The following is a 133,291-nucleotide window of genomic DNA, read 5'->3' on the forward strand; positions in this document are numbered from 1 at the left end:
CAACACGGACACACGCCACAGATGCACACATGCCATACGGACACACACGGGATGCACACACAACACGACAAACTTTGAAGCGGTGGACAGTAAGAAGCTGCAGGGCCTATGCCAGCTGCTCCTGCTTGGGCGATTCTGCTGGCGGACGAGGTGGGGGCCAGGTTGTGTTCCCCTGTGCTCACAGATGGATGCGGGATCCCCCCATTTCAGCCCCCGCCCCAGAGGTGGCCTCGTCTCAGGCTGGGTGGGACCCTATGCGTTACACACAATTCCCCTTGGGCCCTGCCTGGCCTGGCCTGCCCTGGGAGGGGGATGCTACTGTTTCCTACCCAGCTGCAGGTTTGGGAAAGTCACTGGGGCCTGAGTCTGTTCCCAGCCAATGCAGCTGCTCAGGGCCGCAGAGAGCCAGCCCCAGGCCTTCCGGCTGCCATGGCCATGCCCTCCCCTGCCCCGTCCGAGCTTCCCCTGCCTCTGCCCGGATTCCTGGACAAATGGGGCTGAGGGAACCTGGCCCTGCACTCACAGATCTTATTTCCCAGAAGGGATCCCTCACCCTGTGCTGAGATGTGGCCCCACTGGAGTGGGGCGTGTGCGCCGGTTATTGGGGACCGCTCGCACTGAGATGCGGCCCCTCTGGTGTGAGGGCTGGTTATTGGGGACCCCTCGCCCAGTGCTGGGACACAGCCCCTCTGGGGTGGGGTGTAGGAGCCAGTTATACGGGAACCCCTCGCCCGGTGCTAGATCATGCCCTCCAGTCAATTCTGCCCCTTAGCTGAGCCCCGCTTTCAGCCCCCCTGCCCGGAGAGCCAGACCTGGTTCTCCCAGCAGCCAACACATGCACAAGGCTCCTTTGTTCTTTGTCCTGTGGCAGGGATTCAGTGACACCAGACTCCAGCGAGGGGGGGTCTCTGGCATCTCACTGTGGGGTGACCTTTAATCCCCACTATTGGGGGTCACAGAAGGGGGCTTCGCTGGGCCCGGTACCAGCCCTGTGTGGGGCTCCCCATGTGGGGCTCTGATTCCCCAGGTGCCCTGGTGCAAGGCAGGTGTGGACAGGACACAGGAATGGGAGTGCCCCACAGTACCAGGGACAGTATGGGCAGTGGTGGGGCAGCACCGAGCAGGGAGTCCTCTCTGCAGACCCCCACAGCCTGCCCACTGGGGGGGCCTCTAATGTGCCACCAAGGGCCTGGTCTGGCAGTGAGAGTGGGGAGAGGGACAGCAGGGGGAGACTGGAGGGGGAAACCCCACCCTAGTATGGGGGGGGTTGATTATCATCTATCCCCATACACCCTTCCACCTATCCGTCTGTTTACAAACACCCCCTTCTCTGTCCATGGATCTGTCCCCACACCCCTGTCTGTCTCCCTCTCTGGGAGCAGATGGATGGATGGATGGACAGGGTGTCTGCCTGGGAACGTCACACTGTCCCAGGGCAGCAGCGGGCAGGGAGGCAGCAGGACATAGGACAGGGATGGCGCTCAGCACAGGCAGACTTTAGGGCCCCCTGATTTATCAGCCTCCCCCCCCCCCCCCCCCCAAGTCCCTGTCAGCAGACTGAACGTGGCCTCTTCAACCAGTGAGTCAGGCTGGGCCGGGTGGGGATGCATCTGGATTTGGGGAAATGAGGCAATTCGTATTTTTAGGAGGTGAGTGGGGGTAAGGGAGGTCCCCAAATTATTCCTTCTTAAGGCCTCTACTGGCCTCTGGCTTGGGGTGTATGGAGAGATGGGGGGAAAGCGGTGGCTGGTTGTGGGTGTATGGGAATAGATGGGGGATGGGAACAAGACACGCCCTGGGCTCCCTGTCCCCCACTGAGATAGACCCTGCTGCCCCCCGCCCCCTGCTCACCAGATGCACGAACAGCTTCTAGCTGTACCACCCCCGGGGGGGCATGGGCAGTTCCTGGGTCCTAATGCCTGAATATGAAGCCTGGGCTGTCAGGGGGCTGCGGGTCGGGAGTGAGGGGCACAGGCAGGGCTGGGGGGGGGGGGGGGACCAGGGCCGGGCTAGCAGGGGGCTGTGGGTCGGGAGTGCGGGGCACCGGCAGAGCTGGGGGGCCGGGCTGGCAGGGGGCTGCGTGTCGGGCGTGAGGGGCACCTCACTCGCAGCTGGGGGTCAGATCTGGGCGGGCAGGGGGTCGGGAGTGAAGGGCACCGGCCCCCATCCCCACGCAATAGGGGGGCGCTAGGACCCTGCCGCCCGGCCCCATTGTCTCCCGTCGGGGCGGACAGGCGGCGCTAGGGCCCCGCGGACGCCGCCGGCGCCGGCTCGCGGTCCCATTGTCTCGGCTGCTGTGCCGAGTCTGGGCTCCGCGGTTTCGCGGCGTCTCCGTCTTTCTCCGGCCCGCGCCGCCTCGCCGCCGCCGCGCGCCGCCCGCTCCGGGTCGGGCCGCTCTTCCCCCGCTCGCGGGGCCCTTCACCTCGCGCCATGGGGCCGCTGCTGCTGGGCCTGGCCGCGCTGCTGCTGCGGGCGCCCGGGCTTTGTGCGGCCGCGGGGGCGCGGGGCTGCGCGGAGGCGCGGCGGGCGCTGGGGGCCCGGGGGCTCGGGCTGGGCGCGGTGCCGCCCGCGCTCATCTCGGGTAAGCGTGGCCCGCGCCCGCCCCTGGCCGTCCCTCTGCAGCCCGTGCACCCCCTGCACACTCCCGGGACCGTCCTGCAGCCCCCCCGCATCCCCAGCCAGTGCCCCGGGCCCTCCTGCTCCCTCCCCACCCTGCACCCTTGGGGGACCCCTGGCGGCCCCCCAGATATCCTCCGCCGTCCCCATGGCACCCTGCACCCTCACAGCCAATGCACCCCCTTGGGGTCCCCTGCACCTTCCCCATGGCACCTCCTGCAGCTAATGCTCCCCTCGGGTACCCTCCCCTGCACCCCGCGGGTCACCCCCTTCAGCCCCAACCTGCAGCCGGTGCATCCCCCTGGAATCCCCTGCGCCTCCCCATTGCACCCCCCGCCCTGCGGCCACTTCACTATGTGCCCCCCCCCTCCCCGGTCCCCTGCCCACTGGCCTGCAGCCGGGGGTCCCGCTCCTCACCACACCCCCTTCCTACCGCACCCTCATGCTGACATGTGGGCTCATCTCCGGTAAGTGGGGTCACCCTGCATCCTCTTCCCCTTGGGGCTTGAGCCCTTGCCCCTTTACCCCCGTCCAGGCCCCTCAAAGCTCCTTCTGCCCCCTACATCCAGCCAGGGAGTGAATGCCCCCTGCTTGTCAGTGGGGTGAGGAGCCTGCAGCTCCCCACATGAGCTAACTCCTCCCCCCATACTTGCCCCCATCGCCCCCCAGCATCTGAGATTGGTTCCCTCCCCTGATGTCAGCCACCCCCAACACCCGTTCCCTGGTTAGTGTGGGGTAGCTGTAGCTGTCTGGGGGCTAAAGGGTATACAGCCTCTTCCTCCGGTCTGGGGGTGGGGAGAGCTGAGGGCCTGGCCAGGCACTGACTGGGTGGGGTTGTTCTTTGCCCTCCCAGGTGAGCACCTGCGCATCTGCCCCCAGGACTACACCTGCTGTTCCAGTGAGACGGAGGAGCAGCTCCGCCTGCAGAGCGACAGCGACTTCCGCGCACTGCTCGAGGATGGGGCCAGCTTCCTGTCCAGCACCCTGGCCTCACGCCACCGGCGTTTCGAGGGTGAGGAGTCCTGGCTCCCTGCCCCCCAGCTCTGACCCACCCGACCCCACTCCCCTCTCAGAGCCAGGGAGAGAACCCAGGAGTCCTGGCTCGCAGCCCCTGCTGCTCTGACCCACCCGACCCCACTCCCCTCTCAAAGTGGGGAGAGAACCCAGGAGTCCTGGCTCCCAATACCCCCTGCTCCAACCCAGCAGACCTTGCTCCCTTCCCAGAGCTGGGAGAGAACCCAGGCGTCCTGACTCTCAGCTCCCCTGGCTCTAACCCGTCTAACCTCAGTACATCCTTGGAGCAGGGGAGAGAACCCAGGCGTCCTGGCTTCCAGCCCACCGGCTCTAGAGCCCGTGCAGCCCCTGGCGTTGGGGTGCTGAGCAGTCCCTGCCTGTCAGCTTGTGTGTGGGGCCTGGCTGGGCACCCTGGCCTGGAGCTGGCGGCTGAACCATTTCACCCAGGACTGAGGGGCCTGCGCTGTTGTCTCCAGATACCTAACTGCGCTGGTAGTGCCAGCAGGGCTGGTGGGGAGCAGGAGGTGCGTGGGGTGGGGCAGGGGCTAAGAGCCCCTCAGTCCACCTTGACAGCTCATGAAGGTTTTCCCGTCCTCCTCCTGTGTCTTTGTGCCCCCCCGTGTGCCCTCCCCCTGCCCCGGTGCAGAGTTTTTCCGGGAGCTGCTGGTGGCGGCCGAGCAGGGGCTGCAGGCCATGTTCACGCAGACCTATGGGCGCCTCTACGCCCAGAACTCCCGGCTCTTCCAGGGGCTCTTCGCCGATCTGCGGCGCCACCAGCAGGGCGCCCGGCTCAGCCTGGACGAGGCGCTGGGTGACTTCTGGGCCCGGCTGCTGGACCGGATGCTGCCGCTCCTCAACCCGCAGTACCAGTTCCCCCCCGAGTACCTGGAGTGCGTGGGGCGCCAGGGGGAGGCACTGCGGCCCTTCGGGGACGTGCCCCGCAAGCTGCGCCTGCAGGTGAGACCCCTGGAGACTCCGTCCCGCCCCTGGGGTCCCAGCCCCCAGTTCTGGCCCGGTCTGTGGGGTGTGAGGCTGAGTCCATGGGAAGGCTGAGCCGGGTGAGACCCTGGCCTGCTCTGTCGCAGCCCCCTTTGTTCTCTGCTTGGGCTGGGGTCATCGGGGGCTGGGTCCTTGGGGTGCTGTCAGGGTTGGTGGGCTCTGGGCAGCTGGGCTCAGCTCCCATCACCCCTCCTGTTCCCTCCCAGGTGACGCGGGCGTTCGTGGCGGCTCGTGCCTTTGTGCAGGGACTGGCCACGGGGCGTGACGTGGTCGCCAAGGCCTCCAAGGTGAGTGGGGGGGGTAGGGGGGTTGGGGAGGGTAGGGGTGCAGGGGGGACATGGTGGGAGGCATCTGTCCCTCTGTCGCTCCGGTTGCCCTTTGTGGGCGACCCAAAACCTGGGGTCCCCCCTCGATTTTTCTCTCCCACCTCACTTGGGGCCCCCTCATTGACACCACTGGGGTGCCCCCAGCAGGGAGGGCTAGCCGGAGGCAGACATGTCCCCTCTCTGACCCTGGTGTCCCCCCAGTGCCCTCCCATTGGAGTGTATGTGGGGGGTGGGTCCACTTTGTGGCCCCCCCGATACTCCCAGTGGAGAGTATGGGGAGGGGGCAGGTCCTTCTCTGCCCCCTGATTCCCCCAGTGGAGTGTGAAGGTCCCCCTCTGACCCCGTGTCCCCCCAGATGCCCCCCAGCAGCGAGTGTCTGCGGGCCGCTATGCGCATGTCCCACTGCCCCCTGTGCCGCGGGACCCCCGCACTCAAGCCCTGCAACGGTTTCTGCCTGAACGTCATGAAGGGCTGCCTGGCCCACCCAGCTGATCTGGACGCCGAGTGGAACCGCTTCATTGGTGAGACTGGCCGGGCCGTGGGCAGGGCAGTGTGTGTGTGGGGGGGGGGGGGGACCTGGGCTTTGCTCCCCACTGGCTAGTGTGGGCTCCACACGGGGCTGGCACTGGCGGGGCTATGAGTCCCCCTTTCCCGAAGTGTAATTCAGGGACCCCCCCCCACAGATGCTCTGATCCAGGTGGCCGAGCGGCTGGAGGGGCCCTTCAATGTGGAGCTGGCGGCTGACTCCATCGGGGTGAAGATCTCTGAAGGGATCATGCACATGCAGGAGAACGGGGTGCAGACCTCTGCCAAGGTCAGGGGCTCGTGACGGGCGCGCTGCACTGCAGGGTGGGTGCTGGGTCTGGCTGGCTCTGAGCTGGTGCTGCTCATCCCCGTCTCTCTCCCCCACCCAGGTGTTCCAGGGCTGTGGGACCCCTCGCCCGGCGCCCGCCCGATCCCACCGTGCCGCCCGCGATGAGACCAAGCGCCGCTTTCGCACCTACCCCCGTGAGGAGAGACCCACCACGGCTGCGGGGACCAACCTGGACAGGCTGGTACGGACTCCCCGCCCGGATCTCTGGGCTCTGGCTGTGCTGGACCCCCTGGGGCCCTGTTCTGCCTTCAGGAGTGGCCTCCACAATGGAGCCTCTGGGGTCCAGCCCTCCTGCTGCACCCCTGAGCCCTGCCCCACTGAGCCGGAGCCCCAGGCGAGCCTGTCCCCTCTGCAGGGATCTGGGCACCCAGCGCAACGGGGTCTGTCGGTCACCTGGGCCCATGTGGGCAGCCCTGAGCAGGGTGCAAAAACCAGGGGGTGAGGGCACCATCTGCGTGGCCAGGCCAGGGCAATGCGGGCCGTGCCCCTTGGAGGGCAGCTCTTTACCTGACGCCCTTCCCCTGGCTCTGGTGCTGGGGCCGTGGCCAAGCCTCCCTGCACGGAGGCGAGGACGATCTTCCTCAGGGATGCTGGCCACTGGGGCTTCCTGTTGTTTTTTGGGGTTCTCTGTCGAGATGGGGTCATCTCCAGCCCGGTCCCTCCTGGCCTACCACAGCAACCACACCCGCCCCCTCCCTGCCTGACCCCAGGAGCAGACTTAACCCTTTCACACCCCCTGTAGAGCAGTGCAAAGCACAGAGGGAAACCGAGGCATGCGCAGGCCTCGTAGGAATATTACTGAAAACTCCCCGTCACACCCAAACCGTCCCCCCAACCCCTACCACCAACCTGGACAGACTGGTGCCGACCCCCTGCCCCACTGGGCCCTGGGGGATGGGGTGTATGGGCTCACTTCCCACACCTCACGGACACCCTCAGCCCCACCCAGGGGAGCTGGTCCATGGGCACTGATGCCTCCGCTGACCCCCCTGCTCCCCTCAGGTGACAGACGTGAAGGAGAAGCTGCAGCTGATGCGCGGGTTCTGGGCCACGCTGCCCCACACGCTCTGTAGCGACGAGAAAGTGGCGGCCGACGTCACCAACGAGGACAAGTGCTGGAACGGGCAGGCCCGGGGCAGGTGAGGGGGGTCTGAGGCAGGTGAGGGCAGGCTCGACTGGGCAAAATGGAGGCAGGGGAGGACTGGGGGAGTGCCCTTGCCCCCTATCCCTACAGCACTCCCCACTGGGAGAGGCTGGGGCTTGGGTAGCCAGGAGCTGCCCCTGATGCCAGCCAGCCTGGCAGGTGAGGCGCTGTCTCTGACTCCCTCTCCCCAGGTACCTGCCGGACGTGAGGGGCGACGGGCTGCTGAACCAGATCAATAACCCTGAGGTGGAGGTGGACATCACGCGCCCCAACCTGCTCACCCGCCAGCAGATCATGCAGCTGCGAGTGGCTACCAGCCGCCTGCAGGGGGCCTACGGGGGCCAGGACCTCGACTTCCAGGACGCCTGTGAGTGTGGGGGCCCCATGTCCTGGGGGGAGCGCTCCCTGCTATCGGGGAGCTCCCTGGCTGACATGACGAGGGGGGAGGGACCTGGGCTGTAAGTGCCCCTGGGGTACAAGGCTGGGGAGGGGTGATCCCATGTGTCCCCAAGCCCCTAACTCTTCCAGCACCCTATCCCCTGGGACATGTGGGAATGGGTTCTCTGGGCTGTGGGTGTGATGCTGGGGGAAGGTGTGAAGGGTTCTCTGTGTCTCTAACCCCTTCCCTTTGCTCTGGTTGCAGATGAGGACGGCAGTGGCTCTGGTGGGGGGGAGCGGTACAGCGAGGACTGGCCGGCTGGAGGGGCTGGTGGCCGCAGCAGTTCAGGATCCCGCCCCCCCGACTCCCGTTCCCCCCGCAAGGAACGCCCCAGCAAGGGCTCCCGGCAGAATCACCGCGTGGGCGGCAGCAGCGGCAGTGCTACCTCTGGGGGGGCCCCTCTTCTCCCCCTCTTGCTGCTGCCTGCCCTGGTGCTGCCCCTGCTGGGGCAGTAACTCCCAGGGTGCCTTGAGTGTGTGGGGGACCTCTTATTTGGGGTGCAGCTGAGGCGGGACTTGCATCTTGGTTCTTTCTCTTGTAGGGGCTCCCCTCACTCTTGCCCTGCCAGCCTGGGGCACCTGGGGGGGGCGTTTTTTGTGGGGTGGAGAATGAGACAGAAAGTAGCATTCAGGGGAGGAGGGGTGTTTGGGGGGTCTAGGAGGTGAGATTTATCCTCCCCTGCCCCCGGGGGATTTGCCAAGGGATGGGTGAGGGGGGCTAGGCTGAACACAGACGAATGTACCTGGGGGGCAGGCCGCTGGCCCCACACAGAGCTTTTATTTTTTTACGTTGGTTTTTTTTTACAGGGTGTATTTATTTGGGGGGTTGTTTTTTAATGAGGCAATGGCCAGGTTAATTTTGATACAGTGGGGGGGGGAGGGGGGGATCAGGATTGATTTTTTTTTCTAGTCTCTTTCCAAAACAGAAATCTCCCCTGCCCTCCCCCGCCCCAGGGTCCCAGCTTTGAGCAGCGCCCAGGGGTCTCTGTCTGACGTGCACCGCCCAGGACCCACCTTCTGGCACTGCACAGTGCGGCGAGGGAGCCTCCCTCCAGCGAGGAGAGGCCCCTGCTGGGAGAGGCCAGGCACTCCCCGCTGCCAGGGCTGCATGTCCCGGGCCCGGCCCGTGGGCTTTGGGAGCACAATGTACAATAGACGCTGATCCGGCCCTGGACGGGCTGGACTCTTTTCTAAGCGGGGGGGGGGGGGGTGTTTCTCTGCTCCGGGGCTTTTGTCTCTTTTTATTACACAATAAAACATTTAATTTATTGACTCGGATTCCTGGAGCACCTTACGTGGGGGTGGGGCAGGGACGTCGGGGGGCGCCTGCCTGGGGTTGCCCTCCAGCCCCCTGTGGCTCAGGGTGGGGAGACGCCCCAATGAGGGGTGGGGCTGCAGTCGAGGGAGGGGAGGGGCTTGTATGAGGGGCGGGGTTTAGGCTGACAAATGAGGGCGTGGCTTGTGAGGGGTGGGGTCACGGAAGGGGCGTGGCTGCGTGAGCAGGGGCGGGGTGGGTTCTACCTACTGGGCGGGGCTTTCGTCGCAGGCTGGAGGGGGCGTGGTCTTCCTGAGGGGGAGACGGGGACATTATGGGGAGGGACAGTTTCGGGGAGCGGGAGTGGCCGGGGAGGAGGTGGAGCTAGGCCAGTTGGCGCCGGGCAAGCGTCCCGCGCCTGCGCAGTTGGCGCGGGCTCCTCGTGGTGGGCGTGGCCGGTGAGCGTGTGGTAATTTCCCGCGCTTGGTTGCGGTCGGGGAGACTCGATCGTTAGCGGTTCGCGCGCGGGTAGCTGCCAACGGCAAGCAAGCGGAGAGCGCGAGACACCCCTCCCTTACCCCAAGTGAACGAAAGAGGGGCTCGAGACCCCGCCCCACGTGACCCCCCCTCAACCGCCGTTGGGGTCTCGAGACTCCTCGCCTCACGTGACAACCCCCCAGCGGGGGGGGGCGACTCCCCTGAGTGTGTCCCCGTGGGCCTGGCGGGGGGCTCAGGCCCAATCTCCATGGCGGGTGACTCCCTGGGTGTGTCCTGGGGGGTGACTCCCTGGGTGTGTCCCCGTAGGGCTGGCTGCAGGGCTCAGGCCCAGTCTCCATGGGGAGGGGGGGGGCGACTCTCTGGGTGTGTCCCCGTGGGGCTGGCTGGGGGGCTCAGGCCCAGTCTCCATGTGGGGTGACTCCCCAGGAGTGTCCCCATGGGGAGTGACTCCCTGTGTGTGTCCCTGTGGGGCAGGCTGCAGGGCTCAGGCCCAGTCTCCATGGGTGCATGTGGAGCAGGGGTAGGTGACTGCACATGGTTTCCTCCTTTGGCTCCCCCTTGTTGGCTTTTGGGGAGGCATGTTCTCCATCCCTCTTATCCCATCGCATATGCTGTGCTCTTTCCCCAGGCTGTTCCTGGATCCAGACCCTGCTCCTGCCATGTCACTGCGGAAATTCTCCCATGTTCATGACTCCTCGTCTAGCTCCAGTTCCTCCCTGGTGCAGCCACAGGGCATGGGAACCAGCTCCAGCTCCTCTGTGGCACAGGGGGATGCAGAGTTGGACTCCCTGCCAGCCGCCGGGGCTCCAGATGTCCCGTGAGTGGGGCTCAGAACACTGTACAGGCTGTCTGGGCGGAGGCAGGGGGTCAGCATTGGAGGAACCTTAGTGTGGGGACAGTGTTGGGGAAAGTTGGAGGGGCAATGGGTCCCTAGGACATAGCACTGGGTAATGGCATAGACAGCACACTTACAAAGTTTATGGATGGTACCCAAAGGGGAGGGTTACAAGCGCTATAGAGGACAAGATTAGAATTGACAACCAGGAGAAATGGCCTGAAACAATAGGATGAAATTCAATAAGGGCAGATGCAAATTTCTACATTTAGAGAGGAATAAACTGCCCGAATACAAAATGAAATTGACTGTCTAGGAAGGAGTACTTAAGGAAAAGATCTGGGGGTTGTAGCAGATCATAAAATAAATGAGCAAAAATGTAATATTGTTGCCAAAAAAAAAAAAAAAGAACATAATTCTGGGATGTATTAGCAAGAGTGATATAAGCAAGACACACTCTACTCAACACTGATAAGGCCTAAACTGGAGTACTGTCTCCAGTTCTGGCTGCCACACTTCAGAAAAGATGTGGACAAATTAGAGAATGTCCAGAGGAGAGCAACAAAAAAGATGAAAGGTCGAGAAAACACAAACTGTGAGGAAAGATTGAAAAAATTTGTTTAGTCTGAAGAAGAAGAAAAGATTGAAGGGGGCTGTGTTAAGTCTTGAAATACATAAAAAGTTGTTATAAAGAGGAGGGTGGTGAATTGTTTTCCTTCGGTAATGAACTTACATTGCACAAGGAAGATTTAGGTAAAACGTTAAGAAACCCATCCTAACTGTAAGGGTAGTTAAGCACTGGAACAAATCACCTCAAGAAGCTGTGGGATCTCCGTCACTGGAGGCTTTTAAGGTCAGGTTAGACACACCCTTGTCAGGGATGATTTAGATGAGTAGTTTTCAAACTTTTTAGGCTACATACCTGTACACCCATCTGTGATAGGGTCATGATATACCTATGAAAACAGAAGAAAGGTCCATAAGGGATGAGGGTGCGTTGTCTGCCATTACAGCATTTTTCTTGCCTACCCCACGTTGGAAACCACTGGTTTAGATAATATTTAGTTCTGTCTCAGTGCAGGGGACTGGGCTAGTTTAACATACAGAGCTCCCTTCCTGTCCTGCCTTTCTTTGACTGGGGAGTCCTGAGGCCACCGAGGTTGCTGGAGTGGTGTGGGCGTGCCCAGTGGCAATATGGGAGCTCTGGGGCTGTGAGGAGGGCAATGTTGGGGAGCCCCAACGTGAAGGCTGTGTGCACCCTGTGCAAGCAGCCAGCTGGGTTCTGAAGTTCCAAGCCCTGACCCCAGCCAGGGGAGCATGATGGGGCCATGAGGGTGTCTGTTCAGGACCGTGTGCTCTGCCCACAGGGACCTGGGCAGCAGTGAGGATGGAGCTGGCTCTGACTCAGGCAGTGACTTTGAGGACACACTCTGGAAGGGCAGCAAGCGGGGCGCTAGGACCCCCCTTAGCCGCAGCCTGGTATGCATGACCCTTGCCTGCCTTCTCTCCAGTCTCCCATCCCCCTGAGTTGCAGCCTGGTACCTTTCCTCTGTGCCACCCTAGCCTCTCCCTGCCCCCACTCAGTCTGACCCCAGCTCGTCTGCTTCAGCCATCTTTGTGCCATGGAGATGATGTGATGCAGGTGCAGCAGGGCCAAGGAGCCTCTGGCCCTGGTACCCAGCATCCTGTCCCAGCCTTCCCCTGTTGTTGCCAGGGCAGGAAACCCAGCCTCACCTGTCTTTGGGGTCCCTGCAGAAGGGCAGATCTCATGAAGCTGTGATCTCCTCAAAGCCAGGGCTCAGCACTACAGCCTATGTCTTTTCTTCTCACTCCCCTCCCCCAGACAGCCAAGCGACCCCGGAAAGACACCAGCAGAGATGAGGAAAGCCTGGCTGAAAAAAACCCGGAGCCCAGCAACCTCTTTGAGGTAGTGAGGTTGGCTAAAAGCGCCATGGAGGTAACCATGCCCTCTTCACTCTCCTGGTTCCACCCTCCCTGCTGGCACTGCGCTGAAGTATCACTGGGACTCCTGGGTTCTGTCCCTGGCTCGATGTGGGGGAGGAGTGGGATCAGGTGGTTAAAGTAAGGGTAGTGGTTAGAGTGCATGGCTGGGAGCCAGGACTCCTGGGTTCTGTCCCCAGCTCTGCTAACTCACTGTTTGACTTCTGGTGCCAGGCCCTTATCTCTGTGTCCCACATCTTGTGTAACTCCCTACCTCTCCTGTCTCTTTTTCTGCATCTTCTGCCCCCTCAGTCTGTGGTGGACGACTGGCTGGAGAGCTACAAGCAGAACAGGGAAGCTGGGTTCCTGGAACTTGTCAACTTCTTCATTCGCTCCTGTGGCTGCAAAGGTGAGAGTCCCTGCATCTTGAGATCCCTGGCCCATCCCTGTACCCATCTGTGTTTGGGTGGCACAGCCCAGCTCCATGCGCCAGTCTCCATCTCTGGATTTGCCTCCAACGCCTCTTTTTGGGGTGGGCTTTGAACCCCTTGCCCTGCCTTTGCAGGGGAGGAACCGCTGAGAGATCGCTGGGTAATCTTTATCTCACGGGCTCCCTCATTGCCGCTGTGGGTTCATGCAGCTTTGTGGGGAGCCTAGGGCAGGAGCCTGGGCTGATTGTTCCCATGCCAACCTGCTTTCACCTCTCTCCCATTGGCAGGTGTGGTGACCCTGGAGATGCTCAGGAAGCAGCAAAACTCAGTGATCATTCAGCAGCTGACGGAGCAGTTCGATGAGGTGCCTGCCCAGTGTATGGGGCAGGGGAGAGGACGGGAGGGCTCCCAGGAGGGTGGGGGTAGAGTTTCCAACGGCATGGACTGGGATCATGCTGCAGGAACTCAGTGGGATGCTGCTTCCTGGATATAGGCCCAGCTCATCCCCTATGAGGGGGACAGAGTGGCCAGGAGACCGAGTGGGGGGGCTAGTGTAGGAGGCAGTGGGCAGTGCCCCCCATGCCAGTTGATGTCTGGGGTGAATCATTTCCAGCTGCTTATGGCGTAAGAGAGCCTTTTCTATGTCCACTGGGGTACACTCTTCCAAAACTGCTGGCAGCACAGGTGTTCCACTCTGGGCCATCACAAGCCCCCCTCTTTCCCAGTGCGGGCTAGCAATTCACACGTCCCACTTTGTTACACTCGCTTGCCCAGCCCCTTGTCTTCCAGACACCTGCAGTGCACACCAGCCTGCTGCCTCCTGCACACCCCGCTCTTCCAGCCTCGCCTGAGTTCAACACTCTCCAGCACGAGGCTCCATGATGATCCGCTGGTTCTCAGCTGTACAACCTCTCTGCCTTCTGTGGAGAATTGAGAAAATGGTCAGACACAGGTGTACTGTACCTGCCTGGGCAAGTCTGTGTCACGCCAGTCTCACCCTTCATGCCTTTCCTCTCCTCCCCACTGCAGGACTCTGCCGAGTATCCTCTGGTCCTGACTACCCAGCCCTGGCGCAAGTTCCGGGTGGGTTTCTGTGAGCTGGTGGCAGTGTTGGTGCGACGCTGCCAGTACAGCATCATCTATGACGAGTACCTGATGGAGACCCTCATCTCCCTGCTCACTGGCCTTTCCGACTCCCAGGTGCGCGCCTTCCGTCACACCAGCACCCTCGCAGGTGAGCCCCGCCCCAGGGACAGGGACAGCACCTGCCCCGGTAGCAGTTGGAGCAGGATGCCTGACTTCTGTTCCCACTGCAGGGAAAGGAGTGAGGTCTGGGGTTTAGAGTGGAGACGGCTTGAGTCTGGGGAATCAAAGGTGCTGTCCTGGGCTGTGCCATCTTTCTCTTGTGCTGCAGTGCGTTCCTGTAAAGGGCTCAGAGAGCTGGGAGCCCCTGGAAGGCCTCTGCAGAGGAGAGTGGGAGGGTGTTTTGTAATATTTTATGAGTCCTGTTTGTTCCTCAGTTTCCCCTATATGTTATCTAGTGTAGGGGGAATGACTGTTTGCTCTTGGGGCAGGCTAGGAGACAGTAGGGTAGGTGTCACCTAGCTGTTTGGGCCGTAGGTCCATATCCGTGGAGCTATTGAGACTATAATGGCAGATCCAATAGCAAGGAAGGACCCAGAGGGAGATGGACTTCCTCACCCCTCCGCAGGGAGGTTGAACAGTGTTTCCCCAGCCCGGGAACAAAGGACTGGCAGGCGTATGAGGTGGGAGATGAGTTGGCTGCTGGAAGCGGTCAAGGCTCTCACCTGGAGTCTGACCAAGGAGGTTGGATGGATGGATGGACGGACAGACAGACAGACAGACAGCTTGAACCAAGGGGTTCTCTACAGCTGGGCTGGGCTCTGGGCTCCCCAGAATGGGCAATGCTTTAACCTTTACTTCTCTAGACTCCCCTAAGGACTTCCTGTGCTGTGTCCAGTGACTGAATAAATTCAGCTGCTCCAACGGCGCTGTGTGAGCGACGCTGCACGTGCTGGGCAATGCATGAATCCCTGTGGAGTGGACAAGTCTCCCCCAGGGTCTGTCTCGTTGGGACTTGCTGAACAGGGAGGCTGCAGACCCTGAGGTCCAGTCTAAGGAGGCGATGAAGCCCCGTCGCTCACCCCGGAGGAAGAGGGAGACCCCCTTGGGGGCATGGCCCACTGAAGGGCTCCTTCTAACAACTGCTCCGAAGCTGGGGCCATAGGACTGATCCTGTGGGTCCGTGATAGGGATACATGCTGAGCGTCCCCTCTTTGTTCACTCTTTGCCAGCCATGAAGCTGATGACGGCACTGGTGCGGGTGGCACTGGGTGTGAGCCTGCACAAAGACAACAACCAGCGGCAGTACGAAGCCGAGAGGAGCAAGGGTCCAAGCCGCAGGGCCACGGACAAGCTAGAGGCACTGCTGGAGAAACGCAGGGAGGTGAGTGAGGGCAAGGCCCTGGGCTGGTGGGAGTAGTGCTAGGGGCACTGGGATGGTGCTGGGGAGTGCTGAGTTGGTGGGGGTGTGAAGGGGTGTTGGCAGGGTTAGGGATGGTGGCACCAGGGAGGGAGGGGTGCTAGGCTGGCAGAAGTAGGGACCTCGGGTGTGGTATGGGTGACTCCTGTGTCTGTCTCAGCTCCAGGAGCAGCAGGAGGAGATTGAGAACATGATGAATGCCATCTTCAAGGGGGTCTTTGTGCATCGCTACAGGTGAGTGCGGGGAGGGGACGTCAGGCTGTGGGGAGCACACCGTGCCAGGAGGGAACCCACCAGTGTCTTTCCCTGGGCAGTGGCAGTGTGTGCGCACGAGGGGCATGGCAGGCCGGGGGTGGGATGGGGTTCTCACAGGCTAGGAGGATGAAGGGTGGGTGCCGAACGGGCTGCGGGTTGCTCAGAGCCCATGCTGCATGTCCTGTCTGGCAGGGACCTGGTGCCTGAGATCCGGGCCATCTGCATAGAGGAGATGGGGAACTGGATGCGGAACTACAGCGCCTCCTTCCTGACAGACGGCTACCTCAAATACATTGGCTGGACCCTGCATGACAAGGTGGGGAGCTGGGGCCTGGCTGGGCACTGGACGACTCTCAGTGGAGTGATGGAGGGGAGCACAGAGATCCAGAGGGGCAGGGCAGAGCATGGAAGGGCTGGGGCTGGGGCTGACTCTCAGCCTTTCCATCTCCACAGCAGCGGGAGGTGCGGCTCAGGTGCCTGAAGGCCTTGCAGGGACTGTACTGCAGCCGGGAGATGGCTGCTCGCATGGAGCTCTTCACCAGTCGCTTCAAGGTGCGTGTGCTGCCCTGCCTCGCCACCCGTCTGTCCCCCTGTGGCCCTGACACCCTTCTCCTGGGGAACCCTGCCGCCTGTCCGGTCTGGGACACACCCCTGTCCTGTGGAGCCCTGCATTGCTGCTTGGGAACTCTGCCCTCCCGCCCTGGGATGCCCTGCCCCACTGCCCGTCCAGCCTGGGATACACCCCCCTCCTGGGGAACCCTGCCCACATGCCCTGGGATGCCTCCCCCCCCGGGGCAGCCCTGGCCACCCTGGGACACCCCCTTGGGGGGAGCCCTGCCCTGCCACCCACGCCTCCGCCCTGGGACACCCCCCTATCATGAACGACTCTGTTCTGTGGCTCTCAGGATCGCATGGTGTCCATGGTCCTGGACAAAGAGCCCGATGTGGGCGTGGAGGCCGTCAAGCTCCTGACCCTCATCCTGCGGTAAGTGAAGCGGGGACACGGAGGGGAAGCCAGGCACGTAGAGGGTACTTAAGGGAGGTGTGTGTTGTGGGTGGAGAATGGGATGTAGTGAGCTGAACCCCATGGTGTGGAGGAGCTGGAGATCCCTGCCCCGGCTCAGTCTGAGCCCCTTGTCATCTGTGGGCAGGAACATGGAAGAGATGCTGACGGAGGAGGACTGCGCGGCCATTTACCCCGTGGTGTACGCTTCCAACCGGGCGCTGGCTGCTGCGGCCGGGGAGTTTCTTTACAGGAAGTGAGTGAGCATGGTGCACAGCACCACCAGCAGGGGCTGTGGCGTGGGGCTCCCAACACCCTTCAAGGGGCTGTACTCCCTCCCCTGGGCTATGGAGCTCCCCCCACAGCCACCCCACTCAGAGGGGTTTCTCCTCCCTTCAGACCTTAACCTGCAATCTCAGCCTGTGCTTTTCACAGCCTGTTGAGATGCAATATTCCCTATCCCCTGCTCTACCCAACAGCCCCCAGTCTGCTTCCAGAGCCGGGAGAGAACCCAGGCATCCTGGCTCTCCTCTCTGATGTGTGTGTGCTTCACAGGCAGTTTGACCTGGAGTGGGAAGCTGGGAAGGAGAAGGGGTGCCGTGAGGGGAGCAGACACTTCTGCAGGGTGCTACTGACTTTCTTCATTGAGAGCGAGGTGAGAGGCGCAGTGGGGCTGGGGGGAGCGTGGGGGTCTGTGTGGGGGCCGGTGTCACCATGTCTCTCCTCTGCTCCAGCTCCACGAGCATGCGGCGTACCTGGTGGACAGCTTGTGGGACTGTGCGGCAGCCCTGCTGAAGGACTGGGAGGGGCTGGCCCACCTGCTGCTGGAGGAGTCCCCTGAAGAGGGTGAGTGAGCGTGGGGAGGCTGTGACACACTGGGTGACGGGAGTCGCAGCTGTCTGGCAACCTTCGGGGCTGGGCCAGGTGCTCTCCCCAGTGGCTGATCCCTCTCCTCTCCGCCCCCCCCCCCCCCCGCCCCTTCCCCCCGGCAGGCTGGGGCGACCAGCAGGAAAATGCCCTGATTGAGATCCTGGTGTCCAGCATGCGCCAGGCCACGGAGGGGAAGCCGCCCGTCGGCAGGGGCCCTGGCAAGAAGGTAAATGTCCATCAGCTCTCCCGTGAGAGGGCATCTCTGAGTGACGTCTCCCCATTGCCCTGGGGACGTCAGCAGTCCCCTCTGTGCTCCCCCGATGGGGTGGCCCAAGCTGGCTTCCTGTGCCAATGGCCGGACATATGCACGCTGCACCGTCTGCAGCCTCCTCAGCCCAGCTGGGAAGCCCCCGGGCAGGGCAGGGCAGCCATCTCTCACAGTGCCACCCCCTGCGCCAGGTGTTCTCAGCGCGGGAGCGGAAGGCCCAGCAGGATGACAGGGAGAAACTCACTCACTACCTCATCCCGCTGCTGCCTCAGCTGCTGGCCAAGGTAAGTGGAGGGGAAGCGCAGGGAAGGGAGCCTCATGGACGTGCACCCTGGGCCCCAGGAGGGAGCGAAATGCCCCTTCCTGCCTCTGCTGTTCACCTGCAGCTGGGCAGGGAGGGGCCATGTTCCAGCAGGGACCCTGGGGTCTGGCCTTCACTCTTCCCCGGGTGCCCCAAGGCCTCACGTACCATAATTCGGGTGATGCTGCTGTGAGGCCATTCCCAGCTAGGTCACGCAGTGGGGGCACAAGGGCTGCAGCCATTCAGCTGCCTACGTGGTTGAGTGACACCTGTTCTGCTCCCGCAGTTCTCAGCTGATGCAGAGAAGGTGGCGCTCCTGCTGCAGGCTCCACGCTACTTCAACCTCAGCCTCTACAGCAGTGGGCGGCTGGAGAAGGTACTGGGGAGCTGGGGCTTAGGAGTCCCGGCTTCCACTTGGCTCCCAGAGCCAGGAATAGAACCCAGGAGTCCTGGCTCCCAGGGCTGCCTCTCCCAACCAGTGTAACCCGCTAGACCCCATTCCCCTACCGGAGCCAGGGATAAAACCCAGGAGTCCAGGCTCCAGAGCTGCCAGTCCAGGAGCAGGGGAGACCCAGGTGCTGTGGGGCCCACAGTGCCTTGGGAACACGACTGTGTGGGGGGGGACCCCATTAGCAGATTCCTTTGAGGTCCTGGCTGGGTTGCCCTGTGGTGTCTGGGGACCACTTTCCAAGTGGTGCAGCTAGTGTTGGGATCTCCTGGACAGAAAGACAACGAGGTGCAGCCTGCTAGCCCTTCTCCCTCTGCAGTGGCTGGGGATCCCCATCTTCCTCCTTCAGTCCGCCTCTTCTCCGCCACCCGCACCACATCTGCTCCAACCCCACCGTACCTGGGGATCTCCCAACCTCCTGTCCCCCCAGTACCTGGAGCAGCTGCTGGCCCAGCTGCGGGAGGTGGTGGAGAAGCACACAGGCCAGGAGGTGCTGGAGGCTGCTGCCCGGACGCTTTACGTGCTCTGCAACCCAGAGTTCACCTTCTACAGCCGCGCAGACGTGGCCCGGAGCCGTCTTGTGGACATGCTGGCTGACAAGTTCCAGCAGGAGGTGGCCGAGCTCCTCCAGGTACTGCCGGGGGGCGGTGGGTGTTGGGGCTGGGGACGCCAGGCGCTTAGGGAGTGGGGTGTGTGGGAAGGTGTTACTAGTGGGGGGCCAGGCGCTCAGGGCTGGTGTGGGGGTGCTGTGCTGGCTCCAGGGGGTGCTATGGGGTTGAACCCTGGGGGCCCCCCACTGAGATGTCTTGGCCCGCCCCCAGGCTTCGTACCTGGACGAAGACGAGGTTTACAGCATGGCTGCCACGCTGAAGCGCATTTCCATCTTCCACAAGTGAGTGCCAGACTGTGCCCCCACCCAGCACTGCCCCCCATCTCCTGGGGGGCCCTGCACCCCCCCCGTCTTCTGCTGAGGGAGCACAGAGTGGGATGGGGAGCCCGGGCCTGGAGTCTCCTGCTGCCGGTGCTGGCAGTCCGGACCAGTCCCTTTCTAACTCTGCGGTGGGAGGGGTGGGGCTCCCCCCCACCAAACAAGCCCTCTCTCTCTCCGCAGCGCTCATGACCTGACCCCGTGGCAGCTCTGGGAGCCCTGCCATTCACTCCTCCAGCGAGCTGTGGACACAGGCGAGGTCCCTAAGCAGGTACTGGGCAGCAGGGAGTCTGGGGGGCTGTGCCCTGCCAGGCAGTGGGGGGCTGGGCTGTGGGCATAAGATGCCGTTGCCTGGCCCAGGGGAGGCAGAGGAAGCAGCGACGCAGTGGGGCAGCTGGGACTGGGCGGTCACGCTGCAGCCCCACCCTCTCACTCTGGGCTCCTGTTGCAGGTGGTCATCCCCACCATGACTTGTCTCCACTTCAGCATCCTCTGGGAGCTGGCTCGCATCTCTGGTGCCAGCCCTGCGCAGGTGAGGCAGGTAGGGGGATTAGAGAGCGATGGGCTGTGGGCTCCTGCCCCTGCCCCTCACAGCCTCCTCTGCTCCCCCCCAGAAGCAGCTGCTGGACCTGAAGCGCAAAGTCGCCTCCTTCTGCTCCCTCTGCCAGAGCTGCCTGTCTGATGTGGAGGCCGGTGTCCAAGAGCAGGTGAGAGGTGCGGGCAGCCATGTGGAAGGGGACGAGGCCTGGACAGGCCATGGGTCAGTGGTGCTGGGGAAGGGGGGCTCATTCTGCCTGTCTGTCTGTGCAGGCCTTTGTGCTGCTGAGTGACCTGCTGCTGGTGTTCAGCCCCCAGCTGGCTCGAGGCGGGCGGGAGGCGCTGCAGCTGCTGGTGTTCCAGCCTGAGGTCGCCCTGCAGTCCCAGCTGGCCGGGTTCCTCATGGACCATGTCTTCAACCATGCCGAGCTCATGGGCAGCGGTATGTACTGCCCCGGGGCGTTGGGTAGGAGGGCAGGCACAGGGAAATGGGGAGAATGTGAGCCTGGCTCCCCTTTGGGGAGGGGAATCTGTGGGGTAAAAGCCTCGCACACACCCGGTCCCTGCAGATGATGAGGACAGCGAGGGAAAGATCGAGAGGCTGCACCAACGGCGCAAGCTGCTGGCCGGGTTCTGCAAACTCATTATCTACAACGTGCTGGAGCTGAGTGCCGCCTCCGACGTCTTCAAGCACTACACCAAGGTGAGAGACCCCATAGCTCAGGATGGGGGGCAGGGATGCTCCTGCAGAGCCAGGGGGTGGGTGCCATCTCTGCTGTCTGAACACTACAGCAAGTCAAGGGGGGGGGTGTTCCTAGAGACGGGGGTGCTCTCTGGTCTCTGGGCTGTGTACCTTTGTCAGGGCATTCATTATGCAAAATCCCAGAGCAGTCAGGGTGCATCCAGGGAAAGGCTCAGGTCACCAGATGAACCACACCTGCTCTGTGACAAATGAAAAGCCGCTCTCCAGGCCAGCACCCTTCTCTGCCGCTGCCTCGCCCTGCCAAGGTGCACTGACCACCTGTAGCAGCATCCTCTGGCTGGCCCTGAGCCCTGATCCTGGCCTGGTGAGCCCACCAGCTGTGCTGCTGTTGCACGAAGCTGCGCCTGGCTCCTTGCTACAGGGGTTGTGACCCACCTGGCACATGGGGGTCACAGCGCTGCTCGGGTTTGGGCTGGGTGTCCGCAATCCCTTGTGCCAGGTTGCAACGCCTGGAGAGGAAGCTGGGCCCAACCCTGCGGCCAGGAGCCGCTGGTGCAGGGGAATTGGGATTAAAATCCTGCCCACAAAGGGAAGTCACAGTAGCCACACAAACCTGCAGCCCTGCTCACCACTGGGGGGCTGGGCTCCCCTACCCTGCTCTCTTCCAGTTCTACAAGGACTATGGGGACATCATCAAGGAGACGCTGAACCGAGCGCGGCAGATCGACCGGGACGAGTGGGCCCGCACTCTTCTCCTCAGCCTGCAACAGGTGCCGGGAGGGTCCCCAGTGGTGCACCCGGGGAGGGGACTCATGTCTGTTGGCCTGTCCCCGTGCGTCTGTGTAGGGAGGCAGCTGCCCCCTGTCTGACTCTCTACCCCTTGCAGCTGCTGACAGAGCTGCTAATGCAGCAGGGCCCAGGGGCAGGCTCCAGCAAGGCCTTCCTGGAGATCCGGGACCTGGCACGGCGCTTCTCCCTGCTCTTCAGCCTGCACCAGCTGCACAACCGCCAGGTGCTGCTCACCCTGCACAAGTGAGCTGGGGCTGGGGGTAGGCAGAGCTGGGAGTCCTGCAGTCTCTAGGAATTGGGGAACTGCTGCCCCCCCAGCTGGGGCCAGCAGCTGACCTGTGGGCGGGATGACTGCCACATGGACTTGCAGGTTTTGGTGCCCCCCACATCCTGCTCCCCATCTCTCTCACCCCCCTGCCTAGGGCTGGGATCAAGTTTGCCTTCCAGGAGCCGGCACCTGCTGGCTCGGAGCTGGGGCCCCTCAACCTGCCCTTCCTGGAGCTGCTGAGTGAATTCTCCCCTCGCCTGCTGCGCCAAGACAAGAAAGTGCTGTAAGTGTCCAGGGCAGTGGGCCCGTGGGGGGACAAAGGGGTGCTCAGGGCTGGGGGTGCTGTGACTGCAGTGGACCCTGTGCTGTAAGGGTTAACCTGCCCTCTCCCATAGCCTGTCCTACCTGGAGAAGACCTGCCAGGCCAGGCTGTCCCCCCAGCAGCAAGCAGAGCCCTGGAACCCACTCCTGACCTATCGCCGCTCCCTGAGCCCCCTAGATGACATGGGTTCCGACACCAGCCGGGATGCAGCCCCCTGGCCCCGGAGGAGGCCTGGCTCCGCAGCCAAGAGGAGGCGTCTGGATGGTGAGGGGCAAATGCCACACTCCCGCCCCTTCTAGAGAAGAACAGGTGTAACGCTGCCTGCAGTGACTCCGCAGTGCGTGCCAGTCTCGGGGCAGGCTGCTGGGAACCAGGCCACAAGCCAACTCCTCAGGCACTGCCACAGGTGCAGGGGGGCTTGCTGTGTGCTAGGGGGCCCTCAACCAGAATCACAGCAGTGGTCAGGTTACCGCCCATCCCCAGGATCAGTGCCTTGCCCTGGCTGAGCCCCGCCCTAGATGTCACACCCGTAGCAGGCTGTACGAAAGAGGTAAAGGAAACCAGAGGTGCTGAGGAGGTTAAAGCAAGTCACCAGAGACACAGTGGGCTGAGTTACAAGTGTACATTTCAAAAGGTGATGAAAGCTGCTCTCAATCCTTCGGGGCTAACCCAGGCTGAGCCCTTGGAGTCTGCCTCTCATGCCCAGAAACACTTCGCCCCAGAGTCCAACCAGTATAATCAGCTCCTTCTGGGGAGGGATTTTATTTCCTCTGGCCACATGTTCTGACTTGCGAGCTCCACTGCTCTTCTGCGTGGGGACAGGGCAGAACGATGGGAGTCTCATACCACAATCGTCCGTCTGGTGGGGAGGGACCTTCCCATTGGGCAGGACATCACACCGTCCACTGAGCTTAGCCCTAACACTAATGAATGGCTCTCTCCTCCCTGGTGATTTATGCAGCCATAGGCTCCCACTACAACCCCCCAAATGCCCCCTCACAACATGGGATACGGATGGTCTGGGTGAGATTAATGCAGGCAGCAACTCCCAGCTCTAACACACAGGTGAACCAGCCTGCTTCCAGCTACGGAGCAGTCATCCTTCAGCTGCGACATAGCAGGGGCTGTGGGGCAGGAGTGAGGGGCACTAGTGGGGGACGGGGGGAGCTTAGGGCTGGGTTGGCAGGGGCTGCAGGTCAGGAGAGGTACCAGCAGAGGAAGCCAGGGCGGGGGCAGGAGAGGGCAGGTGGGTGACTCCAGGACCTGGGGCTGGATCATGGGGGTCTCTCCTGGTGCAGAGTCATCTGAGCGAGGTGATTCCAGCCGCCTGCAGACCCCGCTGTTCACATCGACCGTGCTGAGAAGTGGGCGCCAGCTGGCCAGTCCGGCACAGCTGCAGGAGGGCTCTGAGTCAGACTTTATGCGGAGGTGAGAGCCACGGGACAGGGCAGGGCAGGGCCAGCGGTGATGGGGACAGTTTAACCTGCCCTGACCCTGCTGCCCTCCTGCCCCTTGCAGCCAGCCCTGGTTCAGCTCCCAGCATTCCCGAGAATCCCCTCACCGGCAGCGGCTCCTCGTCCCCAGGAGTGCTTCGCGGCCTGGGCTGGGCAGCAGGCTGGACCGGTGAGTAGTAGCCCCAGTCTGGGGGGGAGCCCCCCCTCCCTCTCGGGGCCAGAGTCCCCTTTACCCTGCCCTGTGCTTTGTCCCCTAGGCTCAGCCTGATGGAGGAGGAGATGGTGATTCCGGAGGAGAGCAGCACTGAGGAGGAGGAGGAGGATTCCCCGGGGCTGGACATGGTGAGGAGAGCCCCAGAGGGCCATCGGTGAAGTGTTGAGGGCCTGTGAGCTCCAGCCTGACATGGGGAGCAGGGACTGCTTCCAGCCCAGGGCCATGACCCCCGCAGCACCTCCCCCTCCAGGACTCTGGCTGGGCTCGCTGGGGGCAGGAGGGGGCTGGGGGCGGTGCACAGAGGGCACTAAGGCACTGTTTGGTTCTCCAGCCGCTGATCCGCCAGCACAGCCCCCAGGGTGAGCAGCTCCGGGACCTCTTCGATTCCACCATCCTTGGCATTGAGGTGAGAGCATGGGGGAGCCCCACACCGACTGCCATGGGGTGCTCGCGCTGGCAGTCGCTCTGGCCTCAACTGAGGGGAGTCTCACTGGGAATCTCTCCCCTGCAGGATCTCTGATGCCCCTGGCGCAGGCAGGCGATCACCCGTCTGGGAACAGCCCACGCCAGCTGTGGCGTTTCTCAGGGAATCACACACCAGCCTGTTCTTCTGTTGCACTTTTACTGTGTCCCACAGCAGGGCCAGGTTCCTGGTGGGTGTGAGCGTCCTGTTGGCCCCAGGCCAGGTTGTGGGAGTGTCCCGGCTCTGCCAGGGATGGTTATAGATGTTGGGGGGGGCGGGGGGGTTGGTTCTGCTTATAAATAAAGATGTTTATGGCCTGAGCCTTGTGTGCTGGGAGATGAATAGCCTGAGAGTGCATAGCTGTGAGGGGAAGCCCTGGAGTCACTGCGCAATGCGGTGGGCAGGGGATGCAGCGCAGGAGCTCAGAGGTGGATGACAGGCGTCGCTGTGGGTCACGTAGCACACCCAGTAGGGGGCGGGCTGGGCTCAGGGCTGGATGACATAGGCGTCGCTGTGGGTCATGGAGCTCACGCTGGCTTGAGGCAGATGATGCAGGAGTCATCCAAGGGTGGGCGGGCGGGCTGGGCTCAGAGGCGGATGACGTAGGAGTCGCTGTGGGTGACGTAGCGCACCCAGCGGTGGGGCAGCCCAGCCTGTGGGGTCGTGAAGCGCAGGAAGCGAATCTGGAGCCCAGAGCACGTGTGCATGGGCAGCTCGAAGGACATGTTCACGGGCCCCACCTCCAGCAGCGAGGAGCTGCTCAGCCCTGGGATCTCGAGCTGCAGGCACAGAGGGGAGGGGGTTACTGCCGCCACAGAGCCCAGCACAGACGGGAGAGCCCCAGCCAGCTCGCTGACAGCCCCTGCCCCAGGGGAGACCCAAGCTCAGCTCCAGAGGGCATGGGAGGGGCTGGAGCCATCCCAGCGCCCCCTCCCCCACCCCAGAACTGTGTCCCCCCCCATCCCAGACCAGGCTTCACCTTAAAGAGGGCGGAGAGTTGGGAGCCCCCCTGGAAGCGCGGGATCACCCACTGGATGGACTTGGTGCTGAGCTGCAGCTCTGCTGTCTGCTCGGGGCTGCTCAGCTCCTGGGACAGGCTGGGGGAGACGAGAGGTGAGAGCTCCCCACCCCGCGACAGCAACGGAGCCACCCCTGCTGCTGCAGCAATGCCAGTGCGAAGCGTCCCTGCCCCCGTAGGACAGGCTTACCCCCAGTGGAATGTAGCCCCCCATTCTAGAGGCGTTCCCAACCCCAGCACAGCCTGCGGCGGTAGGAGGGGCTATCCCGACAGCCCCCCCCCATAGAGAGAGGCATCCCTGAGGCTGGGACAGCCAGCAGCTGTAGGATGGGCTGCCCTGAAAGCTACCCCCCCTACCGGATGTAGCCCCCCTTCTAGAGGAGAGAAGCATCCCCAACCCCAGGCTAGCCAGCGGCTGCCAGGACAGGCTGCCCCCTTCCCCCCATTCTAGAGGAGAGGCGCACCCCTGACACCAGGCTAGCCAGCGGCAGTAGGACAGGCCTCCCCGAACGCCCCCCCCCCCCGGGATGTAGCCCCCCCGCCATGTTAGAGGAGCGATGCACCTGTCCAGCTGGCGCCTGCGTTACCCACCTCACAACCCCCTTAGGCACCGGCAGCTGCACTCGCACATTCAGGGCCTGGCTGGAGGGAAGAGAGACGGGTGAAGTGGGGCCTTGTACTGGTGGGGTCTCCCCAGGGCCTGCCCCCTGCCCAGGCTGCTGAGAACTGGGAGCAATGGCTGGCAGGGGGCCATCCCCACACCCCCAGATCGGGAGGGGGGGGGGGGGGGAAGGGGACTTCCCAGCTCCCTGGGCTCTTACCTTTTGGGAGACATGTCACAGCGGAGCTTGAGATAAACATGGAGCCTGCGGGGAGATGGGAACGGTGATGCCGGGAGCTGCCTCTGTCCCCAGGGCTGGGCCGAGGGGCTGTCAGCACCCCCTGCCCCCGGCCATCCTGCCCCGGCTGCAGCGCTCACCTGCCTGAGGGGTCCCGCTGCACGGTGGGGAAGAGGTGGAAGGGCAGGGCCGACGGGATGTCATCCGCTAGCTGGTACTGCATCACTGGGAGCTGGGGAGAGCAGAGACGGGGTTGGGTCAGTCGCCCCGTGCCCCAACCCGCCCCGGGGCCAGGCCGCGCTGCAGGGCTCACCTCCCCCTGGCTGGGGATCACCTTCAGGATGCGGCTGCTCTCAAACTCGTCCAGCTTCACGGAGCTGTGGAAGGCGCACTCGTCCACGCGGACGGCTGTACCGTAGCCTGCAGGAGGAGAGAGATTGGGGAGGGTGTCAGAGCAAGGGTGCCCCCACGAGGCTGGGCAGAGAACAGCAGCTGGCCCCTCACCTCGCAGCTCCGCCTTCCCCACACAGAATTCTTCAGTCAGCCCGATCCGCATCTCTGCAGGGAGAGGGAAGCGCGTCAGGGGAGCAGTGCCAGGGAACCGTGCCCCTGCTGAGCCCCTCATCCCACTCCCTCAGCACCCGTGGCGCTGGCCCTGTGACAAAGCAGGAATGTTCTTAGTTTTTTCTGAATACTGGGCACGCACCTCAGTTTTCCCTGTTACTCAAATAGTGAAGTGGTGGGACGAAGGTGTGTGATGGCTGCAGAGCCCCCTCGAGGGCAGGTGTGGCTGACTCTGGCTGCCTGTGCACAGATAACGACTGACGCTGTGTAACCTGGCAATTGCTGGCCGGGACCCCACCCCAGGAGCCAGCCCGAGACAGAAGTGGAGAGGCCAGGTCACCTTCTTGCCCGGGAACGAGACGATGAGCTGAGGGGCACCAGGGTGCGTGGGAGGCTGGGCAGCTGGTAGGAAGCCAGTTCCCTCTTTGGGGGTCTGGCTCCTCCAGGTGGACTTTGCTGTAACTTCCTCTGGCGGTGCTGACCAGTTCAGTTCCAGGCTGTGGTCCTAGCACCTAATCAACCCTTCTGTCTCCACGCTGGCTGAGACTCGCATCTGACGGCGAGGCGGGGTGCATGGCCCCTTGGGGGTCTGCCGTGTGAGCGTTCCCCAAGCCTCCCAGCCTGGTGGACTCGCGGCAGGGAGCTGAATGCTCTGAGGCGAGTGCAGCAGTGAGAGTGTGCCTGACTTCAAGCACCGAGCCTGTGACACCGGCGTGGCTGACTCGGTCTCCGGCTCCAGGACTATTTAACTGTGGGGTAGATGTTACTCACCGGAGCAGCTGGGGAAGTAGTTCTTGAGGCGGATTTCTCCCTGGATGTCAGCCTTCATGGGGGTGCCCTGGGTGGGAAGGAGGGGCCGGGGGGTGAGTCCCAGACAATGAACCAGCACGCAGCAGCTTCTGCTATGCTGCCTTCCTACCCTAACGGTGCCGAGGCGCCGGCTGAGGAGTGCAAGGAGGGCTGGAGCCCCGAGGCTCAGTCTCGCAGGGGTGAGGCCACGTAGCCGACCCCTGGGGCTTTGGCGCGCTGAAGGGCTCCCTCCAAGGGCCTGTTTAGAAGTTGGGGCATTGCACCAACCCCGTGGCTCTGGGATGGGGCTGCACACAGGGGCTGGTGCTCCCATGCCAGACCCCCCGCAACTCACGTTGGCAGCGATGACGACCGTCAGCCTCTCCACCACGTCCAGAAACACCTCGTTCCTCGTGCCCTGCGGGGAGACAGCCAGGAATCAACTGACTGGGGCGGGCAGGGGGGCCCAGCCCCCCTCTTAGTGAGGAAGATGGATCCATGGCGCCGCCCAGAGGAACAGGCCCGTCCCGTGTCAGAGGAAGGGGCAGTGGGGGAAATCTCACTGCTGTCTCACCTGTTCCCCACGGGGGGGCAGCACAGGGCGGCTGGCAGCCGAGCTCGGCGCCACTTTGCTTTGCTGCATCTCTGCTCCAAACTGAAACCAAAGGGGAGGGGGTCAGAGCAGGGCCCCAGGAGGGGCATTGGAGGGTGGGGGGGAACACAACCGTGCTCACCAGGCCCACACTGCCCAGGTCCAGGAGGCTGAAGGGCTTGCTGAGCACGGGCTCCGTCTGGATGAAGTTGCGCAGCACGTCTGGCGCCGTGGTCTGGACGTAGCCGTAGTCCTAGGGGGTGGGGGGTGAGCAAAGAGTTAGCGGGACAGGCCGGTCTCACTGCTCGCCCGGCAAGGGAGGCCAGCGCTGCCAGCGTCCCCACGGCAGTGCCCCAGCTGGGATGTCTGACCCAGTGAGCTGCCCCACGGCCGTGCCCCAGGCAGGTGTCCCTCCGCCCTGTCCTCCCTCCCCCACCAGACCCAGCCACCCCCCCCACCAGCATCTCGTCCAGCAGCTCATAGATGAGGGCGAAGTTGAGGCTGACGGTTTTCTCGCTGAGTGAGCCACAGTAATCGCGGATTAGCGTCACCAGCCTGTGGGAAGGATGGAAAGGGGGCTGAAGGCAGTGGCTGCCCCCAGGACCCGGTCCTGCCCCATGCATTATCCTCATCCCCTGTTCCAGGTCCCCCTGCCTGCACCCTCATTGTCCCTGCCCCTGGGGCTCCGGCTTATCCACCTTCTTCCCCCCATCTTGGGCTGTTCCCACCCCCAACACTGGTCCCCCCTCACCTGTTGAGGAACTCGATGATGGTGAAAGGGGAGACGTCGTGCCCAGTTGTGGCCACAAAGTAGAGGCCGGCGTGGCGCACGTGGACAAAGTGCAACCCCTCGTGTACCTGAATCGGGGCCAGGCAGTGGGTGGCGGAACATAAGCAGAGTTAGACAGACCCCCCCTGCCCCATTCCCATACAGCCGGCCCTTCCCTTATCAACCCTTCACCTGTTCCCATAGCAATACTTACCCCTCCCGTTCCCAGGAAGAGGCTACCCACTTCTGTTACCATGGAGATGCTTACTTCATCCCCAGAGACACCCCCCATCCCTCTCCCATTACCACAGAGATGCTGAAACCCCCCCCCCCCATTGTGGTGCCGTCCCCTCCCCTGGTACCATGAAGACAGGCGCCTGGTCCCTGGGCAGGGCTGTGATCTTCCTATAGAAAGTGTCCGCCAGATCAGTGCTGCCCTCCTTGGCCTCGCCCCGGACTGGGGGGGGGGGTTAAGGAGAAATCACCCCAATGGGGTGGCTGTGAACGTCTCCCCAGCAGTGCCCTCCCCAGCTGGCATTCCCGTGGGCAGGGCACCTGCTCATGGCCTGACGTCTCTGGGGGAGCAGCTTCCCGGTGGGGGAGGGGCAGTGTGTGGAAGAAGGGGACCGGGACCGTGGTGGTGGGGGAGGATATGACCCGTGGGGATGCACTGGGCCCCCTGGAGTGGGGGGCTAAGGGGATGTTTTACGTGGAACTGGGGGGGGCTTGGGGAGGAGCTGGACCCCAGGTGGTACTTTGGGGGGGCTACAGCAGGGCTCTCTGGGGGAGGGAAGCTGGTCCTTGGGGAGCAGCTGAGCTCAGGGGGCCAATGTTCGGTCTTTGGGGAGCCCAGGGTCCACGGGGGGTCTCGGGGGCTCTGGCGGGATATTTCGGGGGCACCATGTGGGGGCCCAAGGGGGCTGTGCCAGAGGCTGCTCGGGGAGGATACAATCCTTGTGGACCAGTCTGTCTCCCTTGCAGGAGAGGATGAAAACCTGGGACAGCATCGCCTGGGGGGAGAGAGCGAGTGAGCCGCGGGCCCCGCCCTGAAGCGAAGCAAGTGACCCCCCCCATTGGAGCTCCGGGGGGCCCTGCCAGCCCCTCCCCCAGCCTGAGGGGCGGGGCCCCAGAACCCGGCTCCATGCACGACAGGGACAAGGAATGAAACCACGGCTGCGCGCAGGGGCCAGCCCGGAGACGTGGTCGGACGGACGGACGGACGGAGTCCCGCCCCCCCCCGGCCAGCCGCCCCTCCCTGCGGCCCTAGACAGCGCCGGGTCGGGCTGGGTCGCGCGGGGGCGGGGCCCGATGAAGCGCTCCGGAGCCCCTCCCCCCTCAGGACCCGCTCGGGCTAGGCCCGGGGGGCGGGGCTGCCCTCACCTCCTGGAGCGCGCGCCGGGGGGAGAGCCCCACGCGCCGCCCCAGCCCCGCTCGCTCTTTCTTTCCACTCGAGCCTGGATCCCCGCCGGCTCCTTGTCACGTGACGGCAACATGTGGGCGGAGCCTCCGCGCGCCGCTCTCCGCCGTGACACCACGAACTGCGATTTGCGGGCTGGGAGGGGTCACGTGCCCCGAGGGCGGAGCTTGGTCCTGATTGGCTCGGGCCGGGCACGTGGCAAGACCTGGTGTCTCTTTTCGCGCCACTTTTGGTTGCGGCAGCAGCGAGAGTCGGTCGGGCTCGGGAGAGGCTCTGGGCGGCAACGGCGGGGACTGACCTCAACCGGGACCCGTAGTCAACGGGCCCACCCCCGACACCGGCTGCGCCCGAGCCCGGCGGGGATCTGTAGCTAACGGGCCGCGAACGGCCAGGACTGAGGGGACCCTTCCCCCCGTACCCCGCCCCCAGCACGCCATGGCGCCCAAAGACTACGCTGCGGAGAAAGGTGGGTGGTGCCCACGTGGCAGACCCGGGGTCCGGCGAGATCCAATTGGCTGTGGCCCGGGGAGGGGGCGGGACCCGCCTCCATTGGCTGCCGGGGCGGTGGGGGACAAGTTCCCGCGCGGCGTCGCTCCGGAAGTGATGTCACGTTACCACACCGCTGGCGCGAGGCACAGTGTCGGCGGTGTTCCTCCGCCGGGGGGGGGTTGGGACTTTTCCCGCCGGGCGGAGGGATCCGGGCGCGCCTTGGCTCCATGTGCGGCTTTGTTTACACAGTAAGGGGGGGGCAGGAAGCTGGAGTCATTGAAGGGGCTGGGTGGGGGCAGGGAAGAGTGGGCGCTGAGGAGAGGGGAGGAGGGGAAGGGGGCTGCAGGGGTGTGGGCAGGGAGGTTGGCGGCACTGAAAGGAGGTGGGTCATGGAGCGCAGGGGAGGGCGGTGGGGGACTGTGGGGGGGTGCAGAGGAGGGCGTTGCTGGGGCTGGTTGTGGAGGGTGGCATTGCTGGAGGGTTAGGGGTTGATGCCAGCGTGGGGCAGGGGTGCTGTAGGGTGTGATGGGGGCACCTAGGAAAAGGGGAGTTGCGGGGCTTGTGTGGGGCTCAGGCTTGTAGGGCTTGGTGCTGTAGGGCAGGGTGGGAAGTTGTGGGCACGTCTTGGATACGAGGCATGTTTGATACGGTGAGCCTTAGGGGAGCCTAGAGCCCTAGATGCAGAACCAGTATCCTCAGAAGCTGGATCCGCTGTGATACCCAGAGCGGGACACCGGGTCTTCAGTGCAGTCTAGTCTTGAGGAGACTGAAACTTTTTTGAAGTAGACCAAGAGAATAACTCCTCTTCTTATGGGATTTCCCTGTATCCTCTCGTGATCTCGCCACCAAAGGCCTGGGCAAACATATATTTGTAAATAATATTTCTAGTGATGCTCACCCTTAAGAGCTCTGTTAACAAAAAACAAAGAAACAAATGAATAAAGGTTTGGTGGTGGTGGTAGCACCATTCTTAAGCCTGCGTAAGGCATACTTCATTATGTGATAATGGGCGAGAAGGGAGAAAGCCAGCGTTATGTTTAATATATATATATGTTTAATTAAACATCCTTCACATCTATGACAAGTGCAACTGAGTGAGGTGTTGCTAGGCCTTTGCTAAAATATTAATTGAGGTCTTGTTCAAATTAATGGTAAGGCACTTATCAATTGTTTGGCTATCACGTGCTTTCCTCCTTAAATGAGGAGATTCGGGGGGGGGGGGGTGGTCTTTGGCCTGACGTTCGCTCTCTTTCTGCTCTCAGAGAAGGTGAAGCGATTCTTGCAGGAATTCTACCGGGATGGCGAGCTCGGCAAGAAAGAATTCCCATACCGGGACCAGCTGGTGAGCCCCCCCTCCCTACAACACCTAGTACACACCCTTGGCCGCCCCCCCCCCCCCCCCCCCCCCCCCCCATCCTGGACCAGCATGTGGGAGAGGCACAGCCTGAGCCAAGGCTCCTGGCTCCCCAGCCTCTCCCAGCAGGGGTTGCAGCAGGGAGCTGAGAGTCTCTTCCAGCATCCCCAGACCCTGCTGCTCAGTCCAGCACCCCCCGTACCTCCCAGGTGTCTCTGGCTCACCGGGAGCAGGTGGCTCTGTACATTGACCTGGATGAGTTGGCTGAGGAGGACTCCGAACTGGTGGATGCTGTGTGTGAGAACGCCAAGCGCTACAGCCGCCTCTTCGCCGATGCAGTTCACGAGCTGCTGCCCGAGTACAAGGAGCGTGAGGTGAGGGATGGTGGGGAGCTGGGGCTTGCTGAAGGGGGGGGAGAGTGGGAGGAAGGGAGGCTGGTGTCGTAGCCCCACTTGACGGAGTCCTTGTCTGCCTTTCAGGTAGTGCAGAAAGATGTCCTAGATGTATACATCGAGCATCGGCTCATGCTGGAGCAGCGTGGCCGGGACATAGGGGAGACCCGCAGCCCACAGAACCAGTACCCCCCGGAGCTGCTGCGTCGCTTGTGAGTGCCTGAGGCCTGGGGAGACTCTGACGGCCCTGGCTTTTCTAACCCTAACCCTCCCCCATCTCCTCAGCGTGCTCAGCTCTGGGTCCCTGGATCTCCCAGCCCTCCTCATGCAGGGAGCTGGACTCTGCGTCCCTTAAGCGCCTCCCTCCTCCCCTCCACTAACTCCCTTCCCCTCTCTTCTGTCTCCTTCCCCAGTGAGCTGTACTTCAAGGCCCCCTCAGGCTCCAAGGCCCATGTGATCCGGGATGTGAAGGCAGACTGCATTGGAAAACTGGTCACTGTCCGTGGTATCGTCACCCGTGTCTCTGAGGTCAAGCCCATGATGGTGGTGGCCACCTACAGCTGTGACCAGTGCGGAGCAGAGACCTACCAGCCGGTGAGTGTGTGACGTGGGGGGACAGGGCCTACTATCTGGAAAGTGTGACAACTCCCGCCCCCGCCCCCATACACACCCCCCCACATTGGGAAAAATGCTGTTCCTAGGAGACCATATGGGGGTTTTCCTTTGGGGGAGGAATGCTAAATGGTACCTTGGTTTCAGGGAAAGAGCATCTGGAGGTGGTCCCTTCCCTGGGGGCCGGGAGGGGGTGGGCTGTTTTGAAGTGTCTCCAAGTGCCTTGCACCCGCAACTGTGGAAGAGTCTCTTGGGGGAACCCCTTTGATGTGCCAGACCTCGTGAGTGCCATTCAGTGAGTAGGACTCGTACCGACTCCTGGTAGAGAAATGTCCGCTCTGCAGGGACCAGTGCAGATCAGCCAGCGTTGGCAGTGACGCTCAGGCAGCACTTTCCAGGCAGTCACGTTTATTAACCCCCTGGACGCAGCACGGGAAGTCTGTAGGTGAGCACAGAAAACTGAAGGGTAAAGCTGCATCCGTTCTGCGCAACTCTGGACAATTGAGCAAGCCAAGGTGCAGTGATCCCTGTTTTCATGGTCTCTCTGTCTCTCTCTGACTTTCTTTAGTCAGTTCCCAGATGAGAGGGCTTCTTTCAGAAGCCATCATCTATTTCTCACCTCACACCAGCCTTTGTTCTGGAGCTGGGGTCTCTGCTCAGCTTCCCTGCTGAGAGTGGGGAAATCCACGAGTTACTGGTGCTTGCCTTGTCTATCTGGTCCCATTCTTGATTTGAGTCTAGACCAGTGTTTCCCAACCCATGTGCCGCAGCACACTTGTGCTGTCAGGCCTGAGCAGCTGTGCCACAGAAGTTTTTTTAAAAACTACTTGAAGAGTTCTGAATTGGCGCATAAATATTTGAGTTCATTTGGAGACTATATGGTGGGGTGCCTCAAAAGAATTAGAGGTATAAAGGTGTGCCACGGCAGAGACAAGTTTGGGAACCACTGGTCTAGACGGAGGTGACACCCACCCGTGTCTTAGGGCTGGTCTACACTACAGAGTTTTATCCACAAAAGTCAGCTTTTGTTGACAAAACAATGGAGGTGTACACACTGAAATACTCCTACCAGCCATGTAACTCCCCTGCTATGCTGACATCACAAAACCACCTCAATGAGAAGTGTAGGGAGAATTGTAGGCCTTATGTCCTGTAGGTAGGAGGATGCCCTGTGCATTCCTTACATCAGCTGTTGGCTGTCATTCTTGTCAATTTCACAGCTCCAGGCACTTAGATCCCAGCTGCCCTCCGCTCCTCTGGAGAGCTGAGTGGCTGGACCCCACTTCCACTGGGCAGTGGGGCAGGGAGAAGCACTGGGCGGCTTCTCTGGCCACTCCCTGCTGGGAGCCAGGGAAGCCTTGTCAAGTGACAAGGCTGCCTGGGGGTGAGAAGCTGCGGCAGCTGGACCACGCTCCTTGGGGGTGAGAAGCCCCAAGTGGCTTCTCCTGGCGAGGAATGGGGGTGGGAGGGGGCCTGTTGGTAGCTGGAGAGCCTGTGGGGCAGCTGGGTTCCCAGCAGGGAGCTGCCAGCGGAGCTGAAAGACCAGACTCTCAGCTCCCCACACGGCCCCTTTTAGAATCCTGGAAGATGAGGGTGGGAAGGGACCTCAGAACGTGTCTAGTCCAATGCCCTGCTCAACACAGGAGCAGCCCCAATCAAATCATCCCAGCCAGGGCTGTAGGTTGGAGGGGGCTCTCCTGGTGAAGGCACGCACCACCGACCCAAGGAGAGGTGTGTGGACATCAGCTGCTGCAGGAATCAATGTGGAGGCTGTAAGTCGACTTAACATCGGTCGATTTATCTTCTATGATGTAGACGAGGCCTCAGTCGGCCCTGGGAGCAAATTTAATCCCTCTTTCCCTCAGTGGGTAGCCAGGTAATGGGAATAGGCCTCATAAAAAGAAGTTTAAAAAATTCCCACTTTGTCGCAACCCCCACCAGGGCATGGGGGAGCAGCTGAGTCCCCTGGTGGAGTATGTGGGGGATTGGGCAGCTGATCCATCCTGACCCACATCTATCCCCCCCCAGATCCAAGCCCTGACTTTCATGCCGCTGATCATGTGCCCGAGTCAGGAGTGCCAGACCAACCGATCCGGGGGGCGTCTTTACCTGCAGAGCCGCGGCTCCAAGTTCATCAAGTTCCAGGAGCTTAAGATGCAGGAGCATGTGAGTTGGGAGCGAAGGGGGTTTCCGGGCTGGGGGATGTGACCACCAAACAGCAGCCTAGCCCCAAAGACTGATGTGGGCTCCCCAGTGCTCTGATGGCACAGGCCCTCCTTGGTTATGGGAGTTTGTGCCGGTGTCTGGGGGCCGTTCTCCTCAGGGACTGTGCGGCTGCAGTGGGGCTGATTGTTCTCTCCTTTGTGCAGAGTGACCAGGTGCCCGTGGGGCATCTCCCACGCTCCATCAGCGTTTCTGTGCACGGCGAGAACACGCGGCTGGCCCAGCCTGGGGACCACGTCAGCATCACCGGCGTCTTCCTGCCCCTACTGAGAACGGGCTTCCGGCAGATAGCCCAGGTGAGAGCCTCCCCACGCTGGGGGGCAGGACTGGGCCCAGAGACTGGACTGTCCAGCTGGGGCAGGGCAGGGGGCTGGGTTGAGGTGGGAGGGGGTGGTGCTGGTTGCTAAGTTAGTTCTGGGGCAGTTGAGAGGACGGGAACCTTTCACCACATGGATGGGTGCAGCACAGGTCCCCTGGAGTCTGGCGTGACACCCCTGCTCTCCCCAGGGGCTGCTCTCCGAGACCTACCTGGAGGCACATCGCATCGTCAAGATGAACAAGAGCGAGGAGGACGAGCTGGGATCAGGGGAGCTGACGGAGGATGAGCTCCGCCAGATCACAGGTGACCCCTCCCCCCATAGCCCTGCTCCTCCTCCCACCCTACACCCCTAGCTGTGTTGGGGCCCTGCTGCACCTTCTGCCAGCCCCCTGGGTGTGCCGCGTGGGGCAGTTGTCCCAGGAGGAACAGCACCTGGTCATGAGATCTCTGCCCACGCAGCTGGGGGAGCTAGGCCAGGTGATGGATCCAGGGCTGCCCCCTGCGCTCTCCCTCCCCCCTCACCTTGCTGACTTCCTGCCCCTGCTATATTGCAGAGGAGGATTTCTATGACAAGCTGGCAGCCTCCATCGCCCCCGAGATCTATGGCCACGAGGATGTGAAAAAGGCCCTGCTGCTGCTGTTGGTGGGGGGTGTGGACCGCAACCCCCGGGGCATGAAGATTCGGGGTGAGTCTGAGGTGGAGGGGACGGAACCCCTGGGTCAAGGGAATTCAGGGCGGAGTCTGGGGCAGCCGGGGAGGAATGCCAGGTGTTGAGATCGGGGTGGGGGGCTCTGAGAATCAGTCTTGGGGGCACGCGCTTTCCGCCACCCGATCCCAGTGGGGGCTGCTCTGACACTGACCCAGCTTCTCCTTGTCTTCTCCAGGGAACATCAACATCTGCCTGATGGGTGACCCGGGGATGGCAAAGTCCCAGCTGCTCTCGTACATTGACCGTTTGGCCCCCCGCAGTGAGTAACATCCCCCGGGGGCTAGCTACAGAGGGGGATGGGGCATTCGTAAGACAAGGGCTCCTGCCTTTCTCCCATGGCTTCTCAGCAATGATGGAGAAGGGGCCTGGAGGTGAGAGTCGGAGGGTTGCAGGCCTGGGGTCCCCATCGGCCCAATGGGCTGGGGCGCCCTTCTGACTCTCCCTTTCCCCCAGGTCAGTACACCACGGGGCGTGGCTCCTCTGGCGTGGGGCTGACAGCCGCAGTGCTGCGGGACCCGGTGACAGGGGAGCTGGCGCTGGAGGGCGGGGCGCTGGTTCTGGCCGACCAGGGCGTGTGCTGCATTGATGAGTTCGACAAGATGCTGGAGAGCGACCGCACAGCCATCCACGAGGTGATGGAGCAGCAGACCATCTCCATCGCCAAGGCAGGCGTGCTGGCCACCCTCAATGCCCGCTGCGCCATCCTGGCCGCCGCCAACCCCGCCTACGGGCGCTACAACCCCAAGCGCAGCCTGGAGCAGAATGTGCAGCTGCCGGCCGCACTGCTCTCCCGCTTTGACCTGCTGTGGCTGATCCAGGACCGGCCTGACCGGGACAACGATCTGCGGTGAGAGCCCGGGGGGGCCTCTCTGCTCTGTTCTGATGTTGGCTGGGGAGTCCCTCCCAGGCTGGGCTGCGGGTATGGGGGTGCTGGGTGGCCCAGGGGTGTGGGGCATCCGGGCAGCAGTGGTAACGTGTTGCCCCCGCAGGTTGGCCCAGCACATCACCTATGTCCACCAGCACAGCCGCCAGCCACCCTGCGCCTTCCAGCAGCTCGATATGAAGCTCATGAGGTGAGAGTTTGTCCCAGCTCTGGGGGGGAGTGGGCTCTGGCGGGTTACAGTGGGGGTGGGGGAGAAGGCTGGGAGGCAGGACGCCTGCCTGGGCTCTCTCCCCAGGTCTGCCCTAAGCATCCCAGTGGGGGGGCAGATCCCCCCCTCCCTATATAACCAGTCTCCTATCCCCCCCAGACGCTACATCAGCATGTGTAAGCGAAAGCAGCCGGCTGTGCCGGAGGCGCTGACCGATTATATCACAGCTGCCTATGTGGAGATGCGTAAGGAGGCCTGGGCCAGCAAGGACACAACCTACACGTCAGCCCGCACCCTGCTGGGAATCCTGCGGCTGGCTGGCGCCTTGGTGAGTGGCTGGCCTGGCTGGGAGGGGTAGCTGGGAGACGTGCTGTCCCCGGGGTGGGCCGAGGTACCGTTCACGGCTCCACAGGGCTAAAGTGCTTACAGTGCAGGTAGCTGGCATCTCAGTGCTACTGCAGTGTGGGGGCTTGCAGCTCTGGGGGGCCACTGGCGTCAGGACGATGGCAGCTCCCCTGGCGGAGGTCCCCTGTCCTAGTCTGGCCTGCAGTTTGGCCCCTCTGCCGAGCGTGCCAGGTGGAGCAGCAGGCGCAGAAAGGGAGATGCCCGGAGCTGGGGTCTTGGCCGACTGACCCCCCAGCGTGGGCACAGAGCAGGAACTGCTTGTCCTGACCCCTCCCAGCAAGTCCCAGGGGCTCCAAAGTGCTGTTTGTGCAGGTAGTGTGTGCAGCCATCTACTGCCGACTCAGCACTTCCAGAGCCCCCCGGACGCCCCGTCAGGGAGACCCCTGAGCCGCCATGGGTCCAGAGCTCCGTCCCCATGCGCCACAGCCCATGGGGCTGACCACTCCTGGCTGTAGGGAGGAACCCAAAGGCCCCAGGATCCCTCCCCCTCAACTGCAGCTGGGCTTGGGCCCCACCCGACCCTGGGGGGGAGTAGGGAGGGGCCCTCCCCAGGCTGAGTTGGGTCAGGGTTGGACTGGCCAGGGTTGTGAGATGGAGGTTTGGTGGGTAGCTGGAGACGGCCCAGGGCATTGTACTCGTCTTAGCTTGACGGGGCAGGAACAGTGCTGTGGGGATGGATGGCTATGACAGTCCTATGTTGCCTGCCCTCTGGGCTACAGCCAGCCTGGGCCGCGCCCCATCCTGACCCTCCCTGTTCCGCCTTCCCCTCCAGGCCCGGCTGCGGCTGGTGGATGTGGTGGAGAAGGAGGACATAAATGAGGCCATGAGGCTCATGGAGATGTCCAAGGACTCGCTGCTGGGGGACAAGGGCCAACAAACCAGGTGAGATGTGGGGGTTTGTGCCCCCTAAGGCTGACACGCAGAGCCAGGGCTCCCCTCCCCTAAGATTCCTTTCCCTCCTCCCCCGACCCCCAGGTTCCTGCTGGAGAGGAGGGTGCTCCGGGGTATGGACACGATCCCATGGCTCCACTCTTCTCTCCCCTGTCCCAAGGAAGTGGTGGATGAGCTTTTGGGGTGGGGGGGGGCCCAGAGGCTGGTGCTAGGAGTGTGGGCAATAGGGATGAGTGGGGAGGCAGCTCCCAGTGGCTGGGACTGGGGCAGCGCTGACCCCTCTTCCCTCCCCCCCCCCCCTTCCTCCAGGACGCAGCGGGTGGCTGACGTGATCTTCGCGGCTGTGCGGGAGCTGGTGGGCGGGGCGGGTGGCCGCTCGGTGCGCTACGCCGAGGCTGAGCAGCGCTGCGTCTCCAAGGGCTTCACCCCCGCCCAGTTCCAGGCTGCGCTGGACGAGTACGAGGAACTGAACGTCTGGCAGGTGAACCAGGCCCGGACCCGCATTACCTTCATCTGAGCCTACCGGGGGGAGGGAGCTCCCCAGGGCCCCACTCCCGGTGGAACCCGGCTTGCTCTAGATCCTGAGGGGGTGGGCTGTATCCTAGGGCTCCCCGTTGGTGCTGTAGCCAGCTCGGGCCCGCTCTGCTGGGGGGCGAGGGGTAACCTTCCTGTGCCACTTGCCCTGGGCCAAGTTCTGTGGTGTAACTGGTCCCAGAGCCCCCGTGGGGCTCAGGCTGTGCCCCATGGGCTCTGCCCCTTACCCCAGTACAGAACCCTCCTGGGGACTCCTGTCTGGGGCTCCTCGGCATTGGAAAGGCGATTTTTGTTTGGCTTTTTCTCTTACCAATAAAGCAGTGTTTGTATCTTACCACCCTGCGGTGCTGGAGGTGTGAGGGGAGGGGGTGTGGAGCTGCGAGCAGGGTCTGCTGGGCATCTCTACTGCTGGCCATGGGGGCACACCCCCTCCCCCCCAGGGAACAGCAGGGGCTGTGATGCTGGGGCCCCCAGCTTGAGTGAGGTGCTGGTTCAGCATGGAAATTGGACCCTGCTCTGATTCCCTCCCCTCCCTCCCATTGCACCAGGCAGCTCCTGCCCAGGCTGGCAGGGGGGACAGCCTCCCTCCCTCGCTCAGCCCAGGCCATCTTCTCTGTGTGACCCACCAGCCCTGTCCCACCCGGGCACATGGGGTGCAGAGTCTGGGGGGAGCCCTCTGCAGGGCTGAGCCCTGGCACCTCCCACTACTCTGCCCTTTGCTGCTGGTCTCTGGCCTGGCTGCTGCTTTCCCTTTTGGGGGAGTGTCTCCATTGACAAAGCAAGAAAGCTCTGCATCACCCCCCGGGGCTAGAACCCAGCGTCCTGGCTCCAAGGCCCCCTGCCTTAGTGCCCTGGAGTGGGGCTAGACCCTAGCAGCCGAAGGAGAGCCCAGCTCACTAGCCTCACCCTGAGAGCTGGGTTTGAGCCTCCCTGTGTGAGTGCAAGCACGCTGCTTCTCCATGCTGCCTCGGTTCCCAGCTGTACGGCGGCTAGCAGGCTGGCCTGGTGCGGAGGGGAGGGGTGAGGATAAATATACAAGGGGGAAGCAAATACACTCTGGCTTCATGCACAGTAGGGGCTGCTTACAACCCCCCCTTCACCTCCACTGCAGGGGCTGCTCCCTGCCAGTCTCTGGGTCCTTCCATCTTGCTATGTACCAGCAGCTTAGTGTGCACCCAGCTGGACAAAGGGGAGAGGCTGGAGGAGCACACTCCCAGGGCTCGGAACAGCTGCTGCATGAGGAGAGATTAAAACCAAGCTGGGCGTATTTAGCCTTGAGACAAGATGACTGAGGGTGGCAGGAGCTCCAAGGGCTGTTACAACAATTCCGTTGTTACCTGTGGCTACTGCCATCAGACCCTGCAGCAACAGGCTTCCTCTGCAGCCAGTGCGATGGTGGTTGGCCACTGCAATAGGAACGGCTTTCGAAGGGGAGTTCAGCTCTGGAACAGGTTGGACAAATATCGGTCTGGGATGGTCTGAATTTACTGGGTCCTCCCTCAAGCCAGGGCTCTTGCCTCGATGACTTTCTACATGAGGATGGCTGCACAGCATCAGACTGACGATCCAGCTACCCCCGTGTCCTGTCCTCTGAGCACAGCCAATGCCAGAGCTTCAAAGGGCATGAACAGAACAGGACGATTATTGACTGAGCCAGCCCCTTATCCATGCCCAGCTGCTGGCAAGCAGAGGCTGTGGCCACGCAGAGCAGGGGGCTGCATCCCTGACCATCTTGGCTAATGGCCATTGACAGACCTAGCCTCCAGGCACTTACCTAACTCTTTTTTGAACCCAGTTATACTTTTGGCCTTCACAAGAAGCTGGCAGTGAGGCCACAGGCCGACCGTGCGGTGTGTGAAGTGCTTCCTTTTGTTCACTCTAAACCTGCAGCCTGTTGATTTCATTAGGGACGATGGGGTTGTGTCTTATGTGAAGTGGTACATAACACTTCCCTAGTCACTTTCTTCATGCTGTTCATGGGTTTTATAGACCTTCATCGTACCCATCCCCTCTTTAGTCATCTCTTTTCTGAGTTGAAAAGTTCCAGCCTTTTACTTTCTCATACAAAAACTGCTCCATACCCCTCTAATCTTAAGAAGCAGCGCTTCTCTTTACCTTTTCCATGGCTAATACCTCTTCTGTGAGATGAAACCAGATCTGCATGCAGCATTCAAGGTGGGGCAGTAAGTTATTTACTGTCTTATTTTCTATCCCTTCCGTGATGATTGATTCCTAATGTTCTCTTAGCTTTCTGACTGTCACTGCATGGGGGCTAGGCCTCTGAAAACATCCGCTCAAGGACTCCAAGATCAAGATCTTCCTTGAGTGGTAACAGCTAATTTAGACCCCCATCATTTTGTATGCCTAGTGCGGATTGTTTGCCAACCTGTTACTGTGCACTTCACATTGAACGTCTGTCATTTTGTTACCCAGTTCTGTGAGAGTGCTTTGACTCTTCAGTCAGCTTTGGACTTAACTGTCCTGTCGCCTGATTTTGTATCAGCTGCAGCTTTTGCCACCTCACTACTTACCCTTTCTTCCAGATCATTTATGAATGTGTTGAGCAGCACTGGTCCCTGGCACACACAACTATCTACCTTTCTCTAGGGTGAACTCTGACCATTCATTCCTACCCTTTTGTTTCCTGCCTTTTAAGCAGTTGCTGATCCAGGATTCAACCTTCCTCCTTAGCCCATGACTGGTTACTTTGTTTAAGATCCTTTAGTGAGGGATCTTGTCAAAGGCTTTCTCAGAGTTCAAGTCCGCTGTATTGACTTTGTCTGCATATCTGACCCCTCAAAGAATTCTAATCGATTGGTCCCCAACACGTTGTGTTCATCTACGGGTGATAATTCTGCTCTTTGCTATAGTTTCAACCAATTTGCCTGGTACTGCAGTTAAGCTAAACACTGGTCTCTCCTGCAGTCAGCGAGTACACAGGCTGATTTAAACAATAGGTTACGTACCCCAGCGCAGTAGTTGAGTTCCTTCAGAGTGCCTGGGTGCTGCCATCTGCGCTCGTTGACTTTTTACTGTTTAATTGATCATTTTGTTCCAAAACCTCGTCTCATTGACACCTCACCTAGGGACAGTTCACGCGTGGCCCAGCTAAACACAGGTGGAGGCTGTGAGAACACTGCCCAGACCTGAAGAGCTCAAAGCTTCTCTCATTCTCTCCCCCACAGAAGTTGGTCCAATAAAAAGTTACCTCCCACACCTTGCCTCACTAATAGCCTGGGAGCAGCCCAGGCACAGCACAGCACAGCGAATGTAAGGACCCCACTCCCCTCCCACAGGCAGGGAGAAGCCAGGAGGCCCCACTTCCCCCCAGCAGGAGCTCGAGCCAGGAGCAGAACTTAAGGCTTTGGGCAGCCTGGGGGATACAAGGGGGATCTGGTCCTGCATACCTTCCCCCGCTCCCCCCTTTCTAAAGTGACATAAGTGCCAAGCCCTGGCACAACCCCTGTGCCTAGGGGTGGAAGCTTTCCAGGCAGGCCCAGGGAGCTGATTTGTAACCTACAGGGGAAGATCCAACCAAGGCAATAGTTACACTGGGAAGGGTTGGGGGTCAGGGTAATCCCAGACCAGGCCCCACATGCAGAGCCAGAGGGTAGGGCAGCCGCAGGAGGAGACAGCAGGAGAGGGAGAGAACAGCTGCAGGCCCTGCCTCCTTGCCCTGCTCCCCTGAGGGAGCAAGCCCTGGTGCAGCAGGAGGGAGGGAGGGGGGGCAGTACCAGCCCCAGCGCAGCAACAGGGAGGGAAAGTTCACGGCTCCCCATGCTGGAACAGCCACGGGCTGGAGTTACACCTGGTTCCTGGTGCAGTAGCTGTTCCGGCTCAGCAGCGAGCAGCCAGGTGCAGGGTGAGTGCAGAGAGGCCCAGCCTATGGGCTAACAGGAACAGCTGCTGCTCCAGCTGGACTGAGAGCCCCCACCAGGCCTGAGGCGCACAGAGCAGGAGCCAGCACCTCTCCAGCAGGGGTTTATTGGAAGTGAGGTCAGCGCGCCAGGGGTGGGGCTGTGCCCGTCAGTCCGTGCCCAGCTCCGGCCAGGGGCCTCAGAAGAAGAGCCCGCGCATTCGGCGCCCGATGCCCTGCCGGTCGTACAGGATATTGAACTTGTTGACAAACTGGTTCATGGTGTTGCAAGTCTTGGTGATGGTGCCAAGGTAGGCCATGAGCCCCACATCATTGCATTGCTGCAGGGAGGGAGGGCAGAGGTGTTAGTGACCTGCAAGCCGGCCCGCCCCTCGCCCTCTAGCATCCCTGCCCCCCAGGCTGCCCGCCACTCACATCGTAGAAGTCAGTCTTGAACTTGTCGGTGCTGAGGACCGGCAGGCAGTGGCAGAGGGCGTAGGCCTCGCGCAGGATCTCGTGGTTGAAGGGCACCTCGCCTGGAGGGGCAGGGGAGAGCGGGTTACAGGAGGCATCACACAAGGGAGCACAACCCAGGCCTTATGGGAGGGAGGGGTTCATAGGCCAAGCCCTGGAAACCTGGGCCATGGCAGTGGTGTCGGAGCGAAGGGGGAAGCACGGCCTGGAGCCCCGCCGCCCCGAGTTGGTGTCAGAGCTAAGGCAGGGCCCTGACAGTGTCTGGGGGGATCGGGGGTGTCGAGGCGCACAGCCCATGCCCTCACCTGCCTCCGAGGCCTTGACGTATTCCAGGATGAGCTTGACACGACTGTGCAGCATCTTGATGGCACTGTGCTGGGCGATCAGGTGCTCAGCCACTGGGGGAAGGAGACGGCAGGGTCAGATCCGTCCGTCCCTCACTTGCACACACTCAGGGCCCCCCTGCCATCACCCAGCATCCCTCTCACACACACACACACACACTGCCTGGGGAGTCCCCCCCCCGCTTGGACTCGCCTGCGCAGTGCCCCCAACACACACGTGGGCGTCCCCTCCCGCACATGCTCACCTGTGGAGTTCTCCCCGCTGCCAGTTGCTGTCATTCGGGCCACGTGGTCAACCCCAATGCGCTCTGCCTCCTCCGTGGCCAGTGTGTAGGTCAGCTCTGCAAACAGCATGGTGGCCTGGGGGGGGGAAGGGGCTGTCAGGGGGAATGGGACTGGCCCCTCATCACTGCTGGGGGCGGAACCAGCCCCTCCCCCAGGACTGCTTCAATCCCAGGTGGGAAGGCAAGCAGCTAGGGGCTAAGCCCCTGGGGGGAGGGAGGGCACTTACCTCCCCATTGATGATGTCGATCACTGACTCAAAGACACTGACTGGCAGCTGTGGACAGAGAGTGAGAAACACCCTGATACACTGCACACAGATATCCTCCCCCCGCAATTACACAGGGACCTCTCATCTAGCGCTGAGATGCAGCCACCTCTGGGATGGGTGTGGGGCTGGGTATACAGGGACCCCTCACCCGGCGCTGAGATGCAGCCACCTCTGGGGTGGATCATGGGGGCTGGGTATACAGGGACCCCTCACCCGGTGCTGAGACATGGGCCCTCAGGGGGAGGGGGGGACACAACTGCTTATATGGGGACCCCTCGCCTGGTCCTGAGATGCAGCCCCTCTGGGGTAGGGCATGGGGGGGCCTACTGAACAGTGGTTTGAGATAGGAAGTGAAGGGGAATTGCATAAATAGCCAAAGCTGCAGGGGCAGGTGGGCTGGACTCCCTCGTGCAGGGACCCGGACAGACCTTGCTGCTCAGGGCAGGTGGGAGGCTGGTTTCCCATCCCCTTCTTGCCAGGGCCCCAGGCAGCCCCCTCTGGATTGGGCTGTTAGGGTACTCACATCTGTGTGCTTGGTCATGGGGTTCAGCTTCAGGAACAAGGGACTCTCGATGATCTCACACACCTGGGGTCAGGGGAGAGGAGATTGTCACTGCGGTGTGTCCCCGTGGCAGTACCCGGTCCCACCCCACCCCCACCGGGGAATCGCACCCCCCCCGAGAACACCCAGACACTGCCCAAGGGTGGCCAGCACCCCAGGGGCTGCACCAAAGATCCTCCCCTCCCACATTGGGTCAGTTACTCTGGGACTTCTGAATGGCAACTCCCACTACTGTCTAGTGGTTAGAGCTGGGAGGGCTGAGAGCCAGGACTCCTGGGTTCTATCTGGGAGGAGAGTGGGGGGTCTGACCTGTTTATGAACATGGATGTCAGACTGGTCCGGGGGGCCACCCGTTGTGTACCAGCCCAGGAACTCCAGATCCTTGAAGACCTGTTTGACTGGGTGATGTGAACAGAGAACAGCACGGTTAGTGGGTCGGCAGGTCAGGGCAGAGCAGATCCCCTGACTCAGGGACTCAGCAAAGGTAAGGCTAGAAGGGGCTGATTAGGTCACCGAGTCTCACCTCCTATATAGCAGAGGCTAGGGAATCTCACCCAGTTCACCCTGAGCTGTGTTTGGCCAGAAAGACTTCTGGTCTGAACTGGAAACCAGCATGAGCCTGAGAATCCCCCACTGCCCTGGGAGAGTGCTGAGAGGGTTAATCGCCCTCCCTGTTGAGAATCTGCGCCCTCTTTCTAACCTGAGTTGATCTGGTTTAAGCCTCCACTGGTTCTTGTTCTGCCCCAGCCACTAGATGAGGGAGCCCTTTAGCCCGATACTTCCTCCCACAATCACATCAACTTTTCCCCCCAGGGCACTTCTGTAAGGTCATCAAATCGCCCCTCAGTCTGCTTGTTGACAAAGCGCACCATCTGGTTAGGGTACGTGTCTCACTGGAAAATATTTCCCCAGCCCTTGAAGCATTGGTGTGGCTCTGTTCTGTCCCTTTTTAAAATGGGGACACCAGAACCAGATGCAGTCTCCAGTATCAGTCTCAGAAGTTAACTCCTCTCCCTGCTCCTACTTGCTACTCCCCTGTTCATACAGCCCAGGATCACCAGCACACCGCACTGGGAGCACGTTGAGTTGCCTGTATGGCAGCCCTGTCCTCATCAGTTACAAATCCACCAAGCTTTGTGTTACCTGCAGTGATTTTACATTTACTTGCAGCTCGTCGATGAAACCGTTGAATAGCGCTGAGCCGAGTCCCAGTCTCTGCAGAACCCCTTTAATGTAGCCCCTTCGACAATTCCCTACTGACCCCCTCACACTCATCAGACACCCTGACGCTATACTCACACATCTGTCACATACACCCCCCTCACACTCTCCGTCAGCCAGCTCCTAATCCATCTACCTTGCTCTGTTACTACTGCATAGTGCCAGGTTTTTAATCAGAATGGTGTGTGGTACCAGGCTATCTACACCGTCACCTCCATGATCCCACCGTGATGGCCTCAGAGCGTGAGAGCCGCTGTTTGACGTTCCCCGTGGCCCTCGCACACTCACACTGCTCCTCCTTGGTGTAGTAATACCCCTTGTCAATGATGATGTTCTCTTCCACCGTGTGAGACAGCAGCTCGAAGGAGTTCATCACCTCGATGTTCCGGCCCTCCTGCCGCCCAATCAGAGCTCCAATCACTGCCAGACATAGACAGGTGTTACAGGGATCTCAGGGTGATGTGTGGGGCAGACCAGGAACCTCTCAGGGCAGGAATTACGGGCCCTGACCCTCGGAAGACAAAGCTCAGCTGGGACCCTGGCATGGCCCCCAACAGGGCAGGCACAACCCCACACACCATCATGGTAATGCCTGTCCTGCAAACACCAGGTGAGGCACATCACACCCCTGGGTCCCCACAGCAGAGGAGCTGCAGATGCAAGAGCCAAGAGCTCCTTCACATTGCTTTACATGGTGAATCCTCCCTCTCTGGCTCAGTGGGTGTGGGGGGCACAAGGGACTACCCAGGGGGCGGGAGGGATGCTTTGTTCTAATCTTCAGCATAGCACTAATGCAGCATTAGGCTGCAGACAGTCCACAGCACCGGCCAGCCGGCTTGTGCCGATCCCACAGATCCCAAGAGCGGGTGCAAAGGGAACAGGGGGAGGGGTTTTAGAGCAGCTCTGGGATGGGACCCAGCCAGCATCTCCCTAACAACACGGGAGACTCCTGGGCACTGGGCGAGCAGCTGCCATGGCTGCTGGGGCACCGGGTTTGTACCTTGCACAGGGCGCCCCTCCTGCGAGCGCATGCGAATCCAGTGGTCAGAGATGTTGAGGATCACCAGGGGGTGCAGGGCCACCGAGACGCTGCCCGTCACACCTGACGCCATGACAGTGGGGAGCACTGCGGGGGGGGGAGGAGACAGTCAGCAGGGCAGGAGAATGGGGGTGACTGGGGGGCAGGGTCGAGGGAAGCAATCGGGGGGTGGGGGGAACCCCACAGGGAAGTTCCTGGGGTCCCCTCAGGTGGGGCTGATCTGGGGGAGGGGCTGACAGAAGATGGGACCTGCTGGGGTGGAATCTTGGGGGGGGGGGGGGAGCCCCAAGGCAGGGTATTTGCAAGGGGCGGGGCCCTATGGGGCAGGGGCGGAGCCTGTGAGTGTAGGGGGCGGGGCGTGAGGGGAACGGGCGGGGCCTCCATGGCCCAGTCCCCAGCCAGACCCGCACTCCCCCCGCCCGCCCGGGCTGGGCCGGTAGCTACCTGCCGCGTCCACCTCCATCCCGCCGGGCCCGGCACCCCCGTTGCTTCCCGCGGCCGAGCACGACGCGCCAGCCGCCGCCGCAGCCGCCATCTTGACGTCCCGTGACCCCTCCCGGCTGCCGTAAGCAGGAAAGAATCCGTTCCGCGCGGCGGCATGCGTCCCGAGGGCGGCCACTTGGATAGCCCCTCCGCCGCTTCTGGCACATGCGCAGTGCGAAGGCGGTGGGGCGGCGGGCCGCTGAACCCTGAGCATGCGCCTCTGCAACAAGGCTCAGGGCCCAGCTCCAGGGTGCATGCGCAATACGACCTGACTCCGCCCCCAGCGCCACAGGAGTCTGCGCGCGCAGCCGCGCTCAAGGACCTGCGCATTAGCGAAAGGGCGATGCTCCTCCGGACCTGTTCTCTACCCGGCTGTGGATCCCTGCTGGGCGGGTCTGAGCCTGGCCCCGCCCCCCGGCCCAGAGACCCGGCTCGCGCCGCCCCGCCCCCCGCGCGAGGACGCCCCCGTCACAGACCCGTCACACTCACCCCCTCAGAGACCTGACACACTCTCCTGCTCACACTCACCACCTCACACCCCGCTCACACTCGCCCTCCAACACTCCCACCACAGAAGTGTCACAGACACCCCCTTGCACTCTGCTTACACTCATGCCGTCACAGACACCTCCTCACACCCGACTCACACACGTATTACAGACACCCCCTCACACTCTCCCGTCACAGACACCCCTCACCCCTGTCACAGACAGCACATCACAGACCCATCAGAGGCACCCCTGCACACACTTGTAACAGACACACCTGTCACAGACACCCTCGTACACACCCATAACAGACACACCCATCACATAGACCCCTGCACACCCCATCACATAGCCCCATCACAGACACCCCATGAGAGGCACTCCCTCACACACACCCTTCACAGAAAGTCCCACACACCTATCACAGACACCCCCGCACACACCAGCCACGGGAAACTCCCTCACACACCTGTGACAGACAGTCCCTCACATCCATCATAGACAGCCCTGCGCACACCCATCACAAACACACACCCATCACAGACACCCCTGTGCACACCCATCACAAATACACACACCCATCACAGACCCCGCCCATCACAGACACACACACACACATATCATAGACACCCTCTGACACACCCGTCACAGACATCCCTGCAGGCTCCTGTCACAGACACACCCCTCAGAGACAGTCCCACACACACACCTGTCAGACACACCCATTACAGACTCCTCTGCACACTCCTGTCACATACACACCCGTGACAGACACACCCATCACAGACACCCACACACACACTTTTGCCAGACACACTGTTACCCCTGTTACATACAAACCGTTGTGACAGACACCCCTGCACACACTCATCACAGACACACCCCTGAGGTAAACACACCCGCACCCACCCTTGAGATAGACGCCCCTCGCACAAACCCTTGTGACAGGCACACTCATCACAGACACCCCCCACACACTTGTGATAGACACCCCCGCACACACTCTGGGGCAGACACCCCCGCACATAGCCATCACAGACACACCCGCGCGCATGCTACAGGCATGCACAGACATCACAGATGTACATACAGACAACCATCACACAGGCACACACCCATTGCACACAACACAGCTATCACAGTTGCACAAGCAGACTTTCTGTTATCAGACACACCCACGCACATGCTACAATCATGTATTTACCACACTGATACACACATGCCCCATCCTCACACACAAACTCATGCCACCATCACAATTACACACCATATTCATACCCAACGCCCACATCTCATAGACAGGACCAATTGCACGTACACCAACCTTTTCACACATCCCAGCCACACATACTGTCACACAGAGCACCACATCACATTCACAGCTCACATGGAGTATCACACCACATTCCTACACGCACACCACAATTTCACACCCACAGCAACAGGAAGCTGGTCTCGGAGCATTGCAGAAGTAATCCGATTACTTAATAATGGGTGATTTCCCAATGCTTCTGTTTACTGTCAGCCCCTCCCAGTGGGGATGGGATGGGGGTTCCCGCTTCCCTGGCCCAGCCCACAGGCAAATCAGCCAAAAATGGTTTGTTCCAAGTTGGGGGAAGGTGGAGAGGACAGTAAAATGCATGTTGGGTGTGTCAGGCTGAGTGTGTGGGTGTGCAGTGTGCAGTGCATGCGTGACAAAGGCGTGCAGGGTGTTGGCGTGCATGTGAACGAAGACGTAGAGTGTGAGTGGATATGCAGGCAGAAAGGGTGTGAATGTGTTGATCTGTAGGGGTGTGTGCACCTTTGTGTGTTTGGGTTAGTGGAAGGTTGTGAGTGTGTGTGGCAGGGTAAGACAGCACCCGGGCTGTGCACACTGCATGCACAGGGACCAGCTAACACTCCGCAGCTGGGAGACAGCAGCTGAGCTGGTCTGTATGTAGGGTACAACACTCACTAGCTGACGCCCCCAACCCTGGACAGGTCCCGCTCCTGCGGGGCTTTCACCCCAAAGGGAGTGGAGCCGCCGGCTCCACGAACAGCCAGGTCACTGGCGAGGTTACGTGGAAGGTGCCAGTGAGACAGGCAGCAGGATCATTCTCTGGGATAGACCTGATGAACCTCGGCCACAGAGCCAGCAACCGCGCCCCCAAACACAGGTGCCCCTGAGCAAGGCCTTGCTGGGATCCCTGGGAGCCTGGCTGCCCCAAAGGGCAAATGTGCCCAGGGTTACGGTGTTCCAGTTCTCCCTGCCCCTGGAGAACCTCCGCCCCCCTGGCTGGGGAGGGGAGGGGAGGGGACAGGGCGGGCACTTCTCCACAGGGCAAGTAGAGCAGCCCAGTCTGAGGCTGAGCCCAGAGTTTCCCCATCCCGAGAGAAGGTGCAGGAGCCTGGTTCCATGGACGAGGTGAGTCCCTGGGGCTGGGCTGGCTGGGACGGGGGGTTCCTGAGTCTAGGGACAGCTGGGAGAAGGGAGGGATGCCTGGGGCTGGGGTACACTTGGGAGGCAGTGGTCCACTGAGGGCTGCCTTCAGGGGTTGGGGCAGGTTCCACCCATGGGGAGCCTGCTCCTGCAGTGCAACCCAGAGAGGGGAGTTGGGAGGGATGGGGGACAGGGACAAGGCAGAGGGAGGTGCCATGGTGGAGAAGGAGGCTGGGGCTCCTCCACCCTGCTATGGGAACAAGGGGATGTGGGATGCTTTGTGGGAGGGGAGAGCCCCCGGGGGCAGGTTACCCCAGGACTGACACCTGCATCCCTTGCATCCTGACCCCACTGGGTATCATGTGCCGGAGCTGAGCCAGGCTTGGGAACCTCTGTCCATAGGGCAGCTTGTTTCTCCTCTCAGCCAGTGGAACTACCTGCCACTGGGTAGGGGGCTGAGCAGGGTTCAAAACACAATGGACGGGGTGTTTATATGAAGAATTACAATAGCCAGCATTATCCAGTAGACCCCGCTTCCCTCCCAGAGCCAGGGAGAGAACCCAGGAGTCCTAGTTCCCCCCACCCCCGCTCTAACCACTAGACCCCACTCCCCTCCCAGAGCTAGGATTCCTGGCTCCCAGCCCCCTGCTCGGACCACTAGACTGTGCTGGGGGCAGCAGGGTGAGGGCAGATTTGGAGCAGGCCGAGGGAACTTTCTGCCAGCTAGCCCCCGACCTTCTTCCTGCCTGTCCTGTCGCAGCCTGGGTCTGACTTCAGCTCCCCCCGTTCCCCTGCTGAGCCCCTGTCCCGCCCTGCGGGTGCCGCGCCTGTTTGCTCAGCAGGGTGCAGATCCCGCTAAGTAGCATTTTGGTTGCGAAACTGTTCCTCAGTGCCAGGCCGCACTCTCCCCTCCCCACCGTGGCACTCCGCCCCCGTCCCCACGTCCCCCCCGGGGTAGGCGGCCACCCTGGGCATTTCCAACATCCTCCTTCGCAGCTCCTCGGGGAAACCCCTGCACTCTAGTTCAGGCTCCCTGCCGGGCCCCTTCCCAAGGCTCTGGGATCCAGGGGCTGCCCCCTGCCTGCATGGAGGAAGGGGGGCCTCTGTTCTTGGGCACTAAAGGGGCCCTCAGGGACACAGCCCCTCACATTCCCCCCAGGGACCCTGCACTGGGACACAGATGAAAGGAGATTCCTGGGTCCCTGCCCAGCTGTAGCTGAACGAAACCAGCTGTAGAGTGAATCTAGCAGGGGCTGCGGGTTGGGAGTGAGGGGCACCGGCAGAGCTGGGGAGCCCAGGGCAGGGCTAGCAGGGGCTGCGGGTCGGGAGTGAGGGACAACGGCAGAGCCATGGATGCGTTTCTAACCTCTCCTTTCCTCCCAGTCTCGCTGGTCCTTGGGTGCGAATTTCTCGGCGCTGCCCCCCAACGAGACATCAGGCTGTGGGGAGCAGGCTGACTTCCAGTATGTGCTCTTCCCTGTGGTTTACAGCCTGGTCTTCCTGCTGGGCCTGGCCGGGAACCTGTCTGTGCTCTGGTATTTCGTGCGCACCAAGACGGCCATGGTCCCAGCCAACATCTTCCTGGTGAACCTGGCGACCATTGACCTGATCTTCGTGCTGACGCTGCCCTTCCGCGTGGTCTACCATGCCCTGGGCAACGACTGGGTGTTTGGAGAGGCCCTGTGCAAGGTCACCGGCTGCCTCTTCTACGCCAACTTGTACGGCAGCTCCCTCTTCCTCACCAGCATCTGCCTGGAGCGCTACGTGGCCGTGGTGCACCCCCTGCGCTTGCTACGGCTGCGTCGGCCTCTCTACCGTGTTGCCTGCTGTGTGGCCATCTGGGCCCTGCTGGCCATGGCCCTGCTGTACCTGGCGCTCCGGGGCCCCCTGACCCGCCCCTTCCCTGATGGGCGCCTGGCCTGCCTTGAGAACTTCTCCAGCGATTCCTGGAAGGGCCGGATCTCGGGGGTCAGCCTCTTCGCTGCCGTGATCGGCTTCCTGGTGCCTCTGGTGGTCATCGGCGTCTGCTACTCGCTCATCGCCCGGAAGCTGCTGGAGACGCCGGGGATGGCGCCCGGCTCGCGGGCTGCCCGGCGCAAGGCGCTGCGCACAGTGCTGGTGGTGCTGCTGGTTTTCCTGCTGTGCTTCGCCCCGTACCACGTCACCCAGGTGGTGCACACGCTGTGGCGTCTGGGGGTGCTGAAGGGCTGCCAGCTGATCCGCAGCACCTACGCCGCCCGGCGCGTCACCATGGCTCTGACCAGCCTCAACGCCTGCCTGGACCCGCTGGTCTATTACTGCGCAGCTGAGCGCTTCGCCTGGAGGCCGCCGTGCAGTAGCAGTTGCTGTTGGGGACGATCGGCTGCCTCCGGGGACACCCAAACGGTGGGTTCGGGGCTGCAGGTGCTGGATAAAGGCACCCCCCTGGAGCCCATGCGGAGTCAGTGACCTCGTCTCCCTGCACCCATGGAGGCCTTTGAATGGGTCCCCCCCACCCAACTCATGGGGAGGCATCAATGGACTCCCCCAGCTTGCTGCAGCAGTGGACTCTGGGGCTCTGCGTTCCTGCTGTGTGTTACCCTCCCCCAGATCAGGGGTGCTGGGCTCTCCAAGCTGCTGCTTCCCAGCAGAGAAAGGAGGGCTGGTGAACAGTGTTACAGGTGTGTGTGTGCGATGGTGTGTACGTCCGTGCAGTATTACGTGTCCATGCACAGTGGTGTATGAATGTGTCTGTGTATGTGTGTGCGCACATGCACTCGTGTTCCAAAGGCCGAGGGGTCAGTGTCTCTCCCTTGTAGAGGTCGGCAGTTTGTCAGGACCATCACATCTCACCGAGCTGAACTGAAATTGTGTGGGGCAGGCGTGTGTGTGAGAGCGTCTGTGATTCTCTCTGTGGGTGTTAGACAAGTGACCGTGCGTGTGCGCCAGGGTGTGAGGCTGTGTGTGTGTCACAGAAGGATGTGTGTGTCTGTGAACATCTGAGCGTGTAGCTCCTGGTCTGTGACTCTGGGTGGAACTGACTTGTGGGAAAGCGTGTGACTTGTACCGCCCCTGTCGGGGCTGGGGGCCAGGGTGAGAGAGAGAAACACTGGCGGGGGCATTGGGTGATGCTGGGTAAAGGGAGGTGTGTGTCTATGTCTGTGTGACAGTTGCAGCTGGTTGTGCGTGTGCAACGCTGTGCTGAGATGTGTGATGCTGTGTGTGTGTGTGTGTGAGAGAGAGACACACACACACAGTGTGATGCTCTGTGTGTGAGAGAGAGAGATGCACACAGTGTGATGCTCTGTGTGTGTGTGTGTCTGTGAATGACTCGCTGGGGGTGCTGTGCGTTGTGTGCCTCCACCCTTGTGTCTTTGTGTCCTGCTCCCCCCCCCCCCCCCGCGGCTCTTTTGTACATTTTGCCTTTGTCCCTTTCCTGCTAGTAAAAGAAACGTTTCCACTGTGCGCTGTGCCCATCGCTCCTTGCACAACCCCCCAGGACTGGCACCCACAGCACCCCTGGCTCTGCACCGACCCATGGGAGCCAGGGCCGGGCTGGCAGGGGCTGCGGGGCCGGAGGGATGAGCAGGGCCGGGCTGGATGGGGGCCAGGGCCGGGCTGGCAGGGGCTGCGGGTCGGGAGGGAGGAGCGGGGCCGGGCTGTTCTGCTCAGCCTGGGATCACGTGAGGTCGCCCCGCCGCCCCCCGGTCCATGCCACCGCGGTGGCCGGTGTCTCCGGGACGCTGCACTGCGGCTGCAGCTGCTCCCGGGGACCCAGGCAGGCGATGGTCACCGCAAGGTCAGGCCCCTGCTCCTCCCTGGGTATGGGGGGGGAATGCCCTGGGCGGGGGGGATCATCCCTTCCTCACCATGGAGCCCCTGAGCCAGCCCCCGGGAGGGGGGGACAGGCCCCCCCGGGACTGAGCACTGGAACCCCCATGGAGAGAGGCTCCCGGGGGAGCCGTAGCCCCTGGCCGGTGGGGAGGGCTGTGGAGGGAGATCCCCCCCGGGCGGGGAAGGGGAGCCAGTGGGGCTGCAGGGGCGGCACAGAGGCCCGGACTGGCCGGGTGGCGCTGGGTCTCGGTCTGTTCAGCCTGCAGAGCCCCTCCCCGCCCCCGCGGCCCCCTGGGTCTCTCCCCGTCCCTCGGCGCGGGGCTGTTTGTGTCGCTGTATCCAGCCTGGGGATGCCCAGAGCTGGGCAGGAAACTGAGCCGAGCGCTGCGAAGACAGAGGTGCTGGGGCAGGGCATGGGGGGAGGTGGGGATAGAGGGGTAGGGACGGATGGAGGGGTGGATACGGGGATGGAGGGAGGTGTATGGGATGGAGGGGTGCATACGGGGATGGAGGGGTGCATACGGGGATGGAGGGGTGCATATGGGACTGGACGGTGAAAGATTAGATAGATCCATCCTCCTCAGGACCCTGCCCCATGAGCTCCCCGCTCCATGCCTGCTGGATACGGCTAATACCCCCGGCAGAGCTGCGAGGCGCTGCAGGGATCTGAGCACTATGGGGGAGGTGGGGACCCTGCTGTTCCCTGGGGCGAGCGGCTGGGACCCAAACCTAACATCGCCCTGGGGACTCAGGGGAAAAGCAGCAGAAGCGGGTGCATTACCCCTGCTGGCCGCCAGGTGTCACTGCCCCTCCCCCCCCCCCCCCCGACATACCCCTCACAGCTGGGCTCCCCCCCAGGTCCCCTTTGGGGCAGGGTGGGACCCTGGGAACTGGCCATGCTGCAGGTGTCTATGCTGGCCTGGCCCTGGAGCCCCAGCCCTCACGGCCCGGTTTACTGTGGGCCCTTCACCCTGTCCCTACCCCCAACTCTGCACTTGGACCCCGACACCTGCCCTCCCAGAGCCCCTCAGGGCAGACTCTGAACCTGCCAGGGGTTTCCAGCTGCTGAGACTCAGCCAGGTTCTTCCGACTCTGACCCCAGCGGGGGGAGGGGTGCCGAGCCCTTGGTGCATTCGGGGGGTTGCTTGTGGGCAACGCCTGAACTGCTCCCCGCCCCCGCAGGGAGAACCACGCCAGCAGGGCAGTGCTGTGACAGTCGGGTCCTGAGCCCACGGCTCGCAGTAGGCACCAGCGTGGGCACCAGCGGTAAGTACAACCCCACAACCACCACTTCCCTGGCCAGGGCACAGAATCCACAATCCATGGCCCCCCTGCGCCCCCACCCCAGAGCCAGACTCATCTCAGTGCTGGGCGAGGAGTCCCTGTATAAACAGCCCCCCGTGTCCCACCCCAGAGCTGGCCGCATCTTACCAAGCTTCTCTTTCCCCCCAGGCCGATGGGGCCGTGCTGGTGGCCGCGCTTGCCCCGGAGGTCAGGCCGGGGCTGCGTCTATGTCACCTTTGCTGGCCTGTGCCTTGCCGTGCTGTACCTGCTGTGCCTGGAGATGGGGCTGGCGCTGCAGAACGGTGCCCAGGTGAGCCGGGGGCTGGCAGGGAGCCCACCGGGTGCCGACCGTGCCATGGAGAAGCTCATCCGGGGCATCAACACCTCCCCTGTGACCACTGGCACAGCCTTTCCCTCCGGCAATGCCAGCTGGATGCCTGGGTCCCCTAGGGATGTGCCTAGGCCCCCGCCAGCCTGGGGCTGGCTCCCTGGCACTGGTAGCTTCTGGCGGCTGGTGGAAGTGCTGTTGGGGGGGCAGCGCAGGGAGGGGGTCCCACAGCTCAGCAGCGCTGGGGGCCCCTTCCCCTGGCACCTCTGGAAGGAGGAGATGTCCTCGCGGATGCTGGGCCCACGGCTCCAGCGCGTCTTCAAGAACTACCAGGCCGTGAACAAGTACCGGGTGCCCCCGGAAGCTGGGGCCCGGCGAGCTGGCGCTGGGCAGACAGGGCTGGAGCTGTTGTGCCAGCTAAAAGCTCGGGTGAGTGTGCGGACACTGCGCCCCGGTGAGGGGCCCTTCGCTGCCCCCGACTGGAGGGGGGTCCTGCGCCAGAGGGACCTGGCGGAAGAGCTGGGTCCCCTGCGGACGTGCGCTGTGGTGAGCTCGGCCGGGTCCCTACAGAAATCAGGCCTTGGCAAGGAGATCGGTGAGTGCACGGGGGGTGAACACACCTGGCCCCCTTTGCATGGGGGTGTGTGAGCATGACAGCCCCATTCGCACGGGGTGTATGCCTGGTCTCATTCGCACGTGGGGTGTGTGTGAGCGTGAGCAGCCCCATTTCGCACGGGGTGTATGCCTGGTCTCATTCGCACGAGGGGGTGTGAGTGTGTGAGCAGCCCCATTCGCACGGGGTGTATGCCTGGTCTCATTCGCACGAGGAGTGTGAGTGTGTGAGCAGCCCCATTCGCATGGGGTGTATGCCTGGTCTCATTCGCACGAGGGGGTGTGATTGTGGGAGCAGCCCCATTCGCACGGGGTGTATGCCTGGTCTCATTCGCACGAGGTGTGTGTGTGAGCGTGAGCAGCCCCATTTCGCACGGGGTGTATGCCTGGTCTCATTTGCACGAGGGGTGTGTGTGAGCATGAGCAGCCCCATTTCGCACGGGGTGTATGCCTGGGCTCATTCGCACGAGGGGAGTGTGAGCATGTGAGCAGCCCCATTCGCACGACTGGGGTGCCTGGACCCATTCACCTGGGGGAAATCTCTGCCCAGACACCCACGACGCGGTGCTGAGGTTCAACGCGGCCCCGACCATCAGCTATGAGCACGACGTGGGCTCCAAAACCACCCTCCGGCTGGTCAACTCCCAGGTGGGGGGCTGGAAGGGGGAGCGGCTGTGGGGGCAGGTGGTGAGCAGTGGCAGGGGCCGTAGCTGGGAGGGAGTTTTGGAGCTGGAGGTGAGGGGCGGTCGTGGGGGTGGGGGGGTTTACAGGGTGGGCAGGGCAGTTGGCAGTGGGGGCAGGGACAGGGTGTGAGGAGGCATGAAGGGTTCAAGGGCAGTCAGGGGGCTGGGAGGGTTGCAGGGTGGGGGAGGCGGAAGTCAGGGGACTGGGAGGGTTGCAGGGGGGTGGGGGCAATCGGGGGGTTGGGAGGGTTGCAGGGTGGGGGTGGGGGAAGTCGGGGGGGCTGGGAGGGTTGCAGGGTGGGGGAAGGGGCAGTAGGGATGCCCTCCCCCAACTAACACTCCCATGCCGGCCAGCTGATGGCGTCCAAGGAGCAGCACTTTCTGGACAACCCGCTGTACGACTCCGGGGTGCTGGTGGCCTGGGACCCGGCCCCTTATGCAGCTGACCTGCAGGAGGTGAGATGTGGGGAACGCCAGCCCATGTGGGGGGCAGGGGAGGGAATGGCTGCATTGTCCGTGGGGGCTAGAGAGGCGTAGTTCCCTTTCGGGGGCTGTCTGGAGGTGGTGGGGGGGTTCAGTGCCCTGCAGGATCAGGGCTGTGGATGGGGCGTGTGTCCCTGAGGACTGGGGTCTGTGGTGAGTCTCAAAATGTAATTGTGACTGGGGGAATTGCCCTCGTGCAGATGAGTTTCCAAGGCTCGGCTCTTGGCCCTGCGTGGGAAGAAAACATAAAATTCACCCTGATAAAGTCTGCAGGTGACACAAAGCTGGGGGGTGGGGAGTGGGGAATATGGACGAGGCCAGGTCACTGGTACAGAGCCACCTGGATCGCGCGATGAGCTGGGCACAAGCAAAAATGCGGTGGTTTAGTACAGCTAAGTGTAAACGTACACGTCTGGGCACAAAGACCAGCGGCCATGCGGACAGGATGGGGGCCTCTGTCCTGGGAAGCGGGGACTGAAAAAGAGGTGGGGCTGCCGGTGGATAATCAGCTGGACACGAGCTCCCGGTGCGACGCTGCTGCCCGACGTGTGAATGCGACCCTGGGCGGCGGCAGTGGGACGCTCAGGCAGCAGAGAGGTTATTTTACCGCAGCGTTTGGCCCTGGTGCAACCGCTGCCGGAATCCTGGGCCCTGCTCCGGTGCCCACAGTACAGCAGGGACGTGGATAAATTGCAGCGGGGTCGGAGAAGAGAGGCCAGAATGATCCAAGGACTGGAGAACACCAATGGCGTACCATGGGTCTCCGGTGGCTGGGGCCATACTTACATTGGCGCCCCCCCCATCTGTGGCAGCACCCCGCAGGGGGGAGAAGGGGGCCTGCCGTCCCGTTTCCCACTCTCCCCTGGCTGTGGGGGTGGCAGGCGGGGGCATGACAGGCTCTGGTCCCTGTGGCTCCCACCTGGTGCCCAGCGCAGGGGCAGAGGGGCCGGGAATACGCCCTGGCTGCCTGTGACAGGGGGTGGCTCCTCTGACCAGGGCCTGGCCAGTGTCCCCCTCCCCCCGGCCAGTGCCTGGGGCCATGGCCCCTCTCCACTCCCCGCTTCAGTAAGCCACTGGAAAACACCCAGTAGTGGTAGCTGCAGGGAGCTCAACCTATGTAATGGTCCAAAGAGAAGAAGTGAAGGGGGCGACTTGATCACAGTCTACATGCCCTGTGCGGGCCCCTTGGGGTGGGGTGTATGGGATGCTTCAGGGATGTGGGTGCAGGATGTCCGAGGGGAATGTGGGGGCTGGGGAGGAGGAATGGGGGGTGGAGGCCCAAGAGACCTGCCAAGTACGGTGGGGTTACGGCAGGGCAGTGGGGGAGATGGAGAGCTGACAGCGCTACTGACTATCCTGGGCACTGTGGGGGCATGGTGGTCCAGGGAAACGTGCTGGGGGGGAAGTGGCGTGGTCTGGGAGGGTTGGTGGGCTCTGTCTCACGGACCGTCCCCACCCCACAGTGGTACCGGAGCCCCGACTACCCCATCTTCACCCAGTTTCGGGCACGGCGGGCACGGCACCCCCACCAGGCCGCCCATATCCTGCACCCACAGCTGGCGTGGCAGCTCTGGGAGCTCATCCAGGAGAATGCAGCCGAGGCCATACAGCGCAATCCACCTTCTTCAGGGCTGCTGGGTGAGGCCCCTCCCTGGCACCCCAGTGACCGTCCTGCACCCCCCCCCGGGATCTCCCCATAGCCCCTGATAACAACTGGGGATCCCCCACATAGACCCACCAGATTACCCCTGGCATCCTCCCCATAGCCCCCCAGTAATCCGCCCACAACCCCCAAGGGATTCCCCCTATAGCCCCCAGGTCCTGCCAAAGGATACTTCCTTGGAGCCCCTTGATAGCCTCTGGGATCCCGCCATAACTTCCGGCACCCCCAGGAAGATCCCCTCATAGTCCCCTGATACTCCCTGGGGATCTCCCCCCATAGCCACTGAGACCCCTGGGGCTACTGTGTTATTCCCATTGGAGGCGGTGACCCCTGGTGGCCAGGTGGGGGCAGTGCCCTGTGTGTTCCCCATTGGAGGCAGTGACCCCTGGTGGCCAGGTGGGGGCCGTGCACTGTGTGCTCTCCCTCCCCCCCCCCCCATTGGGACAGTGACCCCTGGTGGTTAGTTGGGGCAGTGTTTTCTGTCTTTGCCCCTTTGGGGGTGGTGATCCTGATGTCTGCACCCCCCCTCATCCCCGCCCCCCCCCTCCCAGGCACAGTGCTGATGATGTCCCTTTGCCCGCTGGTGCACGTGTACGAGTACCTGCCCTCTTGGCGTCAGACCGACCTCTGCCATTACTACGAGCGCTTCCAGGACGCAGCCTGCACGTTCGGCGCCTACCACCCACTGCTCTTTGAGAAGAACCTGGTGCGGCGCATGAACCACGGCTCCAATGCGGACATCTTCCAGCACGGACGGGTCACTCTGCCAGGGCTCAGCACCCTGAACTGCACCGGGGTGTCCTAGGGGATGCCGAGCATCCCGAACTGCAGCTGGGCACCCTCAATGGCACCGGGGCCCCCTAGACGGCCCTGAGTGTCCCGAACTGCCCTGGGGACTATGGGGTCCTGGCGGAGGGTCCTGAACTGAACAGGACTGGAGGGGAGACATAGACTACAGGGGGCCCATCCCAGTCACTCCCCAGAGTCCTCACGCCAGTCCCACCTCCCAGCATGCCTGGGCTGCCCCCCCATCTCCCCGGGGCACATGACTCCCCCCAGCCCCCCTCTGCCTGCGAAGGGCGTGGGGTGTGGAGGAAACGATGCTGCAAGCTGGAGTGATGGAGCAACTGCGCTGTGGAGAAGTTACAGGCCGGGGCTTGAGGGTGTGGAACTAGAGCTTGGGGCCTCCCTGGTTTGCGGCTGAACAGGGTGCAGGGTCCCAGTGGAGAGGCAGGGGGCGCTGGATGGGGCAAGAACCCAATGGCATTGCAGGGGGAGGCTGGGTTCCCCATGGAGTTGGGGGGCACGGTGGTTTCCCCATAGAATTGGGGGGTGGGGCGCTGGATCCCCCGTGGCAGTGGCGGGGAGTTGAGAGCCGCCTGCGTGTACGCGCTCAGCGCTGTCTATTTTTAACTAAACGGCTGTGGAAAATCCCCTGCCGTTGTGGTTGCTGAAACTGGGTGAGTTCCTCGCTATGTGGGCAATGCCCCGCCCACGCCCAAGTCAGCAAGCCCAGCGCTAGACCACCCCGGGGGCCTACCCCCGCCCCAGCCGCATTACCTGGTGTGGGGGAGGGAAGGCGGAATTGAGCAAAATTCTGTTTGTCCCTGAAGCACGAGTAACCTCTTCCTGGCCCCCCGCCCCGAGAATGAGCCCCTTGGAGCCCCCCCCCCACAATCCTCTCCTCACCCCCATCCCTGTCAGCGCCCCAGCTTCCTCCCCCCAACCCCGATCCCTCCACAGGCCACAGAGCAGCTCTTTGTACAAACTACCCCCTCCCCCCATGAGCGGGGAGCTCTGCCCCTCTCCCCCCCCCCGAGTGCTCTGGGGGGGCCCTCTTGGCGCCCACTCCACTGAGAGCTCTGTGGCCCCCCCCACTGTCCCCTCTCCAGCTGTGCTGCCCCCCAGCTGGATGCTCTGCCGCTAACTGGGGGTTGTCTGCACTCTGCCAGCGTGCTCCTTCAGGCCACCACAGAGCTGCTCCCCCACGGGTCCCTCACTGCCAGTACCTCCTGTCCACGGGCCCTTTGCACACAGCTCCCAGGTCACAGCGAGGACAGGGTCCCCCCAGTGCCCACCTCAGCCTCAGGCGACCTGCTCCCAAGGACAGCAAAGAGTCATCAGTACCGGGGAGAGAACCCAGGAGTCCTGAAGCACCCCAGATCCCACTCCCCTCCCAGAGCTGGGCTTCGAACCCAGGTGTCCAAGCGCCCAGCCCTCCACTAGACCCCTTCTGTCCCAGAGCCTGGGATGGGCCCCAGGAGTCCTAGCTCCCAGCCCTCCCTACCCCCTGAAAAATGAAGGTGATGGTGACCCGGGTGCTTCTCTGGAATGGGCTGTGGCACGTCTGCCCCAGGAGGGGGTTTCACTCTCTTGTGATCAGGAAGCACAGCTGGCTCGAGTCGTTACGAAACGCGCAGCACGCAGCAGGCGCAATGGTGCCCCTGCAGAGCAGCTGCCGGGTTCAGTTTCTGCTTTCTTTTTCTGTGCCAGAGGCAGCGCTGCCCTGGGTGGGCAGGGGCCCGGCCAGGTAAGAGACCCTGCCAGGGATCAGGACTGCAGGGGGCTGCGCCGAGCCCAGAGGGGCAGCAAGGGGCTGGGGGGAGGGTGGCAACCAACCACTCAGGGGTGGGAAAGCAGGCAGGGTGAGGGGCCTTCAGAGACGGGGCAGGCATGGCACTAGGTGTGCCTGGGATTAGGGGGTGGCTGGAGGGATGTGTGGGGCCAGGTGGAGGGAAGCCTGGGTTGAACAGGCAGCTGTGAAGGGGAGTTGGGGGTCCAACCAGGAGGGTCCCCGTTTCTGGTCACTCTCTTCTTGATGCACTGAACAACATTAGGGTGAGTTGCTCGGAAAGACGTCCAGTGTGGCGGGGCAGACAGCGAGGGCTGGGATTGCCGCCTCACACTTTCCTGTGGAGTTTGCTATAGGGAGTTGGGGGATGCGGGGGGGGGGGAGAGTGACTCTGTGTGTGTGTGTGTGTGTGTAAGCGAATTTGTAGCTCAGTGGGGTAAGGAGTGTTTTCCGTGAGCTATGTCCTTTTGTCTGTTAGACCAACCCCCCCGCCATCCTTTCAGCTGAGGCCCCATCCCCGGCCACTGCAATAAGCACAGACCTTGTCAAAACATTGCCCCCCCCCCAGGGTGACCAGATGTCCCGATTTTATAGGGACAATCTGGATATTTGGGGCTTTGTCTTATATAGGCACCTATTACCCCCCACCCTGGGTCCTGATTGTGTAGACATCACCTGCACCTTTTGCATCACTGTGAATATATGTGAATTGTTCTGGTGCTTATGCTGGGCTGGGAGGCAGGAGGCCCTCACCGCGCCGAGCACAGGGACGGGCAAACAAGATCTCAGTGACCGTCACCTGCAGAATCGCAGGCACCATGGCACAGAGGGGGTGAAGTTGAGTGTCATAGACCCCTGTGTTGAGACACAGAGATCCTAGGTTTAATCCTTAGAGCTAACGACCCAACCAGGACATGGTATTGCAAATCTGTCTGTCTCCGCAGGGACTGCAGCTAGGTCTGGTGCTATTCAATAGCTTCTTCAATGACCTGAAAGTAAAGATAAATTGCCTGATGATAAATGGGGGGCGGGGAGGGATGCAAAGATTGGCAGATGGTAAATAAACTGTGAGGGTGGGAAAGTCATACAGAGCAAGCAGGGCCACTTGGTAAATTGGGCCCAGTCAAACCGAGTGAGTTGGATAATGCAGCCAGGGCGGAGTTCTACAATACATCAGTACAGCTAAGAATGAGGAATCCAGGCCGTTCTGCAGCGTGGGGCACTGTGTCCTGGAAAGGAGTGACTGAAAAGGGCCAAGGGGTCATCGCGGACAAACACTTCCACATGAACTCCCACTGTGATGCTGTTGCAGAAGGACTAACGTGATCCTTGGGTGGACAAACGGGAGCAGTGAGCGAAGTAGGGAGGGGCTTGTACATGGCACAGGTGAGATTGATACTCGATGGCAGCGGCCAGGTCTGCCGTCCACATTACTAAGGTGAGGTTGAAGAGTTGGCAAGGATGCAGAAAAAAGCCACAAGAATTCAGGGTTCGAGGGCTGGAGGAAATGCCTGACAATGGGAGATTTCACAAGCACAATCCGTTTAGCTTAGCCAAAATAAATAAAGAAATACATAAAGAAATACATGACTTGATTACAGCAGATAAGTAGCTCCATGAGGCGAAAACACCGGGCACTAAAAGGGTTTTAGAGAACAGCAAATCAAGAACCAGCAGCTGGCAGTTAAAGCTAGACAAATCCCAGCTAGAAATAAGGCACAATTGTTCTCAGTGCGGGTGGATTATCTTTGGAACAAACTCCCCGGTGCAGTGGTGGGTTGTCCCTTTCTTGATGGCTTCTTGTCCAGACTGCGGCCATTCTGCACGATGCTTTAGTCCAGCACGAGTGAGTTGGCTCAATACAGGGGTAACTGGCCTGGGTTATGGAGGAGATCAGACCAGCTGATTTAATGATCCCTTCTAACCTTTAAATCAATCAGTCCATTGATCACCACTAGGACTGCACCAGGATTTCCATTTTCACGGGGCCGGTGTGGGGGAGGGGGAAAGTCTGCAAAAGTTCTCTCTTTGTGTGTCCAGAGCAGTTTGTGAGGGGAAAATATCATTCACAGTTTGCTGAGTTAGGTTTAAAAGGGCCAAATGACTAACACTTTTCTAGCATCTGACATTTCCGGCTAAGGCCCCTGTCACAGGTGTGATGACACTTTGGTAGCTGCGAACGCTTTGTTTGTGCCGATCGGATGACCTAGTCTAGAAAGCTTAAAGTTGTTTTCTTGGTTTATTTTTCGTGCAAAATGTAAGTGGCTGTTTTGCCTGAGGACAGTATCCAGGCCTAACGCCAGCCCTGAGAACGGGGCTGTCTCTCCCGGGCGTCTCTCCTGATGCTCAGCGATCCCTGACACTGGGGAGAGTTGCGGCTGTTTGCTGTTCTCGGATGAAACTCACTCATGTTGTCCAGGTAAGCCGCATGAGTTCTGATTCCATTAGCCCAGATCTGCTGCTGCTTCCTAGAGTCTCTCGTCCTCCCTCTGCTTAACTCCTTGATGAAACTGCTGAGGTGAAATCTGAGGCCCAGATCCCCAAAGGTATTTAGGCACTTAACGCCTGTTAAAATCAGTGGGAGGTAGGTGCCGGATCAGGGTCTGAACCTGTGTGTGGAGTTTAGGGCACTCCGTGGTATCAGCTGTTAAACCAGATGCTTTGCTCTCAGGGCAAAACCTCCAAAAGGAGCCTCTTTTGTGGAGAGTAACTGACGTGTTCTCAACACAGCATTTATTCTGGCGCCAGTCTGCCTGACGCGTAACTGGCCTACCACAGTGCCCAAGGCCTTTGGCTTGTCGGCGTGGCTTGGCCCATGTCGGCGATGCAGCTTTTACCCTCAATACGGATTTCAGTATTGCTTCCCCACGGGGGCCGCGGGGGCCAGGCACTAGCTGGGATCCGTCCGAAGGAGTGAGATCGGTTTGGGGAGGGTGAGCCCCACGCATGTGCATTATAAGAACGGCAACAGTCTGATGATTTTTTAGGGGGCGCTGAGTCTTGGGAACCCCTTGCTCAAACGACCAGCGACATTCCCCGGGATCCCCGTGAGGCCCGCGATTTTCAAGTCAGCATGTAGCATTCAGAGCCCATAGAAAAATCAGGGGTTAAAGATTAACAGAGTCTCAGTCTTAACCAAAATGGTGCTACTCTGGCCAGATCCTTCCTTCCCTCCCTCCCCAGGAGACGGCTGGAACCTGATGCCCAGTAGCAGGGCCTGCTTCTCTGCTGCAGGCTTCATCTCCTGGCGACTCGTGGGGGGCGCCCCCCGGGCAGAAGCCGATTCTCAGGGGCAGTGACCCAGGCCTGTCACAGGTTGCTTCACTCCTTTTTGCTCAGGTTTCATGAAAGCAAAACTCCAGCCCTGGTGGGTCGCTTCCCCACCCCTCCCAGACCCAGCACTGGAAGGCCCAATGGCAAAATAGCTCCCCCGGCCAGGGCTGGCCACTGCCCCTGCCCCCCTCCGGCACACAGTCCCTGAGCAAGCCAGAGCCAAAGCTGTCACAGTGCTCAGCGCGAGAGGCGCCATGCGGGAGGCAGGCCCTGAGCCACAAATGCAAACAGGCTCAGCCGGCCTCTGAGGGAGCGTGAGGCGAGCTGTCAGATCTTTGCACAATCGTCCAACGGACGGACGTGGTGAGGGGAAGTGGCTGGGGTTTGTGGCTCAAGTTGCTGCAACGTCTGAGAGTGCAAAATGAGGCGGATTCCTGCTATCATCACCCCCGCTGGTGCCCCTCAAACCTGATCTGCAGCACCTGCTAGTCCAGTCCGTGACTTCCCCCTCCAGCTCTGCCGGTGCCCCTCTGTCCCGACCTGCAGCCCCCCCAGTGCCCTAGCCCTGGGTTTCCCCCTCCCCACCTCTGCCGGTGCCCCTCAATCGTGCCCTAGAGCTTGTTCCTCGCTGTTTGCTGAGTGAGAACCAGCTGATGACAAAGGAAAGCTAATTCCTTCAAAGTGTATTTTCGGCGCACATGCTTACCTGTTTTTTCCTCTCAGCTTCCTCTCCTTGAGCGAGGTTCCCTCCGTGCAGCCTGTGATCTGTCTGTGGCTGCTGAGTCAGCTGTGTCCTCGCTCGCGGATGAGATTGAGGGTGCAGTGAGCATCCTGAGATGACTCTGCCACCCCCACGGCCTTTTGGAGCAGTGTGGTTCAGGTTCTCACGCGCCAGAGGCCATGACTCTGTTCAGCCAAACACCTGGTAACCTGCCTGGCTCAGATTCCATCACACCCGAGGGCTGAGCTATTCCCTGGGAAATGCAACTGCCTCTTAAAATAGATTTATTAACAACGTCTTGTCTATTCCCCTGAGGAAGATTGATTTAAATCAAAGTGAGTCAAGCCGCTGATACAAATCAGCAAGCAGGAAATATCTGTTTAAATCATCAGTTTAAAGCTTGTTTTCTCTTTGTACTGGGACAGGGTCGGACTAGATGACTACCAGAGAGGGCTAGAAGGCCAAGATATTATTAGCCCCAAGCTCAGTAAGTCCCTTTTCCCCTGGTAGCTGAGTAGGGGTTATGCCAGGTTAATTAACACACCTGGAGCCAATCAAGGCCCCGCCCAGGATTTGTTAAAAGCCTCCCCAGCAGAGAAAGGGTGTGGCTGGAGTTGTGGGAGTGAGGTGAGCTACCAGAGTGTGTGAGCAGGCAAGATGCTGTCAAGAGTCAGGAGGGTTTAGGAGAAGGAGCAGAACGCTGGCAGGAGAGAACCCTGCAGCTACAAAGACTGGGGGAAGGAAAACCCTGCCCGAAGAGGGCAAAGGACTTTTCCCAGGCCTGGAGGCCTGAGGGAAGAGACCCTGCCAGAAGGGGAAGATTGAACTGGACATTTGGTTTGGCGCTACCACACCCAGTGGGGCTGTCAGGTCAAGAGCCTCCCCTGGCAAGGAAGGTGCCTGTCTGAGCAGGGTCCGGACATTAAATCAAGGGGCTTGGGGAGGGAAGCTAGCAGCTTTCCTGAAGCCACAGCATGAGGCTACTACTTGTAGGGTCCCTGGGTTGGGGCTTGGAGTCAAGGTTTGGGACCAGGCCCCCCCAGTCCTCTACCAGCCCTTCACTGGAGGAGCAAGAGCCCCAGGGAAGAGGTGAGGGCCTCTGAGAACCAGAGACAGGATGGGGAGCCAGCAGGGAGTGGCCATCTTAGAGAGGCTGCATTACCCTCCCCCACAACTAGAGGGTGGAAGAACACTAGGGGGTGAAGCAGTTCCCTGACCTACCGCTGGAAGGGAGCGCCGGACCCACCGAGGTAGGGGAAGAGCTTTGTCACGATACTTAATTATTTTCCTAAAGAAAGGTCGATTCTCGTTGCTTGGTATCGTTTGGCCCTGCTTTGCGCTAACCAGGAGGAATCGCTATGTCTGTGCCCCTTTATTTAAGCAGTTATGCAGCATAACATTGGCTTCATTCGGACATGTATGATGAGGTTAGGAACATTTCCCAGTTACGAGCTGATGAACTTTCTACTTGGGATTTGTGTCGACCCGCATTTGGGTGGAAAGTAGAATTAAATAAAAACCGCACAAAACCAACATGTTAAACTAGTTTTATTGGTTCACTCGAACTATTCTCACTGTGCTGGAGACAGAAGAAGGAAGTTTATCAACAACAGGTTTTGCATTTAAAACTAATGCCAGGCGCGCAGCTGTGCTGAGGATCAGACTCAGGTTTGTCTCTTATCTGCCTGTGGTGTCTATGGAGAGACTTCTGCTTTTCTGCTATGACCAAATTCCTGTTAGTGTGACTTCGCCATGCCCCTCTGCCCACCACTCTGTCTGTCTGGCTGTCTGCATTGCCTCCTCCTGAGAGGGAGCTCTCAGGCAGGGCCTGTCTGCACTCTGCACAGCACGAGCATAACAGGCCCTGATCCTTAACTCCTGCTGCCATGGGCCAGCTGGCTCTGCTACGTCTACTGCAGGCGTTTACACTTCAGTGAGAGAAAATAGGTTTTGATCTGTTTAGCTTCGCAGCGGGACGATTAATGACCCGGAAAAAACCCGCTGCGGGGGCAGATTATCCCACGTTTGCCACGGCGGGTTCTCATGCCAGCCTCTGAAGCAGCTGGTGCTGCTGCAGTGGGATCCTAGACAGGCCTCAGTTCTGGGGCAGTTTGGGGCTGCCCAAGGATCCCCACCCATAAGCACCAGCTGAGCAGATGGCCTTTCTCACCGGGAAAGGTTTCCACAACAATGAACATTTTTTGTGCATGTTGACATTTTGGGGGGGTTTTGGCACCTGCTAATTTAAAATTAAAAAAAAATCCCATGTCATTGACAATGGAGGTTTCCAGTTCCACTGGAAAAGCTTTTGCTACCATCTCTGCTAAATCACTGACCTAGGAGATTTCTGATACTCGAGTGCGCCTTTAGCCACTAGGAAAAGGCACCCCAAGATGCAATGGCTGGAAGCTGGCACTGGACCAGTTCAGACTGACAATAAGGCGCTGAGGTTCAGGAGGGAGGGGAATGAACCTTGGCACTGTGGTGTACTGCAAATTGTATTACAATTTTGAGGGTTCTGGATTCTAAGCCGTCATGTTACTTTGCAACCTTCCAGCAGGAGTATGTTATGTTTTTAATCTCACCTGTGTGTGTGTGTACACAGACTGGAGTCTAACGTGTGTTCATGTGCGTGCATGCACACGTGCCGTGAACATGACAGGACCAACTGACTCAGGGATGGGGGGATTCTCCAGTAGGTGGAAATTAGGCATCTCTTTCTAACAGCTCCTCTCTGGCTCAGGCACCAGACCTGGGTTGTAGGCAGGAACCCTGCGCCAGATTCCCTGGCTGGGGCAATGTGGGAGCCCAGAATGGTCCCTTTGGACCTACAAGTCTATTTAATCCCAGGCTGCTCTTTGATTCCAGGGCCAGTGGGCAGAACTCACCTGTTCCCTGCTTTCTCCTAGGTTGAGGACAGGCGGCGCTAGGCGAGAGCGTGGGTCATGGAGCGACCTGGGGGGCTGATGGCAGGGAGCATCCTGTGCTAGTTGGGACAAAGGTGTCCCTGACCCTCGTGGGATACTGCCCAGCTTGTTCGTCACGTGACCTGTCGCTTTCCAACAAGATGACCTCCAATCACAGCAACAGCAGCAGCTGGGCTGATCCGGTCTTTGTGGGTCTGTACGCCCTCATCTTCACACTGGGGCTGGTGCTCAACCTGGCTGCACTCTACGTCTTCTTCTGCTGCAGCAGCCTGCGCTCCCTCACCACCGTCTACATGAAGAACCTGGCCGTCTCCGACCTACTGCTGGTCGTGTCGCTGCCCATCCGCATCTTTTACTACAGCAGGCGACCCCAGTTGGACAACCGGGTGTGTGAGATAACGGGGCTGCTGCTGCTGGTCAACATGTACGGTAGCATCTTCCTGCTGACCTGCATCAGCTGGGACCGCTGCATGGCCATCTGCTTCCCCATGCACCCCCGCGTCAAGGCGGTGCGCAAACAGGCCAAGTACATCTGCCTGGGCGTCTGGGCGCTGAGCTGCGCTGGCACCGTCCCGACCTATTTCACCCAGCACGAGAGGGAGGTGCAGGAGGATCACTGCTTTGACAACCAGCCGGCCTATGTCACCAAGCCCACCGTGACCTCCGCCATGGCTCTCTGCTTTGCCCTGCCGCTGCTGGTCATGGTGGTCTGCTCCTGGGCTCTGCTCCGGGCCATCCATCGCAGCGCAGCTGCCCAGATGGAGTTGGTCAACAGCGCCAAGATCCGCAGCATGATCGTGGCCAATGTCACCATCTTCCTGGGCTGCTTTCTGCCCTTCCACCTAATGCTGATCTGCTACCAGGTGAAGGCGCTGAATGGCGACATGCTGGACTTCTCCTACCGCTGCACTTTGCTGGTGGCCTCTGCCAATGCTGCCTTAGATCCGCTGGCCTATTACTTTGCCACCGAGACCTTCCAGCGCATGGTGGTGATGGACAATCTGCGCAAGGCCTGGAGATTCCAGAGCGACATCACAGAGGGCCGGACCCGCTCCCAGACTGCATTAGGACAGTCCGTCTATCTCCAGAGCATCATGGCCCCGCCCCAGAACTCCCCACCGACGGACAGCCCCAACAGGGAGCTCAAGAGCTAACGGGCCATGGGACTAGGCACCCCTTTTCCCACAGGGTCCCTCGTGCAGGGCACAGGACGGGGGGCATCCATGAGCATGACTGGGAGCTTGGGGGGAGGGCAGTGCAGTTTGGTACATAGGCTTGCGGTGGGTGCTGGGACAGGCATCGCAGGCTGAGTTTGTGCCAGGTGCTGGGACGGGTTTCACGGGCTGGGTTTGCACTGGGATGGGCGTCGCTGGGACGGGTGTCGCAGGCTGGGTTTGTGCTGGACACTGGGACGGGCGTCGCAAGCTGTGTTTGCGCTGGGATGGGCGTCGCAGGCTGGGTTTGGGCCGGGCGCTGGTGGGGGCTGCCTCGCTCTGACGGGGAGCTGTAGCACTCCTTGCCCTTTAAGTCTACGCAGAGCCTGGGCTCTGTTAAGATGTGAGAGGTGTTACACTCAGCTTCACACCCAGGGCTCCTGACAAAGGTGACAGGAATTTCCCCTGCGCAGCAGGCGCTTGCGGCTAAACCGATCCATCTCCGTGCCACACCTGGGCAGACCTAAAGTACGGCTGGTGACTTAGGGCTTGAGCAGCGGCCACTTGGGCTCCAGGGACTCACACAGGCACTTCAGCTCCTAGCAGTGTTTGACCCCCAGCACCCCATCTGGGCCAGCACCAGGGCAGAACCAGTCCCTGAACCTAAGCAGCAGAAATTCAGGCAGCCCCACAGACATGGACTTCAGGCTGCACAGTGGAGACCAGGGTTTTGTGGGGCCAGATTTCACGAGGGCTCAGCTCCCGCCTGGGTGCATCACAGCGGCTTTGTCTGCTGGGTGAGTGAGGGAGGTGGAGGTGGGGGGGGTGACCCTATCCTAATGGCCGATGGGGGGCATGAAATTCTGGCCCTGAAATGCACAGGCTGGCCAGTGCCAACCGGGGAAAACTCTGCATGAGCCAGGCGAGCATGAACTGCGTCTGCACTGGAGTTTCAAACCATCTCTGCTACAGACGAAGGGGAGCAGCTGATCTGGTCAGGGGCTAAAGCGCTACTGTTCAGGTGTGGTGGGCAGGACGGCTGAGTCCGTGACATCCAGGCGATGGGTTGGGAGGTGGCGTTACGCCGGATGTTGAGGGACCGATCACCGCAGCCTTGTGTTTATGGACTCGGCTTCTGTTCCTGACGCTAGGAGGGAAGCATAAACGAATGATTACGTCAGAAGCCCTGGACTTCTGCTAGGCGTGACAAGTCCCTGTCCAGCTCGGTGGCTCAGGTTCCCTGTTGGTACAATGGTGTTAATGACCTCAGAGGACGTTTGCAAGCGGCATGGGCCCGCTGGAGTGTCACAGCCACATCTGAACAGGGAACAGCAGTGACCAGAACTCGGCCACTTTGTGACATTTGCCCTTTCGAGACGCCCAGGAGGCAATAACCAAGTCTGGCACGGAGAGACGTCATCTGCTGGACCCTCCTGCACCAGCCCTGGCTGGCCACACAGCCAGGAATCTCCCCCCCATGGAAGCAGGGTGGGGGGCGGGATGGAAATGCAGTAGAGTGACAGGGGATGGCTGGGCCTGGACCCTGGGACTTTGCTCCTTGTATTTGTATCTGCAGGGAGCCCCTCTGAGGGGGGCTGGTTCTTTTAAAGCAGCAGCTAATAAAATATAGTTTTGAAGCAAGTGTAACACTGCAGGGCACTGCCAAGGACAAAGGGGACATCAGGCAGGTAGAGCAGCTGCTAAGACCCCCGGTGCGTCCCCCGACCCAGCTCCCAGCCCTTCCACCACGCCTGATCTGGTGCCTTTTGCTGGTAAGACAAAGGTGGGGGTTGGGCCCCAGCCCCAGAACTGATTTGTGTGTGTGTGTGTGTGATAGTGTCTAGGGGGGATGGTTGGAGGGGGTGTTCCGGGGGGGCCTGCACATCAATGAGGCGATTCTAGCCTGTGTTTGGGGGAGCTGTAGGTCTGGATCTATAGTGGGTGTGCAGATGGGTTTGTTTATGGGATGTGCATCTAGCGGAGGGGTTTGTGAGTCTGTCTGGGGGGGTGTCTGTGTGTCTGGGGGTGTTCCATGTGTGTGTCTATGAGCCCCCTCACTTCTCCCACAACACAGACCAAAGGGCGGTGAGGGGCATGACCTGCACCGTGGGACAATTCCCCCATGCACCCCCCCCCCCACTAAAGTCCATGGGGCAGCAGCTTCCGTTTTTATCCTTTATTTGCTCAGAGGTTTCAACTCCTGGTGCTAACGGTGCCGATTCCCCAAAGGCCCTGGTGGCCTGGTGCTTTCATCCCCGCTGTGGTGGGCAGGGTGGCTGAGGCTTTGGCATCCAAGCGCTGGGTTGGGACGAGCACACGCTGCAGTGACAACGACCCGTCTGCTAACCCTCACCCTAAGGCATGTGGCACAGGACAGGAGCTGGGGTCTCTGCCTGCATTGACCCCAGACTCCCCTCTGGGTTGTCACCATTGTCCAAAGTGTGTGCAGAAAGGGACAATTAAATCCCCACGCCTGGAGCAGGGAAACCCCCACATCTGCCATCTTCAGCCTCCTGCCCCCTCGGGTCACCCCCCACCAGCTCCCACTGCTCAGCACTCAACACCCTGTAGTTGAGGCTCCGGTAGGTGGAGACGTTCTGCATGCGGCTTGCCCGTGTGGCCTCGTAGATCTTCCTGACCACAGAGGGTGGGGGCTCAAAGCCGCCTAGCTGTGCCAGCTCCTGGCAATACCCCCACTGCAGCCCCCCCAGCCAGTGGAAGTGGTTGGGGGATCCCCCTGCCGCGAGATATTGACGCAGCTCCCCCTCGGCTGCCGCCTGCATCTCCGCAGCAGGAGGCAGGCAGCAGGTGCCCACCAGCACGGCCAGGCAGAAGAGCACCTGGCAGTGGAAGAAGGGGAAGGGGCAGATCTTCTGGCACAGCCCGATGAAGAAGAGGCTGGGGTGATGCGGGGGCAGCAGGTGCCGGTAGAGCGGTGTCACTGTGTGGTCCGTGATCTGCAGGCCCAGGCGGGGGGGCGACAGGAAGGGGAAGTGGTACCGGTACCCAGTACAGAAGATGAGCACGTCAGCCCCGTGCTCTGTGCCGTCTCCGAGCTGGACCGTGCCCCCCGCTACGCTCACCACCGGTGCCCCCTGCAACACATTCCCTGGCAGCATGGGCACTGGGGGCTGCCGGTGGCTCAGGATCACCTGCTGGGCCACGGGGGCCAGCTGCAGCGCCAAGTCCAGGCCCGACGGGCCGGCCCCCAGCAGTACCACAGTGCGGCCTGCGAAGGGCTCCGGGCAGCGGTACTGGTGGCTGTGCAGCAGCAGGCCTGGAGGAGGGAGATGGAGGTGAAAGGGAGAACAGTGGGGGTTCCCCACCTCCCAGGGGGTTCCCCACCTCCCAGGGGGTTCCCCACACATAGCGTTGGGCTACCCCATTGAGAATCTCCCTCCAGGGAAGCCACTTCCCCAGGCCAGCACTGGAGACGAGCTGGATCTTCCCCACTGAACCCTGGAGGCTCTTACCTGTGAAGGTCCCTAGGCCAGGGATGGGGGGGATGAAGGGGTTGGAGTAGTGACTGCAAAGGGAACAGAAAGAGCGGCCCTGTTAGTGCTACAGAGCTGCCTTCCCTGATGCTGTCCTTTGGGGCCTGAGGGGGCCCCATTTGCTTACACAGACCCCCCAAGAAGGGCACGCCTCCCTGGGGCTCCCCCACCCTGGGGAATGGCCCTCACACCCCCCACTGCGGGGACTGGCTCATGACTGCCCCCAACACCTTGGGCTCCCCCACAGCCACAGTTTCCAGCCCCCCCTGGATCTGGGTTCCCTGTCTGCCCTCTGCATGCCCCCAGGATCCCTCTGCAGAGAGTGCAGCCCCCTCCAGCCACGAGAGCCCTCCCACGCACCCACCCTGGCAAGCGACCCCTCTCAGCCCCTTTGCCAGCCGCTCAGAGACACATGGGGTGGGGGGCAGCAGCAGCAAACTGGCACCGACCCCCCACCCCAAGCGATCACCCGAGGGCCTCACCCACTGCAGACCAGGACAGCATCGAAGCGCTCGGTCGCCTGCACTCTCCGGTCCTGGGCCCAGCAGGCCATGACGTCCCAGCTGCCCTCGCTGCCCTCGGCCGGGCTCACGGCATCCACCAACCATGAGAACTGGAAGGAGAGGCGGGAACAGCTCAGACCCAGACTGTGATGGGGGTGCGGGGCATGGGGTGGTAATAACCTCATCCAGAGACTGCTGGTGGGCCAGGGCAGGGGCAGGGGCACAGACCTGACCTCCTGGGGTGGGAGGGTGTCGTGTCCTGTTGGGGCCCAGCTCCAGGCTCAAGCCCGGTCTCTTTGTGTAGGCAATGGGGATCCCAAGGCGTTACAGTTCCCCCAGGCCTCCGGGGTCCCACTCACCCTGATGTGCTCTCGGATGCGGAAGTGGTCAGTGTAACTCTCCAGATAGGCCAGCACGTCTGAGTGGTGCAGGAAGGATGGCAGGGAGGGGTCGAAGGGGAGGTCAGGGAACGCCATCACCTCCTTGGGCAGGTTGGTCCTGGGGATGCAAACACGGATTAACGCCCCCGCCCCAGCCAGGATGGATGTGCTGCCCTCCCCACAGGGTCCCTGGCCGCTTCTGCACCTGCCAGTCCTTTCCAGGGCTTGGCACCCCCAGGACTGGCCCCCTGCGGGTAGCAGAGGGTGTCCTGACTGCAGCAGGAAATGAGGGAGATGTGGAGGGTGTATGGGGGCGGGCAGTGAGGAGACAGACCCCCTGGGAGGACAGGGCCACTCATAGGGGGGTGTCCATGTGCAAAGCCTTATGTGGGGAGGGGATCCTCTGACCCGCCCACGTGGAGTCCTGGCAAGCACATGGGACTCTTCTCTTCTGGTGCTCCGCAGGGGCTGAGTTCTTCGTGCTTTCCCTGTGTGGGGTTTAGGGACAACAACTCTGCCCCTGCCTGGTGCCCGGAAGCACACGGCGCTCACGCCCCTGTGCCAGCTACCTGAGGTCCCGGTACATGCTGGAGTGGATGGGGAGCCCGTCCGGTCTCTGTGCCGTCTCTTCGGTATAGACCCAGGTGCCCCCAACGCGGCTGGACGCCTCGAACACCACGGGGGGTGCAAAGGACTCGGGGCGGGCAGCAATGTGGTGAGCCGCGCACAGCCCGGCTGCTCCCGCCCCGATCACTGCCACGCGCAGCTTTGCTGGGGCTGTCATCCCGCAGCACGGCTGGGAACAGGCAAAGCAGAGGGGATGAGAGATGGGGCCCAGACCTTCCCTTGCACCTCCCCCCACCCCACCAACCCCCCAGCTACCTGAAAACTCCCTGTAAACGCCATAACAACCCCCGCTGAAGTTCCCCAGCCACCACCTCCAACCCCTCCGCTCCCCCACACTGCTATAACTGCCCCCGAACCTCCTCAACAGGACAGGCTTCTCCCCCGTCCGCAGACACAGAACCACAACCAAATCCTGCGTGGACTTCGGCCTCTTCTCACACACTCTCAGCAGATTCCCCACCCACCGACACGCTGGCTTAGTCACCAGGGGGAAACTTTTCTAAAGATTCTAGCAGCCATTTCCCCAGAAGTTTCCCACCACTGCTCCCAAACAAACTAGCTATGCAAACTGGGACCTCTTGTCCAACGCTGAAATGCAGCCACCTCTGAGTTAGGGAGTAGGGGCTATTTATACAGGGATCCCCACCTGGCACTGAGATTCAACTGCCTCTGGGGTGGGGTGTGATGACTATTTATAGAGATGTGAGGGACCTAGTAAAACATTTTTTTTTGGAGGGGTGGGTGGGGAGGAAATATTTTTAAACCATTTTTTTCTGAGGCCTAGTCTGGAAAAATTGGGAATATTGGGAAAAACTGAAAAGAAGCTTACATGAAATATTTTCTCTCACAAAGAACAGTGAAAGGATGTTTAGAGTTACGTTTAAAATAATATTTTAGTGCTTCCCTTCAGTCCTTCAAAACGCTATAAGAACGGCCATACTGGCTCAGACCAGTGGTCCACCCAGTCCAGTATCCTGTCTTCCAACAATGGCCAATGCCAAGTGCTTCAGAGGGAACGAATAGGCAGTCATCAAGACAACCATCAAGTGATTCATCTGCCATTTCTACTAATAACTAGTAAGTTTTTACAATGAATCAAACGTTTCTCTAGAAACATGATTTTTTTTTCTGTTTCTGCATAATAATGTCAGGTCAGGTCTACCTACGTGTCATTTCTAAGCCCACAGGATACAACCTTCCTCTTTGTTTACAATCATATTCAGGCTGTCTATTGTCAACATTATATATGCTTTTTCTTGCTTGCCAATAGCCAAAAAATACACCTAAGTATGTAAGTGTGCAGCTGCCGCTCCATCCCCAATACCAGGTATATTTGTCATGTTTATCTGAATCAAAACTAAATCATTTATACTTGTTTCATAAATATACTGAACAGGGTTTTGTTATGAGCTAACTAAATTATACACGACACGGCTGATTCTTAAAGACGTAAATACAGTTTAATTTTGATAAGCAAGTAACTACTCCAGACATTTCAATTTTCCCCAACATTTTCATTTTTCCCATGCCTTTAAATTTCCAGCTATTTTACACCCTAGCTGTTTATACAGGAACCCTGTACCCAGTGCTGAGATGCAGCCACCTCTGGGGTGGGGTATGGGGACTGATTATAGAGGGACCCCTTGCTCAGGCTGAGATGCAGCGGACTCTGGGGTGAGGTGGGATGGAGTGCAGGGGGTTGTTTATACAAGGACCCATCACCTGATACTGAAATGCAGCCACCTCTGGTGTGGGTCACAAGGGATGTTTAGACAGGGTGACCCCCTTGCCCAGCCCTGAGATGCAGCCATCTCTGGGGTAGGGGCACGGAGGGGGAGGAGGCCCCAGTTTAACAGTCAAACACCAGCGTCACCCGAGTGTTTTGGACAGGAAATGAAAGATACCCCGGTTTCCGCTGGACACAGGATTGATGTTGCTCCCCGGGCCCTGAACCTCCTCAGCCGCCTCTCTCCCGGGGGCCGGAAGCACACGGCGTTGAGCGGCTACATTGTAACGCACGGAGGTGTATCCACTGGCGGGGGCGGGCAGCGCCGGCACCGGACTGCGGGTGTCGATTAGCAACAGCCGCCTCCGCCCCCGGGTCGTTCCTGGATTTAGTGCTTTAGTCGAAGTGCCGGAGCCGCACGGAGGAGCTGCCCCCGCCTTTGCGAACCAGCCCGGGACGTGGGGGCTGCTCAGAGCTCGGGGGGGGGGGAATAAAAAAGCCCCTCTGCCCCCCCCTCATCCCTGATGTTGCCCCCTCCTCTGCCCCATGCAACCCCAGAGGTGCGGATTGGACGGGACCTCAGGAAGGCCCCCCCCCCGCAGACTCTGCCTCTCCCAGCCCCCGCTTCGCCCCTTCCTCGAGACCCTGGGAACAGCAGCAGATGTGAGGGCAGCAGCCTCGGCACATGTCACTTACTGAGCCAGCGGGCAGCCTCCCCCGTCCGGGAGCCGGCACTCCCGGGGCATGCTGGGAAACGTAGTCCTTCTCCCGTCCCGGGGCACGCTGGGAAACGTAGTCCCTCTCCCGACCCGGCACTCCCGGGGCATGCTGGGAAACGTAGTCCTTCTCCCGTCCCGGGGCACGCTGGGAAACGTAGTCCCTCTCCCGACCCGGCAGTCCCGGGGCACGCTGGGAAACGTAGTCCCTCTCCCGACCCGGCAGTCCCGGGGCACGCTGGGAAATGTAGTCCCTCTCTCCGGGGGTCGCTCATCTGGCTTCCGAATCGTGAGCCGGACCCGAGTGTGGTGCTGACGGGAGACCCCAGAGGGGGCAGGACAGACAGACTCCGCTCAGCAGATCTGGAGTCAGATCTCGCAGCCCCGGGACCTGCTTCTGGGTGGGGAACGGGCCAGAGCTGCACTAATTCGACTGACAGAACTTCTCCTGGGTGTAAATAGAGACTTGTAGTTAGAATCATGGAGGGTGATTTTGCTCTTAGTTTGGGAGACTGGCTTTCAATTATTTCAATGTGTGGCAATTTTTCATGATATTTCATCTGCAGCTGTTACTCAAATGGTTTTAGTTAAACTATTCAAGGTATAGAAAACGATAATATATCTTTAATTTTAAGAGTCCATCATCAAGGAAAAACAGAATAGGAGCTGTCAGCTGGCCTGCCTCTCCAATATCTTGCTGCTTCTGAAGGGGTGGATAAATCTTTTGATTAAATAAAGGAACTTTCTGGCAGACAGAACTGTCAGGTGTGCATGTAAGTGAAACTGCACAGAGAGCGTCTAAAAGCAGCGTCGGAACCACCCTGCATGGCTAGGCAGAGAGATGTTGAGAACTGATCACGGCAGCTGACAGTGAAGTACTTGTCAAACCCAAGCCGCTAAGCTGAGCTTGCACCTGTCCCCGGGCTCCTTGCACACAGGCTGTATTTGCACGTGGCCAGGGGTGCGGGGCTGCAGCACAAGTCTCCAGGCAGCAGGAGTTGCTCAGCACAGCGGCTCGGAAACCTTCTTGCAGCAGCTTGGCCACGTGGCAGCCCGAGCCAGGGCATCGCCACCTCCGGCGGCTTTTCCCGGGGCAGCAGCGCGTCTTTCTGCCGGCGCCGCCACCGCCCCGTGTCGCAGGAGGCTTCGGGCCGGAGTCGGGCATGGAGGGTCCGAGCGGGGCCGCCCAGCGCGCGGGGTGAGGGGCGCTGCCCTCCACCCCATAGACCCTGCACTATCCAATCGGGCCCCCCAGCCCTCCATGAGCCCCCCTGCCAGGAACCCCCACAAATCGCCCAGCCAGAGACCCACTGCCCCCCATGGGACCCCCCCTCCAGCCCATAGACCCCCCAGCTGCCAGGGGACCCCGATCTAAGGACCCCCACCCGACACACGCACGCACGCACAGAGGAGTCCCCTTCCCTTCATAGACCCCACGGGACCCCATCCGCCCCCTAGATCAGTGGGGCATGTTTTACAACCACCATGCTGGGGTATTGCCCCCCACCTTTCCAGGGGTGCAGGAGAGAGCTCAGCAGGAGGGGGTGAAGGCAGAGATGTTTCAGCTGGTTGGGGGGCAGCCCGCTGTGCAGAGCAGGTTCAGGGGAGGTGGTTGGGGGATATTTCTGGGTACAAGGGGGGTGCAGCACCTCAGTGGGTTGCAAATCCACCCCCGCCCCCGGGTGTGTGCACACATCTCCCCTGACCAATCAGGAATTTGCAGGCCACTGGGGTGGGTGGCGAAAGGCCACTGTCCCTTTAAGAACTGGCTCCCTGCAGCCGGCCTGGCCCAGGGCATCAGGGAAAGAGGCAGCCGGGACTGGGGAGTAACGGCGCCTCAGCCGTGAGGTGTCCGGGACGGGGGCACATGGTGTCGGAGCTACCTGCAGGACCCCACATGCTCCACCTTTACTCAGGCCCAGGAGCACACTTGGAAATCAGTGCTGCTGCTGCTGCTGAGCTGAATCCAGGTATTGCTGCTGTGCAAAGCAGAACATGGCTTCACCGGGGTCTATGCAAGATACTCTAAACCTACAAATACAGGGTGCGTGTCCGCTAGTTTTACAGGGATATTGCTCAAACATGTTACAGAGGAGAAACTCAAGAGACAAACTGTCAGTTACAAACATTTCATTACAAAACTAACACAAACAAAACCCAACGATACACTTGCATGGAACGTCTGTGTAGGAAAGTGCTGTGGCCTCCCCCGGAGGCAGAGTCCGAGGGAGGGCGCAAGCAGCCTGAGTGGACCAAACCAGGCCCAGCTGCTAAGTCTGCCCGGCAACCAGGGATCCGGGCCACGATAGGACCGCCTGGCCAGCCCAATCAGCGGCAACGGGGCAGAGCCCCCCCCCACAGGAAGGGGCGGTATAAAAGCACAGCCCCAAAGGTCAGTCAGAAACAGACTGCTGCCGGAGACAGATGTGCTGCTCAGCCGGCAGAGGTCTGGGCCGGAGCAGAGCCACTGACCAACCCCGGCCCCAACCGGGCCTGGAGACTGGGTAGGGCCTTCCCGGAGCTGGACCAGGCAACCCAGCCAGAGAGACTGGGCCGAGGTGCCCGGACCCTGGGACTGGACAGAGGCCCCGGAGCAACCTGGGTGGAGGATACCCCCCGAGGCGGGACAGGACCTGGAGGAGCTGCCGGAAGCTGAGCCCCTCCCTGCGCTGAATGACCTAGAGGAGCTGCCCCTCAAAGAGGTGCTCCCCGCATTGCCGCCCATGGGTGAGGAGGGACTGACGGGCCAACCCCAGGCGGAATCCCCCCACGATACTGAGGAGACAGGTACTGGGGCCAGTGGTGAGGAAGTAGCCCAGGGGCAGCCATAGCTTGTGGCTGACTCTGAGGCCTAGTCGGTGTGTTGTGGCGGGAGCCCCGCCAACACAGTGGCAACCGCTTTTGCCACTGCTAGCGCCCTGGGCTGGGACGCAGTGGAGACGGGTGGGCCTGCGTCCCCCTCTCCTCCCCCCTTTCCTAGCCATCCTGAGGAGAGCTTCCTGCTCCCTTCCGCCCCAGAGAGCGAACCCACTGCTGACTTGCCCGCTCGCCCTGCCTGAGGGCCAGAGTGCTAAACTGCCTGCTCACCCTGCCTAAGGGTTAGAGCAATCGACTGCTTGCTTGCTGAAAGTGAACCGTTTCCCCTTTGTGTAGGAAGGCGCTGTGGCCTCCCCTGGAGACAGAGTCCGAGGGAGGACCCCAGCAACCGGGCCAGCGAGGGCAACCCGGTGACAGTCTTGCACTTGAACATCAACTATTAATGTGATCGGTGTTGAATGGAAGCACTGCTTGGCACATCGTATTGGTTTTTGTGAGACTCAGACACTCAGACGCTACGGTCAGAAGGGACCAATATGAGCCACCCTTGCCCTATGCTGCATGGGAAGGTGAAAAAACCATGACCCAGAGCCTTTGCTCATCTGCCCAGGGGGAAAATTCCTTCCTGACCCCAAATGGCGATCATCAGTTAAACTCGAAGCATGTGGGCAGGACTCACCTGCCAGACACCCAAGAAAGAATTCTCTGTAACAACTCAGAACCCACCCATCAAACGTCCCATCGCAGGCCATTGGCCTCACCCCCAGCATCACATTATAGCTCCTCTGGCATGCAGTGGTGGAGGGCTGCGGGTAGCTCCCAGCAGCATGTTCTTCAAGCATCAAAGATATGAAGTGATTACAGCAAGCCAACAGTTACTGCTCCAACATTCACTTGGAGTCTGTATATATCTCTCTCTATATATCTATAGATATATATATAGCTGCCCTAATGTTAGTAGTGGAGTTTCATCTTTGTTCCAAATACACGTGCCTGGTCCCATTAGACCTTCATTTTAACCACCCTTCATTCGTGCACATGCACCACCCTCCCTTTGCACAAAAACCTTGGATTTTGGTATAAAAAATCAGCCAGGAGTCAGGAAATGGTCTACCCCCCAAAACTGCCCTGCTCTGCATCTGACATCAGCAATCTTAGCAGATGGAGCTCTCAATTTTGTGTTGCAGTGTGCTGCCTTCTGTCCTTTGCACCCTGGGCAGCAGGGCTGGCAAAGCCCCCACCCTGGGCAGCAGGGCTGGCAAAGCCCCCACCCTGGGCAGCAGGGCTGGCAAAGCCCCCACCCTGGGCAGCAGGGCTGGCAAAGCACCGCCCAGCGTGGGAGTTCCGGGGCTGCTGTTGCTGCTGGAGATCAGGTTGCTGTTCTTCTGCCATCATCACCAGCACCTAGACAGGTCAGTCTGGCTGACTGGCTGGGATAGGAAATGCGGCAGATTAGGCAGATCAGACATCGATAGGAGCCGGCAAGATGATAAAGACACAAATCTCTGGCCGGTCCATGAGAGACAGGCAATTACCAAAGGCATCAGATGCCAGGCAAACACCTCCATGTTACCTGTTTCCCAGCTGCAGTGACCCTGAGGCAGGCTCCTGAGCAAGTCAGGGCTGTTCTGCTCTCTCCCAGACAGACCCACAGAGTTGGCCCGGTCCCCATGGTTGATGAAGTCAGCTCCAAGAGCCACCACCACCACTGATGACCACTTCAGTGATCACCACCCACATGCTTCCTGCCTCTCTCCTGAGTCCTGTCCTGCTGGTCACCCTGCCGCCACCCACCACCAACACTTCTTTTACAGCGAGAAAACAACGTTTTACGTAGCGATGCTACAACTGGAACTACAGACAAAAGAGCTGCTCGTCGGTGTCTTCATCTCCTCCAGCCTGTTCTGTGTCTGGTTTTCCTTGTCTCACTGTGATACATTCCCTTGTTGAACCGCTGAGGCATATCTTCGGTTGGGAAAAACTTTTACAACAAATACCCAGTTGCCTTAACCCACGACGGATACGTAGTACACTGCTCAGAGTCTGTTAACCCATCGTGTTCCAGGGTTTTGACTTGATGATGTTCAGTTGAGAGAACTCACGTTCCACCTCAGCATTACTCAGAGGCATAGCAAGTAGGCAAAGCACATAGAGGGCTAGATCTTTAAAACTTCGTGCACCACTGCAGACTTTGAAGTTGTATATCTCTGCCCAGAACTGGTCTGTCTTTCTGTCATCTGTGTTCTTCCATTTTTGACAGTTGATGGATTGATTCTGGGCATCCAAGACCCCCCAGGTCACCTTTGAAAAGTTTCAGCAGAGCGAGGGTGTGTGTTTGCGGTTTTCCCTGTCCCTGAGAAAGAATAACTGAGTGAGTGAAAGCTGACATTGAGTTCCACAGGTTAATGCTAGCCGGAAGTCTCCACTGCACTTGTTTTGCTGCTTCAGCAAGGAATTACTGGCATCTCTCCTTCATCGTATGCTCAACAGCTTTGTCAAGCTTTGCTTCTTTTACAGCCATGCTGAAGGTTGGGTTGGAATAAACAGAAGACGAACAAGTATCTGGCTGTGTCATTCAAATTTACTTCCATGAGTTTAGTGTCAGATGCAAGAATCCTGTGTGGAATCAACACTCTTGAGACAAGGGAACAGAAGAAAGACCAGAGGGAGTCCAGCATTTTGAGGCATTATCTCCAGATTCCAGTTGGAACAGTTTGTTGAATCTTGAAAATTCAGCCAGAATTGGTGTTAGGAACTATAAACAGAGTTTATTCACAGGATTGCAATACACCTGATGCAGGGTTTTGCCTCATAGCATCGTTGTTTATCTTTGCTCAGGGCAAAATGCATTTTTAACTCATCCCACTGATCCCGAACGCGAACCCAGCAATCGTGAATTACGGGCCATCTCATACTCGAGAGCTGCATGAGTTTCAGTGGCGTCTTATTGTCATTGATCACTTGGTATACTTGAATATAGTCACGCTGCCTGTGGGAGCTGTGAGAAAAGCAGGTGTAGGAATGTCTCACTATACAGCCTATATTGGGTGGCAGTGTGGTTACAGAGGCATTATTTAGCTGAGGTTAGTTATTTAGCTGAGGTTAGCCCTTCTCTGAGCAGGGGGTTGTACTAGATGACCTCCTGAGGTCCCTTCCAACTCTGATTCTATGACACACATTTGTCTCAGGCTCAGGTCTCTCACTCTCTCCCCTGGAACCCATCTTAGTGGTTGATTATGATTTAATAGATGGTGACTAACTCGTTGACGCATTATTAATCTCTTGATTCATATTAATCTTACTTATATTCACTTAACGCCTTGCTGTTGTCAATGAGTGACAGAGTTGGAGCCTGGTGCCTATCAATTTCTTTGATAAATTGACAGACAAGTGCAATTGAGCTTGCAGAGAGCAGTGGGCAGCACTGATCCCTGCTAGATGTCAGTTCCCGGGGGTGCATCTGGAACTGGGGGTGTTTGCTGGGGGTCTATCCCATGCGTGGCTGGCCAGAAGCCAAGCGCTGCTTCAGAAAATGGTAAAACATCTGCGTATATCTAGTTAATGCATCAGTTTAAGAGACAACTAGACATTATCTCAAATGCATTTAGCAAGTTCTGTATAAAGTATTGAGGAAACCGTTGCAACCACTTTCCATGTTTAGCACTGAAGATCTCTTGCAAGTTCAGTATTAACAGCAAATTCCCCCTGGGACAGATAAAAGTGACAACTGGTTGCCCTTCTACATGGGATCAGAGGAAGTTACCACATTCCCTATTAGTGGGTGAACAAACCAACGCTTGGTGAATGCTGCCACACAATGATAGGAGGAGCCGACATGGAAGGATCAAAAAGCGACGTCACTATGAACGCTTGGCTGCCACAAGCCAGTTATCCCTGTGGTAACTTTTCTGACACCACCTGCTTAAACCCCAAAAAGTCAGAAGGATTGTGAGGCTCCGCTTTCATGGTCTGTATTCATATTGAAAATCAAGATCAAGCGAGCTTTTGCCCTTCTGCTCCACGGCGGGTTTCTGTCCTCTCTGAGCTTGCCTTAGGACACTTGCATTACGTCTTGACAGGTATACCGCTCCAGTCAAACTCCCCACCTGACACTGTGCCTGGAGTGAGTTGCACCCGGCACGCACTGAGCGCTTGGAGCCAGAAGCGAGAGCCCCTTGGGGCTCGTCCTCCCACCTCACCGGGTAAGTGAAAAAACGAGAAGAGTAGTGGTATTTCACTGTCGGCCTCCCACTTATTCTGCACCTCTCATGTCTCTTCACTGTGCCAGACACGAGTCAAGCTCAACAGGGTCTTCTTTCCCCGCTGATTCTGCCAAGCCCGTTCCCTTGGCTGTGGTTTCGCTAGATAGTAGGTAGGGACAGTGGGAATCTCGTTCATCCATTCATGCGCGTCACTAATTAGATGACGAGGCATTTGGCTATTTTTAAAACTCAGGCCGGTTTTTTTTGGGGGGGTTATTTGGGGTAAGGGCTATCCCTCGGTGGCCCGTCCAACCTAGTTTTGCCAAGTCAGGTGATCACGGTCATGAATTATTATAATCATTACGAGAATCCCACCACTGTTTTGGTTTATTAATTTCAACATTTACAACATTTTTCCCCGATATTCGCAAACGTGTTAACAACATCGGCAGAGTATAATAACGCCCTTCTACTAAACAATTTAGCAACTGTACTGTGTCTACCCTCCGATAGTCCAAGATCCATCAGAAGTTTATAATTAATCTTGGGCCATTTTCCTCTCGCGCTGATTGGGAAGCCATAATATAGTACAGTCTTAGCACTGGTCAGTGCTTTTATTTCTTCTGTCAAATCCTGGTAATGCCATACCTCTTCAGCAGCTGCATCTGTGAACACTTTGTCTTTATATTCAAAGCGAACCATGACATCAACCAGCAGGGCTACTCCCTCCTTGTTGAATACTCAGTCCGGCTTTCTCAGCTCGCCATTCTTCATGTGTAGTCTAGGTTCTTGATAGACTTCCCATTTCAGCCTTTTAGCTTCTGTTTTTAAGATTTCACATAATTTATTGTGCCGTGATATTCTGGCATCCTGTACAGCAGGGCATTGTCCCAATATGTGGGATAGGGATTCGTATTTGGCAGAGCAGTGCCTGCGTGTGATGAAAGTGTTGTTTTTTTCCCCTGCCCTAGGTATTCACGGGTGGGATACACGTTTGCTTTGATTTTTAAAGCTGTCAGGAACTGGTGTTTGGATAATCCTTGGTGGTTTCTGATCCAGTCATTACTGACTGGGTCATTATGAAAGTGATCAATGCCACTGCCTTGGCCTGGTAAGTTTTTTGAATGGGAGAATTCAACCTCTCTCCAATTGGATGGGGTCAGATATATAGCTTTGGGAGTTGGTTTTTCCCATTCATTTAGTGTTTCCAGGATGTGTTGAGTTATTCTGGTCTCTCTGAACTGCATTATTGGGTGTGTTATCACAGGCAAATCTTCTTCAGTTCCCCCTGCAGCTAGCCACAGCCTCTCATCCTTCTCATCAATGTTATTTTCCCATGCAATATTTCTTGTCACTTCATCAGAGGAGTGCGCAATACGGTATACTCGCCGTGTCTGGACTGATGAAACAAGGCTAGCAAGTTTAATTACGCCTAGGCTGCCACTCCTCTTGCTAGCATAGATAAGTCCGTTGCTTGTGTCGGCAGGTAGGTGCAGCCACTCCTTGACAGTCCTCCTGATGTCATCATCGAGGGATGATAGCATAGTCTTTTTGCAATCATTGTGGTCAGCCAAGTATATCAATCTTGGAATTGTGAATGTGTTCAATATTTCCAGCTTCTGAGAGGGTTTGAGAAGGGCATTGGTGATTCTTTCCAGCCAGGTAGTAAGCTTGTGAGCTAGGGTTGGTTTAGAGAACCCAATCCAGGGATCAACTCTGAACCCAAGGTATTTCTCAGATTGTCCTGGTTCTATCTTATTAAGCATGCCCATTCCGATTTTCCAAGCTTCACAATTGTTGATTGTATAGGAATCATGTGTTGGGCTCAGGAAGAACCCATGGCACTTTTTGGCTTGTACCTTCAGGCCGGATAGTCTGCAGAAGAATTCTAGGATATTGATGTTTTCATTCATGCCTTCCCATGAGTCACTTAGTAGGACTAAGTCGTCAGCAAAAGCGAGAGCTGTTGTTTCCTTCATCTCGCACGAGAATCCCTTTCTGCTCTTTTCAAGCATTGTGAGCAACCGGATTGAGTGCCACGTTAAACAGCAGTGGTGACATGGGATCTCCTTGTTTTACGCCAACTTTGATGGCAATGGGCGGGGTGAGCTCTTTCCCGATCTCCATTCGGGTATAGACATTCTGGTAGGAGTCATCAATGATGTAAATGACTTGTTGAGCCAAGCCTCTTTCTCTCAGCACCCACATGATGTGCTTGTGGGAAACTGAATCAAAAGCTTTAGCAATGTCCACAAATACAAATCCCAAGGACTTTTTGTTGTTCTTGGCATACTTGGTTAATATATGGAGCGTCTTAAGATTTTCCGAGCAGCCAGGTGCTGCAATAACCCCCTTTTGTCGTCTATTTATTGGGCATGCCTTTGCCAGTCTGTTTGTTAGTATTCGGGGAAAAAAGCCGCAGCACTATGGATCCGATGGTGAGAGGTTTCCAATTCCCTATATCTTTCAGCACCTCTGGATCCATCGTTTTCGGGATTAAGAGGGATCTGCATTCCTTGATGATATCTGGAATGATACCTGTGATCATCCATGTATTGAAGAGCCCTTCCAGTGTCTCTCCCTCCTTGTCTCTGCACATCAGATCCTTCAGGCACACTTTTGATTATTTCTTTGGCCGATATCTTTAGTTCAAATACTGAGTTGTCAGCTTTTTCATATGATTTAAATTGACCGAGTCCGTCGAAGGGAGTGTCCGTTTCCCATTTGTCCTTGTAAACTTTATGGACCTCGGTAAGGGAGATTTGACATTGGTGTCGTTCTGTGCCATCTAGGATGATGGACGCAAGCTTCCCCTTGTTGGTCTCATATAGATGTTGGTATTTACAGTATGCGCTTCTTTTCTCTGCTCTCTTTCTCGTCCATTATTTCTCCTTGCCTTGCCTTTTGTTGTTGTTCGGCTTAGATCTTATTCTGGGTTTTGGTCCTTCATACAGAAAGGTGGAGAGGACATCAATAGTTGTTGATTCTACCCTTGATTTTATGTTGGGCTCACCCTTGACCCACGCATTGAGGATATCGGCCTCAAAGATTTCCAGCACTGGTCGCTGTAAGTCTTTTTTCGCTCTCTGTAGGTATATGTCTCAGTCCGATTGTGGCTGTTGGTAGTTCAGATGAAGCATCTAGATTACAAACAACTGTTCCAGGTTCTGGCATAGTGGCTTTTGTGTCTATTTTGTTCAAGAGATCCATTGTCGCTCTTTTGTCTCTAATCTGAGTAGCCGTTTTATTTGTTAGTTTTTCTGCTAAGAGTTTAAGTTTCTGTCCCAGGTACATAAAATGGAGCTCAATGAGTTTTTCCTTCTCCTCAGTCCAGCAGCTCTTGTGTTTGCCTCGCTGTGAGTTTGTTTTGGGCAGGCTGGACTGAATACGTTTGGCATTGCGGGTTACTGGATGAGTCAGGCTCTTATGTTGGGAGAGACCTGACTTGGTGCCAGATTGTCTGTCTAGCACCATCTCACATTCCCATTCTCCAGCTGGTTCTTATGTCCTTGTCCCTTTGCATTTGGGAATGTGGCATAGGATGCTGTGAGGCTTCTGATCTGTTTTTCCACACATGGAACATTGGAAAACAGCCTCTTTGTCCCCGTGTTGTCGTTTTTAGGTGGTCTTTCAAGGCAAGTGGCTTACCGACATGATCCCCACAGAATGGGCAGGCTGGGTGGTTGTTGGGAAGCTTCACCACCGCCTTTTCTTTTCTTTTCTTTCTGCCCGAGTCTCACTTGAATTATCAAGTTGCTCTTTGGTGTTCTCACTCTGGACAGTAACGATTGGTTCAGGCTCAGTTGTGTTCCTTTGTTCTTTATTCACAGGGGTATCACTCTCATGCAACTTTCCATTTTCATCCCTCTTTTTCTCATTAGATGTTCTCTGTCCATTGCTGGCGGTGGTATCTGAGACATGAGGGTCTGGAGGCATGGTGGTATTTATGCACTCCTTTCTTGTGTTCTGTACTTCCATTGGAAAAATTGAACGAAGAGGTTGTTATGCCAGGCACTGTTGATCACAGCTGCCTGCAGGTTCTGGATACCAGGTGAGGAATAAAAACATGCCCACACCAGGTAGGTACATTATCTTTAATCATGGCTTACGTTCCAAACAGCCACAGGATACTCTAGTGCAAGCTGTGGGACAAAGGCACGGGCTGCTGGAGGATTTTGGCCTTGCCATCCAAGTGGATTCATGGAGGTCAAGAGTGTGGGGGCTGTTACGCCGGTTGTGCTGGCAAGGGCCATGGACGAACTCCAGCTGGAAAACAGAGGGTGGGCAGAGCGGAAGCCGGTGGGGGAGCGGGGGTGGCTCCTACTGACTGCGCTCTGTGCCCTAGAGGACCGACTCTGTGAAACGGAGAAGGGGGTGCAGGCGCTCCGGAATGATCTGGACGCCGCAAGGGAAAACCCCGGCTAACCACAGCCGTTGTGAATCCCTGATTAAAGGATTAAAGAATGTGTTACTGTTAACCTTATAAAATCATTTCAAATTCCAGGCTAATTGGTTGCTTTCCCCCCACTCACACACACTTGTATTTCTGTTTTTTTGAACTTTGTTATCAGAAGGAATTTTGGACAGTACTTAACCCTTTGATACTTCCAGGCTTCATAAAATGCAATAGCTTTTAAAAACCAAAGTTATGGCAGTGGAAAAGTCAGCCAGGCACAGGAAAGTATGGAGATAATCCCTTGGTTTTGTTTGCAATTAGCAAGAAAATTTGTAAACGAAAGAGGTGTTTTAAGTAATGATTTGTCACCCCCAAAAGGGGGTAGAAAAATGTTGGGTTTTTTTTTTTTTTTTTTTTGTATTTTAGGATTTTAGGAAATGTGGGCAGTCCAATGTGGTGCTGTGAAAATGCTGGAAAGAATTGAAGCAAAAAAAAAAAGAGGGGGGGAAGCGGGGACGGAGGAGGGGGAATCCACACCGTCGGCCCCGCTCCCCGACGAGCCTAAGCAATTCTTGTACCCGGGGTTGACTTAATGAAGGACCCCGAGCCCGCTGGCATGAAGAGGTGGTGGGTCTCCCCTCAGGTATTGCGCTATGAGCTTACACCATAGGGCACTGGTGCCCTTATGTACTGCTGATTATTTATTTGAAAAAAGGGAGAAACCCCCAGTGGGTGATGGCCCTCGTGGACATGGGGGCCAAAATGACACTGGTCCACGGAAACCCCAGCCGATTCCCGGGGCCGCAGGTTGCAGTGGACGGATATGGGGGAGCCCAGATAGAGGCTAAGCCAGTTTGATTGTGGCTTGCCAGAGGTGGTGGGCCCCCCACCTTGTTGGCTGTTCTGGTGTTTACGATCCCAGAGTATATTGTAGGAATAGATCTCCTGTTTGGAAGAGAAGTGGATCTAGATTGGGGGGGGGTTAGTTTTGACCGGTCCGTGGGCATCAGAGCCGTGAAGGTGATCCTGAGGAGGTACGCCATATGGACCCCATTGGTAGTACCTCCCCCCACTTCTCCAGTGCACACCCCCCAGTGTTGGTTGCCAGGGGGAACGTAAAGAAATAGAGGAGACTATTGCAGAGCTGTTGCGGGTAGGGATCTTGCGCCCTGCCACCAGCCCATACAATAGTCCGGTGTGGCCCGTGCGCAGGCCCGATGGGTTCTGGAGAGTGACAGTGGACTACTGGAATTCGAATAAGCATGCAGAGTTCAAAGCAGTTGAACTAGCCGTCCTGGATGAAGAAGAGGGCCCCATGCACATCCATACAGACAGCTGGGCCGTCTATAAGGGTCTGACCCAATGAAGCCTGCTGTGGCGGGCACACCAATGGACAATTCAGGGATGACCAGTCTGGGGTGGGAGAGAGCTCTGGGAAGGACTGTGGCAAGCAGCACAACAGAAACAGACTTTTATTGGACATGTCGACGCCCACCAAAAGGGGGGCTGGTCAGCCCACCTGGCTAATCAAGAAGCTGATCAGCTGGCAGCAGTAAGGATGCTTGAGCCAGTTGCGGAGGTGCTGGTCCACTGGGCACATGAACAAGGAGGCCACAGAGGAATGGAAGCCACCACGCAGTGGGTCCGTCAGCGAGGCATCCCAACAAACCGGGATGTGATTCAGACAGTGCTGGAGAACTGCCCAGTGTGCACAACTGTGCGAATACAACCTTGGATGAAGCACCCCGCTGGGTCCCTAAAGCGAGGGACCCGCCGAGGCCAAGTGTGGCAAGTGGAGTTCATCGGACCACTACTAGTGGAAAATCATAAACAGTATGCCTTGACCATAGTAGACACCTTTTCTGGAGTTCTGCAGGTATATCCAGCAGCAAGGGCCGCCCAGCAAACCACCATAGACGGAGTGAGCCAGTTGATTAAGATGAATGGAACCCCAGAGGAGGTACAAAGTGACTAAGGCTCCCACTTTACTGGACAGACAATACAACAGTGGGCTGAAGATTTGAGAATCTAGTGGGTGCAGCACATACCGTATCACCCTCAAGCAGCGGGCCTGATCGAGTGATACAACGGCCCACTGAAGGAACAAATAAAGAAGTTGACTCCAGCCCACTCCTTGAAGGGGTGGACAAAAGTTCTTGACCAAGCAGGGTTTATCATGAACAATCGGCCTGTGCAGGGTGCCACACCTTATCAGAGACATGTGAACCCACCTGGAGTGCCCAAAGTGCGTGCACTGCAGGTGTGGCAGGTGTCCCCCATGGCAACTTTGTCCATTTGATTAACAGAGGGCAGTGTAGGATTGGATATAAGGAGCCCATTGCCGGAGATTTCGTTAACCCCGGGCTCGAGACACCTAATCCCTACCGGGTTGAGTATGGAACTCCCCCATTGGTGCTATGGGTGCATAGCACCCCGTTCAAGTTTGGCACTACAGGGCATTGTGGTGTTGGGTGGGGTAACTGACCCCGATTATCGGAGGGAAGTAAAGGTACTTTTACACAACCTCAGTCCTGCGATAGTTACCGTTCGCCAGGGGGACTGAATAGCCCAACTGATCTGTGAGCATGCCCTTACTCCTGAGGTATTGGTGAGTGAATGTCCAGGGCCCCCAAGTAGAAGGGGACTCAGTGGCTGTGGGAGTACAGGGCGAAAGGTATGGGTTCATACCCCAGGGAAAGCCCCAAAAGAGGGGGAGATATTTGCTGAGGGCCCAGGGGATACATTTGCAATTTTGTTGAAAAATGATAACCAGCCTGTTTATGTTCCTACCACCAGATTATTCTCACGAACGTGATCTGGGGAGAAACCCTCGCATGGCAACAATGGTCAGCCTGCCAGCAGGGTCCGCATCCCATCTACGCCATGTGCAGCCTGACGGCCTCCCATCTGAACACTACAACAAACCCGTGTGTCAACTGGACCACAGTTCAAGGGGGCCACCAGGACTGGGGCGCGTTGGCGGCAGACATTACCATGAACTGTAATTGGACCACCAGATGGAACCAGGGGCATATTTGAGTGGTGGGGAACGGGAATATATTTTGGACACTTGTCCCAGCCATGGATATAATTATTGTTAGGTGCCCAGGGGAAGCCCCCTGGGCGGGGGAGGGGAGAGGGAACCCACATAGGCCGAGCTGGAGGCAACCTGAGTATGGCTTCTAAGTTGTCTGGCAGTGGGTACCACTGGAATACTGTCCCGCAATTAAATGTTGGTAGTGTATGCTCCTAATTTGTTAGGCCGCCCCAGCAACCTGGGTCAGCCAAAGACCTTTGCCTATTTATGGTATTACCCACTAAGCAGGGCCAAGGCCCCTTCTTGGGGCCGTACTGCTGCCCGAGGGAGCGTCCACAGGGGTCAACCTAGTGCCTCACCCGAGGGCGCCATAGTGCAGTAAGTGTCAGCTTGCCAGCTTATGATACAAGCAGCCCGAATCTGGGATGTTATCTTAACCTTTGACATGTCCCAAGTTAATGTTTCAAATTATGGCCCGGGGTGCTGGCAATATATCCACTTCATGTGGCCCATACCCCCACTGCGCATCCAATGAGATCTGGGCGCAATAATCGCTGGAGAGGTAGACTGCAGGGATAACTGATGGATTCTGACACCGGGCGAAGCATTCGCTCACTGCTTATGAGACCCAGGTACAGAATTTGTTACCCTACCACACCCATGGCTTTAGGAATACAATTAGAAGGGCGATGAGTGCAGCACCCCTGGCTTTGGCCAGGGTAGCAACAGTTAGAATGATAACTGATAGCCAAGGGGTGGTTCGCTCAGCATATCATGTCCAACAATTAACAGTACATCACTGGTATGATATGTTTTTAAACTGGTCCCCTGGGGCCAGCAAGTTTTTAAATTTAATATTATATTTAATTGTATTTATGCTAGTGGTAATTGTCGTGATTAGTATTTGGCATGTTTATGTTTGTTGCAGATTGAAGAAAGTATACAGGAGTGTTTTGTATTTGCAGCGCATCACTTACGGTCAGACCAGACCCGCCTCGCCAAGGGGTGGATTGTAGGCTGCGGAAGATATTTGTGACGCGTTGGACAGAGATAGGGGCTTGACGGGCCTGGTCAGAACCGGTTTCATAAGAGGCACTGCTCAGCTTGGTAAACAGGCTATGCAAGGCCGTGTGAATTTGTCTGTGGTGCCAAAAGAGGAGGAAAGTGAGGAAGCAAGGTCAGGTGCTGTAAATTAGCCAACGCTTGCTGCTCCCTAGAGAATGCTGTATAAAAGCTTGAAATGTAAACTGCGCAATGAGACTCGGCCATGAATCCACTTGGATTGCAAGGCAAAATCCCCCAGCAGCCTGCTCCCCAGCGTGCCCTAGAGTGTCCCGTTGCTGTTTGGAGCGTAAGCTGCAATTAAAGAGAAGTGTACCTACCTGGTGTGGGCGTGTTTTTATTCCTCACCTGGTATCCAGAACCTGCAGGCAGCTGTGAGCAGCGGTGTCTGGCATAACAGAAGCTTCACCCTTTTATGTCTTGCTGCATTTTCCTTACTGGTAGCTTCACTGTTAGTGGTTGTCTGTGGGCTCTCCACTATGGGGAGCACACCACTTTTCGGTCTGGTGGGGGTATCGGTTTGAGTACCCACGCTGTGGGCTCGATAACCAGTCGGGGGTTCAATTGCACCTACCCAACGGTACAATCATCTTGTCTAACAGCGTAGAGTGAGCCAGCTGACTCAGGTAAATCTGGGCACACATTTGTGCCGCCATTTTCTGTGATTTATATCGTTAATACTATTGCCTGGCCGATAACAAAGGCAATAGGGGGGATATGATTCACAGCTGAGCCTGTATTCGCCATTTCCCTAAGGAGACGTTACCAGTTGGAACCATGTGGCAGTTCAGGTCTCAGACTGTGGCCCTATAAGTAAGACTCTGGCAGCAACCTGAGAGTCATGGTTATTCCCTCTGTTTACCCGCACTTCATTGAATTTCTTCACTTTGACATTCAGAGCACTGGAGAGAAACGACATCGCGTCAACACTCACCGTGGGCATTCATGATAGAATCATAGTATCATAGAGTTGGAAGGGGCCTCAGGAGGTATCTAGTCCAACCCCTGCTCAGAGCAGGACTAACCTCTGCTAAATAATCCCAGCGAGGGTTTTGTCAAGCTGCAGCTTAAAAACCTCTAAAGATGGAGATTCCACCACTTCCCTAGGTAACCCATTCCAGTGCTTCATCACCCTCCTAGTGAAAAACTTTTTCCTAATGTCCAACCTAGACCTCCCCTACTGCAACTTGAGACTGTTACTCCTTGTTCTGTCATCTGCCACCACTGAGAACAGCCTAGCTCCATCCTCCCTGGAACCCCCTTTCAGGTAGTTAAAGGCTGCTATCAAATTCCCCCCTCATTCTTCTCTGCTGTAGACTGAACAAGCCTAGTTCCCTCAGCCTCTCCCCCTAATCATTTTTGTTACCCTCTGCTGGACTCTCTCTAACTTGTCCACATCCTTGTTGTAGTAGGGGGCCCAAAACTGGACACAATACTCCAAATGCGGCCTCATCAATACCGAATAGAGGGGAATGATCACTTCCCGTGATCTGCTGGCAATGCTCCTACTAATGCAGCCCAATATGCTATTAGCCTTCTTAGCAACCAGGGCACACTGCTGACTCATATCCAGCTTCTTATCCACTGTAACCCCCAGGTCCTTTTCTGCAGAACTGCTGCCTAGCTAGTCGATCCCCAGTCTATAGCTTTGTTTTAATTAAATAGTCAGATTCCTCTGGTCTGCACCAATTCTAAGTCAGCTGATAGACACCGGCCGAGGCAGAACGCCGGCCCATCCCCCCCCCCCCCCCTCTGCGGCAGAAAAAGGCAGACAAAAGTCTAAGTTCCCGTGGACACCAGGTCAACCCCGAGGAAAAAGGCGGAAAAAATTCTAAATCCCACCAGACACCAGGTCAACCCAAGTGAATGGGCTGGAAAAGGTCTAAGTTCTACCGGCCAGCAGGTCAACCCACCTTTCTAGTGAATGCGTTGACCTGCTGGCGCACCTTCTCACGGAAGTCCAGAAGGGGTTGCCAAAATATCTTTACATGACCAGCAGCACGGACGCAATTCCGAGCTTCTCCCGCTGAAGTGTGGTCTGCCGTTTCCATGGGCCCCATTCCAAAAGGTGCACAGAGATTTCTAAGGACAGGGTTTTCAGGGCTTGGTGAGAACCAGAGACAGCCTACGGGACCAATCCAAGAATTGTTCCCGACCTCTGATGAGGGGGAAAGGTGAATGCTGGCAGGATGAACCACCCCTATGGGGCTCCCTGTTGGGTTTGCCTTCTTCTCCGGCTTCCGGTCTCTGGGGAGACCCAAGCATTGCTCCTTGCTCCCCGGTGCCCACCTGGTGGACCAGATCTGAGCTCAGCAGTTCAGGGGCACCCGCTTCCCTCAGCCTCATGATCGATGTGGCACGCGCAGTCGCGAGGGGGAGGGCCCTTCACGGGCCAGCACCCCTTCCGTGGTTGGGGTCCGGTGTTCAGCCGGATCTGGGGTACTGCTAGGGTACTCCTGGCAGGGTACTGCTGGCATCTTCTCCTGCCTCGACCACCCACCGGGGCAACCCAGCGTGGGTTTACCCTGAGCCACCAGTCCCTGTGCCCTCGGCCGAGAGGAGGACGGAGGCATGGGCATGCCCATGAGGGCGCATGCCGCAGCGAACGCCTCCGGCGTCAATGGTCTTTGCAGGGGCACTCCCCCACCCCCAGGAGTCGGGGGAGGCTCCCTGCAAGATGCTGGTACTGGAGTACTCTCCATGGCACATGGCTGGGGCATCTCCTGAGTAACCCCCCGGCTGTACCGGTGGCACAGGGCAGTCCATGTGAGCAGTCTCCTGCCGATTCTTCCTTTTTGGTACCGCAGACTGCTGTCGGGATGGTCCCGGTGCTGGTGGTGTGCTCTGCACCGAGGATACACTTGGTGCCGCAGGGGATTGAGTAGGTTCTGAGTCTGGCCGGAGCGCGGACTCCATGAGCATGGCCTTCAAGCAGGCGTCCCGCTCTTTCTGAGTCTGGGGCTTGAAGGCCTTGCAAATTTGGCATTTGTCCTTGCGGTGCTGCTCCCTGAGACAGCGGAGGCAGCGGTCGTGAGGATCGCTCACTGGGAAAGCCTTGCTGCAGGCGGCATAGGCCTTAAAACTGGTTGAGCCAGGTATGGCTCAACCCTAAGCCCCTGAAGGCTAACTATCGATTGTTCTAACTCTAATCTATTACTAAGTAACTTAACTGCTATACTTAACACGGCTAACAACAACTATTGTAGAACTAGGGATTGCTACTTGCTGAAGAGCAAGGGGCAGACGTTCCAGCAACCGTCAACGGGTGGAAAGAAGGGACTGAGGGCCCTCAGGGCTGGCGGCGCCTGATATACGGGGCTTGCTAAGGGGAAAAAAGTTCCAGGAACCAGTGCATGGGGCATGCACTCAGCTATATTGGAATGGATATGAGCAATCACTCGAAGATAGAACCTCTCTCTATTTCTTCATGGCCACTGCCCATCAACAGGATTCCTTCTCCTCCTCATGGGTACTAAGTCTCCACACCTACGGAGTTGGCCAGTCATCAGGTCAACCCACAGGACTGGAGGCATCTGTAACCAAACTATCAAATTCTAAATTTTAAGCAATCCCACCAAACGCTTGTGATTTGATTCTAGAAAACAGAGCAATGAGATCCAGCCGGTGCTTTTGACTTCTTGGCAGGGTTTTACTGAAAGAGGGGTGTGTGTGGTTGTGTGTGTGTGAGCGAGAATGTTTGTGTGTAGCATGTTGGTCACTAATATGACAGCACTAAAAAAAAAAAGAGTCAGGAAATTTGCAGTCAGCAGGTGAGAATATTCCCCAATTAATTTTTGATCCATCACATTAAGCACTCAGCTACAATTACCTAACATTTAGCTCCCTCACTACCCTCTCAATGGGAAGGAGAGGCTAGGAATTGGCATTTCTGGCTGCAGGTTGGGTCTGAATTCCCCCAGCCTTTGGATCCATGTGATACATGATCCAAGGAGAATCATCTCCCGGAGCTTCCCCACATCCCATGAAACTCAGAGAAACATGTAAATTATGTGTAAGGTGAGAATTATTGAAACCATTGCAACATTTCTCCTTTATTTGGGGGAAGGATGTAGGCTGATTGTTCCTATAAGGCCAAATATAGATATTTCTAAGGATGAGTGCTTCTACAGGGAAAATGACAGTTCATATTGATATGCACAATTTCTGGACATCATTTATATAAAGATGTGCTCTTTAACAGTCTATCAAATTTATAAAAGTCAGCAACATAGTATCTGCACACTTTTATAAATGTGTATGTAGAGTTGATATCAATTACTCTCTGAATTCACAGGAAGGGCTTTTATCATGTTCACCCTCTGCCAGATCGTCATTTAAAATCATCATCCATCTCTCTAATCCTTGCATCTCAGGTATTTCTATAGAGACTGAGTTTGTTAATTGAAAAATAAAGCTGTCCATTCACTTTGGTGTTTTCAGAGAAATAAGAACTCAGTTCTGAAAAGATGTGAACATTTGTAGTGATATGTTTGTGTACACCACACTACCAACTTGGCGGATACCAATTATTTGATATTTTCCTTCAACAAACCCCTTACTCTATTAACCCTCCCCTAGTCATGGCAACTTCAATCCAACCAAAGGGACTTCAGGTGATTTCTTTGCCTCCCCCAAAATAGCACCCAGCAAAAGGGGCAAGAAATAGCTCTGGGCTGAGGCCCCTGTAGGGAAACTTCAGCACAAAGGCAAATGAACCTTTTTCAGTAGGCAAACAGTGCCTGCTCCACCTCAGCTGGTGCTGGATAATCAGGGCCTCAATGCCGAAGATGTTAGCCTCTATGAAGACACTGATGATAATCCTCCCACTTTATGTTGAGTATCTTCCGATACGCAACTAGTGCTAGCGATCCAGGTTTTTCACGTTTTCTGAAGGTCACCCTAGTCTCACAACCATAAAGGAGAGTTGGAATGACCACTGCTTTGTATACAAAAAGTCTAGTGTGTGTTCTAATGTTGTGGTTGTTGAACACCCAGTCAGACAGCCTGCCAAAGAAAATGCCGGCACAGTGGATTCTGTACTGAAACTCAATGTCTACATTTACCCTCTGAGAGAGATGGCTGCCAAGGTAGGCAAAATGTTCTATATTTTCGTTATTTTCTCTCAGTGTAGATCTTCCTTGCTGGATCTAATGATAGACCAGAAGCAAGTTGACATCGAATTTTTGTTTCGCTGATGTTCAGGATTAGCCCTAGGCTTTTGTAAGCTACAGAGAAGCAGTTGAAGGCTGTTTGTAGGTCCCTTTTTGAGTGTGCAACTATACAACAATCATCTGCGTACTGGAGTTTGGTTATTACTGCTGATATTATTTTAGTTCTGGCACGGAGGCGAGAGAGGTTGAAGTTTTTGCATTTTTGTATCATGAGTTATAAATATATGAGACATATTTGTATTTCAAACTTGTGCTGTGTTTCTGGGTGACACCCCCAGACAGATTGGCATCAACAATATCCAGGCTGCTTGACAGCCCATCAAGGGCAATCAGCTGTATAATGAACCCTTTGAAAGAAGCCAGGGGCTACACCTATGAGTCAGCAGGACATGTAGAGACATGCCCATGGGCAAGGGATTCCAAGGGCTTTTCCATGGCCGTGTGCTGTGAGCTTGTGTTTTGGACAAAGGATGTACTCAGCTATTGTTCATCATCTTCATCACTGATCATTTATTCATCCCTCTATGAGCTCCATCCATCAACAGTTTAATCTAGGTTAAAGTCTGACCCTCAGTAACACCCCACAGCAGGGAGTTCCACAGTTTCATGACCACTGGGAATTCACAGAGTTGGCAGGGAGGAGGCACAAATTCAAGGCTTTGGGAATTGGGCTGCCCATCTGGATTCTTCTGACTCATTTTCTTTGCATAAAGAGTCCATATGGGAGTGTTTTCTTAGCATCATCAGCCACTGCAAAACCTGAGAACATATGCTGGGAACATAAGGCCAAAGCGCCATTGGAGTTGCGGCTAGCAAGGGACATGAAGGGGAATTAGAAGGGTTTCTAACAGGTGTGTTACCAACAAGAGGAAGATTAGGGAAAGTGTGGGCCCCTTACAAAATGGGGGAGGCAACCTAGTGACAGAGGATGTAGAGAAAGCTGAGATACTCAATGCCTTTTTTGCCTCTGTCTTCACAGACAATGTCAGCTCCCAGACTACTGCACTGGGTGGCACAGAATGGGAAGGAGGTGAACATCCCTCAGTGCTGAAGGAACGGGTTCAGGACTATTTAGAAAGATCAGACATATACAAGTCCATGAGGCCAGATGCAACTCAGGGAGTTGGCTGATGTGATTTCAGAGCTATTGGCCATTATCTTTGAAAGCTCATGGCAATTGGGGGAGGTCCCTGATGACTGGAAAAAGGCAAATATAGTGCCCATCTTCAAGACAAGGAAGAAAGAGGATCCAGGGGACTACAGACTGGTCAGCCTCACCTCAGTCCCGGGAAAAATCATGGAGCAGGTCCTCAAGGAATCCATTTTAAGGCACTTGGAAGACAGGAAAGAGATCAGGAACAGTCAACATGGATTCACCAAGGGCAAGTCATGCCTGACCAACCCGATTGCCTTCTATGAAGAGGTGACTGGCTCTGTGGATGTGAGGAAAGCGGTGGACATGATATACCTTGACTTTAGCAAAGCTTTTGATACAGTCTCCCACAGTATTCTTATCAGCAAGTTAAAGTAGTATGGGTTGGATGAATGGACTATAAAATGGATAGAGAACTGGCTAGAGCATAGGGATCAACGAGTAGTGATCAATGGCTCCATGTCTAGCTGGCAACCAGTCACAAGCGGAGTGCCACAGGGATCGGTCCTGGGGTCAGTTTTGTTCAACATCTTCATCAATGATCTGGAGGATGGGGTAGATTGCACCCTCAGCAAGTTTGTAGATGACACTAAGCTAGGGGGAGTGAAAGATACCCTGGAAGGTAGAGATAGGATACAGAGTGACCTTGACAAATTGGAGGATTGGGCCAAAAGAAATCTGATGCAGTTCAACAAGGACAAGTGCAGAGTCCTGCACTTAGGACGGAAGAATCCCATGCACAGCTACAGACTGGGAACCGATGAGCTAGGCAGCAGTTCTGCAGAAAAGGACCTGGGGGTTACAGTGGATAACCAGCTGGATATGAGTCAGCAGTGTGCCCTGGTTGCCAAGAAGGCTAATAGCATATTGGGCTGCATTAGTAGGAGCATTGCCAGCAGATCGCGGGAAGTGATTATTCCCCTCTATTCGGCATTGGTGAGGCCGCATTTGGGGTATTGTGTCCAGTTTTGGGCCCCTCACTACAAAAAGGATGTGGAGAAGTTGGAGAGAGTCCAGTGGAGCGTAACAAAAATGATTAGGGGGCTGAAGCACAAGACTTATGAGGAGAGGCTGAGGGAACTGGGCTTGTTTAGTCTGCAGAAGAGAAGAATGAGAGGAGATTTGGTAGCAGCCTTTAACTACCTGAAAGGGGGTTCCAGGGAGGATAGAGCTAGGCTGTTCTCAGTGGTGGCAGATGACAGAACAAGGAGCAATGGTCTCGAGTTGCAGTGGGGGAGGTCTAAGTTGGACATTAGGAAAAAGTTTTTCACTAGGCAGGTGGTGAAGCACTGGAATGGGTTACCTAGGGAGGTGGTGGAATCTCCATCTTTAGAAGTTTTTAAATTGCGGCTTGACAAAGCTCTGGCTGGGATGGTTTAGTTGAGGTTGGTCCTGCTTTGAGCAGGGGGTTGGACTCGATGGCCTCCTGAGGTCCCTTCCAACTCTAATCTTCTATGATTCTATGATCCGAATTACTATTTTATTTATAAAAGTGTGAATGATGCACAAGCAACATACTTCATTCAAATTCAATGAGAGACACGGATTGATCAATAACTTTATTAACACATATACCTTATTACACAGAACATTTGAAAAACATTTCAGAGACAGGGAGACTGCCTACATTTAGAGCCTGGGAGGGCCTCCTAACCTCCAGCCTTCTCGCTTGCCTATCTTTGTTATAGCAGCCAGAAGTCCTAGACTCATACATGCTGAGCTGCCTGTGGCATAGCTGTGAGCTGGGAAGAGAGTGAAAGAAAGATCTATTAGGTTATCAGTATAAAGTATGGGTAAATCTTAAAACATCTGGATTTTTCTTTTGATACTGATACTGGACTGCAGGCAGACATAAGGACTGATGGAAAATAGAAATTTAGGATTTCTTTTTTTAAAAGATGCACTGTTTTCCATTGCTTCCAGCCCTGGCAGTTTTTGAGGTATCAAACTTTCTTATCCCACAGACCTGTCACCCATGTGAATCAACTCCTTACTGCTTACTTTAGGAACTGAAATATTCACTGGTTTTTACTCCCATTAGCTCAGCAACCAACACAGCTAAGAAAAGTAGAGCTGGATTCCATTTCTTCCTGAACAACAAAAATTTTCAATTCAAACCCTCTATACCTGAAGAAAACCCACTGAAGACAATAGAACTCCATAAATGTCCCTGAGGGCATAATCATTAGTGATGCACAAGATAGGGAACCAGCTTGACTCTCAGAACACAGAGAGAATTGGCAGAGCTGGCAGCTAAATGAAGAACACCTCTTTCCTTGTAAAATGAGTCACATTTGAGTCATCGCATTTGAGGTGAGAACTGCAATTTAAACAGACATATTACCCCATAAACTAGGTGGCATGTGCATTCAGCACAAAAACAAGCACAGCCTTCTTTCCCTAATCTCTGTAAACCCTTCTTGATTTGCTGAAAATATCCCAGGATGCATTACTTTGACATCATGGATTGCAACAGGACTTCTGGTATCCAATGTCACAGTGATGTATTCCGGGACATCTTCTAAAACTGAGGTGTCAAGAGGATTTCAGAGAAAAATCATTTCTGAAAGTAACTGAACTCCATTCTGTACACACAAGCTGGCTCATGGGGATAGCGTAGGGTTAACTCCAGTTCTATTTTGCAATTCATCTTTGAAGCTAGTTCTGGCCCCCTAGTCTAGCAGCATTTGCAGGCTCTTTGAGACTGGTGTTTGAGAGGTGTGCATGTCACCATGGAAACTAAGCAGATATTATTTTAATATATTAATCAAATCCATGGACTGGATTCTTATGCATCAAACAGTATATTACCATGGGAAAGCAGCAACTTCCAGTAGACAGGGGTTTAAAAATTAGACCATTTTATAGAATTTATATAAATGCATTAACAATACTTCATGTTGCTGATATATTTCCACAGTTGACCACAACTTACTTCTTACACCCAAGACAATGCCTGATGCACAACCTCCTATGAAATAATTCAGGGCATCCTCTGGATCCTCCCGGATGTGGGCACTGAGACAAGTGGTCAATCCAAATACTGCTCCCATAGTCGCTGTAAGGAAAAGGTATGGTGTAAGGGGTACAGGAAGCAAGTAACTGAGAAAATGCAGAGAACATACTCGCCAGCGGCCTAGTGCACCAGGAAAAGCCAGAGACGTTATGGTTTGAACTTCTTGGGAAGCAGAGGAATAAATATTTATTGCCATTAAAAAAGAAAAAAAAATCAGTAAGTCACTGAAAAATGGTATTTTCTAGTAAGGTGAAACAGACAGTCTGGCCAGCTGGATTCAGCATCCATGCTCCAACATGTTTTGTGTAAGCAAAAAGCTGCCAGAAAACAAATCAAACCATTTTTGTGACAACTTCTTGTTTGTTCAGAAATGCTACCACATCCCTGCCAGTCAACTTTGTATCCTCTCTCTTCTAAGTCTAGAGTTCAATTAGTCTGTCTTCGGTGCACATTCTCCCCGGGGGCATAGACTCAGAGGGGTGTTTATGATACAAGTGCCAGTCTATAACTCAGCCTATAGACTGTGAACTAGCATTACATTAAAAGGCTCTGCACCAGTTTTCCTTTAGAGCTTATCAAATGCCAGTTCTTGCTAAAAAGAGCAATAGATAACATGAAACTATCCCAAGAGAATGAGCACAGTACCCCAGCCTCCATGCGTCTGCCATCTTGCACTTGAGAATCAAACTACAGCATCTCACGTGGTAATGAAGAACACCACCTCCAAACCACTGGATGGCCTCATGAATAATGATAGAATTTAAAGAAGCAAGACAAATTCCTTTCCAGGAGTGAGGACTACTAAAGGGATTATTAGTTTCCTAAAGGATTTTCAATAGTCAATAGTATTAAACTCCACCCCACCATTCTGCACTCTTTCCTTCTAGCTTTTCCCCCAGGATGTGCACTGAATCTTCTATGGAAGTGTCTGAGGAATGATTGCAACACAACTGGGTTCAGTCAGCTTAGCTAAACTGCCTAGATGACAGGTCTTGAAAAATCCCCTCAGCATTGCCATGTGAGAAGCTTTACCTGGTGAGTATGGAGGCCCTATGTCACTCTGAAGACTTTGGGTGGGATCCAAAAAGGACTTGGGTACCTAGATCTGGGCTTTGGGTGCCTATGTCCTTGTTTTGGCTCCATGGAGATCCACAAAATTCCTGCTGAACTCAGTCAGCACCTATGTTCCTGCCTCTGGGCACATGCATTGCCTCCTCCCTGCATAAGCATCCAGACATCTATCTCCTGCCTATACCACAGAATGATCACAAACCAGGGAAGGACAGGCATTCAGCCACCTAAGGGGTCCAATCCAGTAGATGTGCATGCTCAGATCGAGTCCCATTCAAAATCCGGCTGGAAGGAGATGGTGCCACCCACTTTGTAACTTTTAACACAGTGATGAAGAATCCACCATGATGCTTGGTAAATTATTCCAATGGTTAATTACTCTCACAGTTTAATATACACCTTATTTCCAGTCTGAACTTGTGTAGCTCCAACTTCCAGTCCCTGGATTTTGTTATACCCAGAGCTCATCAAATATTTATTCCCCATGTAGGCACTTACAAACTAATCAAGTCACCCCTTAGCCTTCTCTTTGTAAGCTAAACAGATTGAGCTCCTTGAGTCTATCACTATAAGGCATGTTTTCTAACCCTTTAATCATTCTTGTGGCTCTTCCCTGAACCCGCTCCAATTTATCAACATCTTTCTTGAATTGTGGGCACCAGAACTAGGCACATTAGCCCACCAGCAGTCATACCAGTGCTAAATACAGAGCTAAAATAACCTCTCTATTCCTATCCAAGATTCCCCTATTTATGCATCCAAGGATTGCATTAGCCCTTTTGGTGATAGCATCGCACTGGTAACTCATTAGCTAATTATCCACCAGACTTCCAAATCTTTTTCAGAGCCACTGCCTCCCAGGATTGAGTCCCCATTTTGTAAGTATGGCCTACATTCTTTGTTCCTAGAGTATTCATATCTTACAGTAATAAAGAAATACTTTCTATCTGAAGAGTAATCAGAGAGGATGTGGAGAGAGGGATTTGATAGCAGCCTTTAACTACCGGAAAGAGAGTTCCAGGGAGGATGGAGCGAGCAATGGTCTCAAGTTGCAGTGGGGGAGATCTAGGTTGGACATTAGGAAAAACTTTTTCACTAGAAGAGTGGTGAAGCACTGGAATGGGTTACCTAGGGAGGTGGTGGAATCTCCATCCTTAGAGGTCTTTAAGGTGCGGCGTGGCAAAGCCCTGGCTGGGAAGATTTAGCTGGGGTTGGTCCTGCTTTGAGCAAGATGTGGGACTAAATGACCTTCTGAGGTCCCTTCCAACTCTAGTCTTCTATGATTCTAAATTATCCACCTCAAAACATGTCATTTATACCCAGACTAATCTGACATTTCAAGAGCAGCAGAAGTGAAGCAGGCACGATGGAGGAGGTATTTCCTTTCAGCCATACCCTAACTATAACATCCTGAATTTACACAGCACCTTTCATATCACGATTTCTTAAACACATCACTAAAATTAATTAAGCCTCACACCACACAGGTTTGGGCATGTAAACATTTTACAGACAGGAAGTGGTGAAGTGAGTTACTCAGTGCCCAACACAAAATCAGTGGCAGAGCAGGGGACAGAAGCCAGGAAATCTGACACCGAGTCCCCACACAAAATCATCAGACCATATCTGCCTCACCACAGTCACTTTACTTGAGAGGCCAATAAGTTCAACCATGGCCTGTCTATTTAGCTAAATGAAGACATCTTCATACAAGAAACTCAGTTGCTAAAAAGAAGCAAGTTCTCCTTACCCATCAGGACAGTGCTCTTGGCTGCAGTTTGCACAGCATCAAAGACCGAATCAGGTGGGTGCAATATAAGATGATATCCTGAACCAAACAAGCCTACAAAAGGAAGACAGTTTTAATGAACAGTAGGTCAGAGCTCTTGCGGAAGCACAACCTGAATGCAGGTTCCATGAGCACAAAACATGCTTGTTTATTATTGTGCTTAGCCTACATGTAACAATGTGCATCAGAAACCTGCACCAGTGCTGGTATCACCAGTGTAATGGACAAGAGACTAAAGGTGAAATCCTCGCCTCATTTAAATCAAGGGGACTATTGCCCCAGACTTCAATAGAGCCAGGATTTCACCCTAAACATCTAAAACCTGATATTATGCACTGTTTCTACTGTAGCTCAAGCAATATGGGGGTACAAGAGTAATAAAATGACATTTGTATTCAAAGGACCTGTCATCCCCTGCACTGAAGCTCAAGGGGAGTTACTCAGACTAGGGGTGCAGCCTCACACACCTTTAATCTTCCACTGAAAGCAAGATAAGCATAGCTGAGTCATATTGATACTAGAGGGCAATTTAAAGGGTTTTAATTGGGTTTCTAACCCTTTTTTTTGCTTCTTTGTAATGCACACAGAAGGCCTGAAAGGTGCAGGGTTTTTGTGTTTTGTTGGGAAAGAAGGGAGTTATTCTGAATAAAGTATTTCGTTGTTTGTGTTTTTTTATTTTAATACTAGAAAGTCTGAGCTTCCCAGGCTTTGTTGCAAGACTTGTAGGGGGCATCAGAGTTTACTTCAAGTCATCAAGGCTCAATCCTGAAAGGTGTCAAGCACATGCTTAAGTGCTTTGCTGGACTGGGCCAGATTGCTCTGCACCAGACATGACTGGACCCTCACATTTTAAAGATGTTCACTCTTTGACATAGAGTCTTCATTAGGCATTCATGTTAAATAAGTGTTAACTGAAATAAAAAACTAAAATAAACATCACTTCCCCTCAGTTTTCAGTCACTTATGATGTAATTGGTTCTCCAGTCTAGTCTTCTGTGATGATCAGATATTCAGATTTCCACTAACACAAAGAAGAAATGTATAGCTTGCGTTTGTCAATTTAGATTAAGGGTATGACAGAAGGGGTTGTTATGTAATGGAAGTAAATTCACCCCCTCTAGAGGTAGTTGCTAGGTCAATGGAAAAATTATTTTGCTAACCTAGCCACATCCAGAGTGTGGGTTAGATTGACTTAACTATATCGCACAGAATATGAAGTTTTAGGTGTAGACCAGGACTAAGATGGCCTTTAAATTCATAGCCTATTTCTGAAAAATTCCACGTATGGAAACCCCAGTAACTGCATGGTGCTACCACACTGACCTAAACCTATTCACTGACCTAAACCAGCTATAGTTTTGCTTTACATTGCTAAAATACCTACAGCAGTCTACACCTGAAGTGATCACATCAGAGATAAGTGAAGTGATCCCTTTACAATTTACAAAGCACTTTGGGATTATTTAGAATGAAAAGTGCTACAGAAATGTAAAGTGCTTGTGCATTAATACAAGGGAATAAATACAGTAGAACCTCAAAGATACAAAAGTCTCGGAAATGGAGGTTGTTCATAACTCTGAAATGTTCGTAACTATGAAGAAAACAGTATGGTACAGTACCCTGCAGCCAGTGTCTTCCAGCTGAGGCTGCAGAGGTGGCACCTGGCAGCACTGCCTGATTTGCAAGCAGCTCTCTGCCCTATTCCTGTTTCTTGCCTTTGGGCTGAACCGGGGGCGCCTGCTCTGCACCCTTGGCGCTACAAGCCCCAGCCCTCAGTCGCTTCTCCCAGGGCTCGACCTGAGGTGCACTGCCACCATGCTCCAGAGGCAGCATGTGGCAGGGGGTTGGCACCAGCCTGCTGCTAACTCCTCTCCCTCCCCTGCTTCGTGCATTCCCCAGAGGTGCTGGCTGGACCCAGGATTGCCACAGGCAAAGCTTGGGCCGCATCGGTGCACAGGCTGTGGCCCTTTAAAACTCCTCCAGAGAGCAGTGTGCAGGCAGCAGCTTGGACTCTTGCTTCCACTCCAGGATAGGCTTTGACTGCAACAGAAGCAGCTTCCAAAAGTCCCATCCTAGTGCTAGCACGTCCCCCTCAACACCTCGGACTGCTGGGGGCTCAGACTGAGCTTGCAAACTTGCCCCCCTCCTGATGGGCCGGTGGGGGTGTGTGTGTGTGTTTGTGTGGAAACAGTGTCCCCCCTCGCAGCTGGGTGGGGTGGCGCAACAGCACCCACAGCTTACAGGAAACAATGCAGACTCAGGCTGCAGTGCTTCTGTTCTGCATGATCCGGCTGCCTTGAGCTGGCAGCAGGGGCTCGCAGCAGTGACTGTGAAACTCAGCGTCTTCACCTCCTACCTGTAAGAAGCTGCTCCTCCCATGGCAAGTGGAGTTGGGGACAGGAAACTCAGATGTACTGACCTTTAAGATGCAATACAGAGACAGTATAGCATTTGATTTCTTCCCCACCCCACTACCTGGTTGCTTACTTCCGGTGTTCAGTTGACCGGTCAGTTCGTAACTCTGGTGTTCCTATCTTTGAGGTTCCAGTGTATTAGAGAGTCACAAAGAGGGATGCAGCGTTCAACTATTCCTCACACAATAATATTTCATTCTTTTCCTCCCAGAATTACAAAACATTTCACAGTCAATTAAAGTAAAATACCCCTTTGAGGCAAGTGTTAATCTCATTTTATCAGTGAGGAAACTGAAGCAGTTCAAAGGCAAAGGTTGCTCTTACCGAACTACTTTGACCACACTGCATAGTCTGGGAACCCTTGTATTCCTAACTGTCAAAACTATCACCCTCCCCACCCCCCAGCCAGGACACCACAGATTATCCTCTTGTCACACTCCCCAACTCCCGACCAAACTCTGTACACACACACCCCCCCGATAATCTGTACATTATGCCTGGATGTCCAGTAACTATTTCATTTTAACTCTGTACCATAACTTTTTAAACGTTATCTTCATTAAACATTACATTTAAGAGGGACTATGGGAATAGAAAATACTATGTATCACCAACATAACCAAGTTAACCTTGCGGGAACTTTAACTTGTGGACGGTGTATCTGAAGTGTCGGACTCTTTCAGCCTTAGCACCACTTTACTGACCGCCGTTTGCTTTTCAGACGGGAGGGGACCTCCCTCCCCAGGCTATCGGGCGGAGTTTTCAAGCGGCTCTGGCTTAGTGGCTGTGCCAGTGAAGCTGGTTTAGCTCCCCTCGGACCATGGCTGCAGGCGGCTCTGCTAGTCACGGGCCAGATCCTACAGCCCTGACACTGCCTGGCACTCAGGAGCCGCCCGAGGGCTAGAGTCCGGTCTCGGGAAGCAGAACCAGGGCGAGGGCAGAACGGAGCGTGACCCAGCCGCCGCTCGCCGTACGGGCGCAGGGGAAGCCAAGCAGCGACCCCGCTAAGGAAGGCAGCCGGGCTGCGCCGGGCCCGTGCGCTCTGCGGAGACGGGCGGTGCTGAAAGACGCTCCGCTTTCCTCTAGGCCAGGAGCCGCCCGGACAGGCCGGGGGCGGACGCGGCGGCACGGGCGCAGGCTCGCGCCGGTAGGGCCGAGCTCGGGGCCAGGCGGGCTCGAGCCGCGCGGAGCGGACCGGAGCGGAGCGGCTGAGGGAGAGCCGAGCCCTGTCCAGCCGAGCCGAGCCGAGCCGAGCCGAGCCGAGCCCTGCCCTGTCCCAGCGACGTCACCCCCGCGGGCGGGCGGGCGGGCCCGTCTCCTCACCCATCGCGGCCCCGATGCGGCTGGTGATCAAGGTCTTGCGGCCGCAGTCGGTCCCCTCCGGGGTCTCCCAGTAGCCGGTCCCCAGCCCCCTCAACATCGCAGCGGCTCCGCTCCGCTCCCCGGCGGCCAACTGCGAAGGGCAAGGGCACGGCAGCGGCACCGCGAGAACTCGCGGGCAGGTCTCGCGAGCGAGACTTTCTTCTGCTCTCGCGAGCGTTCTATCCCCCCCCCCAACACTTCCCGCCCCCCGCCTTTCCCTCGCGGCCGGGCCAGGCGCTCTGCGGCTGCGCTGAAAGCAGGGGGCGGAGCTACGACGCCCGGACGTGACGTCCCGGTCAGCTAGGGGCCGGGCCGTGCCTGGCGCCGGGGGAGCGGGAGGGTCCATGGCAGGAGCGCGAGCCAGTGAAGGGCGCCGGGAAACCCGCCCGCAGCAACAGGCTGGGCCTGCCAGGAGGGGACCGGAGAGCGGGGCGGTTAATAATCCGCTAGACGGGCGGCCCACGCGGATCCGGGGGGCCGGTTGGCCTGCGCTGGGCGGGAGAGTTCGGCCTGCCTGCGCGGGGTCCCGGGCATTCGCCGAGCGGGAGGATGAAGGACCCGCCCGCTCGAGTCCCCGGTTCTGCTGCTGTGTCCTGGCCGAGTCAGACCCGCCCAGCCACGGGCGGGGTTTGCTTTGACCGCCTCCGCTGAGCGCTGCAGGCAGCAGACCGGACCTGTCCGTTGTCGAGGCCTGGGACTGTGTCCATCGCACGGCCCAGGGCCAGTAGCTGCGGGGCCAGAGTTTAGAGAAATGCAGGAATCGGGGTTTCCGCAGCATCAAAACGGCTTTGTGCAGCCCAGCCACGTGCACCCAGAGGGGGCGTTGCACGTGGAGTTTGGGGCTTTATGGGTCACGCAGTTGGTCGTTTAATGATCGTGGCCGGTGCCCTGTAGTGGCTCTTTGGATGTTGCGGCTGGGCTCTCCGCTCTCCCCACTCAGGCTGGCCTCACCGCTGAGGGTAGGCCCCAGCTGGAGGCTCGCTCCCAGGCACAGCATAGACCTAACTATTGCAAACTTGTGGGGTTGTGTGTGGGCCATAAGAAAATGCCGTCCTCCCACAGTGCAGAGTCCCTCTGTCAGTCCAGTCCTGCAGCTGTGCTCAGGCTGAAGCAGCTGGTGTGTGTGTGTTTGTGTTTATGGTGAAACTGCTGTCAGGTAACTCTGGAATGAAATGCCAAACTTTGTCCCCCGATCACACTCAAACATTTCATTTCCTGCAACAAGCGTGTGTCTTATTCTGGGAAAGAGCTTTATGGAAAAGAAATGCAGAGCAGCTACAGAACCCTGCTAGCATGGATGGATATGGATGGGAAATGTTATGCATTATTTATGAATGTAAAACAGAAGCGATATAAATGCATTTCCCCCCCCACACTTCTTGCATGTTGCTTTTCTGGCTGCCCTCTAACCAATTCACAAACAGTGAGTTATACCCCCCTTCCCTCTCTAAATGGTTGTCAAAAGTGAGATGAGGTGAAATTGGGCAAAAGATTTTTAAGGATCTTTCAAATTGTTTTTTTTTTTAAAATAAATTAATCCCCTGAATTGTATGTTAGTCTTTTCAATTTCATGCCATTATTATGACTTTGGAAATCAACAATTTATATTTCCATGTTCCATGGAAACAATATTCGACTCCATGTATGGAAACAAACAAGCCATGCCCAGTATGCATCTAATTTATTGTACCAAAAGGGAGTGTGTCTAATGGGCAGAGGGGGACTTGAATACAGGACTGTTAGTAAACGTGACCTGGTGCAAATTCCTTTCAGTGGTGCCCCCGGCATCCTGTCCCGTGTGCATTTCCCTATGCCGTAGCCCCAAACCACCCCCTCTTCCTGGGGTGCCCCTGTCCCCACAGCACCCCATTTCCCAGGGCCTCTGCCCCCAAAGCACTCTTTCCTGGGGATCCCATCCCCTGTCCCGAAAGGCCCCCCTGCCCGGACTGAACCATGCCCCCAGGGGGCCTCACTCTGTCTGCCCATGGGCCTGCCCCAAGGCCCCGGGGCTCCCGAGTCCTTGTTGCTCCAGGGCAGGGAGGGATCGGGCTGGCTGGGGCGGGGCTTTCCGAACGCACCGCCCCGGCTGGAGGGATCCAATGAGTCCCGTCCCCTGCGTGGGTACCGCGGCAGGCGAGCCGAGTCTACACTGCAGCCGCGGAGGCCCGGCCCGGCATGTCGGCGCCCCCGGCCGTGCAGATCCGCGAGGCTAACGCGCACCTGGCGGCGCTGCACGGGCGCGTGGCGGAGCTGGAGCGGCGGCTGGGCGCGGCCGAGCGCACGGTGCGCGGGCAGGCGGAGAGCCTCATCCGCAAGGACGGCGAGCTGCGCGCGGCGCTGCGCGAGCTGGGGGCTGCCAAGGACAGGTAGCGCCAGCCAGGCGGGGCCCCGCCTCTCCTCTCCCCGGCTGCCGTGCGCGGTCCCCCGCCGCTCGGTCCGGCCCTGGGGACGCGGCCGAGCACGGCAGCGTTTAGCACGCGGGGCACCGCCGCCGGCTGGGCCTGGCCGCCTAGTTGCGGAGGCGCGGCCTGGAGCCAGTGCGTGAGGCGTGTGCGACGGGGCCTCGCCAGCCGGGAGCCGAGGCCCTGCGTTAACAAGGGCTGCAGGGAAAGCGAGACTTGCAGCCGCTGGGCGCGCGGTGTGAGCCGGGCCCGGGGCGGGGCGGCCGCTGCCTCCTGCACTAGGCGAGGCAGGCGGTAAAAGGCGTGTCCGGTTAGCGGGGCCCAGCGGCCGGTGTGCTTCGTGCCGGTGCCAGAGGTGTGTGTGGAAAGGAAAAGTCTGTCCCTGGCTTGCTTATTTCCATCTCGACAGAGGAGCATCCGTGCCCACCCTCAAACTATTAGTGTGACTGGGCTCACCTACAGCAGCCGTCAGAGCTTGTTAGCCTCAGGCTGCTTAACCCTTTTCATTAGGGGACCCTATGTTCAGTTGCTTATTACTTTGCCAGACTATAACACTCATGGTGAAGGTTTCCAGGCCAGCTCTCTGCCTCGGGCTGCATTTGTTTTGGAAAGTTTCATTTAAAACAGTCATGCCATTTCTGAGAACTGTGGGAGGGAAAAGTTTTGCCCATGTTGTTTTGTAGTAAAGGTTGCAAAGTCCAGCACTAAAATGAGGAAATACCAGATCTTCGGTTCTTATGCAGTTCTGATTCAGCCCCCCAGCCCTTGTATGCTTGCATGGCGCTGATTTCCTGAACATGGAATACTAAATACTGCATCCTGCATATTGAATAAGACCGGGCTTCTGAGGAAAGAAGTATATGATCTGGTACTAGGAGCAATGGTCTCAAGTTGCAGTGTGGGAGGTCTAGATTGGATCTGAAAAAAAGCTTTTTCACCAGGAGGGTGGTGAAGCACTGGAATGGGTTACCTAGGAAGGTGGTAGAATCTCCATCCTTAGAGATTTTTAAGGTGTGGCTTGACAAAGCCCTGGCTGGGATGGTTTAGTTGGGGTTGGTCCTGCTTTGAGCAGTGGCTTGGACTAGATGACCTCCTGTGGTCTCCTACAACCCTAATCTTATATGATTATGAGATTCTTAATTCTGGTATTTCCTAACTTTTTAGTGCTTTACTTTGAAATCTTGATGTTCCTTTAATGTGTTTTCTTAGATGTTATAAAAGCAAAATGAAACAATAGAATTATCTTCATGTGAACCATATTGACCATCACATGGGTCACCAGGGTAGGGTCCCTTACATCAAAGGGCAGACTTATACCACTTGAGTTAACTGAACATTTGGTAGCATTACTAGACTGTTATCCTGTGTGTGGACCGATTAGAGAGGAAGAGAGATCCCTTTTGCTAATGGGATTCATATTATTTGCTGACAGCAGAGGAATAGTGAGACTCTGGAATCCTGGGTTCACGTCTAGGTTCCAGAGGAGAGTATACTGTGGTGATTACAGACCCGTCTGTTCTCCTCTCTGTCTTACATGCCTATCCACTTCTTTCCCTGTTCCCTTCTGCTCCCAGCCTACCCCTGTGTCCTCCCTCTGTTCCTCAAGTTAGGCTGCTTCTGCTGCCTCCTTGCTGCCTTCAGGATGAAAGCAATAGGAAAGAGAGTCTCCATATTCTGGAGGTTGTGCTACAGCAGATTCAACTGCCAGGAGATGCAAAGATAGGAAAAGTTCTGCTGAGCTCTTGCAGCTGTGGGTGGAGCATGCTCAATCACAGCATGGGGGGAGGTGGGACATGCAGTCCGGTCACCATGTAGGAGCTGTATGGAGATGGAGCATACTCCGTGAAGATAGAATCTTTGGAGAATTTAGCTGCCAACTTCTAACAAACCTATACTGAGCATGTGCAAACTGCAGTTTTCAGGGACGTATAACTTAGCCATATTTAGGCACATTTTTACAGTTACAGCAAAACACACCTTCCTGACACCACGTTTACCTCCCCCGCCAAATTTCATATCCCTGTTCCAGAGCATGGAGGCACTAGAGCTCAATTAAATGAGTTGTAAGAATTTTTTAACAGGCAAAACGATGTATTTTTTTCTCTTTAATCTTGTTATCTAGAATGGCTGAACTGTTTTAGTTGAAACTTTCACAAAAATTCAATCCGGTATGGAAATGTTCAGCCTGAAAGGTTAAAGAAACAAGGTCTGATAATAAAAAGGGTTAGGCAACCTTAAGTGTCACTGTTTGCGCTGCCAATGCTGTGTTAGAACTATATAAACAGCAGACCCAAAGAGAGGCAGGAAGCTTGAAATGATATGGGTATTGTTTTTTCAGTATAGGCAACATTTTATATAACTGCTATTTCTTGAAACCAAAAAACCCCTCAGGTCTGTATAGGATGAGGACAAATATAGCTCTCCAGTGCGGAACAGTAGTTGTGTGCTTGGCTACGTTCTAGTAGCCTCGTTTTGAGATTATTTTTCTTCTGTTTTCTTCTAAGAGAAATTACTGCTCTGCAGCAGAAGCTGCTCTCATCCGAGGAGACAATTCAGAAGCTATTGAATGCGATCCAGAAAAAAGATGACTTAATTATACAGCTGAAGCACAGGAGTCATCTTCTGACTAAAATCTGCAGAAGTCGACCCATCCTGGACAATCTTCTGTCTTACATAGCGGAAGGGGAACAGTTAGGTACCTTTCCAGGGACCCAAAGTGAGTCCAGTTCTCCGGTTCATGATGAGTTGCAGGAGTCAAACTGCGTCACCAACCAAATATCCGAGAACAAAGATTTCGCTCTCTTTGAAGATGACCTGGAAGATCAGGATACCAGCCTGTTTGGGACGACAGTCTGAGCTGAGTGCAGAATGTGACAAATACTCCAGAGCCGTTTCTCAAACTTTCTTCTGTTTTTTAATCTTGCCCTGGAAGAACCAGGTTCCGATGGGAGTCTGTTCCCCACCCCCTCAGTTCTTGCAGATAGCCTCTTCTATACCTCCTTCACTGAGGGCTCAGGCAAGTGGAGTGCATGCGGTACTAACTACCTGAGCGGATAGTAACCCTGGGTGAAATGGGCACATTTAGGTTTTCTGCTGTTCCTTTGTCATGGGGATCTTTTAATTCTTCCTGTCCTTCAGCATTTGCTTTCCTCTCTGACCCAAAACACTCCACATTCAAGAACATTTAAGTCAGATGCTATATGCGTAGAAATCTTCCAGCACTATAGGCCAACTGTATCACCACCTACTTTCAGCTTCTGTTTGCCTAAGTGCTGCTTCTCTTCCAGATCTGCTGTATATCAGAGCCATAGACAGCGATTGATTAGAGCAGGATGTTTACATACTGAATTCTAGGACACATGACATCTGAGTCTGTAAACGTCTAAAATATTGTGCAGTCGTTGGAATGAAAAATCTAAGTGCTCAGAGCTCTACATGGTTCAGCAGGAGGACTTAGTTTTTCACTGATTTATATCTTTGCTCGGAAATTTGACTGCATTGGTGTTAGGTATAGTTGAATTCTTAACCTGCTGTTTAGGTTCATAGTTTAGTTTTTGAGATTAAATTTGTTAGTTAAGAGGAATCAGATCTCCTTGCTTTCGCTGTATGGCGTTGGCACAGACAGACGGAAGCTACTCTAGGAGTTCGAGGCAGGTTCACACTGTAACTGGAGGGAATCCATTTTCTGAAATTCACGTCCTTTCCAGATTGTGTCTTGTCTGTTTGAAAATTGGAGTAGAGGATGAAGGGGAAAATATCACATTCATTAGTAAGAGTGTAGTCGTGACAGTTGGTGGTGGGATTTTAAGAAATATGTATGAAATCTAAGTTTCTGGGTTGAAGGGTTGGTTTCTGACTTGATCACTCTCTGACTTATTAATTTTTCTACCAAGTTTTAAATGCATTTTAAACTTTTTAAAATTCTACCTATACCCTCTTACATCTTTTAGATTGGCACCAATCACTGCATGGAAACTTTTGCTGCTGCACAAAGTGGACAGCTGTAATTTCTCTGCCTTTGTCCAGAACGTGGATTTTCTCCATAGACTAACCAGATTTCTTTTTCTAAACTCATCTTGTTTAAACTCTGAGTGACAACAGCTCTATATGCAATTCCTGTAGCTGTCTAAGCACTTTTTTATATCTATCATAAAAACCAAAAATATATAGGATGTTCCTTGTTCAGAATTCTTCAGTGGGAAACAAAATGTAAGAATGGATATTCCACTTTAAATAAGAGAAAAAGAAAATCTCTTTAAATTCCGTTTGAGAAACTATTATAAACAGATGCAAAATTTTTATTCCACCAAAGTGAATTTCCTGTATTTTTATAAATTGAAGCTCCTGATTGCTTGTGATCACTAAAGATTCCTTTGCATTTTTAGCAAAACATGGTTTTGGTGATTGTCCTCACCAAATGCTAGCTCAGGGAAATACATTCTGCCTCCATCTATTCCCTGCCATTCACAGTCCATCAATCATTCTTAACTTCCCCTTCATCAACTGTGTGTGAGCAGTGCTGATGGCACAGGATGTTTGCTGTTACATAAGTGAGAATGGTATTTTAGTGGTGGGTGGAGTGACCTCTGAAGAGTTTTTAGAAGCACTTGGTGATTTGGGATTATAGGTGCTAACCGCTAAATTAAACATAAGGGATTCTTGCTTTACAAATCTTAAGTAAATGTGCAATTTCTTGTGAACATGTACGTTATGCAGGTATGGCCAAACCTATGTGGTATCCCTACAGTACCAACAATCAACCTTCAGTGCAATAAAAATATATATTTTTCATCTGAAATTGTGTGAATAAAATAATTTTGCATCTGGCTGTATAGAATTAGGCATTCTCTGCAGTTTATCGGATTCAGATGCAGATATTTGCACTTAAACAACAAAAAATGTCTTGCTCTGTTGCAGGGTGTCTTCTTTCCCCAGTGGAGAAGTAGGGGTCAGGATGCAGTCCTAGACAAATGATCCAGCTATGTTCTATGGCAAGAAAGACAACTGACACAAATATCATGTATCCAAAGCAATAATACTTTTCATTGTTTAAGCTGTGAGTGCTCCTTTCATGGCCTTGGTGCAGAAGGATACAAGATGTGGTGGGACAGAGTGGATGAAGCTTCGCATAATCTCATTACACTTCTTGCCTCTTCTAGTTGCCAGAGTTTGGGATGCATAACTCCATCCACAGCATAATGAGCCTATAACCCTAATTAGCATATGAGTGCTTGTCTCTTGTTACTGTTGTTACAATGCCTTTATCATTAGGTTGCAAGAAAAAATGTAGGACCAACGAAGCTCAAATTAATCATTTTAAAACTGTAACATTAGGGCAACTGGGCAGAAGTAATGCTCCGTGATTTAGAAGTCAGTAGGTTACAGAAAGCTGGCTGGGTGCGCTTTTGTTTTGCTGTTGCTGGGTTCTTTCTTCCTGGTAAATTGGACAAAATGGCTGTAAGTTTATTTATGGCGTGTGAAACCCTAATGGTTGTATGCTGTCTCTGCCTTTATCAGCACCAATAACACTGGTGAAGTTCTTAAGGCTCTGTCTTTGTGACTAGTGTATTAAAGCTCACACTATACCATTTGGCCCCAATGAGGCATATTTTCAAAATAATCTGAATATAATGGTGGATTTTCGAGCGCTTTGTAAAATCTGCTCTCTAAAAGAAGCTCTACTCAGCTATATTGAATCTGATGTCTGCAGAACAACAAAACTGAAGTTGCAAAAGTATTTAAACTGTGCTGAACTCATTCCATGGCCTTGAACCAGAATGCTCTTAAAAGCTCTGTATGCGTTCATTCTCTAAAGTGAAATTGTTCTGCAGGTAGCTCCATATCTGCAGGTATCTAAGCAGGAAGAATCCAAATCCGAAGCAGATATACATACTTGAAATCTTTTGAGAAAGGGGATTATATTGCACATTCCTTCAGCGCCTGTCCAATTCAGGAGTTTTAAAATCTCTTGCCTTCCTAAACTTTCCAGGTCTCTTTTTCTAAACTTTAAGTATGTAGAGGTCAGCCTGTAACTGATGTTGACGTTTCATCCATTTAACTAACATCTGTGTGTGAAGGGCTAGGCAGTTAGTTACTATTTAAAAAAAAAAAAAAAAACTCATTTAAAGTTTTTTTTCCTTACTGATTATCATGGCAATATCATCCAGCTGCCTGTATTTATTATTTTTGTTGCACTTGAATCTGTCCTCACTTATTTGCAGGATATAAAATAAAGATATTTTGGTATATTCGACTCATGTTGTTTCCAGAGGTTTTCTTTGCCCCTTCAGTTTTGTGTTATCTGGTCTGCAACTGTCCAGTGTTTTGTATCTTCTCATCTGATCTCCTTTCGAATCTGGCCCTTCTAGTTTAAAATTACTTTTTTTCCCAGCATTGGTAAATCATTCTAGTTGTTCTTTGAAAGTTAACACCTTAGCAAAACACAATTAGCTATCCTTGTCTAACCTCCCTACTTCCCTGGGATCTTTTGTTTATGATCCTTTTAAGTAAAGATAGTCATATCTATAATTAATATTGAATCTCCCAGTTACAATATTGTCACCTATAACTCAATTCACCTTTGTATAAACAGGGCAGGAGCCCAATAAAATCTCCTTTGCATATGGCTAGGTGCAGTCCTACACTCCTGACTCTCCAACACAGCTATATGTAGTGTGTGAAAGTGGTGAAGGAGAGTTGGCGCCAACACCCAGGAGAGCAGTCATTGCTGCCCGTGCCTAGAGCCACTCTTGTTTCCAGTATGTAGGAAGCAGTATATTATTTGATATAAAAAGCCCTTGAAGGTTGCCAGGTGGGTTGTAAATTTCCCTTTATTGTCCCCATCTACTGTATATGCCTGTGTTTCTTGTAGCCAAAGGAAGGTTGGGGCTATGTGCAGGCATACGGGAACAAGGCCTACCCAAACTCAGATGCCTGATGGGTGCATTCTTTGAGTGGTTTGGCTGCTTGGAGCTTGGGTTTCAGTCTGTCTTGAAAATTAGAGCAGTTGGGCTATCAAGTGTGTGGGATACAGAGGCAGAATGATCAGAACGCTAGGAGTGCGAGTCCTATTCTTTACAAGCATGTTTCAATCCTAGGGACAGGTCTAGGGCAGCAGGTGTTCTTGGCGTCTTTCATATCCATAGAAACTGAGTATTTGGTATGCTGGAGATAAGGAGAAATCAGCTCAAAGGTCACGTAAGGAAGCTGCAGTTGCTAGGATTTATTTTTAAAACTTGTGCTGTCTATGATGATAGCACTTAACTAAGTGTTGCCAGGAGTCAGCAGGAAGTGCTAAAGAATGAGGAAGTGGGGTCTGCTGGGTTGCTTTCCCTCTTTATTCGAGAGAGGTTGCTGCTGTTACAGGTAGAACCAGTTTGATGTTCACTCTAGAGGCTATTTAAGGGGAAAATGTGGCAGCAACTTTTTTTTTCTCCGAGTCTGTTTTTAAAGTACCTTTGCAAAGGTCAACAGCTGTGAAAAATTGATCATGGAGAGCAGAAATGGAAAACTCATGTTACTATATGGTCAGCTACTCCAGTTTCCGGTTGCTGCAGTGGTATACTAAATACTCATCATTAGCTAGGACAATTGCACACTGAACCAGCTGAGTCTTCTGCAGAAAAAGAGCTTTGTGGCAACAAATCCTGTCTGATTGTCCTGTAGCAGCAGATGTACAATCAATTTGACATCTAACATACACTGTAGAGTACAGTCTGGCTCCTCAGCTGTCACCTCTCTTCAGTGGAGACCCTGGTCTCTCTCTCTGCCCCCTACCCCAACTGGGGTTTTTCCAAACTGTACAGTCCTCTGCCTACACTGTGTTGTTCCCAGCAAGCCAGACCATCTACATAGGCAGTGTCTGCACACTGCTTTCTCCTCAAAGGCTCATTGCCACCAGTTACAAGTTACTACACAACTCTTTCTAAGCAAGCACATTTATTCTTAAGGTGAAAGCATTATAAAGAAAACAAAAACAATAAATATGCCTACATGTGTGGTAATAAGCTTAGTTGAGATCATCCCCTGCCCCAGCTTCAACAAGACTCTGGTAGGAGTCAGTCCTCCAAACCCCACCAAGGTTTTTTTCTGTGGTTAAAGGTTCATAACAGCTTTAGTTCAGACCCAGTGCATAGATTAGTCTTTATACAACTTGAGCCTTTGATTATCTGTTCCCAGAATCTGACAATCAGTAGACAGTTTCCCTAGATCTTTCCCAAGAAATCTACTTCACACACATTGTTCCAAAAGTCTATTCTTGTCTGTCACATTGTTCAATACATTTCTTTGATCATCCTGGCCTAAAATAATGCAGAACAGTGCATTTAATATGTCCAACTCCAAAAATACTCAAACTTAATTCAATAAAGTTTTTTCAAGGATACTGCAGGAAATTGCCACATCTGTCACAGCAAGCTCACTATTGAGCAAAGCGACCCCATGCTCTAAAGCTGGGCCCCTTGTCTCTCCTTCTCCCTTCTATTTAGCACCAGCCCTTTCCTTCACCTCTTTGCATCTGAGCAATAGCACTGCTATTTTCAGTAAGTTGCAGGATGCGGGTCTTGGACTGTAAATTATTTGGGGATTGAGGGTTCTTGCCTTTTGTCTGCAGTGTTGTGCTGTTTAAATAATGAAAGGGAAACCTGAACATAAATTTACCTGAAGCGCTGAGCAGTGGGTAATCTGTGGAGTGAGGCAAAGAGTAACGAAACCCCAAATGCACAAGTGTTGCACCTGAGAAAAGACGTAACTGTTGTTCTTTGGTATGTGTTGTTCATGTCCATTCCAAGTAAGTGTGTGCATGCCATGTGCACAGTTGTCAGAAGGCTTTTCTTGTACCGGTACCCAGCAGGTCAGACCAGGGGCCCCTTGGGGTCATGCTAATATGGGGCCATATATAGGGCTCCACCGCCTCTTCGCTTCCTTCTTACCAGCTAGATCCGACAGAGGGGCATGCAGATGGGTTTAGGAATGGACATGAGCAACACATCTCGAACAACAGTTACGGAAGGCAGGTGACCGTCTTTTCTTCTTTGAGTGCTTGCTCATATCAATTCCAAGTAGGTGACGCCCAAGCTACCCCCGGAGGAGGGGTCAGAGCACACAGAATGGCTGATTGGAGCACTGCTGTGCCGAACACCGTATCATCCTTGGCCTGTTGGGTGATGGCGTAGTGCAAGGTGAACGTATGGATTGATGACCATATTGTGGCTCTGCAGATCTCCTGTGTAGGAACATGTGCCAGGGAAGTTGCTGAGGAGGCCTGCACCCTCGTGGAGTGTGCTGTCAGTGCTGGGGCCGATCTCTTTGCCAGGTTGTAGCAGGTCCTAATGCAGGACGTGATCCACGATGAGGTCATCTGAGAAGACACCGGAAAGCCCTTCATTCTGTCCGCCACTGCCATGAAGAGTTGATTTGACCTACAAAATGGCCTTGTACTTTCGATGTACAACGCCAGTGCCCTCCTGACGTCTAGGGAATGGGGACTTTGTTCCCTGCTGTTGGCATGTGGTTTAGGGAAGAATATTGGGCGGATGATGTCTTGGCTTGTATGGAACTGAGACACCACCTTTGGGAGGAAGGCTGGGTGGGGCCGTAACTGGACCTTGTTCTTATGGAACACCATGTATGGGGGAGTCCAAATGTTAGGGCCTATTGCAACCAGGAATACCACCTTCCATGAGAAGTAGAGGAGGGAGCATGTTGCTAAGAGCTCAAAGGGAGGTCCCTTCATCCTGGAGAGCACCAAATTGAGGTCCCAGGCCAGTATTGGACATCAGACCTGTGGATAAAGCCTGTCCAGGGCCTTGAAAAAATGGGTCACCATTGGGTTGGCAAAGACTGAACAGCCATGCATCCTGGGTGGAATGCAGAAATGGCTGCTAAGTGTACTTTTAAGGATGACACCGCCAAGCCTAACTGCTTCAAGTGCATCAAATAGTCCAAGATGGAGGGTATTGATGCTTGTGTTGGGGGGGTACCTCTCTGCATTGACCAAGTTAAGAATCTCTTCCACTTGGTTAAGTATATAGCCCTGGTGGATGGCTTCCTGCTACCAAGGAGGACCTTTCTGACAAGGTCCGAGCATGAAGGTTCTATGGTGTTTTAGCCTTGAAGCTTCCACGCTGTGAGGTGGAGAGACTCTAAGTTGGGATGCTGGAGGCGGCCATGGTCCTGTGTGATGAAGTCCAGCGAAAATGGTAGGGTGATTGGAGCGGCTACCAACAGTTCCAGAAGCATTGAATATCAGTGCTGTCGAAGCCAGGCCGGAGCTATCAGAATAACGGATGCTCTTTCCCTCTTGACCTTGAGCAGGACCTTGTGGATGAGGAGGAGGGAAAACACTGCTCATGACATCCGGCCGAATGGATGACTTGTGGTTGCAGAAGGTCCTGCTGAAATGGTCTGCCAGCTTGTTCCGAGTCCCCGGGAGGTAGGTGTATGGAGTGGGCTATACAGGATTCCCACAGTTCGAGGGCTTTGCAGCACAGGGGAGGGGAGTGGGCTCCTCCCCGTCTGTCTGTGTAAAACATTGCTGTGGTGTCGTCCATCATGACTGATGTACATTTCCCCTTCAGATGGGAGTGGCACATTTGGCAGGCGAGTTGTATTTTCTTGTGCCTTTTGCAAGGCACTGGTGAGTGGGAGCAGTGCCAAGACAACTCCAGTGCGGGTGAGGGGCGGTGCCTGGAGTCGCTGAATGCCAACGTTTTCTTCTTTGCTGACGGCTCCCTTACTGAGGGTGATGTGCTCCACACTGAGATGCTGGTGCCCAACTGGCCCACTAGTTGGGGGTGAAGAGTTGCCTCCATGAGAAGGTGCTTCAGTCTGACCCTTCTCTTCTCCTTAGTCCTAGGTCGGAAATCTCTACAAATTTTACACCAGTCTGTCTGGTGTGATTCGCCTAGACTCTTCAAACAGGAGTTGGGGGGGGGGGTCGCCCTTAGGCATAGACATATGGCGAGACCCACATGGCTTAAACCCCTGGGATCAAGGCATGCCCCGTCTCCCTGATGAAGTGGAGAAATAAAAGATGGAGAGGGGGGGGCAAACTTAACTTTAACTACTGATTACTAAATTAATCTAACTATTTACAGGTATCTGCATTGCAAGACACTAGGGGAATGCTTGCAGAAGCAAGAGAGAAGAGTAGCTCCAACAACCATCACAGGTGGTAAGAAGGAACTGAAGAGGTGGCGGGGCCCTATGTTGTGCAACTCCAGGGGGTGCCCGGACCGACCCAACAGGTACCGCTAGGGGAAAAACCTTCCAATGACTGTGCACGTGGCGCACACACACCTACTTGGAATTGACATGAGCAAGCGCTTGAAGAATTATTGGTTAACTCCCCAGCCCTCTTCTTGTAGAAGCATTGGAGGGGGGTAGGGTGCTCGAAATAGATGCTATTATCATGCTGATGTAACTAACTAACCTTTGCATGTCTCTTGCTCCTAGCTGAGAGTCATAAGAATGGCCACACTGGTTCAGACCAATAGTTCATCTAGTCCAGTATCCTGTCTTCCACGAGTGGCCAGTGCCAGATGCCTCGGATGGAATGAACAGAACAGGTAATCATCAAGTGATCCATTCAGTGCAATAAATGGGATAGCCTTCATTCCATTGCTGGACTTCTTCTGCATTTTTTTTTAAACTCCTGCAGCTCTTTATTGTCATTTGTCTTTTTCGGGAGAGGGGGTTATTGTGGTTAGTTTACAGAATGTTGATGAAGTGTATCTACTCTCCAACTCAAGTTCCTTGCAAAACTCTTCTGTTAGCTGCCTCTGGTCACTTAGGAGTGGGCTTTTTAAACCCTGGTTCTCCCTGAGTAGCCCCACCCCATGGTTACCACATGATATACTTCAGTCAAGCAGCAGGCACACCACAAACACGCCCCACAGATGACAAACTCACCCCAAGGGTCATGCAGTTGCTCCTCCTTCACCGGGAGAGGTCCCTCGCAGCAGTCCCCTGGTCGCTGCTCCTGTTTGCTAGCCTGAGCATGCCCAGGAGAGGCAAGGGGACATGGCCTCTTGGGACTAGAGCAGGTCTTAAACCCTGTCACACCCTCACAGTTAAAACAATGCTGTGACCAAATATCATGGTAAAATGTGTGTAATAACATGACATGTAAAATTATTACTTCCCCGAACGATGTTGGTGGCACATGTTCAAATCCATGTAGTCCCAATTAGGCAAAACTGGTCAGGCAGACCTATGTTAAACAAAGGAATGTGTGTTTGCTTCAATTTATTAAGTAGTAAACAAGGTCCTTGAAACAGCAAGAGGAAGACAAGGCAAATCTGCATTTTAGCAAACACCACCTTGGGACCCCTTTCACCACCAGACTCCTTGTCACTGTCCTCCTAGCGGCAATGAAGTTTAACTAGGGGTAACACTCAGGAAAATGCATTTCAAAGGGTAACTGGACTATAAAAATGAGGGGCAAACACCCCCAATTATCGCTCCCTATCCATCTCTTTCTTTTCCATCTAAGAAGACAAAAGAAACAGCTGATGGACTTTGGGAGCGATCTTGACCTGAAATTTGGTCAGCCCTGTTGTTGGGAGCGGTAAGAATTCTACCTTGAACCAAGTCTGGGTTGTTAGGTTTGGAAAGCGTTGTATCTTTTTCTCTTGTGACCATTTCTGACTGTAGTGCCTTATACTTGTACTCACTTAAAATCTTTGAAGTTAAATGAACGTGTTTTATTCTTTAATTAAAAGTAATTTAGTGTTGTCTTTAAACTGAACTATGTGGGTAACTCCGGTAACTGCTGCGGGCCGCAAACATCACCCGCTCCAGCCTGTGTGACGTGGCCTCAGCCAGATGCTGCTGGGTTTGGTGCCTGCGCTGCGTCTGCACGTGGTGGCCTACCGGTGCCGCCACAGCCCCTCCCTCTCCTCCCCATGCCGCTGCCAGCAGAGCGCAAGTTTCACCTCTGCTCCGGAAGGGATCTGGGCCACTGTGGGCCGCTCAAGGCAATCACAGTGATCTCGCTGCCAGGGGCTATGGACTCCATTGGCTTTCTACTGACTTGGCTCTCCGGTGCCCTTGTTGCCTGGCTGCTGGACTGGCCAGTGCTGCGGTGCAGATGCGATGGTAGCAGTATGGCTACACTTGCCCCCCGGCAGGCAAAGTTGCCAGCTGCGGGAGACGTACACCTGCTAGCGATGGCAGTGTGGCCGTGGCAGCAGAGGAGGTGACAGGCTCTCACCCGGGATTGTGTTCTGGCACCTGGTCCATGCTTCTCCCATGTCACTGGGGTTAGACCTGCTCATTTTGGTGCACGAATGCAACCAAAGCTGATAATTGCACAAGCTTCAGGGCACTTCTACCCCCAGGAGCTTGGTTTGTGTCTTTTAGCTGCAGTTCAAAGTCTGGGCTTGGCTTGAGTAACTGAGGGTCTGTCAGAAGTGCCCTCTGCTCCTTTGACATTCTCCCAGGCCCCAGGGTAATTAGGTATCCAACTCTCACACGTATCTTTGAAACATCTCACAGCTTTTGTGGCTGTGATTTCCTACCTGTGATCACCATGAGACTGCTGTGTGCGCTGATGTCTTCACACCTGCATTCCCTCTGGATCATGGCAGTGGGCAGGGAGGGTGGTTACCATGGCGCACAGGCTGGCAGCATGATGACTTGCTGTTACATCACCGTTGTTATTGTCTAGGAGCGCCTTTTCATCGCTGCGTGCTATAATCAGCCCACAAGAGACGGCAGCTGAGTCTCTCCCACAATGATTCCATCCACTCCTTACTCCGCTTAATGCAGCCAAGGATGGTGGTAGCCCTTTTGACCCTGGGAGCTCAGGGTTAGTTGGGTAGCTACAGTGATCCCCTAAGTGCTTTTCAGGGTCACGGCGTTCCAAGAAACAGTTCCACATCCTGCATGAACTACATGTACGATCGAGCATTTGGCAGGATGCCAGTGCACGTTTGATTGTGCTCAGTTTACCAAGCAATCCAGCTTACACTGAGTAAGTGATCGGTGTTCAGGGTGACTGCACCCATATTCCCCCTCCATGGTCCCTTGAGGGTGGCACAGCCTGACGTCTCTCTCTCCCTCCTGTCTTGAATGTTTCCAGGCTGCACAGTTCCCTGTCTGCACCGAGATGTTCCCAGCAAGCCAGGCTGCCTAAACAGCCAGCCACCGTGCTTTGTTTTCTCTCCAGGAGCTGTAAACAGCCAAACGATCAGTTACCAGACAGCGCTTTATAAGCAAGTGCATTTATTCTCAGGGTGAAAGCATCACAGAGCAACATCATAAAAACAAGCAGCAAATCTACACCCACGCTAATGAGCTTGCCGGAGATTACCCCGGCTCTACCCTCGGGCTCTGCCAGGTGGCAGGCCTTCCAGCCCATCTCTAAGGGTAGGTGGAGGGGGGGCCCTTGGAGAGGTCCTGTCCATTTGCTGGGTCAGAACAAGGCCTTGTGTCAGTTTAAACTCAGGGTATTTATCCAAAGGTCCTTTCTTTTCTGTTGGGCTTTGGCGAGTCCAGCCTGAACCAGGATTTGCAGCCTCCTCAGATGGTGTTACAAACTGAGTGTATTTGCCTTCTCTCTCTCTCCATGCACACACACACAGTTCTTTGTTGCTGGAGGCCGGTGGGCATCCTCTGCCATGCAATACCAGACCTGCCTCACAATGACACACACACTTACTACAGGCAGCACTTCCAGAGCTATTGCAGGAAATTGCCATCACAGTCCCATCTCCCCCATCGACAAATGGGTGTAAGTAGGTGCGGTCTGGCATCTTTGGGGACTAACTTGTTTCCTGGACAGGCTTCTTTCCTGGATGGTGTTTCTGCCATGACAGGTCACAATTTCACATTTCTGCTATGCGTATAATAAACCTGCTAGCCAGCCAGTGCCCAGCTTTCCAAAAACCCACCCCGAGGCATGTGAAAGCTAGCCTGGCTCATTTCAGCATCTAGGGGGCCGAGTGCTCACATGCCCCCATCTTACCTTTATTACTCCAAACCCTTGGGGGGTGAACTTGAGACCTGCTCCTCCCACTGCCCCCTCCCGGCTGGTTTCCAGGGCGTGTGTGTGGTCTCCGTTTTCCCCTCAAGGGATTGGCTGCTCCAAGGACAGGTTGAACCTTTCCTCCTCTCCCCCTCGCCCCCCTCCGCTCCCCCGGAAGTATTACATGCAGCAGTTCTCTGGACCAAAAGGGGAAAATAAGGCAGGGCGGCCGCTCTGGGCAGCATCTCACTCAGCGTCTCAAGGGGAGAGGGAGGAGTATTGATACTCCCACCCCACTGGGTGACCTTTTGTTCTCCACCCACTGAGTCAAGCTGAGCAGAATCCCCTCGCCCACCCAGCTCAGGCGCCTTTATCTGTTCACAGCCCAGCAGGCAGGCAGAAGTGGGGCATGGGGTGGGGGGGGAAGCCCTACTTCCTGACTGGCTGCTATATCCATTTGTTCTCTGCAGAGTGGCTCTACCCTCCCCCCTTTTTCTTGTGTGTTCTTTCTGCCGGGCGGACACCTCCCTCAGCACGGTTTGAGGCAGCTGGGGAAGTTTGATTCACCCCCGCCCCCCACCGCTGCCGTTTCCAGAGAAGAAGGCTGGATTTTGTTTTAAAGCTCAGTTTAATTTCCTAGATGAACAGATCACCAGCCACAGCCTCTGCTATTCCCACCAGCAGAGTTCCAGCCCTTCTCTGGTGTCTGCGTTAGCCAGGCCACAGGCAAAGCACCGGGGTCCATCATACCCTGCCTGCCCATGAATAGGGACACCCTCATATCCTTCCCCTGTGATTTGACAGTCTTCTCCGACTGGATCAGCACGTCTGTCACTCTCCTGCAGGAGCAGGCTTTTCTACTCCAGCCTCTGTGTCCCTGGACTGCTCACTGGCACTGCTAACGCCACTGGACTGTCTGGCACTTTCTGCATGCGCTGTAGGAGGAAAAGGGAGCGCTCCTGGCCCCTTGTCTGGAGCGGCTCTGTCCCAGACCACCTCAGCTTGCCTCACCACCTCTGATTTCTGCAGCTCAGACCAGTTCAACAGCTGCTTGCTCCTTCCGTGCTGCCTAATCCCTGCTCCTGTCTCGCTTTTCACGGGGCTTTTAGTGACAAGATCATGAGATTTTTTCCCTCTGGGCTTTTCCCGTCTCAGATACTTGCTTTCACAACTGTGGGCACGTCTGGCAAATCACCCTATCCCAGAGTGCGCACACGCCGCCACCAGAGAGGTCAGAGTTCAGTGCACCTGTGCCCGTATCCCCCTCCTGGGGCAGGAAAGGCCCTCCCACACAGGTGCCTGCCCTCTCTCTTGGACAAAGCCCACATCTCTTGCTCGCCTGACCGGGATTTTTCTGGCCTGCACAGCTCCTTGCCTACACCCTGCTATTCCCAACGTGCTGACTGTCTAACTAGCCGGCATCGGCACTCGGCTTCCTCCTCAGCGATTCGAAACAGTGTAATGCCCCCACGGGTACAGTACCACACAGCCCCTTCTAAGCAAACCCAGGCGTTCTTAAGGCAAAAGACAACACATTCAAACCAACCCAAGAACCTACCCGCATATTAACAAGCTTACCAGAGTTCACCTAGCCATGCCATGGGTCTCAGTAAGCCACACGGCTTCCAGCCCTTCCCAGGAAGGATTGCCCCCGCCCTCCGGGACAGAAACTCCTGTGGGGTCAGAACAAGGCACTAAGTCAGTTTAAATTCCGGCTATTTAACCAAAAAGCCTTTCTTTGCCTGCTGGTGTCTGGGGAATCCTGCTTGCAGCAGCATATGTAGCAGCTCCAGCCGGTGGTAGCGCTGTGGCGGTGTTACAACCTGAGTAAATTTGTCTAATCAGCCCCGCCCCCCTCCACCACCCCTTCCTGGATCATCAGGAGGGCTGTGGTTACCCTCCCCCATGGAACTGTTGTCAGTTGTTGGCTGTGTGTGTTCTCCCAGTGTGTATGCTGTCCCGGCTCTGCGCAGGTAAGCGAGACGCCACTCCACGCTCCAGTCAGGCACTAAGAGCACAGCTCCGTTCAGCCAGAAGGGCACCCTGCCACCTCTATCGTCAAAACACGCCCCATACACGCTACTCGCACACTTATTGTGTGCCCGTCAATGGACAGCTCAGTAAACAGCAGCACTTTCCAGTCCTCACTCAGCCAGACAAGAGTCTTCCTCTGAGACCCTCTTTTATACATTGATACAAATAAGTGGCGCATTGCCCCTCTGCCCACGCCCTGCCCAAATGCGACCCCTCCAGCTGGCAAAGGATGAGGCCACCCTGACTGAAATGCGGACTAGGTCTGGATTGGGACAGGGGTGGGATTGTCTTTCTGAGCTCGTCTATGCCAGCCCCCGCCCTGGGGACAAAAGCAGCCCCCTCCCAGATGCCATTCGTGAGGATGGTAGGGAAAGCCGCAGCAGCCTTTTCCTGTCCATTCTGACATCCCCCAGCATCAAGTGGTGCCTGGGAGGCAGATTAGCGTGGCTAACCCCACTGTGCTGCTGGGGAACTGAGGCAGTGAGGTGATGCCCCTTTGTTAGATCAGGCAGTGAGCGGAAGAGCTGGGAATGGAACGCAGGAGTCCTGTGCCCAGTCCCTGGTGCATTAGCCATAAGACGCTTCTTTTATCCATCCTCTCCCTTTCCCACTCATAAGAATGGCCAGCCTGGCTACGAGCAGTAGCCCCGGGTCTATCTCACCCAGTAGCCTGTCTCTGACCGTGGCCAATGCCAGGTGTTTCAGAGGGAATGAACAGAACAGGGCAATTCTCACCTGATCCATCCCCCATCATCCAGTCCCAGCTTCTGGCAGCCAGAGGCTAGGGACACCCCTGCATGGGGCTGCATCCCCGACTGTCTGGGCTAACAGCCACTGGTGGACACAGCCTCCAAGACCTTAGCTAGTGCTTTTTTGAACCCTGCTGTAGTTTTAACCTTCACAACATCCCCTGGCAAGGAGTTCCACAGGTTGCCTGTTCATTGGGTGAAGTACTTCCTCTGTTTTCAGTTTAAACCTGCTGCCTCTTCATTTCAGCAGGAGACCCCTGCTTGATGGTTTCCGTAAAGCTCCAGCATCTGGTGTTCAGATGATTAGATGCAAATTGCAGCTTTCTTTTAAAAGTAAAAGTGAGTTTCTCACCTTGAAATCCCAGAAAATCTGATCTGAGTTTGACCTAAAGGCTCAGAGAACAGAAGGCACAAAAATCGACCCAGAAAGTCGCTGCCCGTTGAGCACGTGACGTTGGCAGTGCACAACACTCTCTCCTCCTCCCCCACCCCTGCCTTGGCTGCAGAGTTTTCTGCATGCTGGATGATGATAAGATCAGGTCCCTGGACCTGGCTGAGTTTGTGAAGGGCCTGAGCTCAGCTGGCATCGTGCTGGGCCGTGGGGAGGCGCAGCAAATCTTCAGCCTCTGCGACAAGAGCAGCAGTGGAACGACGGACTTTGAGGAGTTCCTGGCAGCCCTGAGGGTGAGCTGGGGGCTGGGGCCTGTGTAAGAGCCTGCAGGTGGCCTGGGGAGAGAATCTGCCATGTTATTGGTTACGGACACCTCAGGCTGAGCCAGGGACACCCCGGATGGAGTTGCAGGAAGCCCAGGGCCCCTCAGCATGTGGAAGAACGGGTCCCTTTGGGGCCAGGAGAGGCCTGGCTCTGAGCAGGAAGCTGTGGCAGGCAGGGCTGAGCACCCCATGTTCTTTAGGGCCTGGGGGGGGGGGGGGGCCTGGCACAGCTCACAAAGAGCAGGCGCCCCTACCTGCCCCTCAGGTCCCCTTGGTCAAGGGCTGGATGGTGGGAGCTCTCATTCTTGGGACCCCTGGGGCCAGTTTGGCAGCAGTGCTGAGCTCCTGCAGCTCTCACTGGCTCCAGGACATTGGTGCCATAGTCTGGGCTGTAACATGGGACAGCCCCCCCCAGCCTGTTTGCCAGGGTCCTATCGGCAGCGTCCACATGCTGCAGCCAAGGGTCCTCTGCTCACAGGGAGAAAATTCAACTCCAAAGCCCCAGCCTGCCCCTCCTGTGTGGGGGCACGGCTGACCAGGGCTGGCTGTCATTGTGGGGACATCCACAAGGGGGCACTCACCTGTGCTCTCCTGCTCGCCATGGGGCTGGAACTGAAAGCCAGACTGCCCCCCAGCGCAGCTTGTCTGTGCAGCCCCCCGTGTCGGCCGCCCAGCAGCAGATCGTAGCAGATGCGTTTCACAAGCTAGACACGAGCGGAGACGGCCTGGTGAGCGTGGAGGATCTCCGCGGGGTGTACGACGCCAGGACTCACCCCAAGTACCAGAGCGGGGCCTGGACAGAGGAGCAGGTGCTCCAAGCGTTCCTGGACGGCTTTGACACACCTGGGGACAAGGATGGAAAGGTAAGGCAGGGCAGGGCAGGGCAACGCCTGGCACAGGGGCTGGGTGGGGTAGGGCCTGAACTGCTTCCCTTCGAGGAGGGCCAGACCCCGCTGCTCTGTAACCATCCCTGGCCCCCTGCCTGTCCCGCTCCAGCCAGCAGTCATAAACCCAGGAATTTATAATCTGAGGATCCACAATTTAGCAGTGAATGGAGGTAGGGCGACGCTGGGCACTTCACCCCCACTCCAGCCAGGGTCAGCTAGAACGGACATCTCCAGGCCTGCTGCACGCAGAGCCCCTGGGGCGAGCAAAGCTGTCAAGGGTGAAATGAGCCTTCCGTGCCGAGGCCTGTTCTGAGCCCTCTCAAAGCCGCCACTTTCACCTTCGCTCCACCAGGTCGCAGCGGAGGAGTTCCTGAACTACGACAGGGAGGTCAGCGCATCCATTGACAGCGACGACTGCTCTGTGGCGATGATGAAGAGAGCATGGAAGCTGTAGCAGACGTGGGGGATCCAGGGCAGGTCTGTACGTTGGCTCAGCAGTCCTGGAAGATGTTAAGTTAGAACGAGATCAGTGCCATTTCCACTAAACCCTATTCAGCATTTCACAGTAAAATGCTGCGTTTTGCAGTGATCAAACCACTTACCACCTGAAGGCCCAGCGGACAAAATCCAGTTCTATTTGAACCAAAACGAATGTTTAAAAATTGTAATTAAAATTGAAGAACTCAGAAAAAAATTTCTGGTCAACTCAGAAAGTCTTGTTGGGTTTGGGGTTTTTTTTTGGGGAGTGGGGGCAAGGGGAGAAGAGGGTGTTTTGCATTTTTTAATTCCAATTTGGCTTCCTGCCCTGCTGCGCCCAGGAGTAGAAATGGGATCCATTGCATAGCACTGTTTGCTAGGGTACCAGGACAGCCATTTTCCCCTCGCACACCCAGCTATTTTATTTGCCCAACCTATCTCCTAGAGCAGCAGTTCCCAAACTGTGGGTCCTGACTCCCCAGTGGGGTCGCTTCCTCAGCAGATGGGATCCCGGCAATCCTGAGCGTGCAGAGAACAGCATTTTACAAAACGGCCTCCTCTGCACAGCGTGACTCACGCAGCGTGCGCGCGAGGTCACCTCACACAGGGGAAGCTCTTTTGCTCTACAAAAGGGCGCCCTCCATGCAGCATGACCTCGCCCGCACCATGTGTGAGAGTTCAGGCAGTCCAGAGGACGCTGCTTTGTAAAGCAAAATGGCATCCTCCTCGCAGCGTGACCGTGCACGTAGAGTGCGTGTGAGGTCACACGGCAGGGAGGACGCCATTTTCAAATGGCAACTTCTGTGCTGTCTGGGGTAGTGGGAAACAAGACATCTGAAAATGGGGTTATGCGGGGAAAATGTTTGGGAACCGCTGGCCTTGTGTCTTCGCCAAGACAGAACAGACCTGTCCCTACAGCCGATTTGTATACAGTTGTGCAAACTGCCTGAAGAACGAGACAAATGGACTAGAGTCTGCACTGACTCGTCCCACTGCCCCCAGCAGAGCCGGGAATTTCAACTACATAAAATCCTGAAATAAAATAACCCTTCCCTTCTCCCACCCGTCACCTGTCCTGGCTATTTAGACTGCAAACTAGTACCATGGATGTGCAGTGCCCAGTGCAGTGGGGCCCTGACCTCTGCTATGGCCTCTAGCTGCTTCCACGATATACGTAACATCACATTAACAACATAAGACAAAGCTTATTGTGTTGAGCCTCTTCTCTGAGGGGAGCGCTGTGCATGGAGACTGACCCTCCTATAGGGACACTGACGCAAGCAGGAGCAATTTGCCCCCATTTTCATCAGATGATATAGAAGCCCAGTGCAGGGAAATCATGTGCACAGACTGCCCTTTGCTGTTAAGGACAGATGCAAAGAGCAGCATGCAGGAAGCCATTTGGCCTGCACAATAAGCTTTACTGGGCCTACAACACCCAGGAACTGCAGTGTGTGTTCGTGAGCACCGTCCACGGTCATCTTACCTATTAACTAACTACATGTGTACAGACATCTCTTGTAACCACCAGCACTGCTACACTGGCCAGCACCCGTATTATGCTGGCAATACTACCTGCAATACACGTACTCCAGCCATTCCAGTAAGTAGAACTATAGCAGGCCTTTGTAACTTTGTTACAATCCTGCGCACTTGTGCCAAGCATCCCAAAACATCCCACACTAGCGGGAGTAAACCGTGGCTTGAGTAAATTGGAAAATGGACAGTATCAGGACTTACGATGATTTCCTCCTGACTACAGGAAAGGAGCTGCCCACACAAACCTAGGAGGTGCCTCCATGGCCCTTAGTACCTGGAACGTGTGCGTTCAGAACAAACGATAAAGAGGCACAGCATAGTGCCAGAAACAAACAAGACTGAAAGCTCATTAATTAAATGCAGTTCCAAATGAGGTATGCTGGGCCTTCCTCTGGTAAAAGCAGCAGGGTATGAGCGGATGGCTTTAGAGGTGTAACTCTGAGGAGCACACCTGCGGACGGTGAATGTAACACTGCTGCATAGCACTGCTATCACATAGAACCGTTTCCTATACCACATTAATAAACCCGACTGACGTAGGGTATTTGATCTTGAGTATATTTCATAACGAAACAAGGAACCAAAGTGCGGTCAAGCAACTGACTAACCAAGTTATTGACCCAGAGACGGGAGTGTTCCAGCACCATTTGACGGATCGGGGTGCTACTAATGCAACAGCAGGCCGGCTGGGTTGCTAGAAGGGGAGCGAGGGGGAAGATCTCTATCTAAGCTGGCTGTTCCCCAGGCTTCACAAACACTTTTTTTTTGGGGGGGGGGGGGGAGGAGGAAGGAGGAAAAAGCCTATTTTGCTATATTTTTTCAGCAGCCTCAGTAAGAAAGCTTACGCTCTGAGCAACACTGAGGGCCTGTACAAATCCTGGGACTGTACATGCTGTAACCTGTGTGTCCATTTCAGGGCAGTCTGTGT

The 133,291-nt window shown here is 56.2% G+C and overlaps 11 protein-coding genes and 1 pseudogene across 17 annotated transcripts; 8 read left to right on the forward strand and 4 right to left on the reverse strand.

Annotated features, from left to right (window-relative positions):
- The first annotated feature begins 2,430 nt into the window (after positions 1-2,430).
- On the forward strand, positions 2,431-8,618 carry GPC2 (glypican 2). The gene is made up of 10 exons (XM_067561925.1): positions 2,431-2,581; positions 3,470-3,628; positions 4,277-4,587; positions 4,836-4,916; positions 5,311-5,476; positions 5,639-5,769; positions 5,870-6,010; positions 6,832-6,968; positions 7,165-7,340; positions 7,617-8,618. The coding sequence occupies exons 1-10, from the start codon at positions 2,431-2,433 to the stop codon at positions 7,865-7,867; spliced, it is 1,704 nt and encodes a 567-aa protein (XP_067418026.1). The 3' UTR covers positions 7,868-8,618.
- Positions 8,619-9,060: 442 nt separating this feature from the next.
- On the forward strand, positions 9,061-23,884 carry STAG3 (STAG3 cohesin complex component). The gene is made up of 34 exons (XM_067556874.1): positions 9,061-9,430; positions 9,793-9,981; positions 11,367-11,478; positions 11,843-11,956; positions 12,253-12,349; positions 12,659-12,735; positions 13,401-13,605; positions 14,687-14,838; positions 15,035-15,108; positions 15,322-15,445; positions 15,583-15,681; positions 16,035-16,114; positions 16,281-16,388; positions 16,688-16,787; positions 16,867-16,978; positions 17,125-17,228; positions 17,462-17,554; positions 17,858-17,947; positions 18,450-18,650; positions 18,841-18,911; positions 19,131-19,218; positions 19,399-19,479; positions 19,562-19,654; positions 19,758-19,926; positions 20,054-20,187; positions 20,856-20,957; positions 21,074-21,219; positions 21,399-21,527; positions 21,640-21,830; positions 22,865-22,994; positions 23,085-23,189; positions 23,278-23,362; positions 23,566-23,640; positions 23,746-23,884. Exons 2-34 carry the CDS (start codon positions 9,824-9,826, stop codon positions 23,752-23,754), a joined length of 3,708 nt encoding a protein of 1,235 aa, XP_067412975.1. The 5' UTR covers positions 9,061-9,430; positions 9,793-9,823; the 3' UTR covers positions 23,755-23,884.
- A 116-nt stretch (positions 23,885-24,000) lies between these two features.
- AP4M1 (adaptor related protein complex 4 subunit mu 1) lies at positions 24,001-29,776 on the reverse strand. 5 transcript variants are annotated; one of them, XM_067556654.1, is made up of 16 exons: positions 29,649-29,776; positions 29,218-29,278; positions 28,631-28,725; positions 28,251-28,357; positions 27,958-28,054; positions 27,642-27,752; positions 27,482-27,562; positions 27,263-27,325; positions 26,890-26,956; positions 26,059-26,112; positions 25,868-25,974; positions 25,695-25,786; positions 25,537-25,581; positions 25,307-25,357; positions 24,677-24,794; positions 24,001-24,476 (listed from the first exon to the last, which is right to left on the reverse strand). In XM_067556654.1, the coding sequence occupies exons 2-16, from the start codon at positions 29,273-29,275 to the stop codon at positions 24,285-24,287; spliced, it is 1,338 nt and encodes a 445-aa protein (XP_067412755.1). In that variant the 5' UTR covers positions 29,276-29,278; positions 29,649-29,776; the 3' UTR covers positions 24,001-24,284. The 5 variants fall into 5 exon arrangements, with proteins under 5 accessions (XP_067412755.1, XP_067412738.1, XP_067412747.1 ...); XM_067556637.1 differs by having other exon boundaries at positions 28,631-28,708; positions 29,649-29,770; XM_067556646.1 differs by having other exon boundaries at positions 25,868-26,112.
- Positions 29,777-29,911: 135 nt separating this feature from the next.
- MCM7 (minichromosome maintenance complex component 7) lies at positions 29,912-39,893 on the forward strand. The gene is made up of 15 exons (XM_067556559.1): positions 29,912-30,151; positions 31,437-31,516; positions 31,738-31,902; positions 32,008-32,132; positions 32,334-32,514; positions 34,561-34,698; positions 34,902-35,051; positions 35,263-35,377; positions 35,629-35,760; positions 35,960-36,043; positions 36,238-36,631; positions 36,774-36,857; positions 37,035-37,203; positions 38,053-38,162; positions 38,481-39,893. The coding sequence occupies exons 1-15, from the start codon at positions 30,121-30,123 to the stop codon at positions 38,686-38,688; spliced, it is 2,166 nt and encodes a 721-aa protein (XP_067412660.1). The 5' UTR covers positions 29,912-30,120; the 3' UTR covers positions 38,689-39,893.
- A 2,081-nt stretch (positions 39,894-41,974) lies between these two features.
- Positions 41,975-47,450, reverse strand: COPS6 (COP9 signalosome subunit 6). Its single transcript, XM_067556689.1, has 10 exons — positions 47,199-47,450; positions 46,716-46,841; positions 46,004-46,135; positions 44,804-44,892; positions 44,456-44,518; positions 43,891-43,938; positions 43,625-43,739; positions 43,341-43,433; positions 42,997-43,097; positions 41,975-42,902 (listed from the first exon to the last, which is right to left on the reverse strand). Exons 1-10 carry the CDS (start codon positions 47,287-47,289, stop codon positions 42,762-42,764), a joined length of 999 nt encoding a protein of 332 aa, XP_067412790.1. The 5' UTR covers positions 47,290-47,450; the 3' UTR covers positions 41,975-42,761.
- Positions 47,451-51,518: 4,068 nt separating this feature from the next.
- On the forward strand, positions 51,519-52,624 carry LOC137162280 (lysophosphatidic acid receptor 6-like; annotated as a pseudogene).
- Positions 52,625-55,848: 3,224 nt separating this feature from the next.
- LOC137158808 (beta-galactoside alpha-2,6-sialyltransferase 1-like) lies at positions 55,849-60,404 on the forward strand. Its single transcript, XM_067556713.1, has 5 exons — positions 55,849-56,164; positions 56,732-56,829; positions 57,219-57,320; positions 58,811-58,985; positions 59,562-60,404. The coding sequence occupies exons 1-5, from the start codon at positions 55,849-55,851 to the stop codon at positions 59,813-59,815; spliced, it is 945 nt and encodes a 314-aa protein (XP_067412814.1). The 3' UTR covers positions 59,816-60,404.
- A 1,080-nt stretch (positions 60,405-61,484) lies between these two features.
- On the forward strand, positions 61,485-70,190 carry LOC137158801 (lysophosphatidic acid receptor 6-like). Its single transcript, XM_067556699.1, has 2 exons — positions 61,485-61,540; positions 68,486-70,190. Exon 2 carries the CDS (start codon positions 68,644-68,646, stop codon positions 69,655-69,657), a length of 1,014 nt encoding a protein of 337 aa, XP_067412800.1. The 5' UTR covers positions 61,485-61,540; positions 68,486-68,643; the 3' UTR covers positions 69,658-70,190.
- Positions 70,191-70,317: 127 nt separating this feature from the next.
- On the reverse strand, positions 70,318-77,151 carry LOC137158839 (uncharacterized). 3 transcript variants are annotated; one of them, XM_067556769.1, is made up of 7 exons: positions 77,084-77,151; positions 74,604-74,830; positions 74,014-74,152; positions 73,634-73,764; positions 73,131-73,183; positions 72,810-72,934; positions 70,318-70,804 (listed from the first exon to the last, which is right to left on the reverse strand). In XM_067556769.1, exons 2-7 carry the CDS (start codon positions 74,816-74,818, stop codon positions 70,778-70,780), a joined length of 690 nt encoding a protein of 229 aa, XP_067412870.1. In that variant the 5' UTR covers positions 74,819-74,830; positions 77,084-77,151; the 3' UTR covers positions 70,318-70,777. The 3 variants fall into 3 exon arrangements, with proteins under 3 accessions (XP_067412870.1, XP_067412879.1, XP_067412888.1); XM_067556778.1 differs by lacking the exon at positions 77,084-77,151 and adding an exon at positions 76,566-76,745; XM_067556787.1 differs by lacking the exon at positions 77,084-77,151 and adding an exon at positions 75,018-75,034.
- Positions 77,152-100,487: 23,336 nt separating this feature from the next.
- NDUFA11 (NADH:ubiquinone oxidoreductase subunit A11) lies at positions 100,488-108,715 on the reverse strand. Its single transcript, XM_067556848.1, has 4 exons — positions 108,555-108,715; positions 104,779-104,871; positions 101,877-101,999; positions 100,488-100,683 (listed from the first exon to the last, which is right to left on the reverse strand). Exons 1-4 carry the CDS (start codon positions 108,649-108,651, stop codon positions 100,571-100,573), a joined length of 426 nt encoding a protein of 141 aa, XP_067412949.1. The 5' UTR covers positions 108,652-108,715; the 3' UTR covers positions 100,488-100,570.
- Positions 108,716-110,291: 1,576 nt separating this feature from the next.
- Positions 110,292-116,462, forward strand: VMAC (vimentin type intermediate filament associated coiled-coil protein). The gene is made up of 2 exons (XM_067556835.1): positions 110,292-110,959; positions 113,500-116,462. Exons 1-2 carry the CDS (start codon positions 110,769-110,771, stop codon positions 113,849-113,851), a joined length of 543 nt encoding a protein of 180 aa, XP_067412936.1. The 5' UTR covers positions 110,292-110,768; the 3' UTR covers positions 113,852-116,462.
- A 4,897-nt stretch (positions 116,463-121,359) lies between these two features.
- CAPS (calcyphosine) lies at positions 121,360-130,801 on the forward strand. Its single transcript, XM_067561950.1, has 4 exons — positions 121,360-121,427; positions 129,253-129,430; positions 130,114-130,323; positions 130,700-130,801. Exons 1-4 carry the CDS (start codon positions 121,360-121,362, stop codon positions 130,799-130,801), a joined length of 558 nt encoding a protein of 185 aa, XP_067418051.1.
- Positions 130,802-133,291: the final 2,490 nt, after the last annotated feature.

The sequence above is a fragment of the Emydura macquarii genome, unplaced genomic scaffold (genome assembly GCF_026122565.2).
Source record: "Emydura macquarii macquarii isolate MOO-44397 ecotype Brisbane River unplaced genomic scaffold, CSIRO-AGI_Emac_v2 contig_306, whole genome shotgun sequence".
In the NCBI taxonomy this organism is placed as follows: Eukaryota; Metazoa; Chordata; order Testudines; family Chelidae; genus Emydura; species Emydura macquarii.

Excerpts from the sequence above, each read along its gene's own strand:
- MCM7 (XM_067556559.1), top strand. The coding sequence starts at position 30,121 with ATGGCGCCCAAAGACTACGCTGCGGAGAAAG. Across the intron at positions 31,903-32,007 it reads CCGAGTACAAGGAGCGTGAG|GTAGTGCAGAAAGATGTCCT; the intron begins GTGAGGGATGGT and ends TCTGCCTTTCAG. Across the intron at positions 36,632-36,773 it reads GACCGGGACAACGATCTGCG|GTTGGCCCAGCACATCACCT; the intron begins GTGAGAGCCCGG and ends TTGCCCCCGCAG.
- LOC137158808 (XM_067556713.1), top strand. The coding sequence starts at position 55,849 with ATGTCCTCGCGGATGCTGGGCCCACGGCTCCAGCGCGTCTTCAAGAAC. Across the intron at positions 56,830-57,218 it reads TCCGGCTGGTCAACTCCCAG|CTGATGGCGTCCAAGGAGCA; the intron begins GTGGGGGGCTGG and ends CATGCCGGCCAG. Across the intron at positions 58,986-59,561 it reads ACCTTCTTCAGGGCTGCTGG|GCACAGTGCTGATGATGTCC; the intron begins GTGAGGCCCCTC and ends CCCCCCTCCCAG.
- NDUFA11 (XM_067556848.1), bottom strand. The coding sequence starts at position 108,651 with ATGTTGAGGGGGCTGGGGACCGGCTACTGGGAGACCCCGGAGGGGACC. Across the intron at positions 104,872-108,554 it reads CCGCATCGGGGCCGCGATGG|GCTTGTTTGGTTCAGGATAT; the intron begins GTGAGGAGACGG and ends TTCCTTTTGTAG. Across the intron at positions 100,684-101,876 it reads CATTGTCTTGGGTGTAAGAA|CTCACAGCTATGCCACAGGC; the intron begins GTAAGTTGTGGT and ends CTCTCTTCCCAG.
- VMAC (XM_067556835.1), top strand. The coding sequence starts at position 110,769 with ATGTCGGCGCCCCCGGCCGTGCAGATCCGCGAGGCTAACGCGCACCTG. Across the intron at positions 110,960-113,499 it reads CTGGGGGCTGCCAAGGACAG|AGAAATTACTGCTCTGCAGC; the intron begins GTAGCGCCAGCC and ends TTTTCTTCTAAG.
- LOC137158839 (XM_067556769.1), bottom strand. The coding sequence starts at position 74,818 with ATGACAGCCCCAGCAAAGCTGCGCGTGGCAGTGATCGGGGCGGGAGCA. Across the intron at positions 74,153-74,603 it reads AGCATGTACCGGGACCTCAG|GACCAACCTGCCCAAGGAGG; the intron begins GTAGCTGGCACA and ends TTGCATCCCCAG. Across the intron at positions 70,805-72,809 it reads TGGCCCCCGTGGCCCAGCAG|CGTCAGGAACAGAAGCCGAG; the intron begins GTGATCCTGAGC and ends CTTCCCTCCTAG.
- CAPS (XM_067561950.1), top strand. The coding sequence starts at position 121,360 with ATGGATGACTTGTGGTTGCAGAAGGTCCTGCTGAAATGGTCTGCCAGC. Across the intron at positions 121,428-129,252 it reads TTGTTCCGAGTCCCCGGGAG|AGTTTTCTGCATGCTGGATG; the intron begins GTAGGTGTATGG and ends CCTTGGCTGCAG. Across the intron at positions 129,431-130,113 it reads AGTTCCTGGCAGCCCTGAGG|CCCCCCGTGTCGGCCGCCCA; the intron begins GTGAGCTGGGGG and ends TTGTCTGTGCAG.
- COPS6 (XM_067556689.1), bottom strand. The coding sequence starts at position 47,289 with ATGGCGGCTGCGGCGGCGGCTGGCGCGTCGTGCTCGGCCGCGGGAAGC. Across the intron at positions 46,842-47,198 it reads GATGGAGGTGGACGCGGCAG|TGCTCCCCACTGTCATGGCG; the intron begins GTAGCTACCGGC and ends CCCCCCCCGCAG. Across the intron at positions 43,098-43,340 it reads CGTCAAGGCCTCGGAGGCAG|GCGAGGTGCCCTTCAACCAC; the intron begins GTGAGGGCATGG and ends CTGCCCCTCCAG.
- STAG3 (XM_067556874.1), top strand. The coding sequence starts at position 9,824 with ATGTCACTGCGGAAATTCTCCCATGTTCATGACTCCTCGTCTAGCTCC. Across the intron at positions 16,115-16,280 it reads CTCCTGACCCTCATCCTGCG|GAACATGGAAGAGATGCTGA; the intron begins GTAAGTGAAGCG and ends ATCTGTGGGCAG. Across the intron at positions 16,389-16,687 it reads GGGGAGTTTCTTTACAGGAA|GCAGTTTGACCTGGAGTGGG; the intron begins GTGAGTGAGCAT and ends TGTGCTTCACAG.
- AP4M1 (XM_067556628.1), bottom strand. The coding sequence starts at position 29,761 with ATGTTGCCGTCACGTGACAAGGAGCCGGCGGGGATCCAGGCTCGAGTG. Across the intron at positions 25,787-25,867 it reads TGATCCCCAGCCAGGGGGAG|CTCCCAGTGATGCAGTACCA; the intron begins GTGAGCCCTGCA and ends TGCTCTCCCCAG. Across the intron at positions 25,582-25,694 it reads CAGCGGGACCCCTCAGGCAG|GCTCCATGTTTATCTCAAGC; the intron begins GTGAGCGCTGCA and ends ATCTCCCCGCAG.
- LOC137158801 (XM_067556699.1), top strand. The coding sequence starts at position 68,644 with ATGACCTCCAATCACAGCAACAGCAGCAGCTGGGCTGATCCGGTCTTT.
- GPC2 (XM_067561925.1), top strand. The coding sequence starts at position 2,431 with ATGGGGCCGCTGCTGCTGGGCCTGGCCGCGCTGCTGCTGCGGGCGCCC. Across the intron at positions 3,629-4,276 it reads ACGCCACCGGCGTTTCGAGG|AGTTTTTCCGGGAGCTGCTG; the intron begins GTGAGGAGTCCT and ends GCCCCGGTGCAG. Across the intron at positions 5,477-5,638 it reads CGAGTGGAACCGCTTCATTG|ATGCTCTGATCCAGGTGGCC; the intron begins GTGAGACTGGCC and ends CCCCCCCCACAG.